This window comes from Pleurodeles waltl, chromosome 4_1 (genome assembly GCF_031143425.1).
Source record: "Pleurodeles waltl isolate 20211129_DDA chromosome 4_1, aPleWal1.hap1.20221129, whole genome shotgun sequence".
Classification (NCBI taxonomy): Eukaryota; Metazoa; Chordata; class Amphibia; order Caudata; family Salamandridae; genus Pleurodeles; species Pleurodeles waltl.
In genome coordinates, this window is record NC_090442.1 from 30,940,991 (window position 1) to 31,085,169 (window position 144,179).

Below are 144,179 nucleotides of genomic sequence, written 5' to 3' on the forward strand. Positions count from 1 at the left end.
TCACGACCCCACTACCATTTCCACATTCCCTGTGTCCTCTCCCAGTGTGTCTGTGACGCCCCCTCCGAAGATACACAAACGCAGGCACACACCCACCCAACAGCCATCCACCTCACAACAGCCTCCAGCCCATGCACCTGCACCCAAATCCACAAAAGTTACACCTCTTACAACCAGCACCTCTTCCTCCACTCCCAAACCACATCCAGCTACCCGTCCCAGTGTCTCAAAAAACCTTCTCCTGTCCACCCTCAACCTATTTCCCACCACCCCCCCATCCAACTCATTGGTCCAGTACTAGCACCTCAAGCAAAAAATCTCCGGGACCAGTGGTGCCTGTTGTTACAAGTATGTGGAGTGCGACGGCCACCAGGCCAGCCAGTGTGGCATGGAGCCACAGCACAGCCAGTCCCCCACTGTGAAGCACCAGAAGTTGGACAGTGCCCGGCGGGAGAGGGGGAAGACTCCAGCCAGCCAAGCCGCTCACAGGGGTCCCGGGGGGAGTTTCGACTCAGCTGTGACTCCTCCCAAGTTGGGGAAGGGGCAGAAGAAATCTCCAAAGTCTGGGAGGAGCAGCACAACGGAGAAGACCGCCATCATCCCCGCTGCCCAGGAGGCCTCCGCCAGCCCCATCCGCACTGCCCAGGAGGCCACCGCCAGACCCATTGTCACTGCCCAGGAGGCCACCGCCAGAGTCACTGCCCAGGAGGCCTCCACCAGCCCCATCGTCACTGCCCAGGAGGCCACCGCCAGCCCCATTGTCACTGCCCAGGAGGCCACCGCCAGAGTCACTGCCCTGGAGGCAACCGCCAGAGTCACTGCCCAGGAGGCCACCGCCAGCCCCATCGTCACTGCCCAGGAGGCCACTGCCAGAGTCACTGCCCAGGAGGCCACCGCCATAGTCACTGCCCAGGAGGCCACCGCCAGCCCCATCGTCACTGCCCAGGAGGCCACCGCCAGCCACAGCCCAGCTGGCCAGGAGGGCCCCGCAAGCCACATCCCAGCTGACCCATGAAGGACTGCCAGCCACAGCCCTGCTGGGCAATGAAGGGCCGCCTTGGCAAGGACTGCTGAACAGGGCAAAGACCGCCATGGCAAGGACAGCTGAACAGGGCAAAGACCGCCATGAAAAGCACCGCTGAACAGGTCTGACACTGGCAACTCAAGCACCGCTGAACAGGCCAAGGACCACTGAACAGGGCAAAGACCGCCATGGCAAGGACCGCTAAACAGGGCAAAGACCACCATGGCAAGAACCGCTAGCCCATTTGCGGCAGGGGCAGTGACGCAACTGGGACCGTCACGGGGTGAGTGATGCACTCTGGGCACCAGTCTCCCTCCAGAACCAGTGGAGACATGCATCCACTCCGTCTGTCCTGCACAGGATGAAGCACTCTGGGCACCAGTCCCCCTCCAGAACCAGTGGAGACATGCATCCACTACCTCTGTCCTGCACAGGATGAAGCACTCTGGGCCCCAGTCCCCCTCCAGAATCAGTGGAGACCTGCATCCACTTGAGAGACTGTGGCTTTGCACTCCTCAGGATGGAACAATGGGCAATCCACCCACTGTAGAGACTTGAGAGACTGTGGCTTTGCACTCCCCAGGATTGAACAGTGAGCAACCCACCCACTGTAGAGACTTGACAGACTGTGGCTTTGCACTCCCCAGGATTGAACAGTGGGCAACCCAACCACTGTAGAGACTTGAGAGACTGTGGCTTTGCACTCCCCAGGATGGTACAGTGGGCAAACCACCCACTGTAGAGACTTGAGAGACTGTGGCTTTGCACTCCCCAGGATTGAACAGTGGGCAACCCACCCACTGTAGAGACTTGAGAGACTGTGGCTTTGCACTCCCCAGGATACATCAATGGGCATGTAGCCCCCTCGTGGATCTGGCGTGGTGCACTCATCCGGCTGAGGTGCCCCCCCTTCCCTTCCCCCTGACTTGCTGTTGTATTTCTATCTGATGCCCCTGCAGTGTTCTCTCCGTTTGGATCGGGTATCTTGTGTGGGCCTCGCCCATGCATTTTGGGCCCAGTGGTCCACGGACTATGAATGGTGGAATACCTGCACTACTAATCGTGGTGTATATTTTGTTTATTGTGTATATATATATATATGTATATATTTGCTTACTGTATTTTGATATATTACAATGGTTCCACTCATTTCCTTTTGTCTTTGCATTCTTCCGGGGGGGGGGGGGTTGGGGGGTGTTACTGTAATGTGTAGATAAGCATTGGTGTGTGTGTTGTAGTGGGTGAGGGTTGGGGTGGGGGTTGAGGTGTTGAGTGTGTGTGTCCCTGTGTTTTTGCCTCCCCCTCCCCTATGTCGTAGGTGCAGTACTCACCGTGGTCTTAGCTGCCGGCGTTAATGATCCTCGTAGAGGAGCAGGAAGACTAGCACTGGCAGAATATGAAGTTCCGGCTCCATGGTGCCCTCCTTCCTCGTGGAGTGTGTAGAGGTGAGCGTTTTCCCTTTGAAATGGCTGTTTCCACCGTGTTTTTATCTGCGGTGAATCCGCCCCGGAAAAGGTGGCGGATTGGTAGGTTGTGATAATGTGGGCGGTACATTGTCTTCCGCCTGTCTGTTGGCGGTGACCGCTGCGCTGTTTGTTTGTACCGCCGTGGCGATCGGAGTGTTAAAGTGGCTGTCTTTGTTGGGGGTTTCCGCCACTGTCATAATTCCAATTTTTTTACTGTCGGCCTGTTGGCGGTCTTACCGCCGCTTTAACACCATCCGCCAGGGTTGTAATGACCACCTATGTGTCCTAGATATTCCACCGAGCTTACACCAAAGCGGCATTTCTCTTTTTTCAGAGTGAGACCTGCTGTCCTCAATTTGTTTGGAACATTTCTTAGATTTTTACTGTGTTCTTCCTCTGTGGCTCCATAAATTAGGATATCGTCCTGGAAGCAGAGAGTTTTGCTAGTCTCTCCCAGAATATGCCTCATGATCTTCTGGAATACAGCAGCTGCTGACGCAAGCCCAAAAGGCATTCTATTAAACATAAACGAGCCCAGACGAGTAGTAAATGCTGTAAGCAGTTTAGAGTCTGGATGCAATTCTGAAAAACAAAACTCCAATAATGGAGAGGGTCCAAAGTCACTATTCTCCTGTGTAAAGTGCCTTATTCATAAGGTGGGGGACTTGACCAGAGGACAGGGACCCAACGTCCTCTAAAAAGGGTGTGCAATGCAGAAAAAAGGTAAAGTCCCACTCAGAGAAATCTTGGGGTTATCAAGTTCGAAGTTTATTGCATTGCTATACAGACGTTCTACTTCCAAATGTTCAAAAGAGTCACTTTTTTTCCATAGCAAAGGCAACATCCAAAGTAATGACACGAGAAAAGAGAATCAGCCAACACGTGTTTCGCCCCCTCTGGCTATATAAGCCGGGGCTTTCTCAAGGCGTAGAAGTTAACAAGCATTTATAATTTGAATATTAAGTCAGTCATATTCTCAAGAATGCATAGAAGTCGGAGACGCCGACTGTCAACGGCACAGAGCCGTAAAAACGGAACAGGCTCATAAGCGTCGCGATCACAGTAACTCGGTTACACGGTTATTACTTTGGATGTTGCCTTTGCTATGGAAAAAAAGCGACTCTTTTGAACATCTGGATGCAATTCTACCTGGTGATATGCACTTGAAAGATCAAGCACTGAGAAGTATGCAGTTTCCCCCATTGTGCTTAATAATTCATGGATTCTAGGGAGAGGATGTCTCTCCACCCAAATATTTTTATTTAGGTCTCTTAAGTCTACACAGATCCTAATGTCATTGCAACCACTTTTTTTAGCAACAACAATGGGGGCCAACCACTCTGAGCATTCAATCGGCTGTATGATCCCTAACGTTTCTAATCTTTCAAGTTCCTTCTTAACTGCATCCTTGAGTAGGTGCGGAATGGGTCTGGTTTTGTGTATTTCAGGTTTGAATTTGGGTTTCAATGTAATCTTATGTTGGAATTTTTTTTGCAGACCTAGTTTTTCACAAAAAAACCTCAGGGAATACCTGGACCACCTGTTCGCCTAAAATAGATATGTCTACACTTAATACCTGTTCTGGGTTGTTTGGGTCTAGTTTTATACCTAATTCTCTTTGATGCTGCCATCCTAGTAAACTAGACCCTTCTTCTACTACATAGACCTTTCCTACTGTACTACGGCCCTTAAAAGATATGAGAGCTTTAAACATGCCTTTAAGGTGAATAGGATCCTTATTGTATCCTTTAGGGTTGTTGTCAGGACTTACCAAATTAATTTTATTATCACTCTCCACATAGCTGAAATCTGAAGCATTTATGATAGTAAATGGTGAGCAAGAATCTGCATATACTTTTGTCAATTTGTCATTAATAGAAATTGTGCATATTGTGATGGATAATCTGTTTTAACCTGGAGTACAATTTTCTTAATTGATTGAGAACCGTCCTCTGACCTCTTATTGTCAGAACCTTTTTCATATCTGGGAATATCCTTGCACACCCTAGCAAAGTGGCCTCTTTTATTACACTTCCTGCAAATTGCCGATTTGGCTTGACAAAACATTGATTTGGCCAAATGGTTGTTACTTCTACAATGGAAGCATGTTAAATTTGCTCTAGGATTAGTATGCTTTGAATCGACTTATCACCAGTTTTGACTTTAAGGGCTTTTTCATCCATTGTGTTATCTAGAACTTCATTTACCTGCTCATTTGCAGGTAAAGATCTGATTTCTTGTAGGCATAAAGCCGTGTGTTCAATGGATTTTGCTATCTCGAAAGCTTCCTGTAATTCAGGTTGCCTTTGAAGTAGTTTCTCCTGTATTTTGACATTATTAGTGCACCGAACCAATTGGTCTCTTATAAGGGAATCATTAAGATCCCCAAAATCACATAGAGAACTTAGACTCCTTAACGCAGCAATATAATTAGTTACACTTTCTTGTTTCCCTTGGCTACGAGAGAAGAACTTGTGTCGTTCAAGTACTACATTAATTCTATCGCCAAATTGTTTTTCCAGCTTTAAATAAGTGGTGACATATTCATCTTGTGCTTGACCTTCAGGCACATACGGGTCTGGTAGGGATTCATAAATTTTCCTGCCATGTGTCACCAGATTGTGTAGTAAAATATGCTGTTTTCTGACAGGATTGAATTTATACCCCCCAATGGCAATTAGATATGACTCAAAAAAATGTATTCACTCCTTCCACGGGACATTAGGTTCCCCCACTTCATTTAAGAAGGGAATTGGTTGGGACATGCCTGCAGCTGCCATAGTATTTGTAAAAGCTGACAAGATATAAATTAATTGTAAACTATATGAATACAATTCCAGACAATAATGTCCTTGTATATTGGTTGCACAATATATACACTAACACTGTTATAAAATTCCAGTTGCAATATGTGAATTAACTACTCTTACCTCCTGCTTTAGAATAAATAACAATCATGCTTACAAGAGTACATATATTCATACAGGATTACAGAACTTTAACCTTAGAACTCTCTTTCCCTCATTAGTACATAATATATGATAATTACAGTATTATTACCAGTTTTCTACCATGCCTCTTATGTAACATAAACGCCTTTTTTCCAAATCACATGTATTTATTTTCCAGTTTCTTATAATTATTTTTAAATTGTCTGTCAGCGTACTGTCAATATTTGTATATTGCTTCTTACACTTAGCTGCACAATATGGTAAGCTGTGCCTGTCAGCGCGATCGTTGACAGGCCTCCATCCAAGTTCTCAAAGACTGAAAGTTTGGTTAAAGCTTTACCAGGTTTTCCAAATCTCTTGCTTCAAACCTCCCCAAGGTTAATTACACCGAGGGAGGTTCCCGAAACGTGGAATGAGCTGATATTTATCAGCGCGAGTGTTGACTGGAATGTCTCCTCAGTAAAGCAAGCGCGTGTCTTTCCACCAGTTTTCAGAACGCTGACGTATTTTCACTGAGAGGTACACGTTGTTTTAGTCAGCACTTATTTTTATTTTGAAAATAATTCACTCTCTGCTCTCTGTTAATATTACGGTGTGCCCATCAGCGAAGTTCACGACAGGCCAGAAGTCGGAATTATGGAATTTACAAATGCGCGCGTCTCTTTCTATGCAGCAGATTTTGAAGGCTGCCAAGCCCGTCAGAGAGGTCACCGACAGGTCAGGAGTCGGATTTTATGAAGTTTACACGTGCGCGTGTCTCTTTCTACACAGCTGAATTTGAAAGCTGCTACGCGTCTCTTCCTACACAGCTGATTTTGAAAGCTGCTACGTCAGCTAGGTTAACAGCAGGTCAGAATTTGGAATTTATGACTTGCACACGTCTCCTTCCTGATTTTGACAAGTGCTGTTTTTCACTGTGGGAGCACGCTGCAAGCTTTTTAAATAACTTAATTGAATGCGCGCTCTACTCTCCTCTTTATAATAGGATGTATTGGAACACGTTCATATGAACAATCACATCGCGTAGCATTGAATACTGCTGCTGCTGTTTACATTTTATGTTTTGAGTCAGGTAATTCACAAACTGCGCATGCGTTTAAATCGGTAATGAAGACAAGGTAACCGCTACAGACTGGTATTAGATTTAGTTAATATCAGCAAGGAAGGTTATGCAGAGATTCTCCATATATTGTAGAGGATACTAGGATGATAATTGAAGCAATACCTTCAAAGGGGTAGAGATGAAAGTGCCCCCTTACGCACCAACTCGTCGCCAGTGTTATAAAGTCGCATACAACGCATAGTTCTCAGAAGTCAGACTTTATTTTCATCTCCACTGCTTCAATTCTTCCTGCCCTCTCCACAGCTCCTTGTTCGCCTTCCTCTCACAGCCGCACCAACATTCTAATGCACCCTCCTGTCCTCAACATTCCAAAGCTACCATTCCAGAAGTAGGGGAGAAGGATCTACCTTCATTATTAATAAACTATAATTTCTAACTATTACTACATATCCTCTAAATTATAGGTTCCCCATAATTTACAACTATATTACAACACATGTCTCCTAGTTCAGACCTAAGCTGCTTTGCCATAGCTACCTTCTATCAGTCTAAGCTGCTAGAGACACCTCTATTCTACTAATAAGGGATAACTGGACCTGGCACAAGGTGTACGTACCTTTGGTACCCACTACAAGCCAGGCCAGCCTCCTACAAGCTCATCACCAAAATTTGTTGTAAAGTAGATTACAAGTATCATATATGTAATTTGAATAATACATATTTATTCTTCAGAAACACTGCAGAGCAGACACTCCCTTGCTGGCCAGGGTCAGAGTGAGCACCAAAGAATGTTTGTCCTTTCAACAAACACATGGAATCCCACAGCAGTGAAATTCCATCGCACAAACTGTGCGGCCCATTGTAACAAGAACTGACAGTTGGTTCCTTGGGTCTGGATGGTTGATTCTAAGGTGCCAACATGTCGGTGGAAACTAAATTGTCACAATTGGATCATGTGATTTGACAAATGAGTCCTGAGGGAGCTGAGGTCCAGCTGGTGGACGCTGAGGTTTACCTACAATGCACTGAGGCCCAGGGGAAGGATTTTGGTGTCCATAGGTGGGTCATGACATTTAGCTGGTTTGTCCAGCTAGTGGGCAATCAGGTCCTTTGACTCACTTTGTAGGTCCTAGGTTCTAGATATTTAGGCCCATATTTATACTTTTTGACGCTAAACTGCGCTAACGCAGTTTAGCGTCAAAAAATTTTGCGCCGTCTAACACCATTCTGAAGCGCCATGCGGGCGCCGTATTTATGGAATGGCGTTAGACGGCGCAATCAGACCGGCGCTGCCTGGTGTGCGTGGAAAAAAACCACGTAGACCAGGCAGCGCCGGCGTGAGAAAAAATGACGTTAGGGCGTCTTAAAATGGCGCAAGTCAGGTTGACGCTAAAAAATCGTCTTAACCCGATTTGCGCCATTTTTTCGACGCCCAGGCGCCATTTCATGACTCCTGTCTTAGTAAAGACAGGAGTCATGCCCCCTTGCCCAATTGCCATGCCCAGGGGACTTGTGTCCCCTGGGCATGGTCATTGGGCATAGTGGCATGTAGGGGGGCACAAATAAGGCCCCCCTATGCCACAAAAAAAAAAGAAAATTAAAAAAATATATACTTACCTGAACTTACCTGTACTTCACTGGGATGGGTCCCTCCATCCTTGGGTGTCCTCCTGGGGTGGGCAGGGGTGGCAGGGGGGGTCCCTGGGGGCAGGGGAGGGCACCTGTGGGCTCATTTTGAGCCCACAGGCCCCTTAACGCCTACCCTGACCCAGGCGTTAAATTGTGGCGCAAATGCGGGTTTTTTTGACCCGCCACCTCCCGGGCGTGATTTTTGCCCGGGAGTATAAATACGACGCATTTGCGTCGCCGTCATTTTTTTAGACGGGAACGCCTTCCTTGCATCTCATTAACGCAAGGAAGGCGTTCACGCTAAAAAATTACGCTCTTTGCCGATACTTTGGCGCTAGACGCGTCTAACGCCAAAGTATAAATATGGCGTTAGTTTTGCGCCGAATTTGCGTCTAAAAAAACGACGCTAATTCGGCGCAAACGGAGTATAAATACGGGCCTTAGTCCTTATCTTGAAATAAGGACAGGGAGAAATCTCAGAACAGAATACGTTGTCCCAATATGTATCAATATTAAATATACAGTTCTAGTAGGAGTCCTGGGTGATTTATTAAATACCCAGAACCAACTAGTCAATGGAAGCATAAGTTAATTGGAATACAAGCTCTCATCATCGGGCCATGCTCCTCGTTGAGCTGGTGCTGCAGTAGTCAACGGGCCCTTCTAGGGAGTGATTTGCTGGAGATATTTTTAATGTCAGCTGGGTTGCAAAACTGTAACTTGGGTGCCTCCGATGTTGAAAGGTACTTGCAACTGAATGGGAAGGTTTGTGGATAGTGGACAAAACTATAGACACCTAATAATCTCATTTAATCATTATCAGAGTCTATGTTAAGGGTAAAGACAGATCTGAGAATACACTGGAAGTAACGTCCCATGTGTTCTCCCTAAGTGATTATTGATGGTAGATTGTCTAATGAGATTTGGTCAAGAAAATGGTCAACATGTTTCACACCTTCTATGTCTCGCAGAATCAACACCAGTTCATGAGGACCTAACATCAGCTACCTAATCTTCTCTTTTGGGCGGAGTTCCTACATTAATCACCAGACAAGTGAACCCCACCTCTGTGACGAACAGCAGTGACGGTTGTCCCCAAGACTTACATCCCCTGTATATGGATTGTAGTCATATTGATAATGACCTAGTGATTAGAAACAGAAAACACAGACATGAAAAACAAACCATTACAAATAAAATATATGGAGTAAGCAGTATTTTGCTGAAATCTCCAAAACTATCCTTAAATCAGGCTTGTGGGTCAAGAAGTTAGGCTGGTGGGTCCTGGGGTTTGGCCGGTGGATCCTATGATTAGGTAAATCAATCGTAAGTCCCATGTGGTGGCAGCTGAGGTCCGCCCAGAGGAGAAATTGGGGGAGTGAAGGTTTGATGTGGAGGCGAAGGTCTGGCTGGTAAGTTGTGAGGCCTGGTTTGTAAATACTGAGGTGCTGTTTGTGGTTTCTGATTAGAGGGCCCTAGGCTCTGACTGGTGGGTGCTAAGGTCCTGCTAGAAGGTCCCAAGATCCAGATATTTCTGAGTTTAGAGGTCCTGAGGTCAGTCTAGGAGGCCATGAGGTTTGGGCTGGCGGGTCCCGACATCAGGCAATGGATCACAAGGTCCATTTGGTCAGAGCTGATGACTGCCTGGTGGAAACAAGGTCTGGAAGGTAGAAGTAAGGGTCTGGCACGTGAGTCTGTGGTCTAATTGGTGGGATGTGAAGTCAAGGTGAAGTCTGGTCCAGGGCTTGGTGCTTGGGTCCAGAGGGCAGGGTTGTGTTTCTCGACATCTGGCTGTTGGGTCCTGACATCAGGCTATGGATCATGAGGTCTACATGGTGGCAGCTATCATCCAGCTGATGCAAACAGTGGACCAGTTGGTGGGAGCAGGGGTGCAGAAGGTCAGAATGAAGTTTAAATGGGGATTTATGAGCGCTGAATGGTTATTTTCAAGATTCAGCTGGTGGATCAGTAGATCCAGCTTGTGTGTCTCCAGGCCTGCTTAGGGTCTGGGCTTTAAAATTAGTTTTTTGGATGCCAAGATCCAGATTGGGAGATTTTGATAAGCAGGTTTGGTCCCAAGGCCAGGCTATATTGTGCCAATACAACAGAAGTTTGTCCAAGAGTCAGACTGCTTATCACGTTTTGCTGGTAGATGCTAATGTCTGGCTGGTGTGTGTAGAGGTTTCACTCTGTTGCACTGATGTCTAGCTGGTGGATCATGAGGTCTGTCTTTTGGAATACGAGGTCTCACTGGCAGATTGTGAAGTCTGGCCACTGGAGCTCAAGGTCTGGCTGGTTGGCTATTAGGACTGGCTAGTGGGATATAAGGTCCATCTGGTGGGACATGAGGTCCACTTGGTTGGAGGTGAAGTCTGCCTTGTAAATGCTGATAGCCTGCTAGAAGGAGCTGAGATCCAGGTAGTGGTTTTGAGATCTGGCAGGTGTGTCACAGGGTCTGGTACCTGGGGCATGGCCAATGGCTGATGGAAGCCATAGTCTGAATGGTGGAAGATGAGGTCTGGCTATCAGAAGATTAAGGGGCATATTTATACTTTTTTGTGATGAATTTGTGTTATTTCTTTTTACGGAAAGTCAGTGCAAAACAAACTCCATATTTATACTTTGGTGCTAGACCCGTCTAGTGCCAAAGTTATGGAGTTAAAGTCATTTTTTGGATATGGAAACCTACCTCGCGTCAATGAGATGCAAGGTAGGCGTTCCCGTGCACAAAATAACTCTATGGCCTTAGCTTCATATTTATCCCCCATGCTAAAATCACGCACAGGGGGGAGAAGGGGGTGAAAAAATGGTGCAAAGCCTGCTTTGGGCTGGTGTTAGGGGACCTGTGGGCATATGTCAATGGCGGAACACCATGGAATAAGCCCACAGGTGCCCTCCCCAGGCCCCAGGGACACCCCATCCACACCAGCGGGACACCACAGGATGGGGGCCCCTATCCCAGGTAAGTATAGGTAGGTACAGGTAAGTATTAGTTTTTTAAATGCCATTGGGGGCCCTGAAATGGGCCCCCCTACATGTCACTGGGTGCAATAACCGTGCCCAGGGGACCCTGGTCCCCTGTGCTGGCCATTGGGGTGGTGGGCACAACTCCTGTCTTTTTCTAAGACAGGATTCATGTGGTATGGATGGTTTTGGGTCAGAAAATGATGCAGGGCAGGTTAGAGTAATTTCTTTTTACTCTAAACTGCCTAACATCATTTTTGGGTGTAAACCCCCTTTCTCCCATTACACTAGACTACCCTTTTCGCCGGCTTGCACCATTCCATAAATATGGTGCCCATCTGGTGCTCAAGAATGGTGCAAGCCAGTGCAAAACGTTTTGATATAAAACTGTGTTTGCGCAATTTTGCACCAAAAAGTATAAATATGCCCCTAAGTCTGGCCAGCATTTGCTGAGGGCTGGAAGGTAGGTCGCTAGGTTTTCCGGGTGGGCCATATTCTATCCAATGTGTTCCAATATCAGGATGTTAAATGTTGATGTCTGGTTGTTGTGTCCTGAGGCCTGGATGCTAAGGGGAAGGTCTGGGTGGGACAGAGCAATCTCTGGCTGGTGTGGCTGGTATGGAACAAGGACTGGTTGATGGAAAAAAGGTTTGGTTATAGGATGAAGAGGTCTCATTGGCTGATGAGTTTGGTTAGTGGTAAAAAGGTCTAATTGGTGGGTGAGATCTAAATGATGGGGTTAGAGTGCATTGAGTAGGGGCAGTTCAGCTGGAGGTGTAGAGGGTTTGAACACATTAGGTACAGGTATTTGTTTCTGATGCTGTTAATCTAGTTAAAATTGACTGGGCTGAGCTACTTCTGATGGGTGTTATTTGGACTAGAATGAACCATATAGTTAGGCTAGTAATTCTCATTGGTCAAACAGTGGTAACTTCTGATATTCATCTCTTCATATGGACTTCATTGGTTGCTTTTACTCACGAGACGTGTCACACATTAGGTATCAGAATGCATAAGCGCACTGAAACCATGCGATCTGAAAACTTGGGAGCTATGTATCACAGTGATTGGAAGAGGGGCAGGTGGCGGGGCTGTATTGTTTAGTAACTAAACAACATTCCTACAAATTATGTTCAGTGGGCAAGCTACGAGGTGATAAATTAATTGGCCTGAAGCCGGGTCTATCAACAACTGTCGGAAAGGAAGGGTGGAGCCTGTGCGCCTATATTTATGGTGCACAGCGCTGATGAAATCGAAGTGGGTAGGACTCCTGCTGTGTGAGTGAGGGGGCTCACAGAATAACTGTGTAATAAAAACGTAGCTGTACCCAGGCACTCGCCATAGCAACTCTCACGACCTGGGCCCAGCTGTGTTTTGCTTGAGGCAGGAGTGCCTAGCATGTGCTGCTGGCTGAATAATGATTATTCCACAGAGCTGCCTGTAGCACTTCGTCATGCAGCTAGGAGATACCAATTGTGCATGGCTAAGCATTTTTGTGCGTTGATGCGGACAACAGCACTAAAATGCGTTAGTCTAACCCCTGTAGCGTGTTCCTGAACAGGGCTGCCACTTGAGAATCTCAGATGTGAGTTTGACGTTTCTGTTAGACCTGTCTCCTCTTGGCGTGGTTTCCCCTGTACTATTTGCTTCTGACCTCCTGTTTCTGATCCTGTGGTGAATTTTTTTTTTTGCTGGCCTTAGTACTCTGGGCACTTTACCAGTGCTAAAGTGAAGTGCTCACTGTCTAAATTGGACTGGTTTCTCCACGATTGGCCTATTTGATTTACTAGTAAGTCCCTAGTAAAGTGCACTAGAGGGACTGTAAATCAAATACTGCTAATGGGCCTGCAGCACTGATTGTGCCACCCACATGAGTAGCCCTATAAACATGTCTCAGACCTGCCACTGCAGTGTTTGTGTGTACAGTTTTGAACTGCCAGGGCCAAACCTTCCATTTTACTACATGTAAGTCACCCCTAAAGTAGGCCCAAGGCAGCCCCATTGGCAGGAAAAGTGTACTTAAAGGGTAGGACATGTACTAGTGTGTTTTGCATGTCCTGAATTCTGCTAAATTTGTGTTTCACTATTGCAAGGCCTATCTCCACCATAGGATAACATGGGGATTGCCTTACAAGTGTAATTTCACATTGAAAGCAGATAGAGATATGACGTTTGGAGTCTCTGAACTCACAATTTAAAAATACTTTTAATAAAGGTGTTTTTTGGATTGTAAGTTTGAAAATACCACTTTTAGAAAGTGGGCATTTTCCTGCTTCACCATTCTGTGCCTCCGCTTGGCTGCTGAATCCACATCTGGGTTAGAGTGACAGTTGGGTTGTTTATAAATCCACTCTATATAATCACACAAAGGGAGCCGAGGTGTTTCCTGCATATCCTGGTGAGTCTTCTGGGGCTAGAGTGATGGGAGGAGCTGACACCTGTGCTTGAATATGGATGTACCTGTCCTCACACAAAGCAGTCTCCAACACCCTAGAGTGTGTCGGGGTTAGGACAGGGAGAGGCAGGGTCTTGTGGCCTGAGGACATTCTGCCGGGGAGAACAGCTGGATGCTGAAGAAGGACCTGCCACTCTGCCTCTTTGCTTTGCTATGCTATGCTGGCCTGCTGCTGCTGCTGCTTCTGCCCTGGGAGTCAAAGGCCTGGACTTTGCTTTCTGCATCCTGCTTTCCAAGGTTCTTCAAGGGTCTGAACTGAGCTTGCCTCCTGAAGACTCGGGTATATCAAAGACTTCATCTGCCAGTACCTGGTCTCTTTTGCTGAGAGTCCTGACTTGCCAAGTGGTGCCAAATCCAGACCCAGGGCACTTGGAAGTGGAAGCTGGTCACCTGAAGTAAAATGTACACACCGAGCCTGCTGTGGCAGAAGAATCGAGGCAGCGCCTGTTCTGCGGCTAAAAAAATTAAAGCAGCGCCTGTCTCGCAGCTGCAAAATCGATGCATCGCCCGCTTCAGCGCAGATTCATCGTTGTTGTGCTTCTAGATTTTCCACTCATCATCCCTGGGTGTCATTTTCTGCATCAACGCTGCACCGCCATAAGGAATTGACACATCGCCAGCCCAGCGGGAGAAGAATCCATGCATCGCCAGCCGGGTGGGAAAAGAACCAGCACATTGCCAACCAGGTGGGTAAAGAATCCACACGTTGCTTGCTTTTCCGACACATCACCTTCTTTGTGGCCGGCATCATCTTTGTTTTTGACGCATTCAAGGTACTGTGTGTTATAAGGATACAACCACTGATTCTTCAGGATTGAGACTCTTTTATATCTTTATAAAGTGCTATCTCTACTTTTAGATTTTTGTTGTTTTTGTCTTGTTTTACTCATATAAATATTGGCTATTTTTCTAAACTGGTGTTGAGTATTTTTGTGATGTTTTCACTGTGTTACTGTGTTGTGTACAAATACTTACACATGGCCTATGAGACAAGCCTGACTGCTTGAACCAAGCTACAAAGTGGGTGAGCAGGGTTTTTCTTAGGTATGTGACTCCCTTGTTTTGACTACAGTGAGGCTTCCTACTTGGACAGGTTGCAAACTAGTTGCCAACTACAGACCCCATTTCTAACATCGGTGATCAGCGGTGTGGATAGGACTTCTATTTGTACTTTGTATACAGTGATTGGTGTACACTACTGTCTTGTTGCAGACTATAATGCAACCACATACAGTTTTTTTCTCGCCATCAGAAGTTGCTGCAAATGTGGTGTTTGAGGTGGAGAAGTTGGAGACATACCCAGTGTCTCTGCTCAGGAAATGTGGTAAAGAGCTCCAGTGTCTATTAAAAGGCCTCACCAAAAAGGAGGAGCTGCAGAAGGCGCTGAGGGCCTGGTTGGCAGCAAGGGAGGCTAGTGGGCCCGCAGAGGAGGTTTTCTGTAGATAAATTGAGACAGTCCTACTGCATCAACCACATACTACAAGACTGCAAGAGTTGACGCTACAACTACTGCTCCAAGGATTCATTCAACCACTCTACCTGGGCATCGCCTGGCAAATGCCAACTAGTGAATAAAGGCACTGGCTGTACCAGCACAGTGCAGAAAGCCTTTGAAGAATCTCGAAGTACATTGGCCTCTTCTATCCTTTGTAACTGACAATGGTAATCCATGTCATCTTTGAACAAGGTCGTTCATTTTGCCACTAGAATCATATTCAGCCTTCCCAGTAACACACCATCAAGTCAGTGTCGCATGAAGCTGGGTGGCTGGGAGGACCTCTATAAATTGCTGACATTTGCTCACACAATCCGGACAGCCGTGTCAACACACTGACACACTACACACCCGCCAGGCATTACTAATCCATCTACTAGAACTTGCTGTTCTATTCCAGACTCCAATCTTTCAAACCATCTACCAGCATCCACAATCAAATCTTTCATCCTTCGATGTTCCCATCATTAGAACTCCTGGTCCTTGGGATTGGTGGATGCTCCACACTCAGTGAGCTCAGAGTTATCATGTAACGCCATCTCATGAGACAGGAAGACAAGAACAGTGACACACTGCACAAAACTATATATATATATTGCCAGGTTAACATAGTATGTATCGTTGCCTTACTGCTGTTATTTCAACTGATGTTTTCTTGTGTTTTCATCGTAAAAGCTTCTTCATTCAAAGTCTTACTGCGTTTTCCATCATAGCTACTTACTTTTCTGACCTTAATTAAGACACCTCTGGTAGAAATGTCATGCTGCCTGTCACTACATTTCAGAACCCCTTTCAGAGGGCCACAGAGTAAGCAGAGGTTTCTGGGACCAAATGTGGTGACTGAGAACTTTTGCTCCTGATGTCTCAGAGCTTGCCCTACTTCTGCTTGCTCTGGAAGAGCGCACCTGCTGCATGGTTGGTGCATCCCTTCCTTCTCTCAGGAGGCAGGTCTGGGACATCAGGACGGGGAGACAGCAATTCCTTCCAGGTCAGTATCCAGCTAATGTGCCCTCTGCTCTGGGAAACTGGCTGTTCAGTACCCACCAGCTGTGGTTGCACAATGGTCCTCTGATTACTTTGCAGAATACTCTCTTCCAGCGAGTGGATCAGTAGCTCCCATTCTCACACATTTAAAGCAAGCAAGGAATGTGGAATCTCTGTCTGCACTCTCAGGAACAGTTTGGGTTGGTTCTTCTCTCGTGTCCTTTCCAGGCTGTGTGCTGGACACCGCTTTGTGTACAGTGATTCTCCTCACAGCAGGACTCTCTCCTGTTTGGACTACCTACAAGAGGGGCACAAAGAGATGTGTTTTCTGCATCTAGCTAACAGTAGCCACACAGAACAGTGATCAGGAAACAAAGGATGGCCTTACCTGAAGGATCTGGAGCGGGGAATTCTATAAACTATATTTTGGACTATCTATAAGTTAATCCATTTGCAAATGTATGACTAGATTGTAGGAAAGTACCATCTTGCCTGGCATGTTACCCCCAATTTTACTGTTTGTATGTTTGTTTTTTGCCTATGTGTCACTGGGATCCTGCTAACCAGGACCCCAGTGCTCATAAAGTATGCCCTGTATGTGTTCCCTATGTGGTGCCTAACTGTATCACTGAGGCTCTGACTGCTCCAGGATGCCTGCATAACCGCAACAAAGTAGCAAGAAGCCTACCAGCAACATTGTAGCGCCTCATCCTGACGGCTTTCTCGACTGTTTCCTGGTGGTGCATGCTCTGAGGGCTGTCTGCCTTCACCCTGCACTGGAAGCCAAGAAGAAATCTCCCGTGGGTCGACTGAATATTTCCGCTGCTAACGCAGGCACCAAGCTTCTGCATCACTGGTCCTCTGGGTCCCCTCTCATCCTGACGAGCTGGGTCCAAGTGTCTTCAACAGTCCAGTGGCCCTTCTGTCCAAATTTGGTGGAGGTAAGTCCTTGCCTCCCCACGCCAGACAGTAATCCTGTGTACTGCGTGAACTGCAGCTGCTCGGGCTGCTGTGCACTTATGCAAGACTTCCTTTGTGCACAGCCTAGCCCAGGTCCCAAGCACTCCGTCCTACATTGCCCAATTCGCTGAGTTGGACTGCGACGTCGTGGGACACTCCTTTGTTGCTCTGAGTCGACCGTCATCCTCAGATCTTCTAAGTGCCTGTTCAGGTGCTTCTGCGGGTGCTGCCTGCTTCTGCCTGGGCTCTTCATGTTGCTGAGTGCCCCCTCTGTCTCCTCCTCCAAGGGGTGACCTCCTGGTCCTTCCTGGGCCCTGGCAGCATCCAAAATCCTCAACCGCGACTCTTGCAGTAAGCAAGGCTTGTTTGCAGTCTTTCTGTTTGGAAACAACTCTGCATCCTCCAGCACGCCGTGGGACATCTTCTGACCAAAGGAGAAGTTCCTGGCACCTTCCATTGTTGCAGAATCTTCGGCTTCTTCCACCCAGAGGCAGCCCTTTTGCACCTTCATCTGGGGTTTAGTGGGCTCCTGCCCCCCGGACACTTGCGTGACTCTTGGACTGGGTCCCCTTCCTTTACAGTCCTCAGGTCCCGGAATCCGTCTTCAGTGTTTTGCAGTCAGTTGTTGTCCTTGCAGAATCCCCTATCTCGACTTTACTGTCTTTCTGGGGTAGTAGGGTAACTTTACTCCTATTTTTCAGGGTCTTGGGGTGGGGAATCTTGGACACCCTTAGTGTTTTCTTACACTCCCAGCGACCCTCTACACACTACACTAGGCCTGGGGACCATTTGTGGTTCGCATTCCACTTTTGGAGTATATGGTTTGTGTTGCCCCTAGGCCTATTTCTCCCTATTGCATTCTATTGTGTCGTACAGTGTTTGCACTACTTTTCTAACTGTTACTTACCTGATTTTTGGTTTGTGTGTATATATTTTGTGTATATTACTTACCTTCTAAGGGAATATATCCTCTGAGATACATTTTGCTTATTGTCACCAAAATAAAGTACCTTTAGTTTTTAGTAACTCTGAGTATTGTGTTTCTTATGATATAGTGCTAAGTGATATAAGTGGTATATTAGGAGCTTTGCATGTCTCCTAGTTCAGTCTAAGCTGTTCTGCTATAGCTACCTCTATCAGCCTACTAATAAGGGATAACTGGACCTGGCACAAGGTGTAAGTACCACAAGGTACCCACTATAAGCCAGGCCAGCCTCCTACATAGATACTTATAAAGAAGCTGCAATTTGTGAACTAATGACTATCCTCGGTTATACAATGTATTCACGTTTAACCAAATATATTTTGTTAAGTTAGCCTCAGTAAAAGAAGGCCTCAAATGCTTTTCCATGATTAAGTGTTGTTTGTATTTGCTTACACGTTTTCCTTCTTGTTTCCGGAGTGATAACATGCTAGTAACAGGAGTGGGTCATTGTTTGCTTTTAGAGAACCTTGGAGGAGATTAGAGTTAATTGGCAGTTACTTGCGATTTGCAGCATGTGTGGGGATGAGAAGACCACTCCTGCACCATGCTGTCCGGACCAGTGATACACTCAACGTTGTGCAGCTGGTGCACCTCTGTTCAACAATGGGAAACAAGGGAGTCTGACTGTCCCAGAAAGATTTTGTATTTGGTTTGTCTCCATCTCTGGGGTGTTGGTGGGAAGACATTGTGGGTGAAATGAAATGTAATAACTGTGTGTTCTTAGAATATGCTGATCTGATCCCTCCCTGACTCTCCTGAAAGAAGACCCATCCCTGGGTCTGCTGTAGATCTCTCCTACCTGGGAGTTTATGTTTCTTGACCTTGAGTTAACTTTTGAATGAATATGCCTTCCCTGCTCTGAACCTTCATTGGGTTCAACTTTAGAATTACACAGACTGACGCCTATTACTTAGAATCTCCCCATTCCAGACACTTCTAGCTGAGTTTTAGGAAACTGGCTCAAATGCTGCATGCTTGCCGATGTTCATTTATACTCTGTTGAATTTATTTCTTTGTTGAACTCTGAAGACTGACTGAAAAACTGATTGAAAATATTAAGGGGCAGATTTAAGAGAAGTGCAGATGCAGCGCCACTTGCCTTGCACAGGTACGGTTGTTATAGATGCCACGCGCCCTGGTACCCAGCAGATAGAGCAGCACCATATGAACCTTACAAAACATAAAATCATTTTTGAATTTAAGCCTCTTGTGGCAGAATCATTTCATGTGTGAGTAGTAAAGAGTAGGATCAGCACTCGAATGTCGCCCTCGTTGGTACTTGTGACTCGCTCTCGGACATCCACAGCGGGTGGTATTTATAAGGATTATGAACAAGAGACGTGCCAGGACATGTGTGAGTTGTAAAGTGTAGGATAAAGAGTCGAATGTCGCCCTCGTTGGTACTTGTGACTCGCTCTCTGCCCCCTGCAGCAGGTGGTATTTATAAGGATTATGAACAAGGGGCGTGCCAGGACACAAATAGGCATTTCTGAGCTTTCCGACATAAATCAGGTTTTGATTGGATAAAAATGAATGAATGAATGAAATTCACTCATAGGAGTGAAACTCAGATCCAAGGATTACTTTTTGCAAGTTCTAGGGTATGTGATCTAAGCCCGGAACTTTACCTACTCACAGGCGTTAGTGCACAAAGTCACCGTGGTTTGCTAACTAACACCCACCTTGATTATTATACGTTTATTCAAAGTGGCTGTGCTGCTTCGTAGCACTTCTCCCTCCATCATCCTAGAAAGAGAGTGAATACCATCTGGAGCAAAAAACCTGTTTTCATTCCTAGAAACATCTAAAGAGGGGTCCTTCTCAGAGCAGTCAAGCTATGCACACTGCGCACCTCTAATGTAACCTATAACTGACTGCCTGCTGCTGGAATTCAAGCTATCGAGAATTAAACCCCCTCAACGCCTCCTGTTCTAGGCTTCTCCTGAGGGGGATTGAGCTACACAGACTCAACCCTTCTGCTTCACCACTTTCAAACACCAGAAACAAGTACCCACAACTAGCTCCAGCTAAGCGCTGTCACTCCATTGAGACTGGACAGTGCCTCTCCCTGGTGAGAACAGTAACATTATCGAGACTGCACCCCTTTCTAACGCCGCCTACGCCAGGCCGCAGCCCCGTCAAAATACTGACTTCAGGTGTACAGAAACAAACATTCATGACACTTCTGAACTCACCTGTTTCAGAATTACAGAGAACAGTCGTGCTATTGCGGCTGGAACCCTTCTAATGCCACCTGGACCACGCTCGCAAGTGAGAACGGTCACGCTGATGGCACTGGACCCTCTAATGCCATCAATTCCAGGGTTTCTGCAGAGAGCGGCCACATCATCAAGACTGGAGCCCTCCGGTGCCAGGATGCCAGATTCCTACTGACAGCACAAATTATCCTGATAGTTTAGGGGGGCAATTTCATTTAACATCACTTTCTATGTAAACACCAGCCAAATACCATCAATTCAAATCCGTTTTTATTGTATTACATTTCTTATTAACATGTACATTCTAATAATTATTTTGTACATTTTCTATCATGATTGGTTCTAACTGTATCATATTTTAGAAATTATCAATCTCTTTTTCCTCATTTCTTATGTTGAACAAGCATTTCAAAATTGGACTGTGTGAGCCATCTGCCCTCTATAATCCAGGATTTGTAAAGTGCAGCTAATCACCTGTGAGGGTCTCACGGCGCTGAATTGTGGGCACGGGGAGATTAAGTGATATGCCCAGAGTCACAGGCTGTTGACCCGCTGAGGTTCGAACCTGGTACCCTCATCTCTGAAGTCAGCAGATTTAGTTTGCTTTGTGCTTGGCCTGGCTATCACTCAGTGTGCGGGTCAGTGACCTCTATTAATGATCCCTCACTCTTCTGGAGAGAAGCCTTGTCCTAGGCCTGGTTATCACACAGTGTGTTGGTCATAATGATCCCTCACTCTACTGAACAGTAGCCTTGTCCTAGGCCTGATTATCATAGTGTGGGTCACTGTCTTCCATTAATGATCCCTCACTCTTCTGGAGAGAAGCCTTGTCCTATCACTGATTATCACACAGTGTGTGGGTCAATGACTTCCATTAATGATCACTCACTCTTCTGAAGAGAAGCCTTGTCCCAGGGCTGGTTATCACACAGTGTGTGGGTTAGTGACTTCCATTACTGATCCCTCACTCACATTTGCGGTACCACCAATGGTCACGCAAATCACATGTCCACAGATATGAAATGTGCTGTTAAGAACTGGTTTGTGTTTGTTTAAAAGTCAAAGGAATTTAGGGCCAGATGTAGCAAAGGGTTTGCGCTTCGCAAACGGCGAAAATCGCCGTTTGCGAGGCGCAAAAGCCTCTTTGCTATTCAGAAATGCATATGCGAGTCGGTACCGACTCGCAATATGCATTTCAGAATCGCAAATAGGAAGGGGTGTTCCCTTCGTATTTGCGAGTCTGAGTGGTATGCAATACCATTTGCGACCGCGTACGCGGTCGCAAATGGTATCGCAGTTACCATCCACTTCAAGTGGATGGTAACCCACTCGCAAATTGGAAGGGGTCCCCAGGGGACCCCTTCCACTTTGTGAATGGACCCAAAATTATTTTTTCAGGGCAGGGAGTGGTCCCAGGGACCACTCCCTGCCCTGAAAAAATACCGAAACTAAAGGTTTCGTTTTTTTTTTTAAGTGCAGCTCGTATTCCTTTAAGGAAAACGGGCTACACTTAAAAAAAAAAAAACTGCTTTATTGAAAGCAGTCACGAACATGGAGGTCTGCTGACGACAGCAGGCCTCCATGTTTGCGAGTGCCTATACTCGCTATGGGGCCGTAATTTGCAACCCACCTCATGAATATTCATGAGGTGGGTCATTGCGACCCCATAGCGAGTTGCAGTCGGTGTCTGAGACACCGTACTGCATACCAATTTGCGAGGTGCAAATTGCGAGTCGCATGGATTTTAAAGTTGCTACATCTGGCCCTTAATTCTCCCAAAGTTTTGTGTGTTGTTTTATGTATAAGGATGTGTGTGTGGAAGACCAGTCTGTTTGCTGGTTCTCACCGGCTGGGTGGTGGTGGTTAATGGTAGGGAGAACTTGCAGGACTCAGCACTTGAATAAAATTAACCCATGGAATGGATTGCACTGTTTTGCACAATATTATCTTCATTATTCATTATCATTTTCTGCAATCAAGGCTTGTTTCCTGTTGATGTAAAGAGATTGAAAATCGCTAAATGGAAACGTAATGGAATGTGAATACACAGTGTTTATCTGGTTGTAAAAGTAATCTCTTCTTCATTATTTCTGAGACTTATCAAGGGACGTTTCACCGTACACAAATATTTAACTAAAAGTTCTGTTGGACACGTCACATCTTTAGTTAAAAAAAGTGGACATTCACCGGTGTTCACAGAGTAACGTAGTAAAGAAAGGGCACTCACGACCACCCACATGCTTTGGGAAAATCTTTAGGAATATCACGTGGACAAGATTTCATTTAAACAAGAACAGATTGTGGAAACAGAGATGGATCAGGACAGGATGCTGTTTAGTTTGAGGAAGCGTAGAAGAAAGGTAACTCTTGAGGAAGTATAAAATAAAGGAAACTCTTGAGGAAGTATTTAATAAGGGTATCTCTTCAGTGAGTATATAACAAAGGTAACTCTTCAGGATATATATAACAAAGGAAACTCTACAGAAATGATATAATAAAGATAATTCTTCTGAAAGTATATGACAAAGGGAACTCTTCAGGATGTATATAATGAAGGGCTCTCCAGGAAGTATATAACAAAGGAAACTCTTCAGGATGTATATAATAAAGGGCTCTTCAGGAAGTATATAACAAAGGTAACTCTTTAGGACATATATAATAAAGGGCTCTTCAGGACGTATATAACAAAGGTAACTCTTTCACACTCTTCTTTACAATCCTTTCCTGTTCACATTGGATCAGCTGAAGTGCCAACTCCTGTCTTTAAACTGTTGTTTGTTATCTTTGCTACTTTCCCAGTCACCCTAGGGTGGGTCATGCATTTCTGCTTTCTGCAAACCTGAAAGACTGGTGCATTTTTGTGAGTTAAGGTGGATTATCTATCGCAATAATATCCGTCCATCTGGCCCTGACACTAGGCAGCTTACACAGCCTAGCTCTGGCCCTGACACTTTACACAAACAAGAGATTCTTTAGTTCTTCCTAAAGCAGATAGAGTTTGGATCCTGTTGCACCTTAAGCTTCAGCACCTTTCAGAATGAGGGGTTCATTAAAATATCTACCTTTACATAATGCATGCAGACAAGGCACACACACAACAGCAATATCAGTCATTTAGCTCTTCATAGAGGGAATTAATCACAATCAATAATTGACCTGACATATCCCCGCAGCCAACAGTGGTGGTCATACTGAGGGCCTGATTTTGAGTTTGGAAGGCAGGTTACTCTGTCACAAATGCGACAGATATCCTGTCCGCCATAATACAATTCCCGTGGGGTATAGTGGGATATCTGTCATGTTTGTAACGGAGTAACCCCATCCACGAAACTCTTAGTCAGGCTCATAATGTTGTCAGTTTAGTGCTGAGGAGGCTGCTCTGTGGCTAGAAGGGCATTTGGTAGAGCAGGAGGAAGGGTCCATTGTCCAAAGGTGATTGCAGCATTTCTACCCTTAGGCATTTCTTATAGCCAGGTTTACCTAATTTCCTTTATATCCCCTCACTCTCCCCACACACACACACACACACTCTCCCATATCTGCATACTTACTCTACAGAGCTCACTGTTAGCCAAAGCAGAGGAACAACTCGATGCCTGCACAGAGCAAAAACCAGGTAATAGTCTGAAAGTCAAATGGCCATGGTTGGCAGTACGGTGATCACAAGCTTCTTTTTTAGAAGCTCGCCTGGAAGGTACGAATAGAAAAGGTGTACAGGTAGGTGCTTATGAGATATAAACATAGGAGTTGCAAAGGGCGGTGCTTATGGGGTACAAACAGAGGAGGTGCACAGGTAAGTGCTTATAAGATACAATCAGAGGTGCAAAGGTAGGTGCCTATGAGGTATCACCGGGAACAGTGCACAGGTAGGTGCATGTGAGGTACAAACAGACGGGGTGCACAGGTAGATGCGTATGAGGTACCAATAGAAGAAGTGCACAAGTAGTGTGCCATGACAGCACAACCGGTTTAGTCTTCTGTAGTGATAAATTCCAATGGGTTCTAGGACTTGCAATCTTTTATTACTATATTTAACTTGGGTGCTGTACAGACAAACCATGGAAAGTAACACATAATGCTCACTTGTGTCTTTAATCAAATTGAGAAATAGCAACACTGAAAACTTGAGAAAATCTGAATTCTGAGCATTCACGCAATGTGTGTCATGGGAAGTTCATCCTGGGTCGAGAACATAATCAGACTGCAGAAAAGAAAGTGAGAAGAGAAAAGGGGGGAAGGGAGTCAAAGGAGAAAAGAAGCCCATCAAATACAGAAGTTAGTCAAGAGGCGTTGTTTGAACTCTGATTTTAACACTTTCAGGAGAAACTGGGTCGGAAATGAACCGTTAGTGGGTCCCAAATACTCGGAGCAGTATCAGCGCGGGATCTTTTGATGTTGCGGGGACACTTAACATATTAAAAACAGGACTCCTCTTGGCAAGGCACAAGCAGGTTTACTGTTGCAGCAGGAAGAGTAGCTATCCCCACACAGGTAGACAGCTGATCTCAAACGGCTGCTCGCAGGCAGCCGCTTATATAGTTACATGAACAACGGCTGCTCGCAGGTAGCCGCTTATATAGCTACATGAACAACGGCTGCTCGAAGGCAGCCACTTATATAGTTACATGAACAACGGCTGCTCGCAGGCAGCCACTTATATAGTTACATGAACAATGCGTCCTACAGAAGGTTAATAATAGATTACTGAAGAGTCACATATTTGTTACAAAAACATCACATCACCTGTGTCCTCAAAGTCCTAGCCTTTTCTCTACACATTCTTCATTGTAATTCTAACAATGCTTAACAAACCATTTATTTGCTTCTTTCATGTGCACGCGTGTTTGTGTTTTATTGTTCTGCTACCAAGACTTCTTATCAGATTCAGTGTACTCTTGGCTTACTCTATCTCCTGCTCTTTTTCCTTCAGTCACGTTTCCAATTGACCAAAAACAAAGAATACATGCCTGTATGCTGTGACCATAAATTCCTCAAAGCTTGCAAACAGGTTTCCTTTAACTAAGACCTTGCTGATCATCCACTCTGTTTTCCAGTGAACTCTTCACCTGTCTTGCATCATTGTGGAACTTAGGACTGCACTGTTCTTTCACCACGTATAGCTCTGTAACGCTCTCTACTAATGTCTGTGATGGCGCACCTTCTTCACACACATTTTGTTTCCTCTCTAACACTGGGTACATGTCTGTCAAATAAGGGAACGAGAAAAAGAGATTTACAACTTGAGTTCTAATCTTGTTGGACAGCTCAGGCCTTCATGAAGAGATGGCGGTGAGTTTATTTACAGAGACAGTGAGGGAGACAATATGCTGATCACCCACGTTGCACAAGGCATCCATGACCTGGGAGAGGACTGTGGTTGGAGAATGTTACCTGTTAGATTCAAAGCAACAAATTCAAAGAGAGCAGCCGAATGCCAAAAATTCAACCCCGGAAAGCATTTTCACGAGTCGGGGCACAAAAGTGGGTATGTTTACATTTTGGCTCTATGCTTTTCCCAACTGATTCCAGGATACTGCATTTCCTATACATCTAGTTGTGCACGTTATGAAGTGCAACTACTAGGAGGGAGGTTATGTTAAGAGTAGAAAATATAAAACGAGCAAGTAGGGAAAGTGAGAAATCCCCAGAAATGAATAAAATACAGAAGTGAGTAGGACATAGGAAGGCAGAGCACGTGATCAAGAAACAGAACTCAAAAGGAATAATATAAGAGAACAGGAAATTAATTTGGACGATATTCGTAAGACTCTTGGAACAGGAAGATTTTCCGTTCTTTTTTTAATGTTACTGGACAGAATGTGTTCACTGAGCTGATAAAAGGGAGTTTCAGAATCTTGTGTTGCCAAGAAATTCTGAGTCATTGACTGCTTTTTCGCTGTGATACATTTTCAACTACTGTGTATGATAAATGGGCGCAGCTTTGTGCAGTTTTGTGGATGTTCTAAGCTGTCACTAATTTGGCTCCAGCTTCATTAAATTCCTCTTTACAACCATACAGTACCCCATGGCAAGGATAAGGATCAAGGAGATTTGTTTGCACCCGTTAAGATTTGACTGTATGGGGGGCGTGGCCAAGCAAAATGGCTAGCGGGATACGCTTCTAGGAAGCTCTGCGCCACCCCGGACTAATCCTGCGGAATCCAGCCATGTCTGCCTTGCAAAGGCCCAAACTGGGGTGGCATGGTGGGCAAAAAAAACGATGGATTAAACCTAGAACTTTGTGACTGGGGGTGAATGCTTGCATTGTTCAGCATTCCGTCCATCATCAGTTTTTTTATTTTTTTGCTTTTCTCACCCTAAGTGGGAAGGGTATACCCACACGTGGGTCCCATGCTCACTGCGCCACTGTAATCAAGCCAGCCTAGCTGATGAAGGGTCATACCCTGAAACTGGTCCCAGGATGCTTGTTTCTGGGCCAGGGAAGACCTGGCCTGGCAGTTCGGGCTGGACTGTTCCCATGGGGAACAGGATCAAGACTAATTTGCATATAGCTGGATCCAAATTTGGTTGGCATGGTGGGCAAACAAATGATGGATTAAACACAGATCGTTGTGACTGGGGGTGAATGTTTGCATTGTTCAGCATTCCGTCCACCATCTGTTTTTTTTTTTTGCTTCTGCCTTGCGAGGGGTACTTCTTGCGTGTGCCCTCATACACGGCCTTTCCATCTGGGTCATTGTCGGCCCCTGAGTGGTGCCCTGCGGTCCAGCGACATAGCTGGGTCTGCAGCGGTCGCCAGGTGGTCCCCGACATGGAGGGTGGTCACCCCGGGCACTGTTGGGGGCAGTGCAGTGCCTACCAGATGGGTGGAGTCTAGACGAGGTGGCCTGTGAGCTCAGAGGCCCGATATTGTAGATTGTGCCCCTCCTCACCTATTAAGATGCCGGTGCTGCGTTGGGCCCGTCTTGGTGGGTAGGCGGGCCCTGCGGGAGGCGAGTGAGGGTGTTGCTGTGGCTGATGCATGCTACGAGCAGGAGCGAGTGGAGGTGCTGAGGGGCGGGTGTCGTGGCAGTGGTCCATCCGCCTTGGAGTGGTGCTCTGCTGGGTTGGAGCTGCCAGAGGGGTGGCCTGGACTGCTTGTGCCCTGCTGGAGAGAGACCGTGGGCCTATGGAGGCACCCAGTGAGTGGTAGAACAGAGGACTGGGGGCCGCTTGGTTTGAACTGAGACATCTCAGAGGGGTCCACCCCCCCCCCCCCTTATGCATATGGGACGAAGCGAGGAGCATTGGCCCAACTTGGCAAGGCAGCAAATTAATGGACACTGGTGAGTGACTGATGGGTGCCTGGGCCCCAGGGGATGCTACTGAATAAATACTACAGTGATCTCAATAATTAGCTTTGTGGGTGACGTGTGGTTTGCGGTGAGGCCCAGGGACTGTGGGGCCACTCTGCAGGAACCACTGGAGGAGACTTACTTGTGGCTGAGTGGGGGGTGGCTCCTGGCCATCCTGCTCCCCCCACCCAATTGGTACTGATGGGCCAAAACAAGCAGGTGGCCCCTTTACATGGGAACACCATGGAACATTATACCACCTCTGCCCCTCTCTCAGAGCGGTAAACAGGAAATGCTGGGCAGAGGGAGGAAGATGATGCAGGGTGCCTGTGAAGGAGCCATCCCAGGCTGAACTCCTTGCCACCATACAGGGCTCTAGGGTGGCTCTGAAGGGGAAAATATCCGTGCCCTTGGAGGTGAATCACCTTCGGGAAGACCTTAGAAAGGTGGAGAAGGGCTCAAATTGTGGAGCTGCAGACAGAGGTGGCCATGTTGTGCAAGCAACTGGCGCAGGTTACATCGAGATCCGGAAAGCTGGAGGCCAGGGTTGAGGATGCTGAAGGCAGATTGAGACGGAATAATGTATGCCTTCTCGGGTTACCTTAGAGATAGGATGGTGGTTCTGCGCAGGCCTTTGTGGAGCGATGGATCAGGGATGTGCTGCGACCTGTGGGGTTATACTCTGTGTTCATCATAGAACATACCCACATGGCACTGGTTGTCCCTATAAAAGCCTGGGGTGCCTCCCCGGGCAGTCATTTTTCAGATCCTAAACTCCCGAGATTGAGACTGTGTCATAAGGGCAGCCTGTGAAACCAATAATGCTGTTTTTGAAAATCACAAGCTTTCTATCTGGACTACACTAATTAAGCACAAAACTCGAGGAAGAGCTTCTTGGGAGGTGAAAGCCAAGCTTATATCCACGGGCTTGAGGTATATGTTGCTGTACCCTGCATGCCTGTGGGTCTTTTCTGGGGGCAAGTCCCACTTTTTTGACCATCCAGAAGAGGTCTGGAGGTGGCTTGAACTGTGGGATAAGGCGCCACCTAGGGTTCCGGGTCGGGCCTCCTTGGGATCCGAGCGGGTGTACAACACCAACAAGATGGGAACTTCGCTGACCTCGGCCGGGGAGGACCATCTCAGGATTGAGGTACAAAAGGATGGAACAATGGCTGTGGTCTGTCTGAATCCTGCTCTGGAACTGGTGAGAGTGGTACGGGAGCCAGAATCGGGGACGCCCATGGGTGAAGATGCTGGATGAGGCCTGCATTGCGGACAATTTTTCTACTGTTATTGACGCTGGGCAGGGGTTGACGCAGACTGGGCACTTGTTGCCTAGCCCTATTACCTCAATGAGTGTACTCATTGTGTTCCTAGTTTCGGGAATTACTACAATGCAGACACTGTGTAATCCGCATCCGGGGTCGGGGATGCTACCTCCATGGTTGTGGTAGGTTTAGTTTATGGGGGTTGGGGATATAGGCTGTTAGTCCTGGCAGCATATCTACACATGGATCTACAGTATGTATTGTTCTTTTTGTTATACTGTCTATCCGGGATGAGCAGGGGTGTTGGGGTTGTTTATAACTGTGCATGCTTACTTTTATTGCAGTTCAAAGGACATTGGAAAACCTTGGTCATGGGAGAATTACTCCTACCACCTAAACAGAAGAGGCTTACAGGGGGGATACACAATGGTCCTATGCCTAGGCTGGTAAATATAGTGTTGTGGAATGTCAGGGGGTTAAATAATTATTTCAGGCACTACAGGGTGCACTCCTTTATTCAATGTCATAAGACACAGATAGCATGCTTACAGGAAACACATATACTGGATGACAAAGCTCAGAAACTAGCTAAGAAGTGGCAGGGACAGTTGTACACCACATCATATTCCTCCTATGCACGGGGAGTGGCAGTGTGGGTGGCACTGGGGGTCCCATTCCACACATCTTATAGTGAGGCTGATGTGGAGTGTAGGTATTTGTTACTTCAGAGGACACTGGATGTGGAGCCTATCACACAATTAAACACCTATGCTCCCAACAGTGATGATTGTTCGTTTTTTGACAATATTTTGGAGATGTTTGGAGCTAGTTTAAGCTCTCCTGTTATTTGAGTGGGTGATTTTAACTGCATCATAGATGGGGCGAAGGACCGACATCCTCCACACTGGGGCGCTAAGTCAATGATGGTACGTTCACTTACTTCTGTTTTGAACAATTTTGGCTTATGGGATGGCTGGAGGTGGTTGCATCCAGAGGGTAAGGAATATACATACCACCCAAAGACGCACAAAACATATGGACCAATGTTTACTGGGAGACCTGAACTATTACCGGTTGGTGGGGGTGACACACTTCGGGAGATTTCTGTCTAATCACGCCCCGGTGCACTTGGGTTTGTGCTGGGGAGCAGGTGTCAGGGGGGGTGAGGATTTGGTGTATGCCTTCAGAGCTCCTGACTGACAGTGCTTCATGTGAGGAACTTGCCACTTTGATAACGAAGTACCTGGAAATTAATTGGGGCACCATGGACACCATGGCCATTGAATGGGAGGCAATGAAGGATGTGGCAAGGGGAACTTGTATAAGTACCCCCTGTGGAATTCGTAGGCAACTGGAGCGGGACCTTAAGATCCTGGAGGGATGTCTGGCAGATGTGCAGCATGGAGACTCATTCACCCCTGAGATGTAAAGGGCGCATCTTCGCCTTAGACGAGAGGTGGGTAAAAGCTGGGGCACACTGGAAAAGCTAACACTAAGGACATATTGTCAGAGGTTGCATCAGGAACGGGATAAGTCAGGCAGGCTGTTAGCGTGGATACTGAAATGAGAGGTGGTGTTCCCCCCATACAACATATTAGGAACTCAGCTGAAGTCTAGGTTACAAGCCGCAGGGACATTATAGCAGTGCTGGCTGAGTACTTCAAAAAGGTCACTTATGTGGGCCCATAGGTGTCCGATGAGACAATGCAGGGATTCCGGTGACAGTTCAATCTTTCCTGGTTGGCACCAGACAGTTGGAGGGAGCTGGATGAAGATGTAATGTTGGAGGAGGTGCGGCTGGCTATAACCGCATTACAGACGTCCAGAGCCCCGCAGGGGTGGTTATCCCGTAGAGTCCTACCAGGTTTACTCAGCCCTGTTACGGAAAAAGCTGCTAGGAGTGTATAAAGAGGCACGCCAGAGGGGCATTTTGCTGGAATTGATGCTGAATAGTAACGTCAAAATCCTTTGTAAAATGTTAGACACTAGACTGCATGGAGTAATTTGGAATTCAAACAAGATCCTAAACTCTGACACACAACTAACTAACGAGCTTTCTCCAACTGACCATCAAATCCTCAATAGAGGTCTCTCTTTTTGCCCTACTAACTATTGGAACATTACCCAAACTAAGATTGACTTCTTCAAATTTATACGCCATCTCAAACTGAAATCGTTCTTTTCCAATATTTCGCCCCGGTCTTCTTCCCATCCAACACCTCCTTCACAAAACACAAGTGATCTCTCAGTTCAAGACCTTGAAGATATCGGCCTGTTAAGAAATCTATCCAACACTGACAAACCTGACTTACCCCTCTCCTTGATAGCACAAGATCTAGATTTATACATTAACAAATACCATCCTTCTGACCTGCGACCTAAATCTACCTTTACCCCTATTCTTCTGGCAGGCAATTCTATTGACCTCTTTTCGACAGCTGTCTTGAGGGACCTGGACCGAGAGTATAAACACTGTAGTGACAAACGAAAATATTCCCGTCCCAATATTACCAAAAACCAAGCACAAGCCCTCAAATTACTGAGTAAAAATAATCAAATCATCATTAAAGAGGCTGACAAGAGCGGAAATATAGTAGTCCTCAACACCTATGACTACTTGCAGGAAGCCTATCGGCATCTTCAGGATAAGAAATGCTACAAACCTCTTTCACACAACCCAACAGCTGAAATCCAACATAGGCTATTTGATCTTTTGGAGCACTGGCATTCTCTCCATATTCTTTCTAGTAGAGAAAAAAGTGCCTTATACTTACAATTTCCAACTATCCCTACCCTATATCTTCTACCAAAAATACACAAAAAAGGTCACCCACCCAAAGGTCGACCAATAATATCAGGCATCAACTCTATCTGTTCACAACTGGGCACCCTAATCGATAAGGAACTGCAGCCTTTTATGACAAATTTACCCTCCTTTGTTAGAGATACCAAAGATATTTTACAAAAGCTACAAAACATCGATTGGCAATCTGACTACTTTCTGGTTACCATTGACGTTGTCAGCCTCTATACTTCTATAAAACATAGTGGCGGCCTAGAAGCTGTTAGAAGATGCCTTTCCACAAAATCAGTGAAGTATCTGGAACGTAATTTGATGATTATGGAAATGTAGCAATTTTGTTTAGAAAATAACTATTTTCTATTTGACGGCAAGTTCTACTTACAACTCCAAGGGACTGCGATGGGGGCAAAATGTGCACCACCATACGCCTGCATTCTGATGGTGCAGTAGAAAACCACTCGCTACGGGATGATCTAACTGAACATCTTTCTCAACATATCATTTTTTGGGGTCGTTACATTGACGACATCTTGTTAATTTGGCAAGGTCCAAAGGGTCTCCTTAATCAATTCTTACAGTCATTAGTGCCCAACAAATGGGGCATCGACATCACTTATCACATCTCTAACTCATCAGTAAAATACCTGGACCTTCTGATCTTAATAAAAGATGACAAGTTACAGACAAAATTATTTCGGAAAACAACAGCAGCAAATTCTATTCTTCATGCTGTCACCCCTCAAGTACCATCCGGAATATTACTCAGGGTGAATATAAAAGAGCCAGATTGAATTGCACTACCAAAACAGATTACAACAACATCTCCACCCAAATGACTGAGAGACTAACTGCCAGGGGGTACAATCACCAATCACTTAACGCTACTAAGGATAAACTACATGACATGGACCGCATCAAGCTACTAAACAAATCCCATACAGTCAATACAAAGCCTGCTATCCAGTTTATTACTGAATTTCACAATGGCCATCATTTGATTCGGAAACTCCTTCGCAAACATTGGTACCTTCTACAAAATAACCCCTCCATTAATCAACACATAACAAATTTTCCACAAATAGGCTTCGACGGGCTCCCAATCTAAGAGACACACTCTGCTCTTCATTTTTTCAAAATCAGTCTCCAACATCTTTGTTACCTCCAAAACCAAAGGGCTTTTACACATGCAGCAAATGTTCAATCTGTAAGTGGGGTCTCTCAAAAACCACAACAATTACTATCAATGACCAATGTTTCCATATCAATGACTTCATAAATTGTGAAAGCTCGAATGTTGTCTATATAATATGGTGCCCATGCCACCAAGCCTATATAGGCAGTACCATCCGCCCTCTCAAAATAAGAATCCAAGAACACTACCGCAATATTCCAAAACTGGACATGAAAGCACCACTTTTTGAACATTTCACAGAATTTCATTCCCATGAACGCAATTTCACAATCTGTGGTCTTCGACGAATCAGATTAACCCCTCGAGGTGGCATTACTCCATTACGCCTGCGCAAGGAGGAAAGCAGACTTATAATCCGATACGATACAGTTAATCATGGACTTAACAAAGACTATGAGTGGCACTATTGGCTATTGTAAAACTGAGACACCCAGTAACATTGTCATCTGGAGTGCTTTGTAATAATGTACCAAGTTTGTTTTAAAATCTATGTAATGTTCTTTCTTTCTTTCTGTCGACGTACCATTGATTTCTCACATGGTTACTATATTTATTCTGTTCTTATCTCTCATGTCTCACCTTCCTTAGGTTGTTAGGGCAATACCATAATTCACAGTATCAACATTCATTTTCTTTTACTTGTATTCATTTTTCTTCTTTTTCTTCTTCTCTTTATTTCTTAATCTTTTTAGTCACCAAACCAGATCAATAATTATAAAATAGACCTTTGATTTATTAGGTCTTAGTAACTCATTCAACATTCCCTGTCCTTTTCTTTGGACGTAATACACATTTATTGTTTGTGCAAAGATGGCGCCGTCCTTGGTTACTACCAAGATGGCGCCACCGACGTCGCATGTGCCGGAAGAATTGAAGTCCCTTCTCTTTGTCCATACCCGATAGTCTATATCGAGGTAGGACAACCCAATACATCATACCGGTCGCGTATAAAGACGCGAGCTGAAATCGGTGCGCTGCCGTTTTTCGAGATATTTTTCAGGCGACGGACGTAAATATGTGGTATTGAATAGAAACATAAAAAATAAACGGGTGAGTCTTTACCGCAAGGGTCTTTCTTTATGAGAAAACGTTTGCCATTTTTTCACTTAACGATCCAATAGATGTTTACCTTTCCGACGTAAACAGCATTCTTTAGTTCTGAAATCTATTGCGGATATAAAATGGGAGGCTGTTCATTATTCTGGTCTCCTCCGGGCAAAACTATTGGTACTTATCTTTATCTATTTCTCTTTGACAACTTTTTAAACTCTGATTCTTTTGCCTTTTTCTTTCTTTTTTTTCTCCTTTTTTCCTTTTCTCTTGAGCCTAGATTGCAATCTTTATTGTGCTGTACTCCCTATTTAAACAGATATCATTACTTTTTATATATATCTTTAATATTAGACATAACTCAGCCAAAAAGGTTTTTTCTTTGATTGTTTACTTATGCTTAACCTAATTATATCAGTCACATGATGTTACATGCATATACTTATATTTCAGGCTAAACTGCTGCATTATTACTCATATTATCAACTGTTTTTTGGCTATCTGAACACTAGATTACTTAGAATGGTATGTTTTTTCTCCTTCTTTTTCTTTTCTTTTGTGTACAGTAACATTTTCTGTTCTCAATCACAATTCTTCCTTGGGTGCAAATTAGCCAATTCAGGTAATTTAAAAACTGACCCTTGATCATCTCTATTTTTCCTAAAGGATATTCGAATTGGTCGCCACTAATTTATACTCAATCTTTTGGTTACCCCTATTCTATCCCTAGTTCTTCTATCACCCGGCACAGGCCTCCTCTTTTTGGCCTTTTTTGACTTTGAGAAGCATGATTTTGGACAGCATGACCTCTTTTCACGGGTTCATCAGGGCCTTTATTCTTAAGAATCTTTCGGGATTTCTCTGGCACAGTCCTTTGGCTTCCTTTCACCGTTTTCAATATAACTACACTTGTTTTCACTACTGTCTTTAGTCTTATGACATTTTTTTCTTTCCCCCAGCCTTGAGAAAGCCCTGGCCTACGCACCTGTGGGGCAAAACACGTGTTGGCTGGCCTAATTCATATATTCTCTTGGACCTTTGAGTGTCTGCGTTTCTACCGCGAGTTGAATGTCTTCCTAAAATAAAATTGAAATTGGAGCAACATTGGTATTGACTATAGCCTTGTTGATGAATGCTACACGTCCCTAGACATTTTGATTCTGAGAAATAATAACTGTATCCACACAGTGGGACCTCACCACCTTTTTGAATTGTGCTTTCCCATGGAGGACTAGGGTCCAATGTCCTCTGGTGAAGTTCCTACGCTTTACAATACTAATCGGCATTTGTATACAGGGAGTTTTGTGGTTTTTTGGACCCCCCTTCCCTCTATTGGAATAAATGGAGTAATTTGGGGGCTGGTCCATGAAGACCAATGTGGTTTCATACCGGGCTGCAGTACGTCCTTTAACTTACAACGATTAACTCATGTTTTGCATGAAACCATGGACGAGGCGCAAGATCTGGCGTTAGTGTCATTAGACCTTGAAAAGGCTTTCGATATTGTGGAGTGGAAATTTCTGATGGCTGTATTACAAGGAATGGGGTTTGGCCCCAAGTTTTGCCCCTAGGTGCGTTTGCTTTACACCGAGCCCATTGTGCATGTTTGAGTGGGGATTGAACTTTTGGATTCCCGGGTGGTGGGTAGGGGCACCCAACAGAGGTGTCCCCGATTGCCCCTTCTTTTTGCCTTGGCAGTGGAGTCATCACCCTGCTGCTTTGTAGGGAGACGGATGCCTGGGGGATTTGGGTGAGCTGCTCTACCCAAATAATTTCGCTCTACACGGATGATGCACTGGTATACCTCAGGTCACTGGATAAATATGTGCCCTGTTACTGCAAATGTTGACACAGTTTGGGGTCACCTCGGGCCTTCGGGTGAATACACAGAAATCACTTTTGTTTCCCCCAGGTTAACTTAGCAGTAAATCACTGGACAGCCAGCCAGAGGTGGGACTTCGTTGTGAGCTTGAGAGCTTCTGGTATTTAGGAATCGGGGTCACTGACACTGAGGCGGCACATGTGATTCAGAACATAGAGAGGGTTGTGCCTGGTCTGGCTCGCTTGATGTCATTTTGGAGCAACTTGCTATTGTCGGTACTGTCGGCAGTTGCTAAGATGGAGTCTCTCCCACATTGTCTCTACTTGGTTCAGAATTTGTTGTTTCCTTTGGCCCCTCAACTGTTTGCTCGACTAGAGAATCTGTTATTTTCCCTAGTGTGGGCTGGGCGCCGCAATAGGGTGGCCTTGTCTACACTTTGCCGGGACCTAGAGGAGGGGGTAATGGCTATCCCAGATATCAGGCTGTATTATTATGCAGCAGAGTTTCAGCATGCTTTGAGGTGGCTGGTGGACTCGGACACATGGGAGAAATACCTTTTTGAGGGGATGCTTGGCACTGACCCACTAGCCAGGTTAAGAGGGTACTTTGTCGAGCCCCACTTGACAGGCAGTTGAAGCAATAGAAGATCATATGTCCATGGAACAATGGAGAGCGGGGGGTTGCTTGGTGGTAGGGGATTTATATCCCAATGAGTCTTTCTTTTAATTTCAGGAAGCGTGGGAGGCATTTGCACTGGGCCAGTGTCATGTTTTACATTATGCAACACTTGAGAGTGTTGTGAGGGAGGTGTGGCGGAATTACCCGGCAGCTCCACAGACATCCAGAGCATTAAGTGGGCTGGGGTGAGGGGGGGCATTCAATTACTTTATTCTATAGGGCTTTCCGGGAGGATGCAAGAAGGAAGCCCTGTGTTGCACGTCAAGCATGTGAGTGGAAACTTGGGAGGATGCTGACTGGACTACAGCATTGTCATTGATATGCACTGTATCCTGCAATAACAGAAACAACTCCCGCATTGTCACTTTGTGCATCGGACATATGTAACACCATATCGCCTGATTAAGATTGATTCCACCAGGGGAGCTAGCTGCACCCGCTGTGGTACACAGGATGCTTCCTTTCTTCATTTGGCATGGTTCTGTGAGGGGGTGCAGCGTTTCTGAAGAGGGGTGGTCCATAAGATTGTGGAGACTACGGGCATAGAGATTGCACTGACACCACTGGCTTGCATACTTGGAGTAGTGGGTACACCTAAAGGGTGGAAGATTCTGCATACATCGGCACAGCTGGCTCTTTTGTTAGTGAAACGTAGGGTGGCCATAGGCTGGATGAGCCCCAGGATACCTCTGGTCGATCAATGGTTATGGGATCTCCTGGAGTGGGGAGTAGCGGAGGAACAACATATGCGGTCAGCACATGCAGACAGTAGGGCCAAAATGGACTTGGAGGCCTGCTGTCAATTACTTGATCAATTTACGCAGGGTGAAGCTTTGAGTTCTACAGCCAACACTGACATAGAGGATTGATGGTGGTGGGTAGGCTGCTAACTGTTATGAATAAGACAACCAACTGTGTTTAGCATGAATTCTGTAGGAAGCTGGCGTAGTGTTAGTGTGTGGTGGATACCAGGTCCAGGTATCCCCTATTAGTGAAGTGTAGGCAGTGTCAAGAAAACAGGCTCTCTAGAGGTAGCTGTGGATGAGTAGCCAAGGATTATCCAGGAGACATGCAAAGCTCATGCAAAACCACTGTAGTCACACAGCACTTACACACAAGAAAGAAAACACTCAGTTGTAAAAAAATAAAGGTACTTTACTTTTGGAACACAATACCACAAATTACTAGAATGGCAACCCTCCAATAGGAGTTAAGTAATACACTAAATATATGCACTAGTACTAACAATCAGAAATTGGCATAGAAAAGGTAAGAAAACAGTACAAATAGCAGTAACCAATAGTGACCCTAGGGAGAGCACAAACCATATACTAAAAAATGTAATGCGAACACAGGACTCTTACCTAGGTCAGTGGAATGTGTAGAGGGGAGCAGGGAGTATTAGAAAACCACAGAGGTAAGTAACACAGTACCCCCCAGCAACCAGGAACGCACGAGTAAATCACTGGAACTCCAACAAACCACCCAAAAGAAGGAAAAGAAGACACCCAGACAAGACTGCAAGAAAACCAGCAGTGGATTCCTGAAGAGAGAAGACCTGTGGAGAGAGGGGACCAAGTCCAAGATTCACAGTGGAGTCCAGGAGGAGTAGGAGATACTACCCACCCAGCTGTACTTGCTGGAGTTAGTCGACGGTGATGAAGAACAGGTGAGCACTGCAGTCCTGTCCTGGAGCCGGAGAAGAGTTCCTGATGGATGCAGATGATGTCCCACACTGGAGTGAAGATTGCAGACGGGTGTCGGTGCAAGAATTCCACCAACAAGACTTAGGAAAGGCAAACTCACGGTTAATGGCAAAGCGGGGCTCCTGGGGACCAGCAAGGTCCAGAGGACTCAACCCAGGAGGGGGAGTCACATGGGACCCTCAGCGTTGCAGAGAGTTCACGGGAGCAGAGGCAGCACCCACAGGAGTCCCACAGGACGGGGACACAGGAGTCACAGAAGGAGCCCACGTAGCATTACAAAGGAGGACCCCACACAGCCAGAGAAGCACGCAGGAGTCTATGCTTTGCAGTAAGGGGTGCTGGGGGCTGGAGCTACACGTCGCCTGAAGATCCCCTGGAGGAGATGCAAACCAGCCTTGGCAGCTGCAAGAGATGCAGTGCACTGGGGTACTGTCCTGCGTGGGAAGGCAAAAGCTTACCTCCACCAAAGTGAGATAGCTGGCAGGGAGGACCAAGAGGACTGCTCCGGACCACCACCCGTGATGCAGGATCCACGCAGCTTAAGAGGAGGGGAGATCCACGCAGCCGGCCGTCGTTTGCTAGAGGTGCCTGCGGTTGCAGGGGAGTGATTCCTACACTCCAAGGGAGATTTCTTCTTCTTCTTTTGCAGGCTGAAGAGTTGCTGTCTTCTGAGGATGCATGGCCGGAAAAATGTTGCAAAGCTGGCAGGAGACGTGGAAACGAAATTGCAGAACAGTCGTCTTCGTTGTTTGCAGCGTTGTCAGTTCCCAGAGGGTTCAGTAGCAATTCCAGTGGCCAGAAGTCGGAGTGGAGGTTGTAGAGGAATCCTGCTGGAGTCTTGCAAGACGAATCTGAGGACCCACCCAAAGGAGAGACCCTAAATAGCCCTGAAAGGGGGATTGGTCACCTAACCAGGTAAACACCAGTCAGGAGGGAGCTCTGACGTCACCTGTCTGGACTGGCCACTCAGATGCTCCCAGAGTTCCCTGCCAACCTTGGAAACAAGATGGCAATGGCAAAACGCAGGGACCCTCTGTAGGAGCTCAGAGCACTAACTTTTCAGTTACTATTGTGACACTGGCACCTGTGTCCCTGTAGGCCTCAGCCTCAACACCATTTACCAGGGTGTGCTGCTTGTACCTACCCATATTAAGGGGACAATCAGCTAGGGTGGCAAGGCCAGTACCACCCTGGGAGACAGAAACTGTCTTAGGGGTCTCTACAGCTATCCCAGATTCCACTATGGTCCCAAATGTGAACCCAACTACACTTTTGGGCTGACTACTGCCAGTAGTCCCACCACTACTACTACTAGGGGCACTAGGAGTGGAAGTGGAGGTAGTAGTGGTGGAAGGCTCAGGGCTTTTACCAGGACAGGAGCTGTCACTGGCCTACGGCCTTCATTTCTGCACACATAACACCAGGGATTTTTAATATGTGCAGAGGGGGAAGAGGTTTTAGTCACACCCCCAGAGGAGGTTTGTGGGCCTGATAGGGAGTCCTTAATTTGTATCTTTGTCCCAACCCTTGTGCTGAGACTTACCTGCTTCCTTTTTCTTGTCTTTGTCACCCCCTGTGTGAGTTTTTCTGCTCACCCTTGTTCTGACCCATTTGTCAGCCGGCTTTTCCAATTCTTGGGGAGAAGTCAGATCTGAGTCTACCAAGTACTGGTGCACCAAATCAGACACACAATTGTTAAGTAATGCTCTCTCAGTATGAGATTGTATAGGCCCTCATATTCAGTGACCTTGCTACCATGTAACCAGCCTTCCAAAGCCTCCACAGAGCAGTTCACAAAATCAACCCAATCTTGAGAGGACTCTTTTCTGCTCTACCTGAAATTTATTCTGTACTGTTCAGTGGTCAAATCAAACCCATCCAAGAGAGCAGACATTCAAACTGTGTAATTATCAGCATCTTCCTTCCTGACAGTAAGGAGTCAATCTTTCCCTCTGTCAGAGAAGGAGAGCTGAGGCCTCCCTATCTAGGGTTAGCTGTTGCTGTTGCACCCTCAGCTTGGCCTCCTCCAGCCTCAGTTTCCTGAGCTCCTTGTTTAAGGAGTCCTCTTCTGGAGTTGAGCAGCCGGTCCCCTCAGATACTGAGCTGACATGAGAGTGGGCAGAGGAGGATCTGTCCCTAGTCCTACTTACCCTCTGGTAAGTGCTCCCAGCTACGTTACACTAGCGGGTTTACTAGAGACCCTGTGATTCTCTGAGGGACTCTCCTGACCCTCCTCAGTGTCCAGATCCTCTCTTTCTAACACTGGGGGGCTAGAGTCTGCATCTCCCCCCCCTCTACTCCTGGCTATCAGCTTGGACCTGGTCATCCTGGAGGAGCGGGCCTAGGAGCAGACTCTTGTTAGGGTTCCTCCCTGTCTTCAGTTTCCTACCCTTCCTCTGTAGCCCACGAACACCCTGCAAACATGTCCAGCATGCCAGACATCCCTCAGAGACTGTAGCCAACACCAAACCCACCACCAGGAAGTGATCCTCTCCAGAACTGTCTCCCTTGTGTGCCACTGACACACCTTGTTGACTTTCTACTGTCATTGCTCCATTTTCCAATGGCCCCATGGACTCTGAACTTGTGCGACCAACAGCTGTGAACACCAAACTGACAATTTCGTCCACCGTCCATCATCTGTCCACTCCCTTGCATCTCCCCATCCCTTATGTTGATTCACTTAATAAATACTGTACAATCACACCCAATGTATTTGTGCTTTATTCACTATGCATGCATGTGATGAACAACTTTATCAATGTGATATTTTGAAACAGGAGGCTGGATTGGCTTGTAGTGAGTACCAAGGGGTACTTACACCTTGCACCAGGCCCAGGTATCCCTTATTAGTGTATAGGGTGTCTAGCAGCTTAGGCTGATAGATAATGGTAGTTTAGCAGAACAGCTTAGGCTGAACTAGGAGACGAGTGAAGCTCCTACCGTACCACTAGTGTCACTTGCACAATATCATAAGAAAACACAATACACAGATATACTAAAAATAAAGGTACTTTATTTTTATGACAATATGCCAAAGTATCTCAGTGAGTACCCTCAGTATGAGGATAGCAAATATACACAAGATATATGTACACAATACCAAAAATATGCAGTATAAAATTAGAAAACAGTGCAAACAATGTATAGTTACAATAGGATGCAATGGGAGCACATAGGGATAGGGGCAACACAAACCATATACTCCAAAAGTGGAATGCAAACCACGAATGGACCCCAAACCCATGCGACCTTGTAGAGGGTCGCTGGGACTGTAAGAAAACAGTGAGGGTTAGAAAAATAGCCCACCCCAAAACCCTGAAAAGTGAGTGCAAAGTGCACTAAAGTTCCTCAAAGAGCATAGAAGTCGTGATAGGGGAATTCTGCAGGAAAGACCAACACCAGCAATGCAACAACGATGGATTTCCAGACGAGAGGACCTGTGGAACAAGGGGACCAAGTCCAAAAGTCACGAGCAAGTCGAGAGTAGGCAGATGCCCAGGAAATGCCAGCTGTGGGTGCAAAGGAGCTGCTACTAGGCAGTAGAAGCTGAGGATTCTGCAAGAACGACAAGGGCTAGAAACTTCCCCTTTGGAGGATGGATGTCCCACGTCGTGAAGAGTCGTGCAGAAGTGTTTTCCTGAAGAAAGACCGCAAACAAGCCTTGCTAGCTGCAAATCGTGCGGTTAGGGTTTTTGGATGCTGCTGTGGCCCAGGAGGGACCAGGATGTCGCCAATTGCGTGAGGGGACAGAGGGAGCGTCCAGCAAGACAAGGAGTCCTCTCAGAAGCAAGCAGCACCCGGAGAAGTGCCGGAACAGGCACTATGAAGAGGAGTGAAACAGTGCTCACCCGAAGTTGCACAAGAGAGTCCCACGCCGCCGGAGGACAACTCAGGAGGTTGTGCAATGCAGGTTAGAGTGCAGTGGACCCAGGCTCGGCTGTGCACAAAGGAAATCCTGGAAAAGTGCACAGGACCCGGAGCACCTGCAAAAGACGCGGTTCCCAGCAATGCAGTCTGGCGTGGGGAGACAAGGACTTACCTCCACCAAACTTGGACTGAAGAGTCACTGGACTGCGGGAGTCACTTGGACAGAGTTGCTGGATTCAAGGGACCTCGCTCGTCGTGCTGAGAGGAGACCCAGGGTACCGGTGATGCAGTTCTTTGGTGCCTGCGGTTGCAGGGGGAAGATTCCGTCGACCCACGGGAGATTTCTTCGGAGCTTCTAGTGCAGAGAGGAGGCAGACTACCCCCACAGCATGCACCACCAGGAAAACAGTCGAGAAGGCGGCAGGATCAGCGTTACAGTGTTGCAGTAGTCGTCTTTGCTACTTTGTTGCAGTTTTGCAAGCTTCCAGTGCTGTCAGCAGTCGATTCCTTGGCAGAAGGTGAAGAGAGAGATGCAGAGGAACTCTGATGAGCTCTTGCATTCGTTATCTAAGGAATTCCCCAAAGCAGAGACCCTAAATAGCCAGAAAAGAGGGTTTGGCTACCTAGGAGAGAGGATAGGCTAGCAACACCTGAAGGAGCCTATCAGAAGGAGTCTCTGACGTCACCTGCTGGCCCTGGCCACTCAGAGCAGTCCAGTGTGCCAGCAGCACCTCTGTTTCCAAGATGGCAGAGGTCTGGAGCACACTGGAGGAGCTCTGGGCATCTCCCAGGGGAGGTGCAGGTCAGGGGAGTGGTCACTCCCCTTTCCTTTGTCCAGTTTCGCGCCAGAGCAGGGCTAAGGGGTCCCTGAACCGGTGTAGACTGGCTTATGCAGAAATGGGCACAAATGTGCCCATGAAAGCATTTCCAGAGGCTGGGAGAGGCTACTCCTCCCCTGCCTTCACACCATTTTCCAAAGGGAGAGGGTGTAACACCCTCTCTCAGAGGAAGTCCTTTGTTCTGCCATCCTGGGACAAGCCTGGCTTGACCCCAGGAGGGCAGAAACATGTCTGAGGGGTTGGCAGCAGCAGCAGCTGCAGTGAAACCCCAGAAAAGGCAGTTTGGCAGTACCCGGGTCTGAGCTACAGACCCGTGGGATCATGGGATTGTACCAACAATGCCAGGATGGCATAGAGGGGGCAATTCCATGATCTTAGACATGTTACATGGCCATATTCGGAGTTACCATTGTGAAGCTACACATAGGTAGTGACCTATGTGTAGTGCACGCGTGTAATGGTGTCCCCGCACTCACAAAGTCCGGGGAATTGGCCCTGGACCATGTGGGGGCACCTTGGCTAGTGCCAGGGTGCCCTCACACTAAGTAACTTTGCACCTAACCTTTACCAGGTAAAGGTTAGACATATAGGTGACTTATAAGTTACATAAGTGTAGTGAAAATGGCTGTGAAATAATGTGTGCATTATTTCACTCAGGCTGCAGTGGCAGGCCTGTGTAAGAATTGTCAGAGCTCCCTATGGGTGGCAAAAGAAATGCTGCAGCCCATAGGGATCTCCTGGAACCCCAATACCCTGGGTACCTCAGTACCATATACTAGGGAATTATAAGGGCGTTCCAGTAAGCCAATGTAAATTGGTAAAATTGGTCACTAGCCTTTTAGTGACAATTTGGAATGAAATGAGAGAGCATAACCACTGAGGTTCTGGATAGCAGAGCCTCAGTGAGACAGTTAATCACTACACAGGTAACACAGTCAGGCACACTTATGAGCACTGGGGCCCTGGCTGGCAGGGTCCCAGTGACACATACAACTAAAACAACATATATACAGTGAAAAAATGGGGGTAACATGCCAGGCAAGATGGTACTTTCCTACACAACCCCCCCCCCAAACGAAGGACAATAAGACTAATCATTACCAGATGGGTCTTCATTGTCTAAGTGGAAATATCTGGAGAGTCCATCTGCATTGGAGTGGGTACTCCCAGGTCTATGTTCCACTGTATAGTCCATTCCCTGTAGGGATATGGACCACCTCAACAATTTAGGATTTTCACCTTTCATTTGTTTTAGCCAAAGTAGAGGTTTGTGGTCTGTCTGAACAATGAAGTGAGTGCCGAACAGGTATGGCCTCAACTTCTTCAGTGCCCAGACCACAGCAAAGGCCTCCCTCTCAATGGCAGACCAACGCTTTTCTCTAGGGGTCAACCTCCTACTAATAAAAGCAACAGGTTGATCCTGGCCCTCAGAATTAAGTTGTGATAGGACTGCCCCTACTCCTAATTCAGATGCATCAGTTTGGACATAGAATTTTTTAGAGTAACAAGGGCTTTTCAGGACAGGTGCAGAGCACATGGCCTGCTTCAGCTCCTCAAAAGCTTTCTGACAGTTTGCTGTCCATAATACCTTTTTAGGCATTATCTTGGATGTGAGGTCATTAAGAGGGGTTGCAATGGAGCCATAGTTCTTAATGAACCTCCTGTAATATCCAGTGAGGCCTAGGAAGGCTCTCATCTGAGTCTGAGTAGTAGGGGGAACCCAATCAATGATTGTTTGGATTTTCCCCTGCAGTGGTGCAATCTGTTCCCCACCAACAAGGTGTCCCAGATAAACCACCTTCCCCAGCCCTATCTGGCACTTTGAAGCCTTGATAGTGAGGCCTGCCTTTTGCAGGGCCTCCAAAACTTTCCATAGGTGGACCAGGTGATCATCCCAACTGGAGCTAAAGACAGCTATATCGTCCAAATATGCTGCACTAAAAGCTTCCAGCCCTTGCAGGACTGTGTTCACCAACCTTTGAAAAGTGGCAGGTGCATTTCTCAATCCAAAAGGCATTACTGTAAATTGGTAATGTCCTCCAATGGTTGAAAATGCAGTTTTAGCTTTAGCATCTTCTGATAATTTGATCTGCCAATACCCTGCAGTCAAATCAAAAGTGCTTAGATACTTGGCAGATGCCAGTGTATCTATGAGCTCATCTGCCCTGGGTATAGGGTGAGCGTCAGTTTTGGTTACCTGGTTGAGACCTCTGTAATCTACACAAAACCGCATTTCCTTCTTTCCATCTTTGGAATGAGGTTTTGGTACAAGTACCACAGGAGAAGCCCATGGACTTTCAGAGTGCTCAACCACTCCCAGTTCTAACATTTTCTGCACCTCTTGCTTTATACAGTCTCTGACATGGTCAGGCTGCCTATAGATCTTACTTTTGACAGGCAAGCTGTCTCCAGTATCTATAGTGTGCTCACACCAAGAAGTGGTACCTGGCACAGTAGAGAAGAGTTCAGAGAACTGACCTAGGAGATTTATGCAGTGGTCTTTCTGCTCAGCAGTAAGACAATCTGCAAGTACAACACCTTCCACTAGAGAATCTTGTTCTGTGGAAGAGAAGAGATCAGGTAGAGGATCACTGTCTTCTTCCTGTCCCTCATCAGTTGCCATGAGCAGGGTGAGATCAGCCCTGTCATAGTAGGGTTTGAGGCGATTGACATGGAGCACCCTAAGGGGACTCCTGGCAGTGCCTAAGTCAACTAAGTAGGTGACTTCACCATTTTTCTCAACAATTGTGTGGGGTCCACTCCATTTATCTTGGAGTGCTCTTGGGGCCACAGGCTCCAAGACCCACACTTTCTGTCCTGGTTGGTACTGAACCAAAACAGCCTTCTGGTCATGCCATTGCTTCTGGAGCTCTTGGCTGGCCTGAAGTATTTTACTGGCCTTTTTCATGTACTCAGCCATCCTTGATCTGAGGCCAAGTACATAATCCACAATATCTTGTTTTGGAGCTTTTAAAGGTTGTTCCCAACCCTCCTTGACAAGTGTGAGTGGACCCCTAACAGGGTGTCCAAAAAGAAGTTCAAAGGGGCTGAAGCCCACTCCTTTTTGGGGTACCTCCCTGTAGGCAAAAAGGAGGCATGGTAACAGGATATTCCATCTCCTGCGGAGTTTTTCAGGGAGACCCATAATCATGCCTTTGAGAGTTTTATTAAATCTCTCTACCAGTCCATTTGTTTGTGGATGATAGGGTGTAGTGAACTTGTACGTTACACCACACTCCTTCCACATGGCCTTCAAGTAAGCACACATGAAATTGCTTCCTCTGTCTGATACCACCTCTTTTGGGAAGCCCACCCTGGAAAAGATTCCCAGGAGGGCCTTTGCCACTGCAGGAGCTGTAGTGGTCCTAAGAGGAATTGCTTCAGGGTATCTTGTGGCATGGTCCACTACCACCAAGATAAACCTATTGCCTGAAGCAGTAGGAGGGTCAAGGGGGCCAACTATGTCAACCCCTACCCTTTCAAAGGGAACCCCAACCACAGGCAATGGAATAAGGGGTGCCTTTGGAGTGCCACCTGTCTTGCCACTGGCTTGACAGGTTTCACAGGACTTACAAAAATCTTTTGTGTCCTCAGACATTCTAGGCCAATGAAACAAGGGAACAAGCCTGTCCCATGTTTTCATTTGTCCTAGATGCCCAGCTAGGGGAATGTCGTGAGCCAGTGTTAGGAGGAACTTTCTGTACTCCTGAGGAATCACTAATCTCCTGGCAGCTCCAGGTTTAGGATCCCTTGCCTCAGTGTACAAGAGGTTGTTCTCCCAGTAAACTCTGTGAGAGTCACTGACATCCCCATTAGCCTGTTTGACAGCTTGCTGTCTTAGACCCTCTAATGTGGGACAGGTCTGCTGTACCACACTCAGCTCCTCTCTGGCAGGCCCCCCTTCACCCAAAAGCTCAGCAGTGTCTGCTTCCAGCTCCTCTGGTGTAGGTTCTGCACAGGGAGGGAATTCTTCTTCCTCAGAAGTAGAATCCACTGCAGAGGGAGGGATAGTAGGAAGTGCTTTACTTCTACTAGCCCTAGCTTTAGGGAGCACTTGGTCCATTGTTCCAAGATCCAAGCTTCCCTGTCCTTTTTGCTTTTTGGCCTGAGCTCTGGTTAAAGCAAAAATATGCCCTGGGATGCCCAGCATTGCTGCATGGGCCTCCAACTCCACATCTGACCAAGCTGATGTCTCCAAATCATTTCCTAGTAGACAGTCTACAGGTAAATCTGTGGCTACCACAACTTTCTTTGGACCAGTAACCCCCCCCCAGTTGAGATTTACAACAGCCATGGGGTGGCTAAGTGTGTTGTTGTGAGCATCGGTTACTTGGTACTGGTGACCAAGTAGGTGTTGTTCAGGGTGGACCAGTTTCTCAATTACCATAGTAATACTGGCACCAGTGTCCCCGTAGGCCTGAACCTCAACACCATTTATTAGGGGTAGTTGCTTGTACTTATCCATGTTAAGGGGACAAGCAACCAAGGTGGCTAAATCAATAGCACCCTCAGAGACTAACACAGCCTCTGTGGTCTCCCTAATCAGACCAACCCCAACTAAGTTACCAATAGTGAGCCCAGCTACTCCCTTGGATTGGCTATTAGTAGGTTTGCTCCCACCACCACTGCTATTAGTAGGGACACTAGGTGCAGCAGTAGGGGTTGTAGTGGTAGGAGGCTTGGTGCTTTTCTTTGGACAACTGGGATCTGTTGTCCAATGGCCTTTTATTTTACATAAATAGCACCATGGTTTCTTTTCTTTGTTTTGATTTGAAGAGGATTTGGGCCCACCACCCCCACCAGAGTGTTTTTGTGGGCCTGATGAAGACTCATTTTTAGATTTGTCCCCACCCTTGTCAGAAGACTTACCATCCTTCTTCTTATTGCCATCTTTGTCACCCCCTGTATGAACTTTTCTGTTCACCCTTGTTCTGACCCATTTGTCTGCCTTCTTTCCCAATTCTTGGGGAGAGGTCAGATCAGAGTCCACCAAGTACTGGTGCAACAAATCAGACACACAATTATTAAGAATATGCTCTCTCAGGATCAAGTTATACAGGCTGTCATAATCAGTAACTTTACTGCCATGTAACCACCCCTCCAAGGCCTTCACTGAATGGTCAACAAAATCAACCCAGTCTTGTGAAGACTCCTTTTTGGTCTCTCTGAACTTTATCCTGTATTGTTCAGTGGTTAAGCCATAACCATCCAGGAGTGCATTCTTAAGAACTGTAAAATTATTGGCATCACTTTCTTTCACAGTAAGGAGCCTATCCCTACCTTTTCCACTAAATGATAGCCATAGGATAGCAGCCCACTGCCTTTGAGGGACATCCTGTATAACACAGGCCCTCTCAAGTGCAGCAAACCACTTGTTAATGTCACCCCCCTCCTTATAAGGGGGAACTATCTTGTGCAGATTCCTGGAATCATGCTCTCTTGCAGGATGACTATGGGGAATACTGCTGCTGCCACCATGGGTTTCTAAACCCAATCTCTGTCTCTCCTTCTCTACTTCTAAGGTCTGTCTATCCAAATCCAGCTGTTGCTTCTTGAGCTTCAGTCTGGTTTGTTCCACTCTCAATCTATTGAGCTCCCTTTCTAACAATCTGTCATCAGGGTGGGTGGGAGGGACATTCCTAGACACAGAAGTATGGTGAGAATGGACAGAAGGAGACCTGTCCCTTACAGAAGGCACCCTAACAGCATGGCTAACAGTGTAATGTTAGAGCACACCATCTGTATGGTGTGACTCTACATCAGTACCAACTATGCTAGACTGTCTAGTAATGGGCAGGCTAGGAAGTTTCTTTCCTGAATCTTTTCCTGGGGGAGTCCCTGGATCAGATTGGGAACCATTTGCTACTTTTTCAACAGATGTGGCCCCTATGGCCTTATCTTGTTCTCTAAGCATGTTAAGCAACAATTCCAAAGAAGGATTCTTCCCTACACTCAAACCTCTTTCTACACAGATACTCCTTGCTCCTTTCCAGCTAAGGTGGTCATATGCAAGTTTGGACAGATCAACATTTTGGCCTGTGCCAGACATTTTAGAAAGAGTTTAAGTGACAGAAAAAGTGAAGAAAAAGTTTTTCAGAACTTTTAGAAAGAGAAAAAAAACTTTAAAAACTTTTTAAGAACTTTTTAGAAAGTTTAGAAGTACTTTTCAGCACTTAGAAAAGAGTGAAAAGAGGAAATGCAAAACTTTTTAGCAATGTTTACACACACTGAACTTGTTTTGTATATTTTTCTCTTATGAAAAGTACAATGACAAGAGTGGTAAGTAGTCTCAAAGCACTTATCCCACCGCTGCACAACCAATGTAGGAGGCTGGACTGGCTTGTAGTGAGTACCAAGGGGTACTTGCACCTTGCACCAGGCCCAGTTATCCCTTATTAGTGTATAGGGTGTCTAGCAGCATAGGCTGATAGATAATGGTAGCTTAGCAGAGCAGCTTAGGCTGAACTAGGAGACGAGTGAAGCTCCTACAGTACCACTAGTGTCACTTGCACAATATCATAAGAAAACACAATACACAGATATACTAAAAATAAAGGTACTTTATTTTTATGACAATATGCCAAAGTATCTCAGTGAGTACCCTCAGTATGAGGATAGCAATTATACACAAGTTATATGTACACAATACCAAAAATATGCAGTATAGTCTTAGAAAACAGTGCAAACAATGTATAGTTACAATAGGATGCAATGGGGACACATAGGGATAGGGGCAACACTAACCATATACTCCAAAAGTGGAATGCGAACCACGAATGGACCCCAAACCTATGTGACCTTGTAGAGGGTCGCTGGGACTATTAGAAAATAGTAAGGGTTAGAAAAATAGCCCTCCCCAAGACCCTGAAAAGTGAGTGCAAAGTGCACTAAAGTTCCCCAAAGGACAAAGAAGTCGTGATAGGGGAATTCTGCAGGAAAGACACAAACCAGCAATGCAACAACGATGGATTTCCAAACGAGGGTACCTGTGGAACAAGGGGACCAAGTCCAAAAGTCACAAGCAAGTCGGAGATGGGCAGATGCCCAAGAAATGCCAACGGTGGGTGCAAAGAAGCTGCTACTGGACAGTAGAAGCTTAGGATTCTGCAGGAACGACAAGGGCTAGAAACTTCCCCTTTGGAGGATGGATCCCCCACGCCGTGGAGAGTCGTGCAGAAGTGTTTTCCTGTGGAAATACAGCCAACAAGCCTTGCTAGCTGCAAATCGTGCGAAAAGGGTTTTTGGACGCTGCTGTGGCCCAGGAGGGACCAGGATGTCGCCAATTGCGTCTGGGGACAGAGGGGACGTCGTGCAAGACAAGGAGCCCTCTCAGCAGCAGGTAGCACCCGCAGAAGTGCCAGAAACAGGCACTACGAGGATGCGTGAAACAGTGCTCACCCAAAGTTGCACAAAGGAGTCCCACGTCGCCGGAGACCAACTTAGAAAGTCGTGCAATGCAGGTTAGAGTGCCGTGGACCCATGCTTGGCTGTGCACAAAGGATTTCCGCCGGAAGTGCACGGAAGCCGGAGTAGCTGCAAAAGTCGCGGTTCCCAGCAATGCAGTCTGGCGTGGGGAGGCAAGGACTTACCTCCACCAAACTTGGACTGAAGAGTCACTGGACTGTGGGAGTCACTTGGACAGAGTTGCTGGATTCAAGGGACCTCGCTCTTCGTGCTGAGAGGAGACCCAGGAGACCGGTAATGCAGTTCTTTGGTGCCTGCGGTTGCAGGGGGAAGATTCAGTCGACCCACTGGAGATTTCTTCGGAGCTTCTAGTGCAGAGAGGAGGTAGACTACCCCCACAGCATGCACCACCAGGAAAACAGTCGAGAAGGCGGCAGGATCAGCGTTACAGAGTTGCAGTAGTCGTCTTTGCTACTTTGTTGCAGTTTTGCAGGCTTCCAGCGCGGTCAGCAGTCGATTCCTTGGCAGAAGGTGAAGAGAGAGATGCAGATGAACTCTGATGAGCTCTTGCATTCGTTATCTAAGGAATCCCAAGAGACAGAGACCCTAAATAGCCAGAAAAGAGGGTTTGGCTACCTAGGAGACAGGATAGGCTAGCAACACCTGAAGGAGCCTATCAGAAGGAGTCTCTGACGTCACCTGGTGGCACTGGCCACTCAGAGCAGTCCAGTGTGCCAGCAGCACCTCTGTTTCCAAGATGGCAGAGGTCTGGAGCACACTGGAGGAGCTCTGGACACCTCCCAGGGGAGGTGCAGGTCAGGGGAGTGGTCACTCCCCTTTCCTTTGTCCAGTTTCGCGCCAGAGCAGGGCTAAGGGGTCCCTGAACCGGTGTAGACTGGCTTATGCAGAAATGGGCACAAATGTGCCCATGAAAGCATTTCCAGAGGCTGGGGGAGGCTACTCCTCCCCTGCCTTCACACCATTTTCCAAAGGGAGAGGGTGTAACACCCTCTCTCAGAGGAAGTCCTTTGTTCTGCCATCCTGGGACAAGCCTGGCTTGACCCCAGGAGGGCAGAAACCTGTCTGAGGGGTTGGCAGCAGCAGCAGATGCAGTGAAACCCCAGAAAAGGCAGTTTGGCTGTACCCGGGTCTGAGCTACGGACCCGTGGGATCATGGGATTGTACCAACAATGCCAGGATGGCATAGAGGGGGCAATTCCATGATCTTAGACATGTTACATGGCCATATTCGGAGTTACCATTGTGAAGCTACACATAGGTAGTGACCTATGTGTAGTGCACGCGTGTAATGGTGTCCCCGCACTCACAAAGTCCGGGGAATTGGCCCTGGACCATGTGGGGGCACCTTGGCTAGTGCCAGGGTGCCCTCACACTAAGTAACTTTGCACCTAACCTTTACCAGGTAAAGGTTAGACATATAGGTGACTTATAAGTTACATAAGTGTAGTGAAAATGGCTGTGAAATAATGTGTGCATTATTTCACTCAGGCTGCAGTGGCAGGCCTGTGTAAGAATTGTCAGAGCTCCCTATGGGTGGCAAAAGAAATGCTGCAGCCCATAGGGATCTCCTGGAACCCCAATACCCTGGGTACCTCAGTACCATATACTAGGGAATTATAAGGGTGTTCCAGTAAGCCAATGTAAATTGGTAAAATTGGTCACTAGCCTGTTAGTGACAATTTGGAAAGAAATGAGAGAGCATAACCACTGAGGTTCTGGATAGCAGAGCCTCAGTGAGACAGTCACTACACAGGTAACACAGTCAGGCACACTTATGAGCACTGGGGCCCTGGCTGGCAGGGTCCCAGTGACACATACAACTAAAACAACATATATACAGTGAACAAATGGGGGTAACATGCCAGGCAAGATGGTACTTTCCTACATCAACCACTCACAGTTCAAGCATTTTCTGCACCTCTTGCTTTATGCAGTCTCTGACATGGTCAGGCTGCCTATAGATCTTACTTTTGACAGGCAAGCTGTCTCCAGTATCTATAGTATGCTCACACCAAGAAGTGGTACCTGGCACAGTAGAGAAGAGTTCAGAGAACTGACCTAGGAGATTTATGCATTGGTCTTTCTGCTCAGCAGTAAGACAATCTGCAAGTACAACACCTTCCACTAGAGCATCTTGTTCTGTGGAAGAGAAGAGATTAGGGAGAGGGTCACTCTCTTCTTCCTGTCCCTCATCAGTTGCCATGAGCAGGGTGAGATCAGCCCTGTCATAGTAGGGTTTCAGGCGATTGACATGGAGCACCCTAAGGGGACTCCTGGTAGTACCTAAGTCAACTAAGTAGGTGACTTCACCCTTCTTTTCAACAATTGTGTGGGGTCCACTCCATTTATCTTGGAGTGCTCTTGGGGCCACAGGCTCCAAGACCCACACTTTCTGCCCTTGTTGGTACTGAACCAAAACAGCCTTCTGGTCATGCCATTGCTTCTGGAGCTCTTGGCTGGCCTGAAGGTTTTTACTGGCCTTTTTCATGTACTCAGCCATCCTTGATCTGAGGCCAAGTACATAGTCCACTATGTCTTGCTTTGGAGCTTTTAAAGGTTGTTCCCAACCCTCCTTAACAAGTGTTAGAGGACCTCTCACAGGGTGTCCAAAGAGGAGTTCAAAGGGGCTGAAGCCCACTCCTTTCTGGGGTACCTCCCTGTAAGCAAAAAGAAAGCAAGGTAATAGGATATCCCATCTCCTGCGGAGTTTTTCAGGGAGTCCCATAATCATGCCTTTGAGAGTTTTGTTAAATCTCTCCACCAGTCCATTTGTTTGTGGATGATAGGGTGTGGTGAACTTGTATGTCACACCACACTCCTTCCGCATGGCCTTTAAGTAAGCAGACATGAAATTGCTTCCTCTGTCTGATACCACCTCTTTTGGGAAGCCCACCCTGGAAAAGATTCCCAGGAGGGCCTTTGCCACTGCAGGAGCTGTAGTGGTCCTAAGAGGAATTGCTTCAGGATATCTGGTGGCATGGTCCACTACCACCAAGATAAACCTATTGCCTGAAGCAGTAGGAGGGTAAAGGGGGCCAACTATGTCAACCCCTACCCTTTCAAAGGGTACCCCAACCACAGGCAGTGGAATAAGGGGTGCCTTTGGAGTGCCACCTGTCTTGCCACTGGCTTGACAGGTTTCACAGGACTTACAAAATTCCTTTGTGTCCTCTGACATTCTAGGCCAATGAAACAGGGGAACAAGACTGTCCCAATTTTTCATTTCCCCCAAATGTCCAGCTAAGGGAATGTCGTGGGCTAGATTTAGGAGGAACTTTCTGTACTCCTGAGGAATCACCAATCTCCTGGCAGCTCCAGGTTTTGGATCCCTTGCTTCAGTGTACAAGAGGTTGTCCTCCCAGTAAACTCTGTGAGAGTCACTGACATCCCCATTTGCTTGTTTGATAGCTTGCTGTCTTAGACCCTCTAGCGCGGGACAGGTCTGCTGTGCCACACTCAGCTCCTCCCTGGCAGGCCCGCCTTCACCCAAAAGCTCAGCAGTGTCTGCTTCCAGCTCCTCTGGTGTAGGTTCTGCACAGGGTGGGAATTCTTCTTCCTCAGAAGTAGAATCCACTGTAGAGGGAGGGATAGTAGGTACTGTTTTACCTCTGCTACCCCTAGTTTTAGGGAGCACTTGGTCCATTCTTCCAGGATCCAAGTCACCCTGTCCTTTTTGCTTTTTGGCCTGAGCCCTGGTCAAAGCAAAAATATGCCGTGGAATGCCCAGCATTGCTGCATGAGCCTCCAACTCCACTTCTGCCCAAGCTGATGTCTCTAAATCATTCCCTAATAGACAGTCTACAGGTAAATCTGAGGCAACCACAACTTTCTTTGGGCCAGTAACCCCCCCCCAGTTGAGATTCACAACAGCCATGGGGTGGCTAAGGGTGTTGTTATGAGCATCGGTTACTTGGTACTGGTGACCAAGTAGGTGTTGTTCAGGGTGGACCAGTTTCTTTATTACCATTGTAACACTGGCCCCTGTGTCCCTGTAGGCCTGAACCTCAACACCATTTATTAGGGGTAGTTGCTTGTACTTATCCATGTTAAGGGGACAAGCAACCAAGGTGGCTAAATCAATAGCCCCCTCAGAGACTAACACAGCCTCTGTGGTCTACCTAATCAGACCAACCCCAACTAAGTTACCAATAGTGAGCCCAGCTACTCCCTTGGATTGGCTATTAGTAGGTTTGCTCCCACCACCACTGCTATTAGTAGGGACACTAGGTGTAGAAGTAGGGGTTGTAGTGGTAGGAGGCTTGGTGCTTTTCTTTGGACAACTGGGATCTGTTGTCCAATGGCCTTTTATTTTACATAAATAGCACCATGGTTTCTTTTCTTTGTTTTGATTTGAAGAGGATTTGGGCCCACCATCCCCACACGAGTGTTTTTGTGGGCCTGATGAAGACTCATTTTTAGATTTGTCCCCACCCTTGTCAGAAGACTTACCATCCTTCTTCTTGCCATCTTTGTCACCCCCTGTATGAACTTTTCTGTTCACGCTTGTTCTGACCCATTTGTCTGCCTTCTTTCCCAATTCTTGGGGAGAGGTCAGATCAGAGTCTACCAGGTACTGGCGCAACAAATCAGACACACAATTATTAAGAATATGCTCTCTCAGGATTAAGTTATACAGGCTTTCATAATCAGTAACTTTACTGCCATGTAACCACCCCTCCAAGGCCTTCACTGAATGGTCAACAAAGTCTACCCAGTCTTGTGAAGACTCCTTTTTGGTCTCTCTGAACTTCATCCTGTACTGTTCAGTGGTTAAGCCATAACCATCCAGGAGTGCATTCTTAAGAACTGTAAAATTATTGGCATCACTTTCTTTCACAGTAAGGAGCCTATCCCGTCGCTGCTTCCAATGTAGGAGGCTGGACTGGCTTGTAGTGAGTACCAAGGGGTACTTACACCTTGCACCAGGCCAAGGTATCCCTTATTAGTGTATAGGGTGTCTAGCAGCTTAGGCTGAAAGATAATGGTAGTTTAGCAGAGCAGCTTAGGCTGATCTAGGAGACGAGTGAAGCTCCTACAGTACCACTAGTGTCACTTGCACAATATCATAAGAAAACACAATACACAGATATACTAAAAATAAAGGTACTTTATTTTTATGACAATATGCCAAAGTATCTCAGTGAGTACCCTCAGTATGAGCATAGCAAATATACACAAGATATATGTACACAATACCAAAAATATGCAGTATAGTCTTAGAAAACAGTGCAAACAATGTATAGTTACAATAGGATGCAATGGGAGCACATAGGGATAGGGGCAACACAAACCATACACTCCAAAAGTGGAATGCGAACCACGAATGGACCCCAAACCTATGTGACCTTGTAGAGGGTCGCTGGGACTGTAAGAAAACAGTGAGGGTTAGAAAAATAGCCCACCCCAAGACCCTGAAAAGTGAGTGCAAAGTGCACTAAAGTTCCCCAAAGAGCACAGAAGTCGTGATAGGGGAATTCTGCAGGAAAGACCAACACCAGCAATGCAACAACAATGGATTTCCAGACGAGAGGACCTGTGGAACAAGGGGACCAAGTCCAAAAGTCACGAGCAAGTCGAGAGTGGGCAGATGTCCAGGAAATACCAGCTGTGGGTGCAAAGGAGCTGCTACTAGGCAGTAGAAGCTGAGGATTCTGCAAGAACGACAAGGGCCAGAAACTTCCTCTTTGGAGGATGGATGTCCCACGTCGTGAAGAGTCGTGCAGAAGTGTTTTCCTGAAGAAAGACCGCAAACAAGCCTTGCTAGCGGCAAATAGTGCGGTTAGGGTTTTTGGATGCTGCTGTGGCCCAGGAGGGACCAGGATGTCGCCAATTGCGTCTGGGGACAAAGGGGGCGTCGAGCAAGACAAGGAGCCCTCTCAGAAGCAAGCAGCACCCGGAGAAGTGCCGGAACAGGCACTACGAAGAGGAGTGAAATGGTGCTCACCCAAAGTTGCACAAGAGAGTCCCACGCCACCGGAGGACAACTCAGGAGGTCGTGCAATGCAGGTTAGAGTGCTGTGGACCCAGGCTCGGCTGTGCACAAAGGAAATCCTGGAAAAGTGCACAGGAGCCGGAGCAGCTGCAAAAGACGCGGTTCCCAGCAATGCAGTCTGGCGTGGGGAGGCAAGGACTTACCTCCACCAAACTTGGACTGAAGAGTCACTGGACTGTGGGAGTCACTTGGACAGAGTTGCTGGAATCAAGGGACCTCGCTCGTCGTGCTGAGAGGAGACCCAGGGTACCGGTGATGCAGTTCTTTGGTGCCTGCGGTTGCAGGGGGAAGATTCCGTCGACCCACAGGAGATTTCTTCGGAGCTTCTAGTGCAGAGAGGAGGCAGACTACACCTGTCGCGTGGGCTCTCATTATTCTAAATGAGACTACTGGATTTCTAGGTAGCAGGATCTATAACGGTGTGGGGGACTGAGTCTGACCCACGTGTAAAGAACTCTGTCACCCTAAATCCGGTTTTTGCTCCGGCTAACTAGCAGTGCCTCATTTCTCCCATGTGGAAGGAATGATTTGGCAGCCGAGCGCATGACATCTTTGGAACTTCTCAGGGAAGTCGTGGTTACTCAGATCCAAACCAACTCTCTTATTTCCAATATGATCTCATATACAAATGACAAAGACAGTATAAGTTTTATATAATGTTTTAATAAAACAACTGTATTTTAGATATTAAGGCGTGAGCCGCAATAACCAGAACGATACAACACAGTAGGATTGTAATAGTTACCAGGAGAGTAAAACATAAAAACAAAGCTATCATATTGTCAACCAGTTTCTACTCTCCCTCTGCTTGTTCTATCTAGAGCACAGCATGTTAAGCTTCTAGCTTGCCTATTAGAATCACTGTGGAGACATCAGCCCTCATACCTGAGCAAAGACCTGTGATCTTGGTTCAGCATCTGCAACGAGGCAGTCAGCGTCAAGTTGTGGTTCCCTGGTCGGAATCTCCCTCTTGCGTGTATTGGGACAAGGAAGTGATTTCATAACTAACATGTCATCGTGATCACAAAATGTCCCTACGCAGGAATGCCGAGTCTAAACTCTTACCACGTCTATCGGCAATGTACCAGACTGTATCCTTGACTGAAGCACAGAGTAAATATGTTATGGAGAACTCCAGTGCTGAAGTAGGCAAAACAGTGTGATATGAATAAAAAACAACACCGTACAACTGGCTATTTGAAAAATAACAGTACGAAGCCTAATAAAAAGCATGTAGAGCAAAGTACACAGAGGCTCTAAGCTGTCAGCAAATGAATAAAATATATTCAGGTCAATGTGCACAAGGGCCTAAAGCCTGAAGCTAAAGCGCAATGAATACGTAAAACTAACCACACTACACCCTCCCCTTGTCGGTAGCAAGTGGTTCCAATAATATAAAAGGATGCCCTAAATATAAACAATACCTAAAAAAATTATTTCGACAAGGTGAGAAGACAACCAAGTCATACATTTAGGTAACATGTGATCATAAAGCCAAATTCAATATAGTGTCAATTTCGTAAAAATCCAATCGTCAGATAGAAGCAATAGAACGCAGGAGTTCCTCCACTTCGATATATGTCAATATCGGAAGATCCACGCCACAAAGTACCATGGAGCAGGTGTGATCCAAAGCCCCAAAACCATTCAGGGCGGCACCCCGTGCAGGGCCTATGAAAGAGACAATACCATCTTCCTCCAGGAAGGGAATCTCATAAACTGCCTCACGAAGCAAACGCATCCGTAGTGCACAAGTCTGGGAATGAGCCCTAATCGGGAACATCAACAGATCAGTATCGACCATTGGAGGGCGCTGCAATGAGAGACAGAGAACCAGTGCATGTTCAAACGAGCACCAAAGGCATCGAAACACGGGTTGCACACAATCCAAAACCGGTCTGAATGACAGAGACCAGTCGCACTCCAAATGTCCCAGGAGTGTCGCTCCAAAATGCTGCATCATGCGTTCAAGACACAGCTGCGCTGATGGGAGCAGCAATACAGGATCTCGTCGTGACGGGACAGCCATTGCGAAAAAATAGCAACAACAGCAAGACTCCAGCCAATAAAGCCAAAGTAATCGGGAAACCCCCAAAAATGCTTCCGAAAATAGAATGTATAGCCGAAGGTATCAAACCGAATATGGAAGAGAAGGTATGAGCAAAACCAACACCAACGACTTTGAAAAAATGTGCAATACCAGCAGTGCTGGATGCATTAAATATATGTCCCACAAGTTCACCAAAGTGATTTGGAAAGTTAGTATTCAAAAGGGACTGTATCTCCGCCGATGACCTTGCCACCTGAAGTGCGTAGGTCTCGCTAGCAGATGTAAGGGCCACATGCTTTTGAAACAATAAAGCTTTTAGCCGACTCAACCTTGGAAGTAGCAATATGAGGCCAAATGTCCGCTACCTCCCTAAATTGAGTGGGGGGAAACAACACATTCCCGCAGCACGTAACGGCCTTGTTGACAACGACGATGTCAACTATTCCGGCACGCATGCCACAGCAGCGTTCGCTGTTAAGAACAATGTAACTGCTGTTAGAAAGCACCTGGAAAGTGTTTTTAATAACCGGGACTGGAACTCCCTTCAGATAACAAGCTAAGTTAGCAATTGAAGCGTTACACGCCCCGTGCAAGGACAGCTGTTTACAAACCATTGAATGGCTGACAGAAGCTTCGCATTCGCTGCCGCTAAGAAAAACCTCCTTCAAACCATTAACACATCTGTACTGAAAGGGAAGGTCCCACACCTCGTGTATGTAACTGTCTCCCAATAGTTCATATCTACCCACAGGAATGTGCTTCAAACACGAAGTAAATTGCAAAGTAGAGATAGGCAAATTAATAACCCCATGGATCAACCATTCAGCTGACGGAATCTCAGCTACCGTGAAAGGCAGTTTCTCTAATTTCTCAATATTTAACATAACATATGTCGCTTCCTTTTTTGCCATCAGTTGTTGACGAGTCAAATTAAAAGAGATAAAGATCTCTCTGGCACGAACGTGCTGCCATGGAACGCGACCCGCCTTCAAGGTCTGAAGAGTCCAACCCAGCTGCATGATGGACCGCGTCTGACTCTGCCCATGATATAAAGAAGACATTTCCGATTTAATAATGTCAATGGCAGAGGAAACAATGCTGTCAATCGTGTAAACACGTTCAGAAAGGGTATGCATGCCATTATCAACAACAGACAAAGGGGGTGATTCTAAGTCTGGCGGGCGGCGGAGGCCGCCCGCCAGACTTCCCCCCTCCAGAATACCGCACCGCGGTCGGAAGACCGCTGCGGCTATTCTGTGTTTTACACTGGGCTGGCGGGCGACCGGCAAAAGGCCGCCCGCCAGCCCAGTGTAAAACTACCTTCCCACGAGGACGCCGGCTCAGAATTGAGCCGGCGGAGTGGGAAGGTGCGACGGGTGCAGTTGCACCCGTCGCAAATTTCAGTGTCTGCAAAGCAGACACTGAAATTCTTTTTGGGGCCCTCTTACGGGGGCCCCTGCAGTGCCCATGCCATTGGCATGGGCACTGCAGGGGCCCCGCGACACCCCATACCGCCATCCTGTTCCTGGCGGGAGAACCGCCAGGAACAGGATGGCGGTATGGGGTGTCAGAATCCTCCATGGCGGCGCAGCTTGCTGCGCCGCCATGGAGGATTCTGTTGGGCAGCGGAAAACCGGCGGGAGACCGCCGGTTTTCCACTTCTGACCGCGGCCGAACCGCCGCGGTCAGAATGCCCAGCGGGGCACCGCCAGCCTGTTGGCGGTGCCCCCATCATTTTAGCCCTGGCGGTCTTGGACCGCCAGGGTTAGAATGACCCCCAAAGTCTGCATCAGATTTTCTTGATCAATCTGCCTCAACCGGGCTGCTGCCTCTTGTTGTGAAAGCTTCCAAATCTCATTATAAACCTCGTATAAGAACCTTTTCTTCCGTGGGACTTTGGGACCTGACAAAAAATCTTGTAAATCAGTATTATTAGACAGTAACATGAGATGTGACTTAACTGTATCCAGCGTGGATGACTTCAACCATTGCTGACAAAGCTTCCCCACACTGTATGTAGTTATAATATCAGCATGTTCTGGTGAAACGTAACGAGGGTCTGCCCTACTAGTCCTGAACCCCCCTGAAGAGGTGACAAAACGTTGATGACACATATTAGTGTCTACAGGCCATAATAACCACCCGCCTGGATGTAACGATGAAGTGTTAAGCGTACCATTCTGGACCCAATGTGTAAAGTCACTGAAAGTAGCATTCACATAGTGCTGCCAATTTTTTAATTTAGAAGGGACAGGTATACTAGGCAAAGTCAACTCCCTAATCGTCGCTAAGCCCAAACAGCTAGTCTGTTGTACTGTGTCATTGAGGAAAATCATCTGCACAGGGATAATACATGTTCTAAATAACGTGTCCCTGCCTTGCATTTGCCAATTTTTCGTACCCCAAACACTTTTCAAGTCAACAGTTTTGAACCAGTATTCATATCCCTCGACCGACAGTTTAGATACAAACAAATTGGAATACAGTAATTTAGTATCGGTCAATAACATTTGCTTATTAGAATACGGTGTAACTTTAAAATAGTAGGACCTAGCATTACGTGGATCATGCCCAGCAAAATATGCAAATTTTTCATAATACGTTTTTGAACTCCCTTGTGGAGGAGTCGAGCAATGTTCCCATTGCACATAATTAAACATGGGCTTAGGGCTACTAGCTTTATGAATAAAGTGGTGTCCATAATAGTTGTAACAAAACATGTCACCATGATTATCTCTAAACTGGTAAGCATCTTCATCGTCATAGACAGTATAATATTGCAAATCCGTTAGCATAGAATCTACTGTCTTCACATCCCAATCATCAGAAACAATGCCAGGTATAACAATATCATTCATTGATAATTTGAGGACATACGGTATTTGAATCAATTCAGTGGGACCATATATATCAAACATTACTTTATCCCACACAATTCCATCCGGAACTGGTATAGCAGAAATGTTCACTGTGGACAAGTCTCTTCGAACCATATGAGACGAAAAATGCGGTTTTAACACAGTCTCCACGTGCTCAATGTCAGATCGATCAGGAAGAAAATGACCATGTATTATCAGAAAAAAAGTAACCACAAATCCCAACCATAATAAAATAGTCATCACGGCCAAAAACAGCCAAAAATAGTTCCAAGGAAAAACAAAATATGTTCGTTTAAGCCATCCCAGCAGCCGTCGTGGAACGTGGACAGAAGACATCGAGGACGAGGAGCCGGACCCATCATTATCAGCGTCGTTGAAGCAGCCAGAAGCAGTTCTAGCAAAAAGGTGCAACTGTGAACGAAGAAGCAGATGGAGGCTCTCGCCGTGGCACGCTATAAACCACATGTTCAGAAACGTCAGTAGAACGTACAGCAATTTGATCACAAGATTCCATATTAATCGCCGTCGGTGGAACATTCGCAAGATCATCATCCACCCTCCCCAAGCTCGGAGAGGAAACAGTGTCGGTGAAAATCACCTGCAGCGGGACCTCTTCCCCAGTAGTGAGAGGGATTCCAGAACTACTGGGTGTCCCTCTTGGTCTGCTGTGCAGAATCGGCCACATGTTGTAACTTGACATTATCAATGGAAACAAAGCGATTTCCTTTGGCCCCTCGCAGCGGCGGTAAAATCACAGTTCTCGTGCCGCTTACCCCTAACACAGGGACAGGTTCTCGATAAGAAGGACCAAATTCTTTTTTAACTGCAACCTTTTCACGCACTAGATCCCCAATCCTGGGTATCCAACCAGGTGTTACTGGCTCATCCTTAATTCCTGAGGAGGCAGCACTGGCAGAAGAGTTATCTTCACGGAATTGTTCTAAATCCTGCAAAACAGTGACACGATCATTTATGTCAAAGGGCGTATCTGCCGCCTCCACACCAGGACCATCTAGATCAGTGTGAGAAAGTAGCCTCTATCTAGCCTTGTTACCCCCACTTTTGGCCTGTTTGTGAGTGTATGTCAGGGTGTTTTCACTGTCTCACTGGGATCCTGCTAGCCAGGGCCCAGTGCTCATAGTGAAAACCCTATGTTTTCAGTATGTTTGTTATGTGTCACTGGGACCCTGCTAGTCAGGACCCCAGTGCTCATAAGTTTGTGGCCTATATGTATGTGTTCCCTGTGTGGTGCCTAACTGTCTCACTGAGGCTCTGCTAACCAGAACCTCAGTGGTTATGCTCTCTCATTTATTTCAAATTGTCACTAACAGGCTAGTGACTAATTTTACCAATTTACATTGGCTTACTGGAACACCCTTATAATTCCCTAGTATATGGTACTGAGGTACCCAGGGTATTGGGGTTCCAGGAGATCCCTATGGGCTGCAGCATTTCTTTTGCCACCCATAGGGAGCTCTGACAATTCTTACACAGGCCTGCCACTGCAGCCTGAGTGAAATAACGTCCACGTTATTTCACAGCCATTTTACACTGCACTTAAGTAACTTATAAGTCACCTATATGTCTAACCTTTACCTGGTAAAGGTTAGGTGCAAAGTTACTTAGTGTGAGGGCTCCCTGGCACTAGCCAAGGTGCCCCCACATTGTTCAGAGCCAATTCCCTGAACTTTGTGAGTGCGGGGACACCATTACACGCGTGCACTACATATAGGTCACTACCTATATGTAGCTTCACAATGGTAACTCCGAATATGGCCATGTAACATGTCTATGATCATGGAATTGCCCCCTCTATGCCATCCTGGCATTGTTGGTACAATTCCATGATCCCAGTGGTCTGTAGCACAGACCCTGGTACTGCCAAACTGCCCTTCCTGGGGTTTCACTGCAGCTGCTGCTGCTGCCAACCCCTCAGACAGGCATCTGCCCTCCTGGGGTCCAGCCAGGCCTGGCCCAGGATGGCAGAACAAAGAACTTCCTCTGAGAGAGGGTGTGACACCCTCTCCCTTTGGAAAATGGTGTGAAGGCAGGGGAGGAGTAGCCTCCCCCAGCCTCTGGAAAGGCTTTGTTGGGCACAGATGTGCCCAATTCTGCATAAGCCAGTCTACACCGGTTCAGGGACCCCTTAGCCCCTGCTCTGGCGCGAAACTGGACAAAGGAAAGGGGAGTGACCACTCCCCTGACCTGCACCTCCCCTGGGAGGTGTCCAGAGCTCCTCCAGTGTGCTCCAGACCTCTGCCATCTTGGAAACAGAGGTGCTGCTGGCACACTGGACTGCTCTGAGTGGCCAGTGCCACCAGGTGACGTCAGAGACTCCTTGTGATAGGCTCCTTCAGGTGTTGCTAGCCTATCCTCTCTCCTAGGTAGCCAAACCCTCTTTTCTGGCTATTTAGGGTCTCTGTCTCTGTCTCTGGGAAACTTCAGATAACGAATGCAAGAGCTCATACGAGTTCCTCTGCATCTCCCTCTTCACCTTCTGATAAGGAATCGACTGCTGACCGCGCTGGAAGCCTGCAAACCTGCAACATAGTAGCAAAGACGACTACTGCAACTCTGTAACGCTGATCCTGCCGCCTTCTCGACTGTTTTCCTGCTTGTGCATGCTGTGGGGGTAGCCTGCCTCCTCTCTGCACCAGAAGCTCCGAAGAAATCTCCCGTGGGTCGACGGAATCTTCCCCCTGCAACCGCAGGCACCAAAAAGCTGCATTACCGGTCCCTTGGGTCTCCTCTCAGCACGACGAGCGAGGTCCCTCGAATCCAGCGTCTCTGTCCAAGTGACCCCCACAGTCCAGTGACTCTTCAGCCCAAGTTTGGTGGAGGTAAGTCCTTGCCTCACCTCGCTGGGTTGCATTGCTGGGAACCGCGACTTTGCAGCTACTCCGGCCCCTGTGCACTTCCGGCGGAAATCCTTTGTGCACAACCAAGCCTGGGTCCACGGCACTCTAACCTGCATTGCACGACTTTCTAAGTTGGTCTCCGGCGACGTGGGACTCCTTTGTGCAACTTCGGCGAGCACCGTTTCACGCATCCTCGTAGGGCCTGTTTCTGGCACTTCTCCGGGAGCTACCTGCTTCAGTGAGGGCTCTTTGTCTTGCTCGACGTCCCCTCACTCTTCAGGTCCAATTTGCGACCTCCTGGTCCCTCCTGGGCCCCAGCAGCGTCCAAAAACGCCAAACGCATGATTTGCGACTAGCAAGGCTTGTTGGCGTCCTTCCGGCGGGAAAACACTTCTGCACGACTCTCCAAGGCGAGAGGGATCCGTCCACCAAAGGGGAAGTCTCTAGCCCTTTTCGTTCCTGCAGAAACCTCAGCTTCTTCTGTCCAGTCGAAGCTTCTTTGCACCCGCAGCTGGCATTTCCTGGGCATCTGCCCATCTCCGACTTGCTTGTGACTTTTGGACTTGGTCCCCTTGTTCCACAGGTACCCTAGATTGGAAATCCACAGTTGTGCATTGCTGGTTTGTGTCTTTCCTGCATTATTCCTCTAACACGACTACTTTGTCCTTAGGGGAACTTTAGTGCACTTTGCACTCACTTTTCAGGGTCTTGGGGAGGGTTATTTTTCTAACTCTCACTATTTTCTAATAGTCCCAGCGACCCTCTACAAGGTCACATAGGTTTGGGGTCCATTCGTGGTTCGCATTCCACTTTTGGAGTATATGGTTTGTGTTGCCCCTATCCCTATGTTTCCCCATTGCATCCTATTGTAACTATACATTGTTTGCACTGTTTTCTAAGACTATACTGCATATTTTTGCTATTGTGTGTATATATCTTGTGTATATTTCCTATCCTCTCACTGAGGGTACACTCTAAGATACTTTGGCATATTGTCATAAATATAAAGTACCTTTATTTTTAGTATAACTGTGTATTGTGTTTTCTTATGATATTGTGCATATGACACTAAGTGGTACTGTAGTAGCTTCACACGTCTCCTAGTTCAGCCTAAGCTGCTCTGCTAAGCTACCATTATCTATCAGCCTAAGCTGCTAGACACCCTATACACTAATAAGGGATAACTGGGCCTGGTGCAAGGTGCAAGTACCCCTTGGTACTCACTACAAGCCAGTCCAGCCTCCTACATTGGTTGTGCAGCGGTGGAATAAGTGCTTTGAGACTACTTACCACTCTTGTCATTGTACTTTTCATAAGAGAAAAATATACAAAACAAGGTCAGTGTATATACACATAGCCAAAAAGTTTTGCATTTCCTCTTTTCACTCTTTTCTAAGTGCTGAAAAGTACTTCTAACTTTCTAAAAAGTTCTAAAAAGTTAAAAAAGTTTTTTTCTCTGTCTTTCTAAAAGCTCTGACAAACTTTTTATCTTTTACTATCACTTTAACTCTCTCTAAAAATGTCTGGCACAGGCCAAAATGTTGATTTGTCCAAACTTGCATATGATCACCTTAGCTGGAAAGGAGCAAGTAGTCTCTGCATAGAGAGAGGTTTGAGTGTAGGGAAGAATCCTTCCTTAGAACTGTTAATTAACATGCTTAGAGTACAGGATAAGGCCATAAGTGCCCAATCTGTTGAAAAAGTAGCTAATGGTTCTCAATCTGATCCAGGGACTCCCCCAGGAAAAGATTCAGGAAAGAAACTTCCTAGCCTGCCCATTACTAGACAGTCTAGCATAGTTGGTAATGATGATGAGCCACACCATATAAATAGTGTTGTCTCACATCATAGCAAAAGCATTTATTCTCACCATACTGGTAGTGATGTTTCTGTTAGCCAAGCTGTTAGGGTGCCCTCTGTAAGGGACAGGTCTCCTTCTGTTCATTCCCATCATACCTCTGTATCTAGAAATGTCCCTCCCACCCACCCTGATGACAGATTGTTAGAAAGGGAGCTCAATAGATTGAGAGTGGAACAAACCAGACTGAAGCTCAAGAAGCAACAGCTGGATTTGGATAGATAGTCTTTAGAGTTAGAGAAGGAAAGACAGAAGTTGGGTTTAGATACCCATGGTGGCAGCAGCAGTATTCCCCATAGTCATCCTGCAAAAGAGCATGATTCCAGGAATCTGCATAAGATAGTTCCCCCTTATAAGGAGGGGGATGACATTAACAAGTGGTTTGCTGCACTTGAGAGGGCCTGTGTTGTACAGGATGTCCCTCAAAGGCAGTGGGCTGCTATCCTATGGCTATCATTTAGTGGAAAAGGTAGGGATAGGCTCCTTACTGTGAAAGAAAGTGATGCCAATAATTTTACAGTTCTTAAGAATGCACTCCTGGATGGTTATGGCTTAACCACTGAACAATACAGGATAAAGTTCAGAGAGACCAAAAAGGAGTCTTCACAAGACTGGGTTGATTTCATTGACCATTCAGTGAAGGCCTTGGAGGGGTGGTTACATGGCAGTAAAGTTACTGATTATGACAGCCTGTATAACTTGATCCTGAGAGAGCATATTCTTAATAATTGTGTGTCTGATTTGTTGCACCAGTACCTGGTAGACTCTGATCTGACCTCTCCCCAAGAATTGGGAAAGAAGGCAGACAAATGGGTCAGAACAAGGGTGAACAGAAAAGTTCATACAGGGGTTGACAAAGATGGCAATAAGAAGAAAGATGGTGAAAAATCTCAAGATAAGCATGGGGATAAGGGTAAAACCAAAGATCCCACTTCAAATCTTAAACACTCTTCAGAGGGTGGGGATAAAACAAATTCTTCCTCTTCTTCCCAACCTGCACACATTAAAAAGCCTTGGTGCTTTGTGTGTAAAAACAGAGGCCATAGGCCAGGGGATAAGTCCTGTCCAGGTAAACCCCCTGAGCCTACCACCACTAATACATCAAGCTCTAGTGCCCCTAGCAGTAGTGGTACTAGTGGTGGGACTGCTGGCAACAGTCAAGTTAAGGGTGTAGTTGGGTTCACTTATGGGTCCATAATAGAAACTGGGGTAGTCAGTCCCAAGACAGTTTCTGTCACACCTAGTGGCATTGGCCTTGCCACACTGGCTGCTTGTCCCCTTACAATGGATAAGTACAAGCAGACAGTTTCAATAAACGGTGTTGAGGCCTTGGCCTACAGGGACATAGGTGCCAGTATCACTTTGGTGACTGAAAACCTAGTGCACCCTGATCAACACATCATTGGACAACAGTATAAGATTATTGATGTCCATAACTCCACTAAGTTTCTTCCCTTAGCTATAATTCAGTTTAGTTGGGGTGGAGTTACTGGCCCTAAGCAGGTGGTGGTATCACCTAGCTTACCTGTAGACTGTCTCTTAGGTAATGACCTAGAGGCCTCAGGTTGGGCTGATGTAGAGTTTTATGCCCATGCAGCCATGCTGGGCATCCCTGAGGAATTGTTCCCTCTCATTTGTACTGAAATGAAAAAGCAAAGGAGAGAAGGCCTGAAAACTCAGGATCCCTCTCCATCAACAGGTAAAAAGGGTATCACAGTATCCCCTAACCACCCTACCATTCAGGATACCATTTCTGTGGTGGGAGAAACCTCTCCTGGGGTGGCACCTGTTCCAAGGGAATCATCAGCTGGCAAAGCTGGACTCCCTGAGGTAGAAGTACCTCTCTGTGGGATAACTAACATTGGTGAGAAAAAGAGCACCATTTTAGTTAACATGGAGCATCCCTCCAACCCTCCCAGAGAACCTTTAGTGCAGAAACCCTGCACTGCCTCACAACACTTAGGACAGCATCCCTGCCCTAGTGTGGAGCTCATAGGACAGCATCCCTGCCCTGCTCCAACTCAAGAGAAACAGCATCCCTGTTCTCTCTTCCAGCCATATGGACAAAGTTTTTGCCCAGCTATGGCTTTTCTGAGACAGCATCCCTGTCTGGCATTTCCATCACTACAAATAGGTTCGGTGGACAATTCCCACTGCTCTAAACTAAAACTTACTGATAGAAACTCTGAAAATACATCTTCACATTGTTGCTTAGCTAAAAAACTTCAAACAGGGTGGTTTACATCCCCACAGGGAAGTAACCATAGAGTGGATGATAAAGGGAGTAACCACTCTATTGCAGAGCTACTCTCTACTTATCACCACTTAGACAATAAAGTCTCAACTGGCCAAGGTTAGCCTTATTGTCCTTCGTTTGGGGGGGGGTTGTGTGAGAAAGTAGCCTCTTTCTAGCCTTGTTACCCCCACTTTTGGCCTGTTTGTGAGTGTATGTCAGGGTGTTTTCACTGTCTCACTGGGATCCTGCTAGCCAGGGCCCAGTGCTCATAGTGAAAACCCTATGTTTTCAGTATGTTTGTTATGTGTCACTGGGACCCTGCTAGTCAGGACCCCAGTGCTCATAAGTTTGTGGCCTATATGTATGTGTTCCCTGTGTGGTGCCTAACTGTCTCACTGAGGCTCTGCTAACCAGAACCTCAGTGGTTATGCTCTCTCATTTATTTCAAATTGTCACTAACAGGCTAGTGACTAATTTTACCAATTTACATTGGCTTACTGGAACACCCTTATAATTCCCTAGTATATGGTACTGAGGTACCCAGGGTATTGGGGTTCCAGGAGATCCCTATGGGCTGCAGCATTTCTTTTGCCACCCATAGGGAGCTCTGACAATTCTTACACAGGCCTGCCACTGCAGCCTGAGTGAAATAACGTCCACGTTATTTCACAGCCATTTTACACTGCACTTAAGTAACTTATAAGTCACCTATATGTCTAACCTTTACCTGGTAAAGGTTAGGTGCAAAGTTACTTAGTGTGAGGGCTCCCTGGCACTAGCCAATGTGCCCCCACATTGTTCAGAGCCAATTCCCTGAACTTTGTGAGTGCGGGGACACCATTACACGCGTGCACTACATATAGGTCACTACCTATATGTAGCTTCACAATGGTAACTCCGAATATGGCCATGTAACATGTCTATGATCATGGAATTGCCCCCTCTATGCCATCCTGGCATTGTTGGTACAATTCCATGATCCCAGTGGTCTGTAGCACAGACCCTGGTACTGCCAAACTGCCCTTCCTGGGGTTTCACTGCAGCTGCTGCCAACCCCTCAGACAGGCATCTGCCCTCCTGGGGTCCAGCCAGGCCTGGCCCAGGATGGCAGAACAAAGAACTTCCTCTGAGAGAGGGTGTGACACCCTCTCCCTTTGGAAAATGGTGTGAAGGCAGGGGAGGAGTAGCCTCCCCCAGCCTCTGGAAATGCTTTGTTGGGCACAGATGTGCCCAATTCTGCATAAGCCAGTCTACACCGGTTCAGGGACCCCTTAGCCCCTGCTCTGGCGCGAAACTGGACAAAGGAAAGGGGAGTGACCACTCCCCTGACCTGCACCTCCCCTGGGAGGTGTCCAGAGCTCCTCCAGTGTGCTCCAGACCTCTGCCATCTTGGAAACAGAGGTGCTGCTGGCACACTGGACTGCTCTGAGTGGCCAGTGCCACCAGGTGACGTCAGAGACTCCTTGTGATAGGCTCCTTCAGGTGTTGCTAGCCTATCCTCTCTCCTAGGTAGCCAAACCCTCTTTTCTGGCTATTTAGGGTCTCTGTCTCTGGGGAAACTTCAGATAACGAATGCAAGAGCTCATACGAGTTCCTCTGCATCTCCCTCTTCACCTTCTGATAAGGAATCGACTGCTGACCGCGCTGGAAGCCTGCAAACCTGCAACATAGTAGCAAAGACGACTACTGCAACTCTGTAACGCTGATCCTGCCGCCTTCTCGACTGTTTTCCTGCTTGTGCATGCTGTGGGGGTAGCCTGCCTCCTCTCTGCACCAGAAGCTCCGAAGAAATGTCCCGTGGGTCGACGGAATCTTCCCCCTGCAACCGCAGGCACCAAAAAGCTGCATTACCGGTCCCTTGGGTCTCCTCTCAGCACGACGAGCGAGGTCCCTCGAATCCAGCGACTCTGTCCAAGTGACCCCCACAGTCCAGTGACTCTTCAGCCCAAGTTTGGTGGAGGTAAGTCCTTGCCTCACCTCGCTGGGCTGCATTGCTGGGAACCGCGACTTTGCAGCTACTCCGGCCCCTGTGCACTTCCGGCGGAAATCCTTTGTGCACAGCCAAGCCTGGGTCCACGGCACTCTAACCTGCATTGCACGACTTTCTAAGTTGGTCTCCGGCGACGTGGGACTCCTTTGTGCAACTTCGGCGAGCACCGTTTCACGCATCCTCGTAGTGCCTGTTCCTGGCACTTCTCCTGGTGCTACCTGCTTCAGTGAGGGCTCTTTGTCTTGCTCGACGTCCCCTCTCTCTTCAGGTCCAATTTGCGACCTCCTGGTCCCTCCTGGGCCCCAGCAGCGTCCAAAAACACCAAACGCACAATTTGCGACTAGCAAGGCTTGTTGGCGTCCTTCCGGCGGGAGAACACTTCTGCACGACTCTCCAAGGCGAGAGGGATCCGTCCACCAAAGGGGAAGTCTCTAGCCCTTTTCGTTCCTGCAGAAACCTCAGCTTCTTCTGTCCAGTCGAAGCTTCTTTGCACCCGCAGCTGGCATTTCCTGGGCATCTGCCCATCTCCGACTTGCTTGTGACTTTTGGACTTGGTCCCCTTGTTCCACAGGTACCCTAGATTGGAAATCCACAGTTGTGCATTGCTGGTTTGTGTCTTTCCTGCATTATTCCTCTAACACGACTACTTTGTCCTTAGGGGAACTTTAGTGCACTTTGCACTCACTTTTCAGGGTCTTGGGGAGGGTTATTTTTCTAACTCTCACTATTTTCTAATAGTCCCAGCGACCCTCTACAAGGTCACATAGGTTTGGGGTCCATTCGTGGTTCGCATTCCACTTTTGGAGTATATGGTTTGTGTTGCCCCTATCCCTATGTTTCCCCATTGCATCCTATTGTAACTATACATTGTTTGCACTGTTTTCTAAGACTATACTGCATATTTTTGCTATTGTGTGTATATATCTTGTGTATATTTCCTATCCTCTCACTGAGGGTACACTCTAAGATACTTTGGCATATTGTCATAAAAATAAAGTACCTTTATTTTTAGTATAACTGTGTATTGTGTTTTCTTATGATATTGTGCATATGACACTAAGTGGTACTGTAGTAGCTTCACACGTCTCCTAGTTCAGCCTAAGCTGCTCTGCTAAGCTACCATTATCTATCAGCCTAAGCTGCTAGACACCCTATACACTAATAAGGGATAACTGGGCCTGGTGCAAGGTGCAAGTACCCCTTGGTACTCACTACAAGCCAGTCCAGCCTCCTACAATCAGGAACATACATTCGTGTTCCAAACAGGCACTCATATGAAGTACGACCCCCCAGTGACCTTCTAGGCAAGTTATTAAGTGCTCTCTGTACTCCATATAGGTGGGCTAGCCAACCACGACCCGTACCTATAACTCTGGCCGTTAAGGACTGCTTTAAATCACGATTTAAACGCTCCACGACAGAATTTCCCTCGCGATGAAATGGAGACGAGAATTGGAGTTGGACCCCAACGAAGCCATGGTGTCCCTGAATGCCTTAGAGGCAAAAGCAGGGCCCTGGTCCGAATGAAAAGCTGCAACTGCAAATATATCGACAAAGATGCGCAAATCTTTAATAACAGTGCGAGCGTCAGCCGAGCGCTGTGGCCATACCCATACAAATCTGGAGCACGAATCTACAGCAACCAATATATATTTGTATGCACTATCTGGTGCCAGCGGACCATAATGATCCAATTACACACACTGTAATGGTTTATTTGAAATCAGAAGTGGCGTCTGCTGCGGGCGTCTAGCCGACGACGCTTTAATTTGTTGACATACGTCACAACAAAGGACATATTGCTTTGTCTCTTTATAGAGACCAGGCCACCAGTAACGAGCCTGTAAAAGTGAAATCGTGGCAGCCACCCCAGCATGTGCAGAAGCCACCCCCTCATGTGCTGCAGAAATCAATCGAGGTCTCTCAATCTTATTGGGAATTTCACGTACACCAATGCCTGGAATTGTAACAGTAGCATTTAGCGCACCATTCAAGCAGTAACTATATTTTGAAGGAAATCCTTTAGGAAAGGGCGTGCCAGCAGCCGTAGCCTTTATGGCAGCCGAAATTTCTGTGTCTGGTTTGAAACTCGAACGAGTCACTGCGGCCACAGTGGCGACAGCCACTGCCGATTTCGCGGCTTCATCAGCCAAAGTATTCCCAGCAACGTGTATTCCAACGCGCTGGTGTCCAAGTGTATGTACAACATGGACATTAGGAAGCGTTTCCTTCAGATCCGCAACCTTACCCCACAACATTTTATGTTTAATGGTGTTGCCTTTAGAATCTCTGAACCCATTCATCTTCCAATAGTGTAGATATTCGTTGAAAGACTGCACACAGTAGTAGGAGTCACAGACCAGCAAGGTTAAAAGCGCCGGATCCGCGTGCTCCAACGCCAACAATAGAGCTTTGAGCTCAGCCAGCTGTGCCGTGCAATCTCCCAAGGTTTTAGTATAAGTATGTCGGGGGCAGAACACTTCCCCCTCCATAGTGCCGCTCACCACCGCACATGCAGCAGAATACTGTTGTTTAGTCCCAACCGCTGGTTGCGCAGAGCCATCAGTATACATGACCACTTCATATTGGTCAATAGGCAATGTACCAGCAGGAACAGGGTATTCTATTTCGTATTGAAGAAATTCTTGAGTCTGCAGTTTAGGGTCAAATACATAATCTACATCAGTGGCTGTCAAAGACGTAGCCCATTGTATCCATCGCGGGTGTAAAGCTTTCGAATTAGGAACACTCGCTTTTGTAACAGCCTCTAAGGCCGGAACCAGGGAAATGACAACAATGCGTTGACCCTGGGCCAGCGGTCTTTCTTTAATAACAGTCATCTGTACTGCAGTGAGAATTTTCTCAGTTTGTGCAAAACGTTGTTCTGCAGCAGAATACAAGTGAGACTTGTATGCAATCGGGACTGTCTCCCCTTCATTAAAGGTGACATAAGTAAACCCAACAGCCCCAGGTATCACCCTGATGACTAAATGTGTCTTATTGTCCCGTGTGTGTAAGTGTTTAACTGCTAAGAGATCACTCTGTAATTCTCGCAGTATGTGTGTATGTTCAATCGTCCAAAATCTACTCGAAAAATTCGGGCGAATCAACTCGTATAAGGGTTTTATACGCGTTGCATAATCAGGAATGTAAGTTCTGCCAAAATTCAGAAACCCCAACAATGACTGGAGCTTCCGAACCGTATTAGGAGGCTGCAATAAAGCACATTTCTCCCAAAAATGTGGCGCTAGGCTCTTGCCCTCACTCGACAACTCATATCCCAGGAAAATGACGCTGAGGAAGGCAATCTTTGATTTCTTAAAATTAAACTTATAGCCAATATCAGCAAACCCCACAACAATGCGCGATACACGCCTTAGATGTTGCAGAATCTCATCATCTGTCAGATATATGTCATCAACATATGATAATGCTTCAGGGTCGAACTCATGCAGCATTTCAGTTACCCGAGCCGAAAACAGTCCTGGGCTATTCTTATACCCCTGAGGCAAACGACAAAAATTTTTCTGAGAGCCAAACGTACTGAAACAGGTATAGTCCCGACTCTCGGGCGCTATATTCTGGCAGAAAAATCCATTCAAGATATCTAATGTTGTCTTGTATTTTTTACGCACTATATTATTCATAAGCGCTGCGCTGTGTGAATTCTGTATTGCATATGTGCGTGTATGACTATTCAAATGTCGGTAATCCACCACTATCCTATATGAATGGTCCGGTTTAGCAACCGGAAACAAGGGATTATTCATCGGCGAGACACAGGGCTCAATTACACCCTGATACTCCAATTGTGTAAGAATTTTTCTAACCAATGCCCTAGCTTCAAATTTGATAGGATATTGCGGTTGTGGCTGAGGCTCGCCCTTTATCGGAATTACATGATAAGGTGATTGTCTGTCCCACCCCACGTTATTTCTATACAAGGCGGGAGCCTGTGCTAGAGCCCATGATTTACTATAGGACTCCGCGAGTTCTCTTGGAACAAGTGGTGAGAAGGAAGGTTTAATAACCTCCTCCCCAACTGGACAGTCGCGAACAAAGTCAGGTGGCCAATCTTGTTCGGCCAACAGAACATCATATGATTTTACCACATGGTCCCAAAAAATGGCGTTTATAATACGGTCAATGTCCCCTTCCAATCGCAGAGTCACTTCATATACTCTATCAGGATCAGAGACTCGCATATCCGCCGTCTCGACTTGTATGAAGTCATCAGTTGCTTTCACCTCCAGATGCTCTAGAAGACTCCGGCGAACTATTGTGACCTCTGCCGCGCTGTCTAACAGTGCTAATGCCCATGTCTTGTTCGTCAAGAGAACTCTCTTCTTGAGCGGCATGTCTGACTGAGACAGCTGCCACTTTCTTCTTCTTAAACTGCTGTTTTTGTTGCAGCGGTTTCTCTTCTTGTTTAATAGAAACCTCCGCTGAGCGTTGTGAATCCTGTCTCGGTTTCACGTACTCCGTCCTCCGCTCTGACCGCCCACCTCTCTCACTTCTCTTTTCCGAGGAGTCCTGAAAGGAACGAGATTGGCGTGTATCAGTGTATTGATATCTATCAGGCGTCTTCAAAGTATCCCTATTCCTGAGATTATACTTATTCTGTGGGGTCTCCGGTTGCGGAGACTGCCCACCATCTTTCTTAGGTGTTTGCTGTTTCTTTTCCCAGCGCTTTTTCGAACCCTCAGGTTGTTGCTGTTTAGCATTTTCTTTATTATTTTTACCCTGTAACTGGGGTTTTTGCGGACTAGCCCCTAGGCTATCACGACCAATACTAGAATATGTTTCCGCAATTATTCTCGGAAGCTCCCGCTCCTGATTAAGCAGCGGAACATCCCGAAGACGCATTCGCACTGCTAGTGCTACTGCCTCTCCTTTGAGATTACTCAAAATAATAGAAGAAACTGTGGCAAAATTGCCCAGCAACTGCATGCCCAAATCCAAGGCAGGGGCAGCCCCATATTCATCCTGAATCTGTTTAAGTACGTCGGGTAAATTAGCTAATGTCGGTGTACCGTGTGCCGTAGTGTAGAGCGCGGCAAATACCGTGCCCCAGGTATTACAAAGGTCCACCGGAGGAACCATCCCGTACGGCAAACACATTGTCAAAATTCTATGTTTATCCTGAGGTCCCGTATGGGGAAATACTGCTTCCAGCGTATTAATTTTTTGCGCCAGCCAAAATGGAGTCTCCTCTCGTTTAGCCGGCACTTTACCCATTACCGAGTGCACAGTGGCCGGATTAATACCCGGAACCACAGCCTGTGGGTGCGCTGGAGCAGCACGCGCTGCATTCCTATTTAGTGTCTGCATGACAAACTGAACTAATTGTCTATATGTAGGCGTTAATTCTGTATATAAACGACGAACTACAACCACTGCCAATTGAGCAACCGCAGGATGTGGTGTATATGTAGCCAATAAAGGCCAGGTAGGACCATCATTACTCAGTGGACCTAACCTAACTTGTGCTACTGTGTGTGGGAGGGCGCCATCAAGCCAATTATGGTGTTCTTGATAAGATAGAGGTATTTCTAAATAAGCGTAAGCCCTGTATTGTCCAGGGACATTCGCAACTGTGTATTTGTGAAAAGTATTTGTTCCCCCATCCACTGCTGGAAATCCGACCCAAGAATAAAAAAGTTCCGTTCTATAGGCTGCATGGGCGTCCACCACAAAAGTGACTGGACCCCCCTGGACTGTCAGTCCATGTGTCAACAGATGTCCCATGAGCGGATGACGCATATTAATTGCTATATTCACTACATTAGGATTCGCCATTTTATAAAAAATGGCTTCAGGTCAGAGAAGGCACACCAATATCGGGGTTTTTTCCTTTCAAAGTTCAAGCTTGAACAACCAACCACTAAGCAACAGGAAGCACCTATGCCGTGGCGGCGGAAACCCTCAGCCCCACGGACGTCTCCGTATACGGAGCCGAGGAGTCAAAATATATATGAGACCAAGAGAGTCAGTCGGACCTAATCATTAGAGCCAGACCAAACGTTGGCGGCGCCATGTCGCGTGGGCTCTCATTATTCTAAATGAGACTACTGGATTTCTAGGTAGCAGGATCTATAACGGTGTGGGGGACTGAGTCTGACCCACGTGTAAAGAACTCTGTCACCCTAAATCCGGTTTTTGCTCCGGCTAACTAGCAGTGCCTCATTTCTCCCATGTGGAAGGAATGATTTGGCAGCCGAGCGCATGACATCTTTGGAACTTCTCAGGGAAGTCGTGGTTACTCAGATCCAAACCAACTCTCTTATTTCCAATATGATCTCATATACAAATGACAAAGACAGTATAAGTTTTATATAATGTTTTAATAAAACAACTGTATTTTAGATATTAAGGCGTGAGCCGCAATAACCAGAACGATACAACACAGTAGGATTGTAATAGTTACCAGGAGAGTAAAACATAAAAACAAAGCTATCATATTGTCAAACAGTTTCTACTCTCCCTCTGCTTGTTCTATCTAGAGCACAGCATGTTAAGCTTCTAGCTTGCCTATTAGAATCACTGTGGAGACATCAGCCCTCATACCTGAGCAAAGACCTGTGATCTTGGTTCAGCATCTGCAACGAGGCAGTCAGCGTCAAGTTGTGGTTCCCTGGTCGGAATCTCCCTCTTGCGTGTATTGGGACAAGGAAGTGATTTTATAATTAACATGTCATCGTGATCACAAAATGTCCCTACGCAGGAATGCCGAGTCTAAACTCTTACCACGTCTATCGGCAATGTACCAGACTGTATCCTTGACTGAAGCACAGAGTAAATATGTTATGGAGAACTCCAGTGCTGAAGTAGGCAAAACAGTGTGATATGAATAAAAAACAACACCGTAGAACTGGCTATTTGAAAAATAACAGTACGAAGCCTAATAAAAAGCATGTAGAGCAAAGTACACAGAGGCTCTAAGCTGTCAGCAAATGAATAAAATATATTCAGGGCAAAGTGCACAAGGGCCTAAAGCCTGAAGCTAAAGCGCAATGAATACGTAAAACTAACCACACTACACCCCCACAGCATGCACCACCAGGAAAACAGTCGAGAAGACGGCAGGATCAGCGTTATAGTGTCGCAGTAGTCGTCTTTGCTACTTTGTTGCAGTTTTGCAAGCTTCCAGCGCGGTCAGCAGTCGATTCCTTGGCAGAAGGTGAAGAGAGAGATGCAGAGGAACTCTGATGAGCTCTTGCATTCGTTATCTAAGGAATTCCCCAAAGCAGAGACCCTAAATATCCAGAAAAGAGGGTTTGGCTACTTAGGAGAGAGGATAGGCTAGCAACACCTGAAGGAGCCTATCAGAAGGAGTCTCTGATGTCACCTGCTGGCCCTGGCCACTCAGAGAAGTCCAGTGTGCCAGCAGCACCTCTGTTTCCAAGATGGCAGAGGTCTGGAGCACACTGGAGGAGCTCTAGGCACCTCCCAGGGGAGGTGCAGGTCAGGGGAGTGGTCACTCCCCTTTCCTTTGTCCAGTTTCGCGCCAGAGCAGGGCCGAGGGGTCCCTGAACCGGTGTAGACTGGCTTATGCAGACATTGGCACCATCTGTGCCCATGAAAGCATTTCCAGAGGCTGGGGGAGGCTACTCCTCCCCTGCCTTAACACCTTTTTCCAAAGGGAGAGGGTGTAACACCCTCTCTCTGAGAAAGTCCTTTGTTCTGCCTTCCTGGGCCAAGCCTGGCTGGACCCCAGGAGGGCAGAAACCTGTCTGAGGGGTTGGCAGCAGCAGCAGCTGCAGTGTAACCCCTGAAAAGGCAGTTTGGCAATACCCGGGTCTGTGCTACAGACCTGTGGGATCATGGGATTGTGCCAACAATGCCAGGATGGCATAGAGGGGGCAATTCCATGATCTTAGACATGTTACATGGCCATATTCAGAGTTACCATTGTGAAGCTACACATAGGTAGTGACCTATGTGTAGTGCACGTGTGTAATGGTGTCCCCGCACTCACAAAGTCCGGGGAATGTGCCCTGAACAATGTGGGAGCACCTTGGCTAGTGCCAGGGTGCCCACACACTGAGTAACTTAGCACCCAACCTTTACTAAGTAAAGGTTAGACATATAGGTGACTTATAAGTTACTTAAGTGCAGTGAAAATGGCTGTGAAATAATATGTGCATTATTTCACTCAGGCTGCAGTGGCAGGCCTGTGTAAGAATTGTCAGGGCTCCCTATGGGTGGCAAAAGAAATGCTGCAGCCCATAGGGATCTCCTGGAACCCCAATACCCTGGGTACCTCAGTACCATATACTAGGGCATTATAAGGGTGTTCCAGTATGCCAATCTAAATTGGTGAAATTGGTCACTAGCCTGTTAGTGACAATTTGGAAAGAAATGAGAGAGCATAACCACTGAGGTTCTGGATAGCAGAGCCTCAGTGAGACAGTTAGTCATAACACAGGTAACACATTCAGGGCACACTCATGAGCACTGGGGCCCTGGCTGGCAGGGTCCCAGTGACATATACAACCAAAACAACATATATACAGTGAAATATGGGGGTAACATGCCAGGCAAGATGGTACTTTCCTACAGTACCTGGATTTGGCTAGCCTGATAGTTAGCAGGTATGTTTCATTCCAAATCTGTGAAATGGGTTCCTAACGCTTGCACCAGGAATGTTCAAATCCTCCATGTACAAGGCATGGCAAAGGGAATCCCACCATAGAAAGACCTGTGAGGAACAGATTTGTAGCACACATTTAGGTACAGTTTGTTCATGACATATGTATCTGCTTTGTGTCCAAAGTGTTACATCATTCACAGAGTACTGTCACTTCTTGACTGAGCAGTATTACCATATGTCAGCTGCACTACACACCCGTAAGTAACTCCAAAATGCAGCTTTGCAGATTAGTACAACTGTGGGGCCATCTACATCAGCTGAGGATACCTTCACCCACATTGTCAGGGACTCTAGGTTGGTGTGCAAGTACTGAGGAGATGCTGATTGACAAATACTGACAGCATAACTGGCCCACACCCTCAATCCACGCAGCAGGTCCAAAGAGTCCATACATGTGAAGGCAGGAAACACATTCCGGAAAACATAACTTCTGTGTATGAACTACCTTTGGGAGTCCTCAAACATATGAAGCAGTAAGGGCTACGTGACAGTACAGACATGGCACCACACACACTCTGCTGTGTCTCCAGCACTGGTTGTGCAATCTGTCAACTGAACACAAATCTACGTAGGCAATGTTGTGGGAAACAGTAGGTAAGATGTACCTTCAACTCATTGGAAGTACAGCTGAATGAGCTGAGTTCTGGTGTTTACATCATCCTAATCACCTTCATCATCGCCTTCCTCTGTCCCCTCAGCTTCCACCGGTGGATCAGGTCGTTTCTCGTCTCTCAGGTGAAGAACATGCCTTTTTAGTGCCAAATTGTGCAGCATACACAAGGCCACGATGATCTGGCAAACCTTGTTTGGGGAGTAGCACTGGGATCCGCCTGACATAGCAGGCACCGGAATCTTACCTTCAGTAGGTCGAAGGTCCTCTCAATGACTCTTCTTGTCCTGCCATGTGCCTCATTGTAGCAGTTGTCACCCCCTTTCCTGGGATACCTCAATGGTGTCAACAGCCACGACAGGTTAGGATAGCCAGAATCACCTGGGAAGAGTGGGTACACATAGCACAAATCACCATTGTGTAGAGGGCAAAAAAATAGGAAAGGAAGGTTGCTAGCTACTGCACTCTCACATCTCACTCACCCACAAGCCAGGATCTCTCTCTCTGTAGTTGTGCCATCAGGTGTGGGACACTGGCATTCCTCAATATGCAAGAGTCGTATACAGATCCAGGGAATTTTGCAATCACTTGGGAGATGTACTGGTTTGCAAGACACACCACCTGTACATTCACAAAGTGATAATTGTTCCTATTCCTGTACACTTGTTCATTAACCCTGGGCGGAATGAAGGGAATATGGGTGCCATATATGGCCCCAATCACATGAGGAATGTGTGCAGTGGCATAGAAAGCAGATTTCACAGTGGGTAAGTCAGCAGTGTGAGGAAATTTGATGTAGCTGTGGAGGTGTTTCAGCAAGGCAGTCAGGACATCCCTTAAGATGTTACTGAACATTGGCTATGACACACCTGCTGCCAAGCCCACTGTCACCTGAAATGACCCAGTGGCCACAATATGTAGCACAGATAGTACCTGCACAGTAGGGGGAATAGAATAGGGATTATATAGAGCTGCCTGTAGATCTGGCTATAATTGGGCACACAGTTCATGTATAGTCATCTGGTTCACACGTAGACGAATGTGTTGTTCCTCCATGGGTGCCCCGTCAACTAGAGGCCGGTACACCGGTGCATTCCTCAGTCTCCACATGGGTCGGTATCTAGGGAGAGCCAACACACGTCACCATAACAACACATTACACATGATGTCTACGCACACACAACTGCACTAACATAGCCTTCCAATCATGGAAAGGTTGTATACAACTTACACTGTGACAATTGACAAATGATCACAGTGGTATTCAACCTACATTTGCATCCAACTGGTGCCACACATCACATATGGCGTGTATAGCTATGTATGACTGAAGTACCTAACATTTCCAATCTAATATGAGAGCGTGGACGGTGCATAAGGATTGAACTCTAACACATTTTGCACTTCAAATGGTACTCGCCTGTCCTACATGCAGAGGCAGATGGAAGTGACATGACTCCGCTGGCATTAGTCGTCATGCCGTTAGGCGGTCTGTACCGCCGTGCAATTCCTCATTGGTTAACATTGGTGTTTATGGGGAACAGGGGCCAATCATGATCGCCACCGGCGGTGTGAACCGCTGCGATCCTCACCGCCATTTTGATTTCCCTTCGCCACTTGACTTCTGCACTCAACACGACCACAACTCCACTGCGTGTGCTGCTGTATCCTGCATCTGGTTGCGACTATGGCACATGCAATGGGGAGAGGGTCCCAGCCTTCACCCAGGAGGAGCTGATCAAACTTGTGGACAGGGTCCTACCCCTGTATGCAAAGTTGTACGGGTGACCAGAGGAGTAGGTGAGTAGTTGACAGTGTCCTAGCACTGAGTGTGATTGCTGCGGGCGCATGTGTGTGTGTGTATGTAGGGTTACCAAGCGTATGGGTGTAGTGGTATAGGCCATCAATGTGAACCTGTAGGAAGATGATGGATTGTTTGGTGGACTAATGTCAGTACGATTGTACCCTATGTCAGCATGCGTGTGGTAAGTATACATAAATGTGTTTCCTATGTGTCACCCATGCAGTCAGCGCCCATCAGAAAAAGAGGTTGTGGCAAGCCATCGCCAAGGACGTGCGGACCCTGGGGGTCTATAGCCGGTGGAGCACCGACTGCAGGAAATGGTGGGAGGACCTGAGACGCTGGGCCCGGAACACCATGGAGGACCAGCTGGGGACATCCTCCCAATGAGGGAGGGGTGTACGTCAGACCCCGACACCCCTAATGGCCTGCATACTGGCGGTGGCCAACCCAGAACTGGATGGGTGCTTAAAAGCACCACAGCAGCCACAAGGGGGTGAGTTCTCACACTGTCCTTCATGCCAACTCTATTGGGGGGATGGTAGGTAATGTGAAAAAAGGATGCTGTAACAGTGACTCATAGATGTCAGGGTATGCAGGTGTTCAGCTTTTTGACCGGGTTTCGTTACTTAGCTGTGTAGTTGGCATGTGTACCCAGGTAAGGTGGGAATTGGGTAGAACAGTCTGTCAGGTAGTGTTCCTGTTGTCTTACAAAGTGCTGTAGTGGTACTGAAAACATCTGACCATTGAATGGATTACTCAGTTGGACTTGCAAGACACGTACAGTGAATCTGTAGGGCACCACTGTCAGTGTAGTGTAATCCAAACAGGCAGATGTAATCCCTATTAGTGGCACATTCCTGTAGTGCAAAGGCTATGGTAAGGTGAGGTCTTGGACTGAAGTGCACTGCATGTGTGCCTTCCTGCATTATAGTTGAGTTACTCACAGTCCGCATACCTGTCTTGGTCTCCCCCCTCCCTCTCTGTTTTCTTGTGCCGTTTTGTGCATCAGCATAATCAGGTGAAGAAGCAGAGGCACCGGAGAGTGGGGATGCTGCAGCCCATAGGACCCAGGAGGCACAGTCCACCAAGGGAACCAGTGGGTTGGAGGGCGAGGGGAGCACCATGGGGGAGCCTACTACCACTTCAAAATCAGACTCGGATTCCTCCTCCAGTGGCTGCTCCTTGGTGGTGGCAGACCCCTCTCGGACCACCCCAACAACATCTTCGTCAGCCGCCACCCCACCAGCACCTCCCTCACAGTAGCTCCCCACCAAGTTGCCCGTGCCCACTCACCCAGGAGGGTTAGCGTCTCCTTTGCCACAGGTACCTCTGCCCCTGCCCTAGTCAGCCCTGCTGCCCTCAATGAGGAGGCTATTGACTTCCTGAGAGCCATCTCTGTGGGACAGACAACCATTATGAATGCTATCCAGGGGCTGGCATCACGAATGGAGCAAACCAATGCCTACCTGGAAGGCATTTTCTGTGCCTTGTCTGGCCTTCAGAGATCGTTTCAGGCTATGGCCTCCTCTTTGATGGCAGCCTATGTCCCTTGTACCTCTGTCCCCTCTCCAACCACATGTGCCCCCATCCAGCACCCCTCTCCCCTCACCCATCCCAAGTACACAAGCCAAAAAGCATGCACACACAACACACAAGGCACACACAGACACACACAGGCACCACAAGTCACACCACAGCCATGCACACACTCAACAGACAGATGCAAACACAACAGCCACGTCCTCCACATTCTCCCCCACCCCATCCTCCCTTACAGTGTCCTCCCCACACACACCTGCAAGCACTGCATCCACGCTCCCAGATCTTGCCCCCATTGACGCAATCACCACAACAGCAGTCACACAGACATGCACCCCAGACACCACACCCGCACTCACCACAACAACCATAACAGAAACCTGCAGCACACACACCAAACCTGCAGACACTACTACAACATCCATTCACACAACCTGTTTGTCCTCTCCCACCCTTGTTTCCCGCCCCAAAACACATAAACGCACCCACTTAGGCACTGAACATTCATCCACCACACAAGCAGACTATGCCCCCACCTGCATCCACATCCAGAACACCTACACGTCCTACGACCATCCCTCTACCTCCACGCCCACACCCATTTTCACAGTCCCTCCACATGCTCTTAAAAAACTTTTCCTTTCCCGCCTTGACCTGTTCGAACCTCCTGGCCCACCCAGTCTTGTCCCTGCACCTTCACGTGGCCTCCCCAAAACCACTCCCTCTACTTCACAATCCTCTGTAGACCTTCTGTCTGGTTCCCATGTCCCTTCCCCCTCCAACAAGAAACTTGTGAAAGAGGCCTGATCCCGCTCCCACCCATCGGTCTAAACCCACTCCCCCTCCATCCAAAGCTAAGGCCCAGACCCCCCTCCCAAGCCAAAGCCCAAGACCCCCTAACCTCTGTCCCCACCACCAACCCCTCCCCCTGTGCCCTGAGGTGCCTGCCCCATTGATGCACTGGATGTGTTCCAGCCTGTTCACCGCTGCGGTCGTAATACGGCAGTCTGCACCATCAGCCTGTTGGCGGTTGGATTGCCACCGCCGGCGTGGCGGTCCTGTCATTGCTGAACTGGTAATGAGGGCCTATGTCCTGAAACTAGGATAAAGTGTAGATCCCTAGCTAGTAAGGGCCTCACCGTTCAGCTCTGCATTCCACAGGCCAGTCGAGGTCCAGCAGCTGACAGCGCCCCACATCCGTTTACATCTGCTTGGGCCCACGGGGAGCACAGCGCCGTGCAGGCCGTGCCATCATTCTCCATCCTCACAGCGCATAGCTGGGTGGCCTATCACGTCTGCTGGACACAGCAATAACAGCTCCAGGTGCTAACTGCTTTAATACCGCACCCTTGATGCCAGGATAATTTAGGATTTAGTCCTCAGCCAGGGGAGCTGTTGGCCTAGACGGCCATTTTGTCACTCACCAAGCTCCGCCCCAAGGTTATTTTTAAATTTACATACGTATCTATTATCTGTATTAGATGACAACATGAATTTCATAAAATATTTTAAAACATATAGGGCCCAATTCACAACATGCATTCTAGATCAATATTACTTTCTTATGACAAAATGCCGTTCATAAACCTAAGAGTGTAAATCTTCACCTCCACCTCTCCTATCTTTTCTAAGGGGAGATCCTCACCTATGTTAGTACACGACATATTACTAAATGGAGAGGGACCAAGGGAAGCGCCTGGGAAAAGGGGAATACCTACTACTAAACGGAAGTGGTTTGGGGGTGGAATAATGAGGGGTTTAAGGAATCCCAATGAGGTTTTGGGGAGGTCACACACAAAAGAGTAAGCCCATTGCTTTTAAGTGCACTTCTAAAGTTACTACAGCCTAAGAGGACCAATAACAGTAGCAAATGTATTCCATGTCATAACTGGAGTAAGTTCACCACCATACATGGCCAACCAGTGCTACTGCAACACAGGAGGCAGGCTCTTAAAATAGACCCCCATAGGACACAGATCTCTACAGTAAAGTGTACCGGAAATATTAAAAGTTTATTCAACTTATTAGAATACTAAAAATATGTATGTTAAATGTTAATGTAAATCAATGTGATAAATGTATTGTAAATGTAGAACAAAATCAAAAATGCTACATCAGTATTAACTTAATTTTCAATTAAATATTTAGATGTGTTCGTGGGGAGCTGGCCCCTTGTAGGATTCAGGTGGGTCTTGCCACTCACATATTTCTCTATAAGCTGATGACGGGCTGGTGTACCTTCGGTCACCGGGTGACTCGGTTCCTCTATTGTTGCGGCTGTTGAGGGAGACTGGGCCGTCTCTGGATTACGAGTGAATGCTGTGCCCGCTGCGTGCGATTCGTGGAAGGCTGCTGGATGATTTGCAAGTAGTGGGCCTCCATTGGAAATTAGAGAGCGTTCGGTATTTGGGCATTTGGGTTGCTCACACCGCAGCAGCCCATGAGATACTGAATGTGGAAAGAGTTGCGCTGGGCCTGGAGCACCCGGTTTCATTTTGAAATAGGTAGCCACTCTCTGAGATGGGTAGAGCAGCTATTGCTAAGATGGTGTTCCTCCTGCGCTGTCTATATCTGATACAAAGCTCATTGTTTCCATTGGCTCCTCGGTTTTTCACTCAACTGGACAGTTTGCTGATTTCTCTGTTTTGGGCTGGGCACCGCAGCAGGGTATCCCTTTCCACACTGCAGAGGGATCTGGAAGACGGTGGGTTAGCTATCCCCAATATTCAGCTATATTACTACGCTGCGCAGTTACAGCATGCTGCAAAGTGGCTGGCTGAGTCGGACACATGGAAAAAGCAAGTTTTTGAGGGCATGCTGGGCACAGATACGTTAGCGCATCGTCTGATGAGAGGCGGCCATTTGGAGGCAGCAGTCCCTTACCTGGTTTATAATACTGTACAGATCTGCAAACAGGCCGTTAAGAAGGTGCTTCGTCATGCCCTGTTTGATAGGGAACTGAAGGTGTGGGACCTCGCTCCCTTCCGCGATATTGATAATCACATGTCTTTGGACAGCTGGAGGGTGGGGGGATGTCTTGTTGTGGGGGATCTATTTCCTAATGAGGGGTTCTTATCCTTTCAGGAGGCACAGTACGGGCCAATTCCTGCAATATGCAAAGCTAGAAAGTGTTGCATATGAGGTTTGACAAGACTTCCCGATCACCGCACCATCCTCTAAAGGTACTGAATGGGCTGATAAATTGGGGGGATGGGAGACACTTAACCACCCTATTTTCTAGGGCTTTCCAGGAAGATTTGCCTTGTACGTCCTATGCAGCACGCCGGGCATGGGAGCAGGAGTTGGGGGAACCAGTGGCAGATGCCGATTGGGCCAGGGCGTTGTTGTTGGCGCGCACTGTTTCGTACAATAAGAGATTTGAGGTCGTACACTTGAATTTTATGCACCGTACCTATGTCACGCCTTCTCATCTTAACAAGACTGATCCAACTAGGGGAGCCGGGTGCGCTCTCTATGGTGAGGGGGATGCTTCCTTCCTACACCTAGCACATGGTCATGTAGGGAGGTACAGCTGTTTTGGCGGGAGGTGACTGCAAAGGTTGTGGGGACTAAGGGCTTGGGCATCGCACTGGCACCATTGACATGTATACTTGGGGTAGAGCACCGTCCAGGGGGTCAAAAATCCCATAAAAATTGGCACAACTGGCTCTTGTATGGGCTAAACGCAGGGTGGCCACAGGTGGATGAGTTCTAGGAGCCCTTCGGTGGAATACAGGATATTCTGGAGTGGGAAGTGGCAGAAGAACAACATATGCGGCTGGTACGTATGGATGAGGGTGCACCTACTGATTTGATGGCATGGGGACAGTTGTTGGAGCGAATCACTGATGCTGGAGAGTCAAGCTCTGAGACAAGTACTGATGCTGAAGATTAACAGATAGAGTCAACTTACAGGTACTATTATGATGGCGACCAACTGTGGTTATATTGAAATTCTGGTATGTATGGACTGTTTATGATATGGTTACATTATGGTAGTACCATGTGTTGGAAACCACTGTAATGCTCCTCTTGATAAGCTAATGTCGATATATATTTCTGTCTGTGTAAGTAACTCTCCTGAGAGTTCGGTACCTGAGGGGTCTCATATGCTTTGCACTGTATTGTTTTTGTTTTTATTTGGTTCTATTTGCATAAACTCAATAAACAGCATCTATAAAAATATATATATATTTAGATGTGTTAAATTAAAATTATTTTTTAAAGATTAAAAAAAAATCCCCCTAATCTAAGATGTTTATATTTATCTATTATATGTATTAAAAGTGACAGAAAATTACGAATACAATTAATGAAAATTAATTTCAATATTTTACAAGATAACAGTTAAATATATATTTTAAATTAAAGGCAGGTTATTTAAATATTACAATGTGTTTTTATATTTTTTAACAATAAATGATATTTATACATATCTACTAAAAGGTCAAATAAATTAATTTATGTTAACATTCTTTCCTTTGTGGCTCTAGATGGTGTTGCAGTATCAGTGGTTGGCCATTGCCTGCTCCTGGATGCACAAGTGCCCCTTTGTGACTAGAGTAACTTGTACCTGTAGATTCTGTTCCACTCCTTGTTTCAGGAGCTAGAAACATGTAAGTCTACACTTCTCACTAACTTTACACTTGTAAATGGTCAACACCCAAAAGCAGTAAAGTTACTGAATCGCGTAAGAGTAACTGACACATATAACTTATTTAGAAGTTACCTTTGTATATAGTCAGTGTGGATTTCTTGAGTGTGTCCATCCATGGTGAACGGAGCTTAAAACACCACTAATACAACAAGTAAACCTGTATTCTCATCGGACAGCTCAAAGCCCAAAACGCACCATGTTCATCGTTGGTTACAGTCCACAAGATCCCATCTCAGCTTCGTAAGTTGGCTCTAAGCCTGTGCTTTGCCCAGAAGGTCTACTGGTTCTACAAATGTGTCATATTTTGAAAAAGTGCAAAAAATATATTAGGTAATCAGATATCAAGCAGGAAAATGCTACTTACCCTGCAAGCATCTGTAGATTCAAATGCTGTGCGTTCTCCTCCCATCTAGTGTTGCTCTTGGACGTGTGAAGTAGTTTGCCTTTGAAGAAGTAATTTGGAGTCATGAGGTACTGTGACTCCACCTATTGCTGGTAATGAGGATGGGCATCGGCTCCATTGTTAGTTAGTTTTTTCCGCACACAGAGTGAGGATGTAAACGGAGCATAGAGATACCAAAAGATGCCCATGTGCAGGAAAAATTATAGATTAAAGTTGAAAAGAAAACACCTGCAACATTGAAAGGTGCCCAGGTAGGGGGGGGGGGGCGCATGTGAATCTACAGCATTACATGACACGAACAGATGCTTAAAGGGTAAGTAGCATTTTCCGTTCATGGCATGTGTAGCTGTAGATAAAAGTGATGTGCATAGGCTTTAAGGCAGTCCTCCCAGAAGAGGTGGCTAGTCTGAGGATGTTTCAGAAATTTGGAAACATGTGCAAAGGACAGCCTGACCGAAACTGGCTTATTTGCAGCTAATCCAACCACAAAGTAAGGTTTTGTGAACATGAGGCGGTAGACCAGGTAGATGCTTTTCAACTGTCAGGGATTGGAATATTACCAAAGAAAGCCATGGAAGGGCCTTTTTTTGCTGGTCGAGTACGGTTTGGGAGGTACCACCACAGGGCGTTTGGCTTTAGCATAACAGATCTGTATATATTTGACTAACCAGCACGCAATACTTGCTTTAGACTATGCACACCCACTGTGCAGCCTGGAGAAGGAGACAAAATGGTGCTGTGTTTTGCAGAACTGAAGTGTTTTGTTCTGTCAACGTAATACATGAGCGCTCTTTTGACATCAAATGTGTGGAGAGCTCGTCCTGCTACTAATTCTGGGTGTGGGAAGAACACTGGGAGCTCAACGGTTTGATTGAGGTGGAAGCTAGAGACTACCTGGATAAGAATTTAGGGTTTGCTCAGGGGTCACCCTGTCATGATGTACTTGGAAGAAGGGCTCTTTCAGGGTAAGTGCCTTTATTTCACTAACCTTGCGAAGGGAAGAGATGGCTACCAGAAAAGCTACTTTCCACAAAAGGAACTGCAGAGGACACAAGTGCTGCACAGCAAGGCTAAAAGTTAGGAAAAAGTGCAATGACATGGGCTGTTCTGGTTGTGTCATATTGCTTTTTTCTAGTGGGAGAGGCACGACAAACAACATAACACCAGAAGGGGTGAAAGTGCAAGCGACACAACACAGGGAGGTGGAGGTATGGGGCAAGCAACACAATGTGGGATGGTGGGGCAAACAACAACAACATGTGTGGGGACGGGAATGTGCCAGGAGGTGGGTGGGACAATCAACACAACCTGGGAGGAGGAACAGGGAAAACAACAACAAAGAGACAAGCAACAACGGGTCAAGCAAAAACAACAGGAAAGCATCAACAATGTGGCAAGCAACAATGACACAACAGCAGTACAACTGGTAGGGTGGGGCAGGCAACACCAAGGCAAGCAACACTCACGGGGCAAGCAACAATTATGTGGAAAGCAGATAAGAGAGGGGGGAGGACAGGGCAAGCAACACAAGGGCAAGCAACAACGACAGGGCAAGCAACAACGACAGGGCAAGCAACAACGACAGGGCAAGCAACAACGACGGGGCAAGCAACAACGACGGGGCAAGCAACAACGACGGGGCAGGCAACAACGACGTGGCAAGCAACAATGATGGGGCAAGCAACAATGATGGGGCAAGCAACAATGATGGGGCAAGCAACAAAGACCGGGTAAGCAACGAAGACAGGGCAAGCAACAACAACAGAGCAAGCAGGGTAAGGGTAAGCAACACAACGCAGGAGGGTGCGGGTTAAGGGACAAGCAGCACAACCCAGGATGGGATTGGGAGGGACGGGGCAAACAACAACAATAGGGTCAGCAAGAAAAATGAGGCGAGCAACAATAGCAGGGCAGCCAACAACGACTCAGCAAGTAATAATGCAGACAGAGAAATGGGCAAGCAACATTACGTGGAATGTGAGGTGGGAGCATAGGACAAGCAACACAATGCAGGAGGGTCAGAGGGACAAGGCAAATGACTTAGCCCTATCTGCACTGTCACCCCAAACTTTTTGCCTTCATCACTACTATTTTTCTGAATTTGTTGTTGATGGCCTTAGGTCTCTGTGCAGTTTACTACTGCTAACCAGTGCCAAACCGAATGTGCTCACTCCCTAAAACATGTTAAAATAGGCTTCCACTGAATTAGCACATCAAATTTACTTATAAGTCCCTAATAAAGTGGTACTACATGTACCCAGGGTCTATAAATTAACTGCTACTTGTGGGCCTGCAGCCCTTGTTGTGCCACCCACTAACGTAGCCTTTTAAATCATCTCTCATGCCTGCTATTGCAGGCCTGAGGCATATTTTAAAGGGCTGCCAATTCAACTTGGCAAAATAACCCCTTTGTCAAGCCTCAAACATTTTGTTAATACGTCCTCACTTGGGCAGGCCTTCAACAGCCTAATGGCAGGTTCAATATATACAAAACGTTGGACATGTACTTTTAAATTTTACATGTCTGGCAGTGAAAATGTGTTTTTCACTACTGTGAGCCTGCCTCTCCCATAGTATATTTTGCTTGGGAACAGGTAGAAATATAATCTTTGATGCCATGCTTATAAGGTTAACATTTTCATGCCCTGACAATATGGTGCCTGCAGCTTGTTTCCTGGGCGACATGACTAGGCGTAAATGGTAGTTGGCCTTTGTGTATTCCTACCAGATAACCACGCATTGGCCACACAATAGAGGGACTTTGTGTTGGCAGGATGGGCCACCTCAAGTAGGAGGGGTGAAGATGAGCACAGTCCTACTTGCACTTCAAAGACTCTGCCTCGGTCCCACACAAAAACTTCATACTAGCCTTTTGTGAATTTAGATCCAGTACAGCCTGGGCAGTGAGGCAGGACATTCCAAACAATTCACTGAGGGGAAGACTCCAGAAGTTTCTCCCACTTCAAAGTTGGTTAAGCTCCGCCAGGAAGAAAAGAAGAAATCCTGAAGTTTTGGGTTCTTTGCAACTGCAAACGGACCTGTTTGCATCAAGATGTTAACACCTGCATGGACTGTCAAAGCGAAGCTCTGGTGAACCCAAGTCTTTGTACTATAATGACCACCAGTGACAACCAGCAACGCAAGATCTGCACTTCGTATTATAGCGTCAACAGCCCCCAGTCACTAACTAAGCTAACGTCCAGCAATGACTATAGGTGAAGACCAACAGGATCTTCACAATACAGCGACAACTATGGTCCACAGCGCCCAGCCTGCTCTTCATGCTACAGTGACACCATCCGAACCACTCTCTCTGCTGCTTGAGGCATTCTGCACATCGAACTGGATTCTTTGCGCCAGACTTTCAAAAAGTAACTTTTTATGCAGGACTAACCTGGGCTTTGTATCCAGCAAGCACTCCATCACAGTCTGCCTGAACTTGTTACTTTCACCTGGTCTTGCACAACCAGATAACCATGAGTAGTGATGTGTACTTTTAGGCACTATGCCTACGCTAAATCTATTAAATTGCATATCCCCGGCTCTACTGATTGGATTTTTTTGTTGTTTTATTTTCAAAAATGTATTAAACATTACTCTATTTTTCTAAGTTGGTGTAGGATTTTTCTTTTGTTGTGTTGTCACTTTGTTGCTGTTAAAATGTTGCATACATAGTTTACACATTGTCTCTAAGTTAAGCCTGACTGCTTTTGTGTCAAGCTATCAGAGGGTTAAGCACAGTTTCATTTAGTGACTTTTGTGGTTCACCCTGAGAAGGACTGTGGCTGTTGTTTGAGAAGATCATAAAGAAGATATTCACCAAAGAAGAAATTACAAACTTCCAAATCTTTATTGACTGAACCAAGGAATGCTAAGGATTTGGAAATTTTGCAACAACGGAAGGAGAGGGCGGGTGGGGGCAAGCAACACAGACAATTATGGAGCGGACTGGAAGTTCACGATGGAGCCAGGTGAAAAAGATGCACTCCGATAGAGTGCTTACGCACAATCAAAAAAGTAGTACCTACAAAAATGAGCAGTAGAAGAACCCAAGTAATATATCTATGCTCCAGGGGAGAGACAAAAATAGAAAGACGAAGGAAGCCTATGGCAGCTGGCCAATAAGAAGCTAGCAAATGAGTGACTATGGGGCCAAAAAATTTTAAGCAATGGGTGGTCTCCATAGTGCATGCCATTTCTAGGCGAGACCTAAGATGGTCAATAATCACTGGAGGCAACAAACACTTGTTCTTTGATATCTACAAACTTTAATATCAGGATATTCACAAGGATAAATCTTCAGCTCAAAGAAGGTGGGATCTGAGTTTGGTAGGACGGATACATATGAAGAGTGGAATTATATACTCTAGAGGGGACGCACCAGCCTGGAATTGTCGTCAGCAAAGAAACATCAGTTAAGATAAAACAATACTGGTACATTAACCCTGTGTTAAGTTGAAGATCCTGGGAATGTTCCGATAATTGTGGCAACCCAAGGACGCTGAAGCACCTGCTTTGGCATTGGTAAAAACGTACTCGCTACTGGGAAAAGGTGTTAACTGACATCCACAGAAGGTTCCACACACAAACCCCCACATTTCCAGCCTACATCATATTGGGCATCTCGAATAAGCAACCATAGCCCCAACGCTCACTAAGAGGGAGACAAATGTCACTGTCTCTCTTTGTCCTGCGGAGCAAGATATTGTGTTACTTTGGAGAACAGATGAAATCACAGATACTGGATTCACCAAATATGGGGGATATCAGGGATGGAAAACATCACTTCATCTGCCGATCTGGGAATGGTGACTTTGAAACAATATGGGTTCCTTTCATTAAGCTCCTCACACCCAAGATCAGAGAACTTGGGCTAGTGACTCTGGTTGGGGAAGAGACTAACTCTGCATAAAATGGAAGAACACCAACATAGCTAAGCCGTGATATAGAACTGACAGAAAATGATCATGGCTATCAAAATATATATATATTTTAATTAGCTTATACAGCAAAAACAACTCAGTACTTAGAAAGTGTACACTTTAGAACAAAGTCAGATCATGGATGACGAATGACACACTGGGAGCTACAAGAGATCACAGATAGGCTTTCTGCAATGGGTACGGGTCGTATCTGGCAGCCAGGACAGCCATCGCCAGCAAGTCTCACTAATGTGGGCCGAGTCTGCACCATGGTGTAACTGCTGGCGCCCTCCCATGATCTCTTGGCCTGGGAACCATACACTGCACAAAGGTGTCCATATTTCCTTTGGTCTGTTGAGTGCTGGCATTGAAGCGCAATAGTCTCCCTTACGCTCCAGGCAGAACGCAGCATCAGCTATCCAAGCACGGCCCCACACATCGCAATCCAGGGCTTAGCTAAGAGCACCAATAGCGCGGCCCCACACATCGCAATCCAGGGCTTAGCCAAGAGCACCAATAGCACGGCCCCACACATCGCAATCCAGGGCTTAGCTAAGAGCACCAATAGCGCAGCCCCACACATCGCAATCCAGGGCTTAGCTAAGAGCACCAATAGCACGGCCCCACACATCACAATCCAGGGTTTAGCTAAGAGCACCAATAGCACGGCCCCACACATCGCAATCCAGGGCTTAGCTAGGAGCACCAATAGCACGGCCCCACACATCGCAATCCAGGGCTTAGCTAGGAGCACCAATAGCACAGCCCCACACATCGCAATCCAGGGCTTAGCTAAGAGCACCAATAGCACGGCCCCACACATCGCAATCCCGGGCTTAGCCAAGAGCACCAATAGCACGGCCCCACACATCACAATCCAGGGCTTAGCTAAGAGCACCAATAGCACGGCCCCACACATCGCAATCCCGGGCTTAGCCAAGAGCACCAATAGCACGGCCCCACACATCGCAATCCAGGGCTTAGCTAGGAGCACCAATAGCGCGGCCCCACACATCGCAATCCAGGGCTTAGCTAAGAGCACCAATAGCACGGCCCCACACATCGCAATCCAGGGCTTAGCTAGGAGCACCAATAGCACGGCCCCACACATCGCAATCCAGGGCTTAGCTAATAGCACCAATAGCGCAGTAAGTCTACGAACACTGGTAGGAATATCCTTCACGTACCCCAATAGGGCCAATATTGGCCTTTGGGGTTTTGCATGTGTTGTAATATCAGTAATAACCTCACATACTCTATCCTGATATCCCACTATGTGAGGGCCGTTCTGTGCCAGATGAAGGAATGAGCCCCTTCCTCCCTGCAACGCGCACAGTGTGCATTGTCCCAAAGACCCATGCAGAGCAGCTGAAGGGGTGTGAGGTACAAGCGATACTTGGGGCGGATGCAGTGGAGCCAGTAGTTGGAAATGACTATTTGCAAGTGCAAGCAACAAAAGCGCTACTGCTGGTCTGTCAGGGCCTCACCGTGCCCACCCTGCCACTGCTCCCGAGCATTGGGCACAATCAAGGGGGGCATGGCCTGCATAGTACTGTAGAGGCGCGTGATCAATCGGCTTCAGGAGGAAGATGCGAGAGGCAAATCAAGCTCCTGAAGACTACAAGGTGCCTGTGGGGAAGGTTTGATGAATCTCTCTGCAGACACCACGAAGTCTATAATAAAGGAAGACGTCTAAGGGTCTGCACGTAGTGCGCGCTTGTATATCCACCCACAAAATGAAAGACCCGTCCAGGTAGAGGTCTCCCATCACTGGCAAAGCATCGTCATAATAGCTATTTACTACTCGAGCCTCGTTACGTGTAAGTTTCTACAATCAACTTCCCCAGGGGTGCGGAAGGACCAAGGTGATTTGTTGTAGTTTCTTGTCATGTTTAGTAACATCTGACAATTTCCACCAGCTGCTGGCGGTAAGTGGGTCTCTGTGTCAAGCTTCTGACAACAAAATAATAAACAGAGTTGAACTATTAATCTGGCAGAGAAAATGATAGGTGGGTGAACAAGATATATGTCGATTTACTTTGGATGTTCTGCTACTGCCCATCTCTTAATGACTGTAAATTAGGACCAAATTAAATGAACGCCTTACATTGACTTTTGGCCATGACTCCTGCTGGATTTTTCTTGTACTAATTTATGGTTAATCGCCCTAGAGACCAACACCAATTCCACAGGATACATGGGTTATGGCTCTGCTGCTAGACCAACATGCCGGGGAAAGATGATACCTTCCTTCCCACCACTTGGATCCGACCTCTGTATACATATATTTATCTTGGAAGAGAGAACTGGAAAGAGGGTTAGAAGACGGACACCGGAGAACGGATCCTATACAGAGGAGCAGACTTCCTAGGAGGGCGATCAGCTGGGGGTTTCTCAGTTGTACCTACCACAAGGTGCGGCGACCCAGAGAAAACAGCAACTTGTAGGGCTACAATTATCACTGCCATGATTTACTTCATTATGACGAGGGAGTGTCCATATCAGAATGGTAATTAATTATCTTGGTCTTGTGGGATGATTATGACCCGCTGGTTGACAACCTTCTTACTTTTTATTCGTAATATGGATACAACCAACTAACAAAATACAGGTTATTGATAGGTCATTCTATATATCACCCAATCTAAACATGTTCCATCCTCACACTTATCAAGGAATTAAAAGCATCGGTCTTTCGCCCACTGCACATAAACAATACAAAGGATCTCTATGAACGTGCTGCTGATGGAGGCCCATCAGGTACTGCACAGCCCACCCAACGTGGAGCGTGACCCGCAGTTAAAGCATGCCTCCTCATGCACATAAACAATACAAAGGATCTCTATGAACGTGCTGCTGATGGAGGCCCATCAGGTACTGCACAGCCCACCCAACGTGGAGCGTGACCCGCTGTTAAAGCATGCCTCCTCATGCACATAAACAATACAAAGATCTCTATGAACGTGCTGCTGATGGAGGCCCATCAGGTACTGCACAGCCCACCCAACGTGGAGCGTGACCCGCTGTTAAAGCATGCCTCCTCATGCACATAAACAATACAAAGGATCTCTATGAACGTGCTGCTGATGGAGGCCCAGTAGGTACTGCACAGCCCACCCATTGGGGAGCGTGACCCGCTGTTAAAGCATGCCTCCTCATGCACATAAACAATACAAAGGATCTCTATGAACGTGCTGCTGATGGAGGCCCATCAAGTACTGCACAGCCCACCCAACGTGGAGCGTGACCCGCTGTTAAAGCATGCCTCCTCATGCACATAAACAATACAAAGGATCTCTAGGAACGTGCTGCTGATGGAGGCCCATCAGGTACTGCACAGTCCACCCAACGTGGAGTGTGACCCGCTGTTAAAGCATGCCTCCTCATGCACATAAACAATACAAAGGATCTCTATGAACGTGCTGCTGATGGAGGCCCATCAGGTACTGCACAGCCCACCCAACGTGGAGCGTGACCCACTGTTAAAGCATGCCTCCTCGGAGGGTGCGGGTCTGTGCATCTCATAAAGATCATTCCTGGGCCTAATGAGATAAACCATTATAGGGATAACTGTAGCTTTACAAATTAGTGTTCTCTCCGCACCTTGCTGTGTACACTTGTGACTTAGGAGGAAGAGTGACAGACCAACATCATCCTCTCTTTCTCTTGATATTAAGAGTCATTCTCAGTGGCATACTGATCTGACGTTTGAACTTACCAGATGAAAGACCTGCTGAGTTTGGCAGCCAGGATCATTTATTGGTCGAACCTCGGTCATATGACTGCACGCATGGTGTGCAGAACAAAGGCTGTGTGTTCTGCAGATGAAACAGAAACACAATCACTTTATTCAGGATTAGACAAGCACAAGCTTTGACGCACAGATCATACTTGATGCTTTATCATGAAATTAAAAGAAGGAAACACCTCAGCACAAGAAGAGGAACAGCGGGATTGCTGTCATTGGGCGCAAGGAGTAATGTACAGACTTGTGTGGTAGATCAATAGCAACGGGGAGGAAATCTTGTGAGGAACTAGGGGACTTATTTAAAAGCCCGAGCACCCCAACAGCGACACTTTTAGTGACGCTTCGGTGGCGCTGTGACATTTTCCATATATACAGAATTCGTAAACCTGAGGCAGCGCCAAAAACTAATGCCACCCCAGAGTGGCGGAAATACATTTTTTTTACCTCATTTTTGCTTTTCCTGTTTGCTGCATTCTGCAGCACACATAGGAAGAGCAAAACACTATTAAAGATTGTTTATCTGCAGGAGGGGACACCTATCTGCACATAAAGAAGCATTCGCCACAAGGCAAGCACCCTTCTCACTATGGTGCAAGGGTGGGCGTGTTGGCGCTAGGCAGCCAATTTCAGCGCCAGTACTAGGGGAACACAGACGTGTGCCGTATTTTCATAAATACAGCACATCCCTGCATTTCCGAAGTGAAGCAGCGCTACCACTTTCTTGATAATGAAGCCCTAGATATTTCTTAAGAGGCTCAACCTATAGCAAGACTTTATGGCAAACACTTTTTAGCAATAGCTATAAACCTCAAGCATGAATGCTTAGATCTGACTCTACAATACACAGTTTACGTCTCAGTTTAGCCTATATTACGTAGCACTATGCTACGCCACAAAGGTAGCAAAAAGTTTATTATATGTTATGATAGAGAACGTTATCTCTTTCTTCTACTGCATTGCATAATTCATGTCTTTGTTGAGTGATGTTCTGTTGTGTTTTTTTAGTACACACACATCCAAATCCAAAGTGCTATCCTGCTGTCACAGTTTTCCCCCAATACTCACCGGCCCTCTTGCATTGCTTGCAAACTTCATACAAGCATGATTACCATCAGAAGTGCATTCTTTGAGACATAAGTAAAATAACACCTGACAAAGTCAGACCTAGCTTTTCACCCGCTCAGGTTAGACAATAAAAAAATAGTACTTGTAAAAATAAGAAGTAATAACAAAGGGGAAAAAGAAAAAATAGTACTTCAATCAAAGCAAGAGTCGCAGAAGGACCCTAATCAAAAAGAAGCACTCAGTACTTGTAAACACACATCCTAGAGTTCATGGTGCCTGTGCGAGAGGATGTGACATCGGCTAAAATAAGAAACAATCAGATGTACAAGAACCGCTGAAACTTTATAGGCAATAGGGTTAGATTCCCAATATGTTCCCTGTACAAGTGCATTATACTTATCAACCACCTTCAGATTACGAACTGTTAGTGATTCATGTTCGACTGAAGTCTTTTGTGTCTGTTGTATTTGCAGATGCATGAATGAGCTCTGTCTGTTCAACTGAAATGTGTGTCGTCTTTCTCAATGCCAAGATCAAACACCCCTGGGCCCCTTTCTGAGGGTCTTGGAAATGATATTGGAGGCTGTAATGTGTGTTCATGCTCAAATCAGAATTACACTGTGTGCTTAAATATTACGCACACTTAGCACTTTTTCTTTCACAATTTGTGTAGGAAGTTGGCTCTGTATGTACTATTTCAAAGTAGGAAATAGCATGCACAGAGTCCAAGGGTTCCCCTTAGAGGTAAGATAGTGGCAAAAAGAGATAATTCTAATGCTCTATTTTGTGGTAGTGTGGTCGAGCAGTAGGCTTATCAGAGGGTAGTGTTAAGCATTTGTTGTACACACACAGGCAATAAATGAGGAACACACACTCAGAGACAATTCCAGGCCAATAGGTTTTTGTATAGAAAAACATATTTTCTTAGGTTATTTTAAGAACCACAGGTTCAAGATTTACAAGTAATACTTCAAATGAAAGGTATTTCATGTAGGAACATTAGGAACTTTGAATTAGCCAAATAGCATATACAGTTTTCACATAAATGACATATAGCTATTTTAAAACTAGACACAGTGCAATTTTCAACAGTTCCTGGGGGAGGTAAGTGTTTGTTAGTTTTTGCAGGTAAGTAAACCACCTACGGGGTTCAAGTTTGGGTCCAAGGTAGCCCACAGTTGGGGGTTCAGAGCAACCCCAAAGTTACCACACCAACAGCTCAGGGCCGGTCAGGTGCAGAGGTCAAAGTGGTGCCCAAAACGCATAGGCTTCAATGGAGAAAGGGGTGCCCCGGTTCCAGTCTGCCAGCAGGTAAGTACCCGCGTCTTCGGAAGGCAGACCAGGAGGGTTTTGTAGGGCACCGGGGGGGACACAAGTCCACACAAAAAAGTACACCCTCAGCAGCACGGGGCGGCCGGGTGTAGTGTGTAAACAGGTGTCGGGTTCGCAATAGATTTCAATGGGAGACCAAGGGGTCTCTTCAGTGATGCAGGCAGGCAAGGGGGGGCTCCTCGGGGTAGCCACCACCTGGGCAAGGGAGAGGGCCACCTGGGGGTCGCTCCTGCACTGGAGGTCGGATCCGTCAGGTCCTGGGGGCTGCGGGTGCAGAGTCTTTACCAGGCGTCGATCTTTGAAGCAGGCAGTCAGGGTCAGGGGGAGCCTCGGGATTCCCTCTGCAGGCGTCGCTGTGGGGACTCAGGGGGGTCAACTCTGGCTACTCACGGTCTCGTAGTCGCCGAGGAGTCCTCCCGCTGGTGTTTTTTTCTCCACAAGTCGAGCCTGGGGCGTCGGGTGCAGAGTGCAAAGTCTCACGCTTCCGGCGGGAAACGTGTGTTGTTTCAAAGTTGCTTCTTTGTTGCAAAGTTGCAGTCTTTGGGGAACAGAGCCGCTGTCCTCGGGAGTTCTTGGTCCTTCTAGATGCTGGGTAGTCCTCTGAGGGTTCAGAGGTTGCTGGACCCTGGGAACGCGTCGCTGGAGCAGTGTCTTTAGAAGGGGGGAGAAAGGCCGGTAGAGCTGGGGCCAAAGCAGTTGGTGTCTCCGTCTTCTCTGCAGGTTTTTCAGTTCAGCAGTCCTCTTCTTCTTAGGTTGCAGGAATCTGAGTTCCAAGGTTCTGGGGAGCCCCTAAATACTGAATTTAGGGGTGTGTTTAGGTCTGGGGGTTAGTAGCCAATGGCTACTAGCCCTGAGGGTGGCTACACCCTCTTTGTGCCTCCTCCCTGAGGGGAGGGAGGCACATCCCTAATCCTATTGGAGGAATCCTCCATCTGCAAGATGGAGGATTTCTAAAAGTTAGAGTCACCTCAGCTCATGACACCTTAGGGGCTGTCCTGACTGGCCAGTGACTCCTCCTTGTTTTTCTCATTATCTCCTCCGGCCTTGCCTCCAAAAGTGGGGCCGTGGCCGGAGGGGGCGGGCAACTCCACTATCTGGAGTGCCCTGGGGTGCTGTAACAAAGGGGGTGAGCCTTTGAGGCTCACCGCCAGGTGTTACAGTTCCTGCAGGGGGAGGTGAGAAGCACCTCCACCCAGTACAGGCTTTGTTACTAGCCACAGAGTGACAAAGGCACTCTCCCCATGTGGCCAGCAACATGTCTGGTGTGTGGCAGGCTGCTAAAACCAGTCAGCCTACACGGGTAGTCGGTTAAGGTTTCAGGGGGCACCTCTAAGGTGCCCTCTGGGGTGTATGTTACAATAAAATGTACACTGGCATCAGTGTGCATTTATTGTGCTGAGAAGTTTGATACCAAACTTCCCAGTTTTCAATGTAGCCATTATGGTGCTGTGGAGTTCGTGCATGACAGACTCCCAGACCATATTCTCTTATGGCTACCCTGCACTTACAATGTCTAAGGTTTTGCTTTGACACTGTAGGGGCATAGTGCTCGTGCACTTATGCCCTCACCTATGGTATAGTGCACCCTGCCTTAGGGCTGTAAGGCCTGCTAGAGAGGTGACTTATCTATACCTATAGGCAGTGTGAGGTTGGCATGGCACCCTGAGGGGAGTGCCATGTCAACTTAGTCATTTTGTCCTCACTAGCACACACAAGCTGGCAAGCCGTGTGTCTGTGCTGAGTGAGGGGTCCCCAGGGTGGCATAAGACATGCTGCAGCCCTTAGAGACCTTCCCTGGCATCAGGGCCCTTGGTACCAGGGGTACCAGTTACAAGGGACTTACCTGGATGCCAGGGTGTGCCAATTGTGAAAACAAAAGTATAGGTTAGGGAAAGAACACTGGTGCTGGGGTCTGATTAGCAGGCGTCAGCACACTTTCAAATCAAAACTTAGCATCAGCAAAGGCAAAAAGTCAGGGGGTAACCATGCCAAGGAGGCATTTCCTTACAATTTGTCACAGGGAAAACTGGTAAAGTTCTCAATTTTTCACCCATTTATTCATCTGCTCACTCAGGGATGCTGCCACACTATCCCCCATTTCACCCTGTGGAGCTAAGAATGGCGAGGTAAAAAAAAAAAACTTGTGGTATCAGAATTTCCTCGGGGGATCTTTCCTTCAAGAATTATCACACTCTTCAGAGTGATGCTTTAAGAAAGATAAGAAAACGATAAAGTCAAAAAGCCAAATGTGCTTTTTAATTAACAAAAGTGCTTATTCATTAATTGGCAATCTTCTGGGGGGGGGGGTGTTTGGATGGGTGTAGGAAAATGGCTCCTTGTTGCAGTTACCCCCCACCCCCAACTTTTTGCCTGATACTGATGCTGACTTGACTGAGAAGTATGTTGGGACCCTGCTAACCAGGCCCCAGCACCAGTGTTCTTTCACCTAAAATGTACCATTGATTCCACAATTGTCACACCCCTGGCACACAGATAAGTCCCTTGTAAAAGGTACCAGTGGTACCAAGGGCCCTGGGGCCAGGGATGGTTCCTAAGGGCTGCAGCATGTATTGTGCCACCCTAAGGGACTCCTCAACTAACACATGCACACTGCCATTGCAAATTGTGTGTGTTGGTGGGGAGAAAAAGGCAAAGTCGACATGGCAACCCCCTCATGATGCCATGCACACAAAAAACTGCATGTGGCTTAAGTTAGTCACCCCTCTAGCAGGCCTTAAAGCCCTAAGGCAGGGTGCACTATACCACGGGTGAGGGCATAGCTGCATGAGCAATATGCCCCTACAGTGTCTAAGTCTGTTCTTAGACATTGTAAGTACACTGTGGCCATATTATGTATATGGTCTGGGAGTTTGTCAAAACAAACTCCACAGTTCCATAATTGCTATACTAAATAGTGGGAAGTTTGGTATCAAACTTCTCAGAATAATACACCCACACTGATGCCAGTGTTGGATTTATTAAAAGATGCACACAGAGAGCATCTTAGAGATGCCCCCTGTATTTTACCCAATCCTTCAGTGCAGGACTGACTGGTCTGTGCCAGCCTGACACTGAGAGACGAGTTTCCGACCCCCTGGGGTGAGAGCCTCTGTGCTCTCTGGGACCAGAAACAAAGCCTGCACTGGGTGGAGGTGCTTTATACTTCCCCTCTGCAGGAACTGTAACACCTAGCAGTGAGCCTCAAAGGCTCAGGCTTCCTGTTACAATGCCCCAGGGCACTCCAGCTAGTGGAGATGTCCACCCCCAGGACAAGTCCCCACTTTTGGCAGCAAGTCCAGGGGAGATAATGAGAAAAACTAGGAGTCACCCCTCAGCCATGACCACCCCTAAGGTGTCCAGAGCTGAAGTGACCCCCTCCTTGAGAAATCCTCCATCTTGCTTTGGAGGATTAGACCCAATAGGAACAGGGATGTGCCCCCCCCTCTCCAAAGGGAGGAGGCACAAGGAGGGTGTAGCCACCCTCAGGGACAGTAGCCATTGGCTACTGCCCTCTAGCCCTAACACACCCCTAAATTCAGTATTTAGGGGAGAGCCTGAACCCAGGACTTCAGATTGGTGACGACCTGAAACAAGAAGAAGGACTGCTGACCTGAAAGCCCCGCAGAGGCGATGGAGACGACAACTGACTTGGCCCCGGCCCTACCGGCCTGTCTCCAGACTCAAAGAACCTGCAACAGTGACGCATCCAGTGGGACCAGCGACCTCTGAGGACTAAGAGGACTGACCTGCAACCAAAGGACCAAGAAATTCCAGTGGACAGTAGCTCTGTCCAAAACAGCAACAAAGAAACCATCTTTAAAGGGACTCCAGTCTCAGTCCTGAAGCGTGAGTCCCCAACAGTCTGCACCCGATGCCCCCGGCCCGTGTCCAGAGGAAACAACACTGCAGCGAGGACCCCCAGGTAACTCCGACGACATACCACCCTGAGATGACCTCCCTGCACCCCCACAGCGACGCCTGCATAGAGAATCCGGAGGATCCCCCTGACCACGACTGCCCGGTTACAAAGAAGCCGACGCCTGGAAGAAGCACTGCACCCGCAGTCCCCAGGCCCGTGGGAAGACGACTACCGGTGCAGGAGGGACCAGCAGGCAAACCTCCTTCTTGCCCAGTTGGTGGCTTGCCTGAGAAGCCCCCCGGTGCCCTGCCTGCCAGCAGACTGGAACCAGAGCACCCCCCTGTCTCCATAGGTGCATATGTTGTTTGGGCCCTACTTTGACCTCTGCACCTGACTGGTCCTGTGTTGCTGGTGCTGGGTGTTTGGGGTATCCTTGAATCCCCAACGGTGGGCTGCCTATGCCCTGGAGACTGAACTTGTAAGTGCTTTACTTACCTGAAAAACTAACCTGTACTTACCTCCCCCAGGAACTCTTGACTTTTGCAGTGTCCAGTTTAATAATAGCTTATTGCCATTTTTGTTACAAAACTATGCACATTACAGTTTTACTTCAAAGTTCTATACTTACCTATGTCAAGTACCTTACAATTTATGCATTTACTTGAATTCTGAATCTTGTGGTTCTAAAATAAATTAAGAAAATAATATTTTTCTATATAAAAACCAAGTGGCCTGGAGTTAAGTCTTTGAGTATGTGTTCTCATTTATTTCCTGTGTGTGTACAACAAATGCTTAACACTGCCCTCTGATAAGCCAAACTGCTTGACCACACTACCACAAAAAGAGCATTAGTATTATCTATTATTGCCACTATCAACCTCTAAGAGGAAGCCTTGGACTCTGTGCACACTATCTCTCACTTGGAGATAGTATATATAGAGCCAACTTCCTAAAATGAGTGAATGGGTAAATGCATGAATAAGTCAATAGGTGACTAAATAGCTGGATCTGATTGCAGAATTGAAAGAATGAACACTTAAGTGATAATACTGACAAATGTAGGAGTGAATATATTTGTGAATGAATGAGTGAGTGGATGGATGAAAGGTTGACAACATGGAAAGATTAATGGGTGAATAAATGGATGGATGATTCATTTGTGAATTACTGAGTTAATGGATCAATGACTCTGAATGGACGAGAGAGCAGATGAATGAATGAGTGAGCAGGTGCATGTGTCCAAAGATACTGCATAGTGCATCAAACACCAGTGCATAGATTGTCTCTGGAAAAAACATGCATAGTATAGTAAAAAGCAGTGCAGTCTGAATAGATTACTCATAGTGCATTAAAATGCAGTGAGGTGTAAACAGATATGTCATAGTGTAGTAAGATGCAGTGTGAGCATATTCCTCACAGTAAAGTAAACAGCAGCTCAGTGTGACAGATTCCTCACAGTGCAGTAAGGTGTAGTGCAGTGTGTGCAGATTCATCATAGTGTAGAATTATGCAGGTAGATTTATCATAGCACAGTAAGATGCGCAGTGCTCAGATTTGTCACTGTGCATTAAGATACAGTGCAGTGTGCACAGCTTCCTCAATGCCGTAAGACGCAGTGTTGTGGGACAGATTACTCAGTGCAGTAAGATGCAGTGCAGTTTAAAGATTCCTCATAGTGCAGTAAGATGCAGTGCACTGCTTCCTCACATTGCAGTAAGATGTAGTGCAGTGCACAGATTCCAGATAGTGCAGTAAGGTGCAGTGCTGTGCACAGATTCCTCATATTGCAATATGATGCAGTGCACAGATGCCTCATAGCACAGTAAGATGCAGTGCAGTGTGCACAGACCACTCCTAGTGCAGTATGATGAAGTGGAGTGTGAACAGACTCCTCACAGTGCAGCAAAATGCAATCCAGTGTGTATAGATTCCTTGTAGTGCAGTAAGATGCAATGCAGTGCACAGATTCAACAGTGTAGTTAGATGCAGTGCACAGATCCCTCATAGTGCAGTAAGATGCAGTACAGTGTCACAGATTCTTCATAGTGCAGTAAGATGCAGTAAAGTGCACAGATTCCTCACTGCAGCAAGATACAGTGCAGTAAGGTGCTGTACAGTGTTTACAGAGTCCTCATAGTGCACCAAGATGCAGTGCAGTGGCATAGATTCCTCACAGTGCAGTAAAATGTTGTAGAGTGTATACAGATTCCTCACAGTGCAGCAAGATGCAGTGCAGTGTACAGAATCCCCATGGTTCAGTAAGATGCAGTGCAGCATGGACAGATTCTTCACAGTGCAGTAAGGTGCAGTGCACAGATTCCTCACAGTGCAGTAAGATGTAGTGAACAGACTCCTCACAGTGCAGTAAGATGCAGTGCACAGATTCCTCACAGTGCAGTAGGATGCAGTGCAGTGTGCACAGATTCCTAACAGTGCAGTAAGATGCAGTGCAGTGCACAGACTCCACACTGTGCAGTAAGATGCAGTGCACAGATTCCTTACAGTGCAGTAAGGTGCAGTGTGCACAGATTCCTTACAGTGCAGTAAGATGCAGTGCAGTGCACAGATTCCTCATAGTGCAGTAAGATGCTGTTCAGTGTGCACAGATTCCTCGCAGTGCAGTAAGATGCAGTGCAGTGCACAGATTCCTCATAGAGCAGGAAGATACAGTGCAGTGGACAGATTGCTCACCGTGAAGTAAGATGCTGTGCACAGATTCCTCAGTGCAGTGGGGTGCAGTGGTACAGATTCCTTACAGTGCAGTAAGATGTAGTACACAGATTCCTCACAGTGCAGTAAGATGCAGTGTACACAGATTCCTCACAGTGCAGTAAGATGCAGTGTAGTTGCACAGTTTCCTCACAGTGCAGAAAGATGCAGTGCAGTGCGCAGATTCCTCACAGTTCAGTGATATGTAGTGCAGTGCACAGACTCCTCATTGTTCAGTAAGATGCAGTACACAGACTCCTCACAGTGCAGTAAGATGCTGTACACAGATTCCTCAGTGCAGTAAGATGCAGTGCACATATTCTTCAGTGCAGTAAGATGCAGTGTAGTGCAGATTCCACACAGTGCATTAATATGCAGTGCACAGATTCTTCACAGTGCAGTAAGATGCAGTGCACTGTACACAGATCCCTCATAGTGCAGTAAGATGCAGTGCAGTGCACAGATTTCTCATAATGCAGTAAGATGCAGTGCAGTGCACAGACCCTCAGTGCAGTAAGATGCTGTGCACAGATTTCTTACAGTGCAGTAAGATGCAGTGTGCATAGATTCCTCACAGTGCAGTAAGATGCAGTGCACAGATTCCTCAATGCAGTAAGATGCAGTGTAGTGCAGATTCCTCACAGTGCATTAGGATGCATTGCAGTGCACAGATTCCTCACAGTGCAGTAAGATGCAGAGCACTGTACACAGATCCCTCACAGTGCAGTAAGATGCAGTGCACAGATTCCTCACAGTGCAGTAAGATGCAGAGCAGATTCCTCATAGAGCAGTAAGATACAGTGCAGTGCACATATTCCTCACAGTGCAGTAAGATGCAGTGCAGTGCAGATTCTTCATAGTGCAGTAAGATGTATTGCAGTGCACAGACCCTCAGTGCAGTGAGATGCAGTGCACAGATTTCTCAGTGCAGTAAGATGCAGTGCAGTGCACAGATTCCTCACAGTGCAGTAAGATGAAGTGCAGTGCAGATTCCTCACAGTGCAGTAAGGTATAGTGCAGTGCACAGATTTCTCACAGTGCAGTAAGATGCAGTACAGTGCACAGATTCCTCACAGTGCAGTAGGATGCAGCGCACAGACCCTCAGTGCAGTAAGATGCAGTGCACAGATCCCCTCTTTAACACAAATGATGACACAAACACCCCCAGGCCCGGAAGGAAAGCCCCCCAGAGGTCCCCGGATAGAAGAGCCCAGCCCAGCCCGGCTCCTGGCAGAGATTTCCTCCAGGATTATTCAGTCTATTTCTACAAACACAGCAGAAGGTGCTGACAATCTCCTACCTGAGCAGAAACCTGTGCAGACATTTCCAGGCTCTCTCCTCCTCCTGGGGCTGGGGGGGGGGGTCAGGTGCAGATTTGGGGTCTGAGGGGGGGTCTGTGAGGGTTTGAAGATGAAGATAACTGCACAGACAGACAGGGGGTCCTTCCTCCTCTGCAGCAGGCTGGACACAGAGGGGGAACCCGGAAGTGACGTCACATCCGCTGCTGGTGCTGTCTCTGCCGCCGCTGACCCGGAAGAGGAAACCCTTCTCCCTTTCATACAATGTGCTCAGTGGATTTCATCAGCAGGCGAGGAGCGCCCTCCGATGGCCGCTGACGGAACCGCCGCCTCCAGGCTCCAGCAGTGAGTACATTTCACACAAAGAAGCATTTTGTGGCAGAAAGTCCTGGGAGTTCACGTCACAGACATGGATGTTGTTCAGACATGGATGGTCCGACAGTCCCAGGAGACTGTGGTTGTTTTATAGCCAGAAATGCTGATATCTTTAAAGAACCCCCTCCTCTAATACAGGTTAGAGGAAAACCACATAATGCAGTCATCCTCCCTCTTCTCAGCCAGAGCCTCTCTGCTGTGCTGTTTACTGCTGATTGTGATTCTTAAAAATACAGAATGCTGCCTGAAGCTGTCCTATATGTCGGAGCGCTACATCTTCATGTCTGCCCCCTCACAGTAAACACATCATTCTCCAGCACTGATTCAGCATGGGGATTGCCCAGGATCACACAATTCAGACCCGTGAAAAAGCTGGGGTTCAATGGCAGGTTTCCTGCTGCTGAATCACTGGACCATCTCTCATAATTGCTTTATTCCTATCACATGTTCTCATCTCGTGAAGGTAAAAGGGCGAACAATGTCATACAATCTGTATTTGTAAGTGATATCTATTTAATTTGATCTGGTATCCATCTGGCAACTGAAATCAGAGATTATTTACTATTGTACTGGTGCCTATACAAAGAAACGTCATTATTTACCAGGCCATTGTGCAACTAGCAAATAAATGTTACTTTTTACCCAGCTGCACGGTAAATATAAAAGTTTAAGTATGGTTTCGCAAGAAGCAGCGGAAACAGCAAAGAACTTCACAGTTTACTTGGCTGCTGGCTATTAGAAGAGATTATGCTGTGATGGACCTGCGACACTACAAATAGCAAAGAAACATTGCTATTTACCAAGCTGCTGGCTAATTACAGACATTATATCCTATCTGGATGGCAGACGTGGAGACAGCAAAGAACCATTACTATTTACCCAGCTACTGGTTACATACAGGGCATTTGCATGATATGGCCAGTGGTCAAGCAAATATCAAGAAAACTACACTATTTACACAGCTGCTGGTGAAATAGCAGATATTATGGGCTCGATTCACAAAGATAAACACACACTTTTGTGGAAGTTTACTCTTTTTTGGTATTCACACAAGTTAATAGTATTGGTGCATAATCATGTACAAACAACTGCAAAATGTCTGTGACGTGCAGTACAAAATAGCGTGAGGCACAATTACCTGAAGTCCCCTGTACAATATGAATAATCATGTATGCTCTGAATGGCACCTTAATACAATATACAATACCGTCTCATTGCGCTCATTCTGGTGACGTTCTGGCCCGGGAGAAAGGTGTATGCTGTAAACGGGAAGTGAGCACAGATACCATAGGTTGTTTATATTGGTAAAGTGGGTTCAGCCAGGAGTTGTCTGTAGCATCTGCTATTTGTTGAGTGTTGGTAAGGCGATGAGGCTGAGAAGTCAGTGGCAGCAATGGTATCCCCTTAGATAATGTAGTGAAGCCATTGATTCACAGTGTTGCAGTGATATGTGAGAGATATGAGTAGGCTATCAGATATGGTCTCGGGTATGATGAGAAGCATGTATGAGCGTATATGAGCGAGGAGTGATGCCATTGATTCACAGTGTTGCAGTGATATGTGAGAGATATGAGTAGGCTATCAGATATGGTCTCGGTTATGATGAGAAAGCATGTATGAGGGTATATGAGCGAGGAGTGATGCCATTGATTCACAGTGTTGCAGTGATATGTGAGAGATATGAGTAGGCTATCAGATATGGTCTCGGTTATGATGAGAAAGCATGTATGAGGGTATATGAGCGAGGAGTGAAGCCATTGATTCACAGTGTTGCAGTGATATGTGAGAGATATGAGTAGGCTATCAGATATGGTCTCGGTTATGATGAGAAAGCATGTATGAGGGTATATGAGCGAGGAGTGATGCTTGGTATGAGTGGTGAGTGTTACCCAACAATGATAGAGACATGTGAGAGATTAGGGGGCAATCTGGAGTAGACTCAATTCCTCCTCCATTGAAAATTCAGACCTATCCTCTAAAACCTTTTCTAGGTTTGAAGGTTCTGTGACGGGTTTGAACTTTTGAAAAAACAATCTTGAGCTTGAAAGGGTCAATAGAGGAGTGCTGAACTGCTTTGTCCCTGAGTTTTTTCCTGAGGGTCAAGAAAACCTTTTCTACTGGTGGCTGACCATGTCCTGCCAAAATCCTGCGAGAGAGAGATTGCCAGTTGACCCATTCAACTTTCCTCATATAAGCTAGTATGATTTGAGAGTATTAATGTTTTAGGGGTTTCAAAATTAGAGATCTCAGTGAGACTGAGTTCTTGGGTTTGAATCTTGGCGCATGGTGAGTATGTTCCAGTTCAAAGTCTTTAGTGAAATTGATGTTCAAAGTTGATGGCATCCAGAATGCTATTGAAATGGATCGTCGTGTGAGCTTCATCTTCAGGCCCATCTGGTAGTCCAAATGTTCAAAGGTTGCTCCTTCTGTTACGATCTGCTAGTTCCATAATGTCACATTTGAGCCTAGCCAGCAAGAAGTTGGGGATTTTTTAATGTGTTTGGTATGGAGGTTATTACGGTCTTTGATTGCACTGGTGCTTCCCTCAGTGTTGGTAAATCTAATACTAACATCTTTGGAGTCTTTCCTGGACAGGGCCACCTCCATCTGCAGCAAGTCTGTTTTTATTTTTGGTGTTCTGGGCAATGTTGTGGTAGTGTGAGGTTGTAGTTGTACTGTGTTTTTTAAGATAGCTTTCCCCGAGCGGGGAACATGGCGGCCGACTAGCAGCTGGTCAGGGCATCCGCCAGAGGGAAAGCCACACCATGGCACAGTGAGTGCCGCTCATGTCACCTTGTAAGCTGTACTGCAGCTCAGGACCCCCACCTCCCCTTACCATTGATTCGAGGCAGTGCAGATTGCGGATGGTGGCCTCGGGCATTATTTGGTGGGCTGTGGCGGCCGGCACACTCTGGGAGCAATGCGCTGCACGATGGAGGCTGCCAAGTATGAGGTCTCATCAGGGGAGACAGCGGCAGAGTCTGCACAAGGCAGACTTGTCGGTTCGAAAGAGAGATAAGTACTGGGACAGAGGAGAGGAGTCAAAGCAGAGGGTTGTGGCAGACAAACAGGCAGCCTTTCTTGTTAATGGAGAATGATGATCAACACCTAGATGGTAAGCTGGGCCCAGGTGTAGGGGCTGACTTTAGGATCCAATATGCTAGAAATGTACCTCACATGAAGCAGGGTTGTTCCAAGGGATATTCTTTAAGGTCTTTTAGATCTCGTAACATACAGGAGGGTGGAGGAAAAGACAGTGCCGGCCTGGAACAAATGAAAGTAAAGGTCCCTGTTAGAGCAACTACACCCGATCGAAGAATACTCTAGTTAAGGCTCCTCACTCCCAAAACCCTTCAGCGAAAACAGTATTGTGGGCTCTCCCAACTGACAAAAAGTATTTTTCAGTTACAATTCCCCAGAGGATTACTCCCTCTTTAAAAATTACTTTAAAATACGACCTGATACGACTGGCTGCATTAGAGAGGATAAGGCGAAGCAGAAGTAAGCAAAAGAGCACTGGTACGAAGCGAGAGACATGGAAGTTGGGAGAACTAACTCCGCTGAGGCATCTACCACTGCAGACCTCCCAGCGATAACAACGCTAACAACGCATAACACATTTGCAGGTTTGGCGGTGGATACTGCTGATCCAGCTGAAATGGGGATTTTCACTGGAGAGAGCAGTGCGCAGCCTGAGCCCCTGGAGATGGAAGATGTAGGTACACGGAATTGTGGGCCTAACGGGTGGGCTTGGGTTCATCAGATCCTTGATCAATTATCCCAAGAGGTTAAGGAGCACTTTGCAATTTTGGAGGTAAACTAGAAGGGGACTCAGGCCACCTGCTCCAGCCTAGAAGCTAAAATAGAGAACTTAACTCAGCATACTCAGGACTTAGAAGAGGGGTTTCAGGACCTTCAAACTGTGGTGCAAGAAAACGCCTGGGAGGTGACTCACATAAAGATAAGACTGGAAAGAATAGAAAATAATGCTAGAAGAAAAAATGTCAGAATTCTGGGGGTACAAACATTTGTAGTCAACTTGTTGAGGAATTCTTTCCCGCAAGACAGTTGGATGGACAACCTTGAAGCAGAAATTTAGTAAGTGCAAAGAGACCCTTTTTAACAACATCCTGGGCAGAAACATAGATTCTGGTAAAAAAAAATCATTTTCTGTGAAAGAAAAAATATTGGGGCTAGCCCTGAAATCAGGCTCCCTTAAAGCACTAGGGGTAACTTTCAGGATTAGATCTGACATCTCTGAAGAGACGGCCGGCAGACAGCGGGAGCTGGGGAAAAGACTGAAGGATCTAAAGAAGTTGGGTTCCATGGCACAACTGAGGTTCCCAGCTATCATGAAGGTTATGTGGCAAACAAAGATGCACAACTTTTCTGAACGAGCGGATTTGGATGATTTTATTGCTCAGATAAAGAAGGGGGGCACCCAGGTGGAAATTAAAAAGTGTGAAGGTGTGGTGAGGGTTTTCCTTAGGGCTGGGGAAACAGGCATTAGGAAATGCCTAACAACATAGTAGGGAAAGTTCCCAAGAGGGGGCGCATGTGGAGGGGAGCAGTGGGAGAAAATAAAAATTGATGTCCTCAGTTTTAGTCATGCGATTAGAAGTCTGATTGAAGCACCAAATAGATATGTAGGCTCTGGGTATAGCAGGAACTGGAAGGAATGGGTTTGGGTGAGAGAAATATGATGAAAACCTGGGCAATCCTCTGCTGGAATATAAACGGGTTTTGGGTGGCTAAAAGGTGGCAAATAGTTTTACAATATTTAAAAGAAAGCAAAGCCCAGATATTTATGCTTCAAGAGACACATCTCTTGAGACAGGAGTGTAAGGATCTTTTCTTGAAGCAAAGATGGGTGGAGGCCATAGTAGCAATAGACCAAGTTCATTGTACCAAAGGAATTTCCCTGGTTTTAAAAGTAAATTCAGGGGAGAGTCTAGTTCGGTATGAGGCGGATGGAGGGTGATGGATAATTGCAGAGATAAAGGTCTATGATGCCGTGTACACCTTAGTAAGCTATTGTGGCGGAAATGTGGATGATACCACCTAGTTATCTCAGCTCTGTGCAAACCTTCTCCACTTCAAAGCACCTATTATTCTAGGAGGGATCTTCAATGTCTTACTGGATAATACCCTAGACAGGTCCTCAGACAGGATACAAATTAGTTCCCCAAAGATGAGAGCTTATTGTAGGAGGCTGGACTGGCTTGTAGTGAGTACCAAGGGGTACTTGCACCTTGCACCAGGCCCAGTTATCCCTTATTAGTGTATAGGGTGTCTAGCAGCTTAGGCTGATAGATAATGGTAGCTTAGCAGAGCAGCTTAGGCTGATAGATAATGGTAGCTTAGCAGAGCAGCTTAGGCTGAACTAGGAGACGTGTGAAGCTACTACAGTACCACTTAGTGTCATATGCACAATATCATAAGTAAACACAATACACAGTTATACTAAAAATAAAGGTACTTTATTTTTATGACAATATGCCAAAGTATCTTAGAGTGTACCCTCAGTGAGAGGATAGGAAATATACACAAGATATATATACACAATAGCAAAAATATGCAGTATAGTCTTAGAAAACAGTGCAAACAATGTATAGTTACAATAGGATGCAATGGGGAAACATAGGGATAGGGGCAACACAAACCATATACTCCAAAAGTGGAATGCGAACCATGAATGGACCCCAAACCTATGTGACCTTGTAGAGGGTCGCTGGGACTATTAGAAAATAGTGAGAGTTAGAAAAATAACCCTCCCCAAGACCCTGAAAAGTGAGTGCAAAGTGCACTAAAGTTCCCCTAAGGACAAAGAAGTCGTGTTAGAGGAATAATGCAGGAAAGACACAAACCATCAATGCAACAACTGTGGATTTCCAATCTAGGGTACCTGTGGAACAAGGGGACCAAGTCCAAAAGTCACAAGCAAGTCGGAGATGGGCAAATGCCCAGGAAATGCCAGCTGCGGGTGCAAAGAAGCTTCTGCTGGACAGAAGAAGCTGAGGTTTCTGCAGGAACGAAAAGGGCTAGAGACTTCCCCTTTGGTGGACGGATCCCTCTCGCCATGGAGAGTCGTGCAGAAGTGGTTTCCCGCCGAAAGAACGCCAACAAGCCTTGCTAGCTGCAAATCGTGCGGTTAGCGTTTTTGGACGCTGCTGTGGCCCTGGAGGGACCAGGAGGTCGCAAATTGGACCAGGAGAGAGAGGGGACGTCGAGCAAGACAAGGAGCCCTCTCAGCAGCAGGTAGCACCCGGAGAAGTGCCAGAAACAGGCACTACGAGGATGTGTGAAACGGTGCTCACCCGAAGTCGCACAAAGGAGTCCCACGTCGCCGGAGACCAACTTAGAAAGTCGTGCAATGCAGGTTAGAGTGCCGTGGACCCAGGCTTGGCTGTGCACAAAGGATTTCCGCCGGAAGTGCACAGGGGCTGGAGTAGCTGCAAAAGTCGCGGTTCCCAGCAATGCAGCCCAGCGAGGTGAGGCAAGGACTTACCTCCACCAAACTTGGACTGAAGAGTCACTGGACGGTGGGGGTCACTTGGACAGAGTCGTTGGATTCGAGGGACCTCGCTCGTCGTGCTGAGAGGAGACCCAAGGGACCCGTAATGCAGCTTTTTGGTGCCTGCGGTTGCAGGGGGAAGATTCCGTCGACCCACGGGAGATTTCTTCTGAGCTTCTGGTGCAGAGAGGAGGCAGACTACCCCCACAGCATGCACAAGCAGGAAAACAGTCGAGAAGGCGGCAGGATCAGCGTTACAGAGTTGCAGTAGTCGTCTTTGCTACTATGTTGCAGGTTTGCAGGCTTCCAGCGCGGTCAGCAGTCGATTCCTTGGCAGAAGGTGAAGAGAGAGATGCAGAGGAACTCGGATGAGCTCTTGCATTCGTTATCTAAAGTTTCCCCAGAGACAGAGACCCTAAATAGCCAGAAAAGAGGGTTTGGCTACCTAGGAGAGAGGATAGGCTACTAACACCTGAAGGAGCCTATCAGCAGGAGTCTCTGACGTCACCTGGTGGCACTGGCCACTCAGAGCAGTCCAGTGTGCCAGCAGCACCTCTGTTTCCAAGATGGCAGAGGTCTGGAGCACACTGGAGGAGCTCTGGACACCTCCCAGGGGAGGTGCAGGTCAGGGGAGTGGTCACTCCCCTTTCCTTTGTCCAATTTCGCGCCAGAGCAGGGGCTAAGGGGTCCCTGAACCGGTGTAGACTGGCTTATGCAGAATTGGGCACATCTGTGCCCAACAAAGCATTTCCAGAGGCTGGGGGAGGCTACTCCTCCCCTGCCTTCACACCATTTTCCAAAGGGAGAGGGTGTCACACCCTCTCTCAGAGGAAGTTCTTTGTTCTGCCATCCTGGGCTAGGCCTGGCTGGACCCCAGGAGGGCAGATGCCTGTCTGAGGGGTTGGCAGCAGCAGCAGCTGCAGTGAAACCCCAGGAAGGGCAGTTTGGCAGTACCAGGGTCTGTGCTACAGACCACTGGGATCATGGGATTGTGCCAACTATGCCAGGATGGCATAGAGGGGGCAATTCCATGATCATAGACATGTTACATGGCCATATTCGGAGTTACCATTGTGAAGCTACATATAGGTAGTGACCTATATGTAGTGCACGCGTGTAATGGTGTCCCCGCACTCACAAAGTTCAGGGAACTGGCTCTGAACAATGTGGGGGCACCTTGGCTAGTGCCAGGGTGCCCTCACACTAAGTAACTTTGCACGTAACCTTTACCAGGTAAAGGTTAGACATATAGGTGACTTATAAGTTACTTAAGTGCAGTGTAAAATGGCTGTGAAATAACGTGGACGTTATTTCACTCAGGCTGCAGTGGCAGGCCTGTGTAAGAATTGTCAGAGCTCCCTATGGGTGGCAAAAGAAATGCTGCAGCCCATAGGGATCTCCTGGAACCCCAATACCCTGGGTACCTCAGTACCATATACTAGGGAATTATAAGGGTGTTCCAGTAAGCCAATGTAAATTGGTAAAAATGGTCACTAGCCTGTTAGTGACAATTTGGAAAGAAATGAGAGAGCATAACCACTGAGGTTCTGATTAGCAGAGCCTCAGTGAGACAGTTAGTCACTACACAGGTAACACATTCAGGCACACTTATGAGCACTGGGGCCCTGGGTTACCAGGGTCCCAGTGACACATACAACTAAAACAACATATATACAGTGAAAAATGGGGGTAACATGCCAGGCAAGATGGTACTTTCCTACACATATCTGTTGGACATGATGGAAAATTTAGATTTATGTGATGTTCTGGGGAGATTGAAAGGGAATTGCAGGGAATATACTTTACAGAGTAAAAAGAACGGATATTACTCAAGGCTAGATTATTTCTTCATGGAAAGAAAGGAGATGGAGAGAGTGATCGGGTTAGACCACCTGCCTATCCATCTATCACATCATTCGGCCTTGCTGTTAAAAACTGAGCAGAAGAATGTATGGGAAGAAAGGATCGATAGAAGGATGTTGGCACAGTCAGAGCTATTGGATAAGATATTACAGGAGTTTTTTTCTATGAATCAGGCGACTGCTCCAAAACACGTGATATGGGGCACGTATAAGGCTTGGTTAAGGGGGGCAATAAATAGTTTAGCTGCCCACTAGGTAAGGTGGGAGAAATTACAACAGGCCCAAGTGGAGGGGAAGATCGCAAGAATGAAAGAGGTGCTAAAAACTAACACATTAAACGAGGTGGGAAGGGTGAACATTTTGGAAGATCTACACGATTTGCAGTTAAAGTTCAGGGTTATGATGGAGGGAAAGGTGTCACAGCAGTGGGAAGTTAGTACAGCACGAGATATAATACATGGGGTAAGCTGCGGGAAGTTGCTGGCTGGGAAATCTAGATTGGGTACGCACCAGAATAACATCCAGAAGATTATGGGTGGTGATGCAGGGTTGGTTGTTGAAGATAACTCTAAGATAAAAGATGCTTTAAAAACCTTGTTTCAGGAGTTATATAGAGAAAATTTAGAGTCAGATATAGAGGCAGTAGAAGCATGGCTCTGGCGGAAACATCTTTCGAAACTGTCTAGTGAGCAGGATCAATTATTGTGTCAGGTGATCTCTGGTAGTGAGATTTTAGCAAGGCAAAGAAAGGGAAAGCGACTGGGCCTGACGGGAACCCCAGTGAACTTTATTCGGCAATTGAGGAGGTTATTGTTCCAGTCTGGGTACAGATGTTTAATGCCATATTGCTGGAGGGTGATCCTATTCCGAGCTCTTGGAATGACGCGGTAATCTCATTCATATTGAAGCTAGGCAAGAATTGCCTACAGTGTCAATCTTACCGCCCAATATCGCTACTCAATTGCGATTATAAAGTCTTAACTGGTATTTTAGCAGGGCGTTTAAACAAAGTTGTGAGCCATCTGGCACACCAAGATCAGCGAGGTTCTTGCTTGGCAGGAATATGAGAGATCTTGGTCCCAGTTAAATTGGCTCCATTGATCTGGCCACAATCCTGGATTTATGTGACGGTGGATGTCGCCAAGGCGTTTGACCATGTGAACTGGTGATATTTTACGACGGTATTAGCCCACTTTGGAATAGGCAAATCTTTAATCTTTAATTAATGTGTTGGCGAGGATTTATAGTGCACTAACTGCAAAAAGTTTGGTAAACGGTAGCCTGTCTTCTGAAGTGAAAATATAAAAAGGGACTAGACAAGGCTGCCCCCTCTGACCGGTCCTTTTTGATCTTTACATTGAGCCTTTTCAAGAGAGTCTGAGGTTAAATGAGCAGATAAAGCCTTTCATGGTAGGTGAATTTTCTAGGAAAATCGCCTTATACGCAGACGATTTGATCATATACACCTATGATGTTACTTCCACCTTCCCAAACCTTATGAAAGAATCCATGGTCTTCCCAAAGCTTGCTGGCTACGAGGTAAATGAAGAAAAAACTGGAATCAAAATAGTGAGGATCCTAGAAGGGTTTCTGAGATGAGGTATTTAGGCATAAAAATAACACAGGATTTGGGAAAATTAGTAGATATAAATTTGGAGAAGGTGGCCAGTGAGGTTGGGGTTTTGCTAAAAAAAAATGTGGTAATCTGCCACTTACTATATATAGGCGAATTAATTTAGTGAAGATGTCTATCTTGCAAAAAATATTCTTCAAGAAAGTTAGGTTGAAGTACTTAGGGGCAGCAGGCACCACTTGGTATGAGATTAGATCTCTCCTAGGTATTGGCTATTATAGCAAGTTATCTCCCATGTTGGATTCACCAGAGACCAAATCTGAGTGTTTACTGGACAGCTTAGCTTTGCCTCTAAAACAAAGCAGAGCTACTAGATGGGGACAGTTAGTCAACGATAGACAAAGGTTGACATGGGTGTTTTGGAGCAATAGGACGGAGAGGACTAAGGCCCTCATTATGACCCTGGCGGTCTTTTGACCACCAGGGCCACCGTGGTGGTTTCACCGCCGACAGGCTGGCATTGAAGACCGCCACATTATGAGTGTGGCAGGTTGGCCTCTGCCAACCCTCCACATTTCCGTCTGTACCGCCAGGGCAACTGGACCCGCAGGAAATGAGCATCTCTGACCTGGTGGTCCAATGAAGACTGCCGGCGGTATTAAGACCCGGCTTTCCACCAGGGTTTCAGTGGCGGTAGCACCTCTACGAAAACCATGGCGGAAAGGCTACTGGTGAAAGGAAATTTCTTCCCTGTTACAGGTAGATGACTCCCCCACCCTCCCCCAGCAAGCACAATACTCCTCACACCCCACTTCATATCAGAACCCCCCCCACCCTTCCCTTCTGGTACAGCACCCTCCCCTTCTGGTATAGCACCCGCCTCCCCCCACCCCTCCTTCTGGTACAGAGCCCCCTTCCCCACATACACACACACGGATACCTTCATGCACCCCGCATAAACTCATTCACCAACATTGGCATACACGCATTCACTCACATGCATCCATACACGCATCCACTTCAACATCCATACACGCATTCACTTCAACATCCAACCACACATGCACACACTCATTCCCACACCCATACACACACGCAGACATACATGCATACAAAAACCCATACACACACTCAGACACACACCCACTCACATACGCACATGCAACACCCCCACCCTCCCACCCCACTCCCCTGTCGGACGCCTGACTTACCTTGCCCAGCGAATAGGTCATCTGGCAGGGAACGGGCGCTTCCACCGCCAGCGGGGCCCTGCCATCAGGACACTGCAAGGCCATATTACTGCTCGTCATATGGCTGGTGGATTCCTTTTGGCGTGGCCAGTGGTGGAACCGCCCACGCACCTCTGCCCGCCAGCACGACTACTGCAGGATTTCCACCCAAAATGTGGTGGAAATCCTGCAGTACTCATAATATGGTGGGGGGCGGAAGACCGCCAACACTGGCGGTCTTCTGGCACCCGCAGCTTTGGCGGTCTTTGAAAAAGACCTCCAAAGTCATAACAAGGGCCTATATCCAGATTCAAGATTTATCAGTTGAATGGGTGGCTTAAAAAGGGGGGTGTGAGCCCTGAACTACCCCAAACGGAACTAGATCTTCAGACATCCAGGGCCACAAAGAAGGGAGTCACACAATGGTACCAGCATCTTTTATCAGCAGTGGAGGACTCGATCCAACCATTGTGTGCTGGGTGGAGTTGATACTTGCCGGATGAGGAGCTGGAGAAGTTATGGCAAGTATCCTTTGCTACTTTATATTCAGTGGTTATTTATGCTGCCTTAAGAAGAAATCATTTTTTCACCCTTCATAGAGAGTATTGGATGCCCCTGAAATTGGCAAAGAAACGAGGCAGGGCAACTTCCGAATGTAAGCGGTGTGGTAGTAGTGAGGCGGATGACGTCCATATGCTCGCCTCCTGTCTAAAACTGGTGGAATTTTGGGCAGCGTGGGTAAGACAATCTCTGACTCCTTGGGCACTGTTATTGAGGTAAGCCCTCATTTGATTATGTTTGGGATAGCGCCTCAGGAAGTAGGCTGCCTACCTTCCAATCTACACCTTAGAGACCTGGTATTTTACTTTATATTACTTGCAAGGAGAGATATTTGCAGGAGTTGAGGTCAAACCTCCACACCCAGATGGAATGCATGGAAAAATCCACCCTTTTTTTTAGAGAAGTAGAAAAAAGAGAAGTAAAGGGGAATGGGAAAGGGTTTTGGGACCTGCTGAAGTTTTGATGTGCTTAATATGTTTCCTTGTCCGATGATTAATCACCTCTGACTTGGCTAGGCTGGGAACTTATCCCATCATATGACCTAGAGGGATGTGTCTTCCATGAGCTTATGTGGTTGGCGGTATTCTGCAAGAGCTCAATGGTGACGTTATGAGAACTAAAAAAAAATAAAGATAGCTTTCAGCATAGATGTGTAATCTGCCTCATCTTTAACGGGTGAGCCGGGAGCCGGTGGTTCCTGGTTTGTCCTTTTCCATATTCTCTTTCAAGTCCTTTTCCATATGATCTTTGACGCCTAACATCTTGTATATCCTACATGGGCTTCAGGCAGGGCACTCTAGTCAAAGATCAGTCAGTGTCACCCTGAATTATGGGTAAAATATGTGCAGGCGTTGCAACTAGAGCGGTTCCTGACATGGTTGAAGCATTAAAACTGTAAAGCCTAAAAGACGGTGAAAGAGGCTCCATAATCCCGTAGAGGGACCCGGCTTCTGGTCAAGTGTAGGCCAAGAAACCGTAGCAGATAGCAGCAATTATGGTTCAGTCTCAAACTGCTTTTTAGCATAGTGCTTATAGTCTTTGACTACAGAGGATCTGGGAGCAAGGAGTGTTGATGTGAAAGTAATGGTACCCAGAGCAGCGATAGTAACAAGCAGCACTGCGCCACCAGCTGGTGTTTTGTTTGATTGTTGGATTGTAGGGTGTGCTACTTTGGTAACTTGCGAGGGTACCAGCCTTAAACATCTATAGCTTGCAGTGTGTTATGTCTCCAATGGTACCCTCCATCTATAAAGCTCTAATGAGTGAGGAACCAAATAATGATGGATGCAGGCAGTCAGTTTGTCACAGCATTTGGAAGAGTGATTCCATTTAAGCAGTGGTGAAGGGACCTGTGGGCTCAGTAGAAGTGTCTCAAGGCTTTGGCTGGTAAGAACTCTCCGCTTTATGGTGGAGTAGCAATTTATTTGCCTATAATGATGGTGGCCTTGTGAGTTCCTGTTCATCGTAGAAGCTGTGAGGGTTGGCTCAAGGCAGGCGGGTGCATCACATAGGTTCTAGGGTGCTGCACCTTGATTTTCAGTTAGCGTTCTTGCACACATATGTCTGCGGTGCTTGGAATCATTAACCACTGGCCAGGTTTACAGTTGGTAAGATTAGTTGTGCCTCAAGTTGCTGAGGTCTTCTTGGCATTACCGCTTGCAGACAAAGGCCCCACAAATAGACAGGATGCTTAGTTTGTCACCACCATTTTGCAAGTAACACAAGAAGGCTCATTAGATTTATATTGAGCGTATCTTTCTGTGTGAAGCTTCAAAAACACCAAAAAGTGGTGCTCATGTAATGATAGTGTTTATCCAGCAGTATTGACTGGGATATTGATGCAATGTTTGGCAAGGATTCATGCAGGCATACAGGGGGCATCAGAAAAATGCTGCCATTTTGCTCATATTCTAAGCCACGAGCCCAAGCCATAGCAGTTTTTGACAAAACTATGGGTCTGACACGTACAGCAGGAGATTTGAATGCAGTAGTAAATGAAAATCCAGATAGACACAGTGTGCGTATGTACAGATAGGATGGGTTTGACGCATCTTGCGTCTTTCCTGGGAGTGCATAGCCTGAGTGTTGTCTGATATACACACCATCCTGAAGGGTGATGTTTCATATATTTCTCTGCAACATACAGTTCACTGCAAGTGTAGAAGTATTTCAAAGCTGTACTGAAAGGCTCAACATTACAGTCAGCTTCACTGTTCCCCCAAACAGTGTTTTGTGCTCTGCTGATGTTACCGAACTTAAAGTAGAGGATGAGAAATTGTATAATAGACATACCTGTACTCTCATCAGTTATGAATGTGTGATATTGAGTGTGGTGAAGTTCTGCCTGCTGTGGTCCCGGTGCCTGCACCTGCATTGTGTGTTAGACCTTCTGTGGTGCAGCCTTTCTCCATCAGTCGCACAGCACGAGGTGTAGAGCTGGGTGACCAGGGAGATTCATAGCAGGGACTGAGCCAGATATGATCCGCTAGAAGACCCACTAATGCAGCATCACATTGTTGTGTTTTTCCTGCACTGTGACTATGATAACACAACACAAAGTTGGCATAAGAATCTGACCTCAAGATATTAAAACTACTCCTGAGAGGTGGAAGCTAGGTGCCGCCCCTTTGCGGAATCAGTGCATTAGCAGAGTCAATAAGTATCTTCCCAGAAGAAAGCCATAAACCATCATTTAAGATGTCATCCCACCAGTGAAGGAAGCACATCAAAGAATACACACAGAGTCTGTCTTACAAGCTACACTTCATGGTGCACCTGCAGTCTAACAAAAGGACTGTTTGAGCCCATCATGAAGGCCACTGGGAACACAAATGGGACAACGTCTGCGCACACAATGCCGTGGTGTTGATGGACAGTCCGTTCAGGTAATGGCAAACCACTGAAAATTTACAAAAATCACTCAAAGCTCACTCTCGCTGTCCCTCGTCTGATAGGTACTTTTTTCAGGCCAGGCATGACACGGATATGATCTGCTGAGGCAGTAATTCATCCAACAGGACCAGAAGATAAGAAGATAAGAGCTTTATTGCTGTCACAAGCTACAAACCTACCTCACATGTGTGAGTGGGGGGGGGCACAATATAATGAAAGATCACAGAAACTGTCTAACTAACAACTGTTATTCAATTGGATAGAGGTCTTGTTACTCAGACGGATGGTGTATTAACTCAATAAAATGAGGATTCAAAGCTGCCATGCACACCTCCCTGGTGAGTGATGGATCTACTGAGCTGTCAAGATACACCACAACAAGTATCATCCATGCACACCTCCCTGGTGAGTGATGGATCTACTGAGCTGTCAAGATACACCACAACAAGTATCATCCATGCACACCTCCCTGGTGAGTGATGGATCTACTGAGCTGTCAAGATACACCACAACAAGTATCATCCATGCACACCTCCCTGGTGAGTGATGGATCTACTGAGCTCTCAAGATACACCACAACAAGTATCATCCATGCACACCTCCCTGGTGAGTGATGGATCTACTGAGCTGTCAAGATACACCACAACAAGTATCATCAGTCTAATTTCCCAAACATGCTTATGTGGAGAGAGTGTTTGATCCGATCTCCCTGATCCCAGGTGTGTGTGTGGATGAGCTGAGAGCACGTGCACTTCCTTGGATCTTGGTCCCTCAGGGAGACTCCAGACACCATGTGGGTATCATTCCCTGCACTGACACATAGGATTTCTAACCCCTGGCATAAGGACCCAGTCAATTTACCAATACAAATTAGAAATCAAATTGGACTGCAACCCATAGACAACCTACTGAGCAATACTGCACAGGAAAAGTTTACTGGTAACAATCAGTCCCACAAGATTAGTTGAGAGACACACTGGATCTCAAAGCCCTCGTTCATTTAATGAATAACACACTGAATATAGCACTAAGAAACAGGAGAGGTAGTAAAAATGTGTATTTTAAAATCCTAGTCTAGGATAAAATAATGCATGAAATACAAAGGGAAACCTCACAGAATGCAAAAAGGAATGCAGTAACGCTTGCCATGATCAATGGAAATATTGGGAACATGTCTAACATGGTTATCGATCTCCTAACCTCCTAGCACTGTAAAGCTATGCCTAGGCGCTATACTAAAGTTTAGGAATAGCAGTAAATAGCAAGCCTACGGTTTTAGGCCCATATTTATACTTTTTGACGCAAAACTGCGCTATCGCAGTTTTGCGTCAAAAAAATTTGCGCCGTCTAACGCCATTTGGATGCGCCATTCGGGCGTCAAATTTATACTTTGACGTACGGCGGCGCAACCAACAGGTGGGAGTCATTATTTCGTGACGCAAACAGCGTCGGTCTGTCGTAAGGGAAACCCACGTAAAAGGGACGCAAATCACTGTGGGTCGATTTACGACAGCGCAATCGTGAATACGCCGTTTTTTTTCACGCTATTGCGTGACATTTTAGCGCGAAAACTGCACTTACAGGAGAGGAGACCCAAAATGGATCCCAGATGCCCCAACAGACCCCAGGAGGATGAGAGCAGACCAGGACCCAGCCAGGAGGAAGCATACAGGAACCAGGACATGTTAAAGAAAAAAAGAAAGTGTCGCTTCAGTGCAGAGGAGCAGGAAATCCTGGTGAAAGAGGTGACGGAACACCAGCACCAACTTTTCATATCCTCAAAATTGCCACTCAGTAGGAGAGAGGCCATCTGGAAAGAAATTGTGGACAAGATAAACAGTGTGGCTGAAGAACGCCGGACAGTCACCGAGTGTAAGAAACGCTGGCATGACTGTAGACGTAGGACCAAAGAGAAAATGGCCAGGAACAGGAAGGCAGCAATGCAGACTGGAGGGGGGAGTCCAGCACAACAGGAGGCTCTGGACCACATGGAGGAGATGGTCGCAGCCGTCATCCCAGAGGAGATCGTCACAGGGATACAAGGACTGGACAGCGCAGACTACCACGACACTACGCACATGCAGGGTAAGTCGCATGGGGAATTACAATGCAATAATGGGGACTGTAAGCAGGGGGGGATACCTACTACACAATGCATGTAAATTAGCACATATACGAAGTAGCATGGGGAAAGGGGCACGGCAGGGGGGAATGCCCAGTACTGACCATAGCCAGGGCATGACAAAATACTGCCACCACTACAGTCCCATGGGGACATCCTGTAATTACAACAAGAGAGCCAAGGGAAACCAGTGACAGGTGGGAAGGACACTACCCTGAATCCACATCCAGGCACTTGTTTTGCACAAACTATTCCCCATCAACTAGGTCCCTACCTGTAATGCAGTAGCAAATACAACAACTGCAACTTAACTGCCACCACAGTTGACAATAACACCTCTCATCTCTGGGCAGCTATAGTACCAAATGGCAGGAACCCCACCCTGGAACATACATTCCTAAATTAGGGGGTGAGGATGACATCTGCAACTACTCCTAGAAATAAGACAAAGGTACCAGTACACTTAAATGCCGAATGTCCATAACTGACACATACATAAGCCTAAGTAAACAGCAATAGGAGCCACACAGCACTAACAACACACACATGCTGCATACGTCAGGGTCCCTCACGTGCCTGCCTAACAATGCAACATCACAAATGTCATACTGCTCAGACAACAACATTGACGAGGGGACACAGGCAACTGGTCAATGAAACACATCTGCACAGTCTAACCAAAAAATAGGACATTCATACGATAAACAGGCCAATCCAGTAAGACACACATGAGACCCCATCAGATACAAACATCAACAATGTTTACATCCATACCACATCCTAACATTGACATACATAGGTCATGCCACCTAACATGTACAGATCATGCAATGTGAATAAAAAGTGTATGGTGCAGGGCCTGTGAGGCAAGTGTGCTGGCAGGGCAGTCACAACACCCACAGTCAGTCAAAGTGTAGCGTGGCAAGTGAAACGTATACTTTGCGCAATAGCCTCAGGCTGGAGGCCTTTGTGCATCTTACCCTGAATGTACTTATACTCATTTGCTCACATCTAAGTGCCTCAGAGCACTTTGCACTAAATGAATCTCATTGCCCTTCCTATCAGTTAATGTAGCAAATAGTCAGTCCTAAGGTGTTGGCAATTAGTCAAATCACCCTGTTTTGCCTACTTCTGCACTGGAGTTTGCCAGAACATATTCACTCTGTGGCCCAGTCAAGGATACCGTCTGGTTCGTTGATGATAGATGTGGTAGGGGTTAAGGTTTGCCATTCCTGCGTAGGGAAACTTTGTCATCACAATGACATATGTCTTTTAAATTCACTTCCTCGTCCCAAGACACGCATGGGGGAGTTTACAAACAGAAAATCACATCTAGATGCTGTCTGCCTTGCTGCTGATGCACAACCAGATCCCAGCCCATTCCTCTGATATGAGGGATGATGTCTCCCCTGTGATTCAGACAGCCAAGCTCCAAACTTAACATGCAGTGCTATATATAGAACAAGCAGAGGGAGAGTAGAAACTGTTAGGCACCATGATAGCTGTGTACCAATGTATTACTCTCCTGCGGACTATTTCAGTTCTAACTGTGTGTATTGTTTTGGTTATTGGGGCTCACACCTAAATTCCTACAAGTCAGTTGTACAATGAAACTTCATATCAAACAAATACTGTCTGTGTCATTTGTGTATGGGAACATACCGGAAAAGATAGAAATGTGTAGGACCTGAGTGACCACCACTTCCCTGAGAAGTCCCAAAGATGTCATGGGCTTGGACTTCTAAACATTCCTCTGTTGTGGGAGACCAGAGGCACTGCTAGTCTGTCTGAGCTAAATACAATATCTGGGTGACAGAGTTATTTACAAGTGGGTCAAACTTAGTCCCCCACACCATTAGCTATCCTGCTGCCTAGAAAGCCAAGAATCACATGTAGGATAATGAGAGCCCACCCAAACAAATGTCCCTCCATAACAATAGTGAAACACCGAGAGAGGAGTAGGACAAAAAAATGCATATTCCAAAATAATTACAAATCAACACCTAGAGATGACCTGGCAGGCATGTCTGATAGCTCCATATCATATATGTGACACACAGGTGGGCCATAGGCCTACAACAATGCCCTATGACAGACAGCAGATACCAAGACAAAATCAGAGTACAAAGTAAAGGCATCCAAAGGCTTGTATCTTAGTGCTAAATGATCTCAACACAGACACACTAATTGTACCCTGTTTCTTTGCAGAGGAACACGGATCTCCTGCCGATATGCCTGTCCATGAGTTCCCTGATGACATGGATGACGAGAACATCAACCTCACACAAGAGACCATTGACATGGTCCTCGAAAGCCTCCAAACCCCCCCTTCAGTAACAAGGAGGAGCCAAGATGAAGCAGCCACCACAGTAGAACCACCCGCCACCCCAATTGTAAGACCTGCCAGCTCCAACACAGCTGAGGACTCTGACGACACTGGCACCAGCTTCGAAAGAACAGTCGTTGGGGTCCAGCGGGAGCTGGCCAAGGAGGTGCGGGTGGGGATGCAAACTATGGCAGCCAGCCTTGAGGGGGTGCGTTCGTGCATGCTGTCAACTGCTGACCAGGCAGCTGCAATGCAAGCCAGAACATCGCTGTTGGAGGAACTTTTAGTAACACAGAAGGCAATCTGCACAGCTGTCATCCAGTTGACCAAACAACTCCAACAGCAAGCCAGTCAGCGTGTGCACGAATGCAACATCGAACCCCTCAGGGCAGACCTGGCTGCCTACCATCGGGATGTGGCTGCCATTCTGAAAAACCAGCACGCTCTCCTTGCTGCAGTACTGCCCTTCATAACTGGACAGGGATCAGCCCCCGGGATGTCTGCCTCCATGTCTTCTGACACTGAGGTGTGTATTGCCCCTTCAAAACCAACAACAACAAGGACACACCAGGCAACACACACATCAGAAGAAGAAGACATGGAACAGATAACATTCACACGCAAGAGTACCCGGAAGCCCTAGTCCCTGCACCATGCCCCACTCTGACCAAGGTCCTACGTTTTGACACATGCCAGCCTCACTCCAACTACCCTCAATGACTGTTCGGCAATCTACTGTTTAACTTGTCCACATTGGCTGTAAATGTTTCTCTCATACCATTTGGCAATTCCTGTTCCTCTGCACCATCTGTGACATCACCCCAGCATGTCAGGAGCATCATCCACACCCTGTAAATAGGATCACCATTTAAGAATGCACCAGAACGGACTCACCTAACATTGTTAATGGACTTTTTGCACTACTCCACCTAAAAATAAATATCACTTGCACACCTATTGTGTCTCTGTGTCATTTCACACTTCAACTGTGCAGTACATAACTCCAAAGTGGCTGTGTGGCAACCATGTTGATTCTCTAGACTACTGTCCTGATTTCATGTATACTGAAACATCTGTGCAGTGGCCAGGATTGCATCATAGCTTTACTAGACTGAGGAAAATAACTGATGTAGGGACTAAGCACACACAATCATGCTGTGTTGGACAGAATGAGGCCCCATCCATAGCTATTCTAGACAACTAATGGTGGATGAGAAATGTAGGCACCTTGCGATACTAACACAATACATTATGCTGTAAAATGAAAGGAATGATAACCAAATTACACTGCATCAATCACCCTTACAGCGTATACTACCATGAAGGAAAGTCATGCTCAAGCAGTACACACATGATGTAGGTCAGCAATGACAGCAACAAGACAAGAGTGTGAACAAATACTCATCTACAAAGCTCTCCCTGAACTTCACAATGCTGTCCGACCTATCTATTTACCTACAAAATCAACTCTGGAAGCACTCTTTGTGAAGTAGGATACATACCAACCCCAAATCTTGATGATCTATGCACACTACCAATGGTGGCTCTCCCACACGGTGGATACTTACCAAGTTAGCACACGGGTAGCTGGCATGTTAAACCTCAATAGCCTGGGGATAGCGAGCATAGGACACAAATGTCATACTAAAACTTTCTGCTACACTGATGTCAAGGCCATGAAAAGGTAGCACCTAACGCATCTGGTAAAGGGTTAACAAATTTTTTATTTCCAATAAGTAAGAAAAGAGGCAACTAAGGGAAAGATAAACCTACACTAATCTAACCTGACTAACCTAACTAATCTACTACTAACCCACAACTGTCCCTAACTAACCTAAGCTAAACTTACTCTACACATGTAACGAAACGATCTAAACATCAACCCCCCACCCACCATTATGAGACAAGACACATGCAGGACAACACTTACTAACCTACACACATACTATACTATCCTAAACAAACATATATTTTTTTGTATTTTTTTTTTGTTTTATATATATATTTTTTTTTATCAAACAGGAATCCCAACATTGCCCTACACACAAAAATATTAGATAGAAAGTATAAGGACCCCCCACCCTCTTACCTAACACTAACTAAGCTAATTACCTATACTTATCCTACAACTAACCCCCCAAACCCAACTAACAGTATGAAAAGAGGAAAGAGGGGAGAGGGGAGGGGTAAAAGTTCAGGAGGGCAAAATAACTAAAGATTTGCCCTCTGAAGTGTGCGCCGGATGGAGCGCACCTTCTTTTTAACCTCCGCCATGTCCTCCGTCAGGTTGTCAACCTTTTGAATTAACCTGTCCAGTTTCCTAGACAATGCCTGGAAGGCTGCAGGGTCAATTGGAGGGTCACTGCTGGTCTGCGTGCCGGTGGAGGTGGAGATTGTCTCTGGAGTGGAGTGGCCACGGGACAGCCCTGCTCCCAACACACGGCTGGGTCCAGGTCTTGAGGAAGATGGCTGGTCCGTCGCTGGGTCCCCTTGGGCAGACCTGGTGGTTGTAGGTGGCACCGTTGGTGGAGCCTGTGGTGTGGCATACCACGCCCCGGAGGCCCGTTCCGAATTGTATCTGCGGGCCATCCTCCGATACCCACACTGCACCTGCAGGATGTGCCTGTACCTCATTGCACGGCGCTCAAACTGGTTGCGAGCTGCGGCACTCAGGTTTGCAGCTGTGAAGGGAAAAGGCAAATATTGAGCATAGAATTTACAGTGGGTTGAATACCACAATGGGTAATTTGACCATTACTAGCAATGTATTGGTTGCAGCAATTGTTACAACATATTTCACGGGAAGGCTCAGAGGAAGTAAATGTGAATCATGCATACTGAAGGGCATATCACATATAGCATATCCATGTCTCAACATGATGGATGACATCACCCTAAACTACTCCTACAATTCATACCTAAGCCATTATACATTATGGCACCAGCTCGTCCGCATACTGACTTCACTACATATGTCATTCTATGTGATAAGAATCACACTCCTCACTCAATGGCATTTCGAAATAGTTGTAGGAATTGATGGGAAATCAACTAGCAAATTGCAAAGCTGAACGGTGTCTCTGACACCGTCTGCGAGTCACTATGGGGTCCCTAAATCCCACCTCATGAACATCAATGATGTGGGTTCCAACTTGCACCACCTTAGCAACTATGGGCACTCACGGGGATGGAGGCCTGCTGGGAACAGCAGAACTCCATAGACGTGACTGCTTTTAAATGAAGCAAGTTATTTTTCACCAAGTGTAGGCCCTTTATCTGAAAGGAAAATGAGCTGCGATTTGTTTAAATTCACAACAATTGATTGTTCGTAATTTACACAATAATTATTGCTCCCCTAGACCACTGGCTATTTTGTGCAGGAGTATTTTGGTCCACTCACAAAGGTGAAGGTTCACAATGAGGACCCCTTCCAGTCAGCAAGTTGGTTAGCAGCCACTTCAAGTGGATGATAACAGCTACTCACTTTGCAACCACGTACTCGTTAGCAAATGGGATTGCCTAACAATGTGATTTGCAAGTAGGGCTGGTAAACTCCTTTATTTTTTTACTTTAGAAAAGCATTTTGCGAATATGTACATGACCACCAAAAACATTTCGGATTAGGAAACAGACGTTTGCAACTCACTAACATCAAATTATGCTATTTGCAATGTGGAGACATTTTGCTACATCTGGACCTAGGTACAAACTCAAGTCACAAAAGGTGTTAAGTACGTGTAATATACTGTTTGCTACAGTCCTAGGTACCCTGTTTCACAGTAACATCCCAGTCTTTGTGGGTGGTGTGGGAAGAACAAACAACAATCCCATGATCAATGCACAACCAGGAGTGTACAGAAAGTTCAACAAGCATGTGCCTTCACACACAACACCTATGAAGGGCTAGCAACACGTTGGAGTCAGCCCAACCTTGTCACATCCCACGTCCACACATGTCAAAATGATATGACTTAGCCAAACATAACATACTATTAGTGAGGCATGTTTTACAACACACACAGAGGAGGTAGAACACCCATTCACATGATTCAACAGAACACCTAGGCCATTGCACTCAAGTCACACACACTTCGAGGTCACCTTGTGGAAGTACATGCCCCCGGAAGATCCGACCTACAGTGTACACAGTCCATCCTCAACTAGGAAGAAGCACTTGTCATCGAAGCCATGTGCCTAAGCTATCTGGGAGACTGTCAGTCTGATATGCTGACTCAGTTAATGGCAAGTTCCTGACCAAGTCTAACATTGACCAGTGTATTCAAAATGAGTCATGCTATTCCCAATAGTCGCACTAATTGAATGACCTACTGCCCCTCAATCTGAGAGATGACTAGGGATTGCTTTACCGAAACATTATTCCAATTTGATATCACACCAAAACAACAAAGCCAATGAACGGCCAGCACATCATATCATGAATTGTCCTGAACACACAGTAATCCATCATGCTTCATTTCCAAACAATGTAAATAGCACTTAGGCAACACTCACTGTAGGTATCGGGGTCGTCAAAATGGGCTACCTCACCAACGGTGTACGGGGCTGGTCCACCTGTAAAGCATGAAAGGAAGATTATACTCAGACTGGGTGAACAGACAAATAATTTCTGTTACAATGACAGTGTGTGAATATTACATGGTAATGATACACTTTCACACATGCTCATCCTGCCTGGCTGACTTTGTATTCTAGATTATCATTGGATGAGTCTCCTGCTCCAGTGACACACCCTACTACACTCATGCAGTGGCCAGGACAGTCATGTGTCGTCCAAGTTACTCCTCCATTAGTAGGCCCGAACAATCATGTGATCCATACATCTCAGCATGTGCATCCCAGAGAGAAACATTCCACAACTGGTTCCATGAGGACTGCATGACCACTCACAATCAAACAGGCTATGTGGACAGGTTCAACACACAGCAACCAGACACACATGTGACATATGTGTGGACAACATGACTAACTTCATGTGACGTGAAGGCAACACACAGGTGTTGCATCATCATGTGTTTGCAATTTTCGGTCTAGCTATGGCGTCTACATATGTAGGTATGTTGTTTCTACATGACGTACTCACTGGCCATTATGACCAGTAGAGTACAAATAGAGCAGTTCACGTGTTGCTTTTCAGACACAAATGCAACACTACATTCCATGCAGCTACAGCCATCTGGTATGTGTTGCAAAAATAAGGCATCGGCCTGGTAGCATAGGTCATCATACACACCCGGCAACAAATACACATTTGGACACATATGTATACCTTTGTAGCGCAGCATTTGCATCATTTTGTGACGCAGAGAGGGGGCTACTTAGCAAAATACAAATAGATGTTGCATTTTACTGCTGTTATTGGGTGTACATGTGTAGCAAAAATGGGGATTTATGTGTATGCCCATGGGCCTAGGTTTCCCTAGTATAACACGCAGTCAGCTACTTATTTTGCAGATTGGCTACCAATCATCACATGTTCACGCACACATTCCTATTATTCCCATGTAATTGATTATTACTCACCAACATAGCCACCAATCCGGAGTCCCAGGTGGTCCAGCAGGTCCTGTTCCCTGCTGATCAGATCTGCCCAGCGGTGCTTGAGTTGATGGACATTCCTCAGACTCCCGTAGACCCGGACCAGGTGATGGCGCACCTTCTCCCAACGGATTTTCCTCGCCTCCGTGTGATACCCCTGTATCACACGGCCCCCAGCCTCCAGCATCAGTGGGAGGAAATGGCTTACGAGCCATATGAAGCCCCCCAATTCGTCCTCACCCATCCTGGACAGGCGAGGCCTACCTGACATGATGCGAGGTGTAAAAAAGTACCAAAGAAAAATGAAAGAAAAAGTGGGAAATGGGGAAAGGTAGAGGTGTGAAAGAAAAAGAAGAAGGAGAAAAATAGCCCAACTAACACCCCAAACTATGCTACCCACAACAGACTCCCACAGACAATACAAACTATCACAGGTATAGACAAAACAACACTAAACAGACTGAGACAATGTTTGACAACAATAAAAGATTGACACAAAGACAAAATACAAGGCACACAGGACACTAAAGCAGTAAAACACAGGACAACACCTTTCACACAACCACACAGTCTAGATAACTCTGAGACTGCAAAGTGAAAGTGAAAGTCAACTCCCAGTACAGATTTGGTAAACAGGATATCCTATTACATCACTTCCTGCATAAAATGGCCGCCGTTTTTATTTTCGCGTAATGCGTCATATTTTCACGCATACACAGATGTGCGTCATATTTTTTTGACGCATTACAGTGCACATGATGCGGAGTGTAAAAATATGCTATGAAGATTAATATTTCAAATTGTACATGAGATGACCAACATATTGTGCATGTAGCGTCAATTTCACCACGCATACATCATGGGCGTCGTTTTTTTTACACGTACAGTGGTGCACATGATGCGGAGTCAAAAAATATGATATGAATATTAATAATTGATAATGTACATGAGATGACCAACATATTGTCCATGTAGCGTCATTTTGACCACGCATACATCATGTGCGTGGTTTTTATTACACGTACAGTGGTGCACATGATGCGGAGTAAAAAAAAATGCTATGAATATTAATAATTAATACTGTACATGAAATGAGCAATATATTGTGCATATAGCGTCATTTTGACCACGCATACATCATGTGCGTGGTTTTTATTACACGTACAGTGGTGCACATGATGCGGAGTCAAAAAAAATTCTATGAATATTAATAATTAATACTGTACATGAAATGAGCAATATATTGTGCATATAGCGTCATTTTGACCACGCATACATCATGTGCGTGGTTTTTATTACACGTACAGTGGTGCACATGATGCGGAGTCAAAAAAAATGCTATGAGTATTAATAATTAATACTGTACATGAAATGAGCAATATATTGTGCATATAGCGTCATTTTGACCACGGATACATCATGTGCGTGGTTTTTATTACACGTACAGTAGTGCACATGATGCAGAGTCAAAAATATTGTGGATGTAAATAATAATTTGAAGGTGAAATATCAAGACACTTTTGGATACATTTGTATCTGACTCTGCATTGTGTGCACTCATGTACATGAACAAATTATGACGGCCATGCTGTATGCGTAGAATATGGAGCAAATTGATCCAAATGTCTTCATGTGTTTAGCTTTGGAAAGGTGATTTGTCATGGTAAAACGGTGCGATGTGAGACACATTTGTGTTTGTATCTGACAAATGTCCGTACTTTTATGTATAGACGGCCTTCACACTGTGATGTTTGGGATACGTTAACTAATGTATTGACCATATTTGACAACATATTTGGTGTAATTGCTGATGGCTATTTTGAAATGAGGTTTTTGATACCATTATGTATTCCGTCTCCAAAATGTCCCCACCTTTATGATGGGGATGCTTTTATCTGTAGTCCTAACAGGGAGTGGGAGAGTCACTTTCAGTTTTTAGGGGGCTGACCATGTCCCATTATGATTTTGTGTTTCATATTTGTGTAGGACTTGTGACATGGAGGCCACATATGTGCCTTATGCATGTGTTTAGTTCACAAGTACATGATTCCTGTATGTTTTGGGGGTGGTAGAGGTGGAGTTAGGCCCCCAGCACCCTAGGATTTGACCATCCAGAATAGCTACTGTATCCATGGAGTATTTTTATCATATCCTGGCAAACCTGCAGCAGCGGGCGAATGTAAGGCCATATGGTATGAATGACTGTTGACCATTCATTCATCTCATTAGCCCATTTGACGTTTGCAGTATTGATGATTTGGAGCTAAGTTGCATACCATTTTCATATGACTAAGGGGGTCATTCTGACCGCGGCGGGCGGCGGTCGCCGCCCGCCAAGCGGTTCCCGCCGAAAGACCGCAGCGGTCATTCTGGCTTTCCCACTGGGCTGGCGGGCAACCGCCAAAAGTCCGCCCGCCAGCCCAGCGGGAAACACCCTTCCCACGAGGACGTCGGCTCAGAATGGAGCCGGCGGAGTGGGAAGGTGCGACGGGTGCAGTTGCACCCGTCGCGAATTTCTGTGTCTGCAAAGCAGACACTGAAATTCTTTGTGGGTCCCTCTTACGGGGGCCCCTGCAGTGCCCATGCCATTGGCATGGGCACTGCAGGGGCCCCCAGGGGCCCCGCGGCACCCCCTACCGCCATCCTGTTCCTGGCGGAAGACCCGCCAGGAACAGGATGGCGGTAGGGGGTGTCAGAATCGCGCTCCGCCGCCATGGCGGATTCTCAAGGGCAGCGGGAAGTCCGTTTCTGGCCGCGGCTGAACCGCCGCGGTCAGAATGCCCATCGGTGCACCGCCAGCCTGTTGGCGGTGCTACCGCCGACCTCCGCCAGGGCGGTAATTACCGCCAGGGTCAGAATGACCCCCTAAGTTTGCAAGACTCTCAGCGTTCACGATGTGATAATGCGAAGATTGTTTTGCTTGTCTGTGTCCCTTTCTGCATAAACTGGTTTAGTGTCATGTTACAATCTTCCTGCTAGGTTCAAACTGGGACACAACTGTGATGGTCTACTTTCAAATATTAGGTTGGTTGTATGACATATGTGTACATGTGTGTGGGAATGTGGATCCAGTATGACCTGTCTGTGTGTACGTTGTCACTGTAACTTCAAGGTCTCCTCCTGAGTTAGTGGCAGCTGATGTTGTTGCAATTGTGTATTGCTCACATCATACACTTGAGAGAAGCCATTGATGACATGTTCACGTACACATGGATAGTCCCACCCTGTCTCTGAACCCGTGTGATGTGACTTTTAAATGATCTCCAATTTTGGGCTGGATGAGAGACTGTTTCAGTTGTTTGGATCCGGCATGTGTAATTGCCACATGTGTACTCCTGTTGGGCTCTGTGTATGGTAATGTAACATGTCACATCCTACCCTCTATGCATACAGTTGTGATGTTTATTTTTGGTGTGATGATTTTTAATGGCATTCTTGATCAATGAGACGACATTCATCTTCAGCTATTTCAAACTAAAGGTGGTCAGAAATGAATAGGCCAAAGCACGATGTGGTGTTTGTGATCTGTGTTTATTTACAAGTGTGGAATACAAGTGATTATAATAACTTAAGTAAAAAAATTGTTCACAAGCTGTTGGCGCCTACGCACTCCTGCTGCGGTGTTAGGTTGTTCCCCCTCCTGTTGCAGGCCAGCATCCTCCTCATCATCATCCTCAGGCATGTCTGGGTCCGGTTCAAGGAGGGGAATGTTCCTTTGTACACAAATATTGTGTAATATGTTACAAGTGAGTATAATTTTGCATACCATCTCTGGGGAGTATAGTAGGCTTCCGCCAGTGATGTCAAGGCAGCGGAACCTTGACTTTAGGATCCCAAAGGTCCTCTCCACAATGCTGCGTGTCCTCTTGTGGGCGTCATTGTATGCCCGCTCAGCAGCAGTATTTGGGTTCCCATATGGTGTCATTATCCAAGGCTGGATGCCATACCCCTGATCAGCTTAAAGAGAAACACAGAATTGTATCAATTAGATGTAGGAGGCACTGTTGTACGTATCTTTGATGGCAGTAGTTGTGTTGTGTTGTCTGTGACTATTTTGTGTACTAATGTGACAACCTATGGTTGTTGGTGGAAACTTTGGCATTGTTTTTTTTCCTTGGCTGAGCAAGTGTTTGTTGTCTAACTGTTTGTCAGCAGGATGTATTGGTTTCTCAAGTACAGTGTGCCCTCCCTTGCATTGTGACTTGTGACACAGGTGTCCGTGTGTCCTCACTGGGGGTGTGATGATAGTTCCATGCAGAGTTGAAACATGAAAGGGTATTAGAAACGTCCATATGAACATAGCCAGGCCATCCCATCCCTTAAAAGTTATGCATTGTATTAGTGTACAGGTTATTGTGAGACTTCCAATTTGCAAGGTGACATTTAGGCAACCACAGTCATGAATGTCTTCACACTAAGCTGTGGAGTAAATTCAAATGTGTGAGAGGTTCAATGGTGACTTGTGACACATGGCTAGTGATGTGAGTACCTCAGTGTGTTCCTGTCTAGGTGTTGCTATTGTGGTGTATGTGTTGTTTATCCTAGAGGGTTTCTGTGCAGTGAGTATATAAGTAGATTTTTGTACTTACCAACAAGTAGTCCATTGCCATACCGTCCATCCTGGAAGTGTTGGTTGATGGTGCAGTGACGGAAGATGAATGCATCATGTACACTCCCAGGATATTTAGCCACGATGTTGCTGATCAGTCCTTGGTGATCGACTATGGCCTGCACGTTGATGGAATGTGTGTGCTTCCTGTTGCGGTAGAGGTGTTCACTCGCAGCAGGTGGCACAAGGCGTACGTGTGTGCAGTCAATTGCACCAAGGACGTGCGGAAAGCCACTGATGGCGTAGAACCCCTGTTTTGTTTCCTGCTGCTTCTGCAGTGTGTTAGGGAAGCAGATGTGGCGGGGTGTCAGTCCAATGATGGCATCCAGTACTTTAGGCAGGAATGCGGAGAAAGATGGTTGTGAGATTCCACCAACCAGGGCACCAGTTGTCTGAAAGGAGCCACTTGCCAGCAGGTGAAGTACGGCAAGCAGCTTTGTTTCTGTTGGGATAGTGCGTGGAGTCACTAAAGTGGGGGCCAATTGCTGTTCAATATTTGTCAGCAGCTGCTGAATGGCCTGCCAGTTCAACCGGTACCTCTGGATGATGTCTCGTTCCCTGAGGCCATGCAGGGTTGTTCTTGGGCGGAATATCCTCTCCTGCCTTCTGCGCTGTCTTTGGGGTCCCTGCTGTTGTTGTTGTGGCTGCTGTTGTTGCTGCAGGGCTCTGCGTCTACGTGCACGTTGAAGAAAAAGCACCTCCATGTCTCCCTGTTGCTGCTCTGCTGCTCTGTTGTTTGTTCTGTGTGTTCTGATTAAGTACAGGTGTGTTTGCCCCATTTTAACGCCTGCCCTGACCCAGGCGTTAAAATTTCACGCTATTCATGCTTTGCGCCATTTTTTTGCGCCGCCTGCCGCGCGGGAGTGATTTTTGCCCTGGAGCATAAATACCACGCACCGCTATGTGCGTCTGTTTTTAGACGGGAACGCCTTCCTTGCATCTCATTAACGCAAGGAAGGCGTTCACGCCAAAAAATGACGCTATTTCCCCATACTTTGGCGCTAGACGCGTCTAACGCCAAAGTATAAATATGGCGTTGGTTTTGCGCCGAATTTGCGTCGAAAAAAACCACGCAAATTCGGCGCAAACGAAGTATAAATACGGGCCTTAGTTTCTTAAAGTAGATTGCACAGCATACCTGTTTTGTTTAGAAGAATTGCAATTCAGCTCTTTTCTATCACAGTTTTGTCCCAGAATGGAATTGATGGAGTGAAGACCACTTCAATCAGTCAATCAGTGATTTGTACAGCGCTGCTTATCACCCATGGGGTCTCAGGTGCTGTCGTAAGGGTGACACTCAGTCAAAGAGCTAGGTCTTGAGGTCCTTCTTGAACTGATTCAGCGAGGGGGCTGCCTGAGGTGGGTTGGTAACGTGTTCCACGTCTGCGCTGCAAGGAAGGAGAAGGATCTGCCTCGCACTGTGCTCTTCCTGATTCTAGGGGTGGCGGCGAGGGCGAGTTGAGAAGATCGGAGTTGTCTGGAGGGTGTGTAGAAAGATAACCAGTGGTTGAGGTAGGCCAGTCTGATGCTGTGCAGGGCCTTGTAGGCGTGTGTCAGGAGCTTGAAGGTGATGCGCTTGTTGATGAGAGCCAGTGTAGTTCTCTAAGGTGGGTGGAAATGTGGCTGCGGCAGGGAATGTCTAAAATGAGTCTGGCTGCTGCGTCCTGAATTCTCTGGGGTCTTGCTTGGGGCTTCTTAGTGATTCCAGGGTGGAGAGCGTTGCCTTAGTTGAGTCTGCTTCTGAAAAGTGTGTGGGTGACCGTCCTTCTTGCTTCGGTGGGGATCCACTTAATGATCTTCCAGAGGAGGCAGAGAGTGTGGAAGCATGACAATGAGACAGTGTTGACTTGGCCGGTCACGGACAGCGTGGAGTCCAGGATGATGCTCAGGTTGCATGCGTGGTCAGTGGGTTGGGGGGGCACTTCCAAGGGCAGCTGGCCACCATGAGTCGTCCCAGACAGAGGCAGTGGGGCACTCAATGGGGATCTCTGTCTTCTCCAAACTGAGCTTGAAGTAGCTGTTTTTCATTCAGTCGGCAACTGCTCTCATTCGATTGTGGAAGCTGCTCTTGGCTGCTGATGGTTCATCGGTGAGGGAGAGAATTAGCTGTGTGTTGTCGGCATAAGAGATTATGTTGAGGTTGTGCTGTCTGGCGATTTTGGTGAGCACAGCCATGTAGATATTGAAGAGGATTGAGCTCAGGGAGGAGACCTGGGGTACTCCACAGCAAGTTTCTGTTGGTTTTAAGAATAACAGTGGAAGTCTGACTCTCTGGGTCCTTCTGGTGAAGAAGGAGTGGATCCACTCCAGGGCCTTGCCACGGATGCCGGCGTTGTGAAGTCTGGTGCATATGGTGGTGTGGGATACCGTGTCAAAAGCGGAAGAGAAGTCGAGGAGGATGAGGGCAGCTGTGTCTCTGTGGTCCAGTATGGTGCGGATGTCATCTGTGGCTCCGTGGCTGTGGTTGCTCCTGAAACTGGATTGGGAGGGAACCAGGATGTGGTTTGACTCGAGTAATTCCATGAGCTGTGTTGATGACTTTTTTGGTATCTTGGCTGGGAAGGGTAGATGAGTCTGTAGTTTTTCATATCTCTAGGATCAGCGGAGGTTTTTTTAGTAACGGTTTGATCTCTGCGTGCTTCCAGTCATTCGGGAAGGTGAAGGTTTTGATGGAGCGATTGATTATCTGGCATGGTTCGGGGGTGATAATGGTGATGGCTTGATTGAAAATGTGGTGTATGCACGGATCCAAGGGTGCCCCTGAGTGGATTGATTTCATGAGCTTTCGGGTGTCTTCCGTGGGGATTGGGGTCCATTGGCTCAGCGTCAGCTGGGGTCCCTGGTGGTGCTGGGGAGCGGTGAAGGTGGGATTTGGCTCTCGAACTCTTCATACATATCCTGCAGTGTTCCTGGGATGGCGTGTGGGGGTTTGGGTGGGGTGGGGGGTAAAAAGTACTGCAAACCGCCATAACATCTTAATACTTCTGTAAAAACAATAAAAGCATGTCTACTTACACAGTCAGCATCTCTGATACAATAGCAGCATCCAAAACTAGAAACTCTAAAATATGTCAGCCCAAGAAGTAAGCAGACATGATGCCAACATGTCTGCACATGTATAAAACTTAGGGCAGATTTAAGGAAAGTTGTGCTGAATCCAGTGCAGCGCCACTCTCCCTGCGCCCCTTAGCGCCCCCCTACTGCCACCCTGTGTGCGCCATATCTAAGATACGGCACACCATGGCGCAGGGCAGGGGGCAACAGCGTCATTTATATTGACGTTATTGATGTACTCTGCACTCATGTACACAGGGGCCCATTATAAAAGCTCCTTTTTAACACCTGCTCTGAGCAGGCATTAAAAGTGCTGTAAAAAAAGACGCAAGGAAACCTGTTAAATTTCCATGCACCATTTTTGAGGCCCCCCCTAACAGAAGAACACCCCCTTTGCATATATTATGCCTGGCGCAGGCATAATGTAGCGCAAAGGGTCACAAAGTGGTGTAATGCATGTATGGTGTCATTTTGTAAATATGGTGCAGGGATTTGGCCATCTAATGAAACATTAGCATATAAAATGACGCTAATGTGTCAGTAGATGGCGCTAGGGATTCTTAAATATGCCCTTAATGCTTTCTAAAAACAGATAAGAGACTCTGAAGGAAAGCACAGAATAAAAATCAGCCAAATCGACACCTAAGACGGAGTTTTGAAAAGTATGCTAAGTTCAGATTTCCTGAGGTACTGTTTTCTAGGTGTTTACCAACATTTAGAAAAGTTTGCAAAGTTTGGAGGGCTCTGTGGTTGACAAGGGTGAGTGCCCAACACTGGGATCCTTGTTTTGGTAACTGGTCTTAACAGAGGGGACAGCCTCCTGACACTTGAGGATAAAGTGGCTGAGTCTTATCCCCATATGAAAGATGCACTGATTAAGCTTTTTGGTCTCACCCTTGAAGAATACATGCAAAGGTTTAGAAACACTCACAAGGGAGCACACGGGCATGAATGGAGTTTGTTGATGCTTCTGTAAAGTCAATGGAGAGCTGGATTAAGGGTAATAGAGTGAATACTCACGAAGGGCTCTATAGTTTAATGGTCAAAGAGCACATACTCATGAATTGTGGCTGATGAACTGGTACACACTTTTGTACCCAAAAAGTACCAAGGGTGATCATGAGAAAGGGGGGCAGACCGCCATCATGAGAAAAGAGAGAGCAAGGGAAAAAAAAAAAGAATCTCCCAAAGAGTCCCCTAAAGATGCCCAAGTGGAGAGCCCAGTGCCAAGTTCCAAAGGGAAAGGGTTCCTGGGAAAGGACTATGACCCTTCAGAGGCTGGCTTTCTGCTTTAAGGGAAATGATGTGAGCACCAAAAAGTCAGCAGTGGTGACCATCCCAAACCCACCACTAGTGTACAGTTGGGGGTGGAAGTGGTCCCTGGGAATTGAAAAGGGTTCACAGAGGCCACCTTAGTTTCCTTGGGTGGGGAGGAAGTTGAACGCTTGAACCACTGCCCTTCAAGGCCCAGATTTAAGAAGGCCTAGTGCCTCCTTGCGCTACATTAGCATAATTTTTTTACGATACTAACGTGGCTCAACGAGGCCAAATTCGCAACACCAGATTTACAAAGAGACGCAATGCATGCATTGCGCCACTTTATAACCCCTTGCACCACACTGTAGGAATGTACCATCTTGCCTGGCATGTTACCCCCATTTTTACTTGTGTGTCAGTTTGTTTTTGCCTGTGTCACTGGGATCCTGCTAGCCAGGACCCCAGTGCTCATAGTTTGTGGCCTAAATGTGTTCCCTGTGCGGTGCCTAACTGTATCACTGAGGCTCTGCTAACCAGAACCTCAGTGTTTATGCTCTCTCTGCTTTTTAAATTGGCACTGCAGGCTAGTGACCGTTCACACCAATTCCATTTGGCACACTGGAACACCCTTATAATTCCCTAGTATATGGTACGAAGGTACCCAGGGTATTGGGGTTCCAGAAGATACCTATGGGCTGCAGCATTTCTTTTGCCACCCATAGGGAGCTCAGACAAATCTTTCACAGGACTGTCACTGTAGCCTGAGTGAAATAACGTCCATTTTATTTCACAGCCATTTTACACTGTACTTAAGTAACTTATAAGTCACCTATATGTCTAACCCTCACTTAGTGAAGGTTAGGTGCAAAGTTACTAAGTGTGAGGGCACCCTGGCACTAGCCAAAGTGCCCCCACATTGTTCAGGGCAATTTTCCCAGACTTTGTTAGTGGGGGAACACCATTACACACCTGAACTACATGTAGGGCAATACCTATATGTAGCTTCACAATGGTAACTCCGAACATGGCCATGTAACATGTCTAACATCATGGAATTGTCCCCCCAAGCCAAATCTGGTATTGGGGTGCCAATCCCATGCATCCCCGGGGCTCCAGCATGGACCCTGGGTACTGCCAAACTAGTTCTCTGGGGTTTTCGCTGCAGCTACCGCTGCTGCCAACCCTCAGACAGGTTTCTGCCCTCCTGGGGTCTGGGCAGCCCAGTCCCAGGAAGGCAGAGCAAAGGATTTCCTCTGAGACAGGGCGTTACGCCCTCTCCCTTTGGAAATAGGTGTTAAGGGCTGGGGAGGAGTAGCCTGCCCCAACCTCTGGAAATGCTTTGAAGGGCACATATGGTGCACTCTTTGCATAAGCCAGTCTACACCGGTTCAGGGATCGCCCAGCCCCTGCTCTGGTGCGAACCTGGACAAAGGAAAGGGGAGTGACCACTCCCCTGTCCATCACCACCCCAGGGGTGGTGCCTAGAGCTCCTCCAGTGTGTCCCAAACCTCTGCCATCTTGAATGAAGAGATATGAGGGCACAATGGAGACCTCTGGGTGGCCAGTGCCAGCAGGTGACGTCAGAGACCCCTCCTGATAGGCTCTTACCTGGTTAGGTAGCCAATCCTCCTCTCAGGGCTATTTAGGGTCTCTCCTGTGGGTTTCTCTTCAGATAACGAATGCAAGAGCTCACCAGAGTTCCTCTGCATCTCCCTCTTTGACTTCTGCCAAGGATCAACCGCTGACTGCTCCAGGACACCTGCAAAACCGCAACAAAATAGCAAGAAGACTACCATTAACATTGTAGCACCTAATCCTGCCGGCTTTCTCGACTGTTTCCTGGTGGTGCGTGCTCTGAGGGCTGTCTGCCTTCACCCTGCACTGGAAGCCAAGAAGAAATCTCCAGTGGGTCGACGGAATCTTCCCCCTGCTAACGCAGGCACCAAACGTCTGCATCACCGGTCCTCTGGGTCCCCTCTCATCTTGACGTGCGTGGTCCCTGGAACACAGGAGCTGGATCCAAGTGACCCCGACAGTCCAGTGGTCCTTCTGTCCAAATTTGGTGGAGGTAAGTCCTTGCTTCCCCACGCCAGACAGTAATCCTGTGTACTGCGTGATCTGCAGCTGCTAGGGCTTCTGTGCACTTTTGCAAGGATTCGTTTGTGCACAGCACAGCCCAGGTCCCCAGCACTCCGTCCTGCATTGCTCAACTCGCTGAGTTGACCACCGGCTTCGTGGGACCCTCTTTTGTTGTGTTGAGACGACCGCCGAGCTCAGAGTTCTTGAATGCCTGTTCAAGTGCTTCTGTGGGTGCTGCCTGCTTCTGTGTGGCCTCTCTCTATTGCTGAGTGCCTCCTCTGTCTCCTCCTCCAAGGGGCGACCTCCTGGTTCTTCCTGGGCCCGGGCAGCACCCATTATCTTCAACCATGACTCTTGCAGCTAGCAAGGCTTGTTTGAAGTCTTTCTGCATGGAAACAACTCTGCATCCTCCTGCACGCCGTGTGACATCTTCTGGTCAAAGGAGAAGTTCCTGGCACCTTCCGTTGTAGCAGAATCTTCTACGTCTACCACCCTAAGGCAGCCCTTTTGCATCTTCATCCGGGGTTTAGTGGGCTCCTGCCCACCCTGGACACTTGCGTGACTCTTGGACTGTGTCCCCTTCCTTTGCAGGTCCTCAGGTCCAGGAATCCGTCTTCAGTGCTTTGCAGTCAGTTGTTGCCTTTGCAGAATCCCCTATCTTGACTTTACTGTCTTTCTGGGGTTGTAGGTTAACTTTACTCCTACTTTTCAGGGTCTTGGGGTGGGGTATCTTGGACACCCATAGTGTTTTCTTACACTCCCAGCGACTCTCTACACACTACACTAGGCCTGGGATCCATTCGTGGTTCGCATTTTGAAGGAGGCTGGCCTGGCTTGTAGTGGGTACCAAGGGGTACTTACACTCTGTACCAGGTCCAGTTATCCCTTATTAGTGTAGAAGAGGTGTTTCTAGCAGCTTAGGCTGATAGATGGTAGCTATAGCAGAGCAGCTTAGGCTGAACTAGGAGACATGCAAAGCTCCTACTATACCACTGGTGTCATATGCACAATATCATAAGAAAACACAATACACAGATATACTAAAAATAAAGGTACTTTATTTTTATGACAATATGCCAAAAGTATCTCAGTGAGTACCCTCAGTATGAGGATGCCAAATATACACAAGATATATGTACAAAATACCAAAAATATGCAGTAATAGCAAAAGGAAGTAATGCAAGCAATGAAAAGTTACAGTAGATTGCAATAGGAGCACATAGGTATAGGGGCAACACAAACCATATAGTCCAAAAGTGGAATGCGAACCACGAATGGACCCCAAACCTATGTGAGCTTGTAGAGGGTTGCTGGGACTGTAAGAAAACAGTGAGGGTTAGAGAAATAGCCCACCCCAAGACCCTGAAAAGTAGGTGTAAAGTGCACCTATATTCCCCAGAGAGCACAGAAGTCGTGATAGGGGAATTCTGCAAGGAAGACCAACACCAGCAATGCAACCAAAGTGGATTTCCAGACCTGAGTACCTGTGAAACAAGGGGACCAAGTCCAAGAGTTGCGACAATGTCGAGAGAGGGCAGATGCCCAGGAAATGCCAGCTGAGGGTG

The 144,179-nt window shown here is 46.8% G+C and overlaps 1 long non-coding RNA gene across 1 annotated transcript; it reads right to left on the minus strand.

Moving 5' to 3' along the window:
• Window positions 1-22,138: 22,138 nt before the first annotated feature.
• On the minus strand, window positions 22,139-96,415 carry LOC138287315 (uncharacterized). The gene is made up of 3 exons (XR_011202193.1): window positions 96,313-96,415; window positions 79,517-79,650; window positions 22,139-22,184 (listed from the first exon to the last, which is right to left on the minus strand). It is a non-coding gene; the product is annotated as an uncharacterized lncRNA (long non-coding RNA).
• Window positions 96,416-144,179: the final 47,764 nt, after the last annotated feature.